The sequence below is a fragment of the Argiope bruennichi genome, chromosome 10 (assembly GCF_947563725.1).
Source record: "Argiope bruennichi chromosome 10, qqArgBrue1.1, whole genome shotgun sequence".
Lineage (NCBI taxonomy): Eukaryota > Metazoa > Arthropoda > Arachnida > Araneae > Araneidae > Argiope > Argiope bruennichi.
In genome coordinates this window covers 107,963,799-108,107,977 of record NC_079160.1, presented here as the reverse complement: position 1 = coordinate 108,107,977, position 144,179 = coordinate 107,963,799, and the positions used below count along the sequence as shown (strand labels likewise).

The window sequence follows — 144,179 nt, the reverse complement described above, 5'->3', positions numbered from 1 at the left end:
TTATCGTTCTATATGTGAAAAGTCTCAGACATTTGAACAGGTGTTTTTAAATCAAAAAGAACCCATTTAATAAATCCATTAATTTCGCATTTTTCATCACCAACTTAGCATATTCGATGCACATAAAAAAATTATCTTCTATGGGAAAAGTCTCCGGCAATTGAACAGGTGTTTTAAATCAGACAGAACTCATTTAATTAATCCCTCAATTTCGCATATTCATCATCAACTTAGCATAATCGAGGCACATAAAAGATTTATCGTTCTATATGTGAAAAGACTCAAACATTTGAACAGGTGTTTTTAAATCAAAAAGAACCCATTTAATAAATCCATTAATTTCGCATTTTTCATCACCAACTTAGCATATTCGATGCACATAAAAAAATTATCTTCTATGGGAAAAGTCTCAGTCAATTGAACAGGTGTTTTAAATCAGACAGAACTCATTTAATTAATCCCTCAATTTCGCATATTCATCATCAACTTAGCATAATCGAGGTACATAAAAGATTTATCGTTCTATATGTGAAAAGTCTCAGACATTTGAACAGGTGTTTTTAAATCAAAAAGAACCCATTTAATAAATCCATTAATTTCGCATTTTTCATCACCAACTTAGCATATTCGATGCACATAAAAAAATTATCTTCTATGGGAAAAGTCTCCGGCAATTGAACAGGTGTTTTAAATCAGACAGAACTCATTTAATTAATCCCTCAATTTCGCATATTCATCATCAACTTAGCATAATCGAGGCACATAATAGATTTATCGTTCTATATGTGAAAAGACTCAAACATTTGAACAGGTTTTTTTAAATCAAAAAGAACCCATTTAATAAATCCATTAATTTCGCATTTTTCATCACCAACTTAGCATATTCGATGCACATAAAAAAATTATCTTCTATGGGAAAAGTCTCAGTCAATTGAACAGGTGTTTTAAATCAGACAGAACTCATTTAATTAATCCCTCAATTTCGCATATTCATCATCAACTTAGCATAATCGAGGTACATAAAAGATTTATCGTTCTATATGTGAAAAGTCTCAGACATTTGAACAGGTGTTTTTAAATCAAAAAGAACCCATTTAATAAATCCATTAATTTCGCATTTTTCATCACCAACTTAGCATATTCGATGCACATAAAAAAATTATCTTCTATGGGAAAAGTCTCCGGCAATTGAACAGGTGTTTTAAATCAGACAGAACTCATTTAATTAATCCCTCAATTTCGCATATTCATCATCAACTTAGCATAATCGAGGCACATAAAAGATTTATCGTTCTATATGTGAAAAGACTCAAACATTTGAACAGGTGTTTTTAAATCAAAAAGAACCCATTTAATAAATCCATTAATTTCGCATTTTTCATCACCAACTTACCATATTCGATGCACATAAAAAATTATCTTCTATGGGAAAAGTCTCAGGCAATTGAACAGGTGTTTTAAATCAGACAGAACTCATTTAATTAATCCCTCAATTTCGCATATTCATCATCAACTTAGCATAATCGAGGCACATAAAAGATTTATCGTTCTATATGTGAAAAGTCTCAAACATTTGAACAGGTGTTTTTAAATCAAAAAGAACCCATTTAATAAATCCATTAATTTCGCATTTTTCATCACCAACTTAGCATATTCGATGCACATAAAAAAATTATCTTCTATGGGAAAAGTCTCAGTCAATTGAACAGGTGTTTTAAATCAGACAGAACTCATTTAATTAATCCCTCAATTTCGCATATTCATCATCAACTTAGCATAATCGAGGTACATAAAAGATTTATCGTTCTATATGTGAAAAGTCTCAGACATTTGAACAGGTGTTTTTAAATCAAAAAGAACCCATTTAATAAATCCATTAATTTCGCATTTTTCATCACCAACTTAGCATATTCGATGCACATAAAAAAATTATCTTCTATGGGAAAAGTCTCCGGCAATTGAACAGGTGTTTTAAATTAGACAGAACTCATTTAATTAATCCCTCAATTTCGCATATTCATCATCAACTTAGCATAATCGAGGCACATAAAAGATTTATCGTTCTATATGTGAAAAGACTCAAACATTTGAACAGGTGTTTTTAAATCAAAAAGAACCCATTTAATAAATCCATTAATTTCGCATTTTTCATCACCAACTTAGCATATTCGATGCACATAAAAAAATTATCTTCTATGGGAAAAGTCTCAGTCAATTGAACAGGTGTTTTAAATCAGACAGAACTCATTTAATTAATCCCTCAATTTCGCATATTCATCATCAACTTAGCATAATCGAGGTACATAAAAGATTTATCGTTCTATATGTGAAAAGTCTCAGACATTTGAACAGGTGTTTTTAAATCAAAAAGAACCCATTTAATAAATCCATTAATTTCGCATTTTTCATCACCAACTTAGCATATTCGATGCACATAAAAAAATTATCTTCTATGGGAAAAGTCTCCGGCAATTGAACAGGTGTTTTAAATCAGACAGAACTCATTTAATTAATCCCTCAATTTCGCATATTCATCATCAACTTAGCATAATCGAGGCACATAATAGATTTATCGTTCTATATGTGAAAAGACTCAAACATTTGAACAGGTTTTTTTAAATCAAAAAGAACCCATTTAATAAATCCATTAATTTCGCATTTTTCATCACCAACTTAGCATATTCGATGCACATAAAAAAATTATCTTCTATGGGAAAAGTCTCAGTCAATTGAACAGGTGTTTTAAATCAGACAGAACTCATTTAATTAATCCCTCAATTTCGCATATTCATCATCAACTTAGCATAATCGAGGTACATAAAAGATTTATCGTTCTATATGTGAAAAGTCTCAGACATTTGAACAGGTGTTTTTAAATCAAAAAGAACCCATTTAATAAATCCATTAATTTCGCATTTTTCATCACCAACTTAGCATATTCGATGCACATAAAAAAATTATCTTCTATGGGAAAAGTCTCCGGCAATTGAACAGGTGTTTTAAATCAGACAGAACTCATTTAATTAATCCCTCAATTTCGCATATTCATCATCAACTTAGCATAATCGAGGCACATAAAAGATTTATCGTTCTATATGTGAAAAGACTCAAACATTTGAACAGGTGTTTTTAAATCAAAAAGAACCCATTTAATAAATCCATTAATTTCGCATTTTTCATCACCAACTTACCATATTCGATGCACATAAAAAATTATCTTCTATGGGAAAAGTCTCAGGCAATTGAACAGGTGTTTTAAATCAGACAGAACTCATTTAATTAATCCCTCAATTTCGCATATTCATCATCAACTTAGCATAATCGAGGCACATAAAAGATTTATCGTTCTATATGTGAAAAGTCTCAGACATTTGAACAGATGTTATTTACATTAGATATAATACATTTAATCAATCTATTGATTTCGCATTTTTATTACCAGCTTAGTATTTGCATTATACATAATAAATTTTGTTCATTTGCCCCTCCATGTTCTCGAGGCATGAGAATAGCGCCTCTATCGTCTATGTAAAAAGTCCTAGCCATTTAATTAATTTTAATTAAATAGAGTCCATCCAAACAATCCAATAACTCTCTGCCATAACTAATCGCCATATTCTGTAATAATTTGAAAATCCTAAAAAAAGATGAAAATATATTTTTAACTTTTTATAGGTCCTCCGAGGGAGGAAGAAGGAGAACGTTGGAGCGAGGAATCGTATCGTCAGTGGTTCGAACGTCAAACGGAACTGCAACACAGGTGGGAAGAGAACTTTATGAGGGAACAGATGGAACTGGCCCGCTCTCTCCTGGAGTCAGTCACTGCCACTTTTTTGCAAGGGGTGCAGCAAGTCATCGCGAACGTCACTGCTGGAAGGAGGTTCCCACCATTCTGCCCAGATCCACCCTCCTGAATGTTGCAGCAAGCATTTCGTCTCTTGTAAAAATATCTTGTTGTTGCTTTGTGTATATGTTTGTATGCATTTACTGCCAATTGAAGAAATGCGCATCAATAAAGCTGCAGGGATATGTGCTTCTGTAAGAGATTGTATAAATTCTTCTTTATTTTCCTCAGGACATAAAAGAAAGATTCTAAACTAATGGTTTTCGAATTTTTCGATTTTTACCACCTTTGTTGAATCTATACACACGTTTTCCAAAGCGCCATATGTAAACTTAATAAAGTGATTTTTCGATAGTCAATAGTTTTTGTATAGCTTTACATAAAAATAAATTTACCGCAAGATATTAGCGAATTTTAATAACGAGAAAACTCGCTGATCATATTAATAGCATTGATTTTGTCATGCTTTGTTCAACTTTGATAAATTTCATCGCATCAAATGATAGTATCATAAATTACACTTGTATAATAAATGTGGATCATTCTAATTATAACTTATACGAGCAAAATGGCGAAATTTATTAATAAATTATACTGGCTAAATCGTACCCAAATTTTGGTATAAATTTACAACTGCCATCAGATCACATACCAAATTTCATTTAATTAAGTCCTTAAGTCTTTGAATTATTGTATTTATGTATGTGAGAAAGAACAGACAGACAGTAAACCTATTGGAGGAATTAGGTTCTAAAGTTGGTGCCAATCATAAATCATTACATTATAAAGGAAAAAATTTGTGAACTAAATTTTACCTGTATGGTAATTATGCTTTCTAGTTTTCATGCTCACTTGCAATTGAATAAGTATGCTCTGAATCTCTGAATATCAAAATTTTATAGGAATCAACATATTTCGTGTTAAAGCCCTGTACTGAATTTCATCAATCTTTTTTTTTAAATTATCGTATATACAGACAAACGAACTTAATTTCAAGAATGTGTTTTTGAATTCAGAGAGATTTGAGACATGGAGATTCCTCAAAAATCTCAAATTAAAATATTTTGACGATTGAAATACTTTTTCTTTATATATTTTTTACGAGAAAATAAAAAATTCATCTAATCAGTGTTACAATACGTATTAATATTAATCTAATCATTATAGTACTGAAAAATATTGTAAAATATATTTTAAAATACTTTCCACAAGTTATGAAGCTAGAGAAAAACCCTATAGAAACAAAGAAAGTTGATGTTATCGGATAGCTAACTTTTTCACTTAATAATGCAGTATAATAAATGTTTTGTGCGATTATATAATTGAAAGTTATTGAAGAATTGCGTAAAAATTTTGGTTAGTTTTTAATTAAAATTCTAAATAAAGTTTTAAAAGAAAATGAAATATTCTAAAACCACACCTTCAACCTAATAAATAACTCGTGCCAAATTTCTGAGTTGGAAATCATATCAACTGTCTTGTACTGAGTTTGATTTTTGATTTGCATGTCGCACTCACAGTTTAAAGATTATATACTATCCTATGTTATCATGTTAATAAACTTAATTGTATCAGTGTCAAATTAATTTTTTTAAGAAGCAAAGAGACACTTATTTTATTTTAATTAAAGATTTATTTTTCTCAAAAAAATAAGGCAAGTGAAAATATGATTAAAAAATTATATCAATTTGTACATAAGATAAAGACGCCACAAAAAAAATCGCTGAAAAACACTAAAATCTGTACATTATAACAAAAATTCACTAACATTTATTCAATAAATGTTTAAGACATTCCATTCACAATGAAGTTCCCCATATATAGATAAGTCGATATAGATAATATATAGATAAGTATGACTATATAAGTATATAGATAAGTATGAGTCGATATGATCAACTTTGTAAGAGGAGTGTTTCACGTCGATTCCAGATCAAACATTACTTCAAAATGAACTTCGAGATAGTGTATGTGGTGATCTCAAAATGCCTGGATGGCATCAAGGGCATCTTTTATGCACGTGCAAGCTGCTTCCATTTCCTCTTTCAACCGGAAGTCTTCCTCGCAGTCTTCTGTCAGGGAAGCCTATTAAAAACAAGCATCTTTATGATACCATACACAAAAAGCCTTTTAAATTACCAAAAAAACGTAAGCATTCACACACAATATCTCATGTCATATTCTATGTACAAAAGCTTTATTAGTACGTGAATATCTGAGCTGCTATGCGACATACTATTTGTACAAAAACATTACTAACGAATGAATATTTGAGTATAAGAAACAATATCTTTCGTTTGTTTGCGGCTGGTAAATATTTGGATACGTGTGGGATTTATTTGCACTAAAAAATCTGTTCATATATGAAAGACTTGTTAACCTCCGTATAAATGTTTTATCTTATATCTTTAAATGAATAGTTCTTTTATATATATATATATATATATATATATATATATATATAACCAATTTATAGTAAGAAATAGTTTGAAAACGAAACTAAAATGAAAACGAAACAAAACAGTTTCGAAATCGGAAGTAAAAATTATTACCTATTCAAACTAAAACCAAAAAAGAACTTCATAGTATTTAGAGAGCGCAACTGCAGCTACTTCTAAAACACAGAGGAATTGATACAAAAGTATTAAAATCAAGTTAATAAGAAAATTAAAAAAAAAACCTTTTTACTGTTATTTTTGTTATTTTATTTTTACTTTGTAGTGGTTATTTTCTTCTAATTTGTTGTTTTGTATTTTCCTTTCTGTTAAAATGGTATATCTCTTGGGCCTAATTTCAGGGGATTTTCGGGTCACGAGGAATCATTATTAGACTAATGTCTGCATTTCCTTCACAGAAAAAATTCCTTTCTTTGAATCCCTGCCTGAGGGTGACCCTTGAAAAAGTCTTCAGGCCGGATTCTTTTTTATATTTTTTTATAATTTTTTTAGTTTAATTTTTATTTGTTTTTTTTTTTTGATTTTCCTATTAACTTGATTTTAATACTTTTGTGTGTGTGTATATATATATATATATATATATATATATATATATATATATATATATATATATATATATATATATATATATATATATATATATATATATATATATATATAAATTTATTTATTTCGTATATCTCGGAAACAGCTCTAACGATTTGGATCAAATTTCATATTTAGATGAAGTTTTGCTTTTTAAGTTTATCTATATGCCTGAAAAATAGCTATTTCATACAAAACACACACACACACATTTTTTAAGAACTATTAGGTCCATTTTCTATCTGCTCTCATGCTGACAATGATGTGGCGTCATCTCGGACCTAATTTCGCCACGGTAAAACTGAATGCAAGTTCAAACATATAAGTAATGATCGATAGACTACAGAATTAATACTGTAACATAGCAAATTGTTTCGAATAACATGTAAAATAAGTGCTTTAGTGATTTTTTTATTTAAACGACGAGTTCCTATGTAGATAAGATTGAAAATTATTCATATACATGTTAAAATAAGTGTTTTCATGATTTTTTTTATTTAAACGACCAGTTTAAATGTAGGTAAAATTGAGAAATATTCATGAATAATCAGTATATGATTCGCATCTGAATATTTTCTCCATAAACTCGATTTTATAGGAAAAAAAAAAAACTGTTGACCAAAGTTCGGTCTTCCAGATATTAACCTCTTCGTCGTCCATAGCGCATATAGGGCGAAAGTGAAACTTTTGCAGAGCGGCCGTAACGCGCTTCAAGCGTTCTTCTACATTTTAAAACTTTTAAACGTTTAAAACTCTTTGTAAATGTTTGCTTGTTTGAGATTTTATTTTTGTTTATTCTAATGCGGCGAAAAACAGAGACAGGAGAGGACGGTGAAAAGATTAAATAATAAGATTAAATAAAAGATTAAATAATAAAAGATAAATACTTATCAGATTTTAACATTTCAAATTATTCAATATAAAAGCTTTACTATTATTTGTAAAACTTAAATATTCATAATGAGATATACGAATTTTTTTTAAAATTTAAATAATGATAATAACAATTTATTTGCAGACAGAGTATGACAAAAAAAAAAAAAAAAAAAAAAAAACAAGAAAAATTGGAGTAAAAATACTTTTAACAAATAATATAGAGCTCCAAACGATTTTTTTATATGCACATGAACTGCATCAGAAATTGAAAACGTTGCCATCTAGTAAATAGAAACTCTTCTGCGTTTTATAAATAGGGGGGAAATTAAAGCGCGATAATAAATGAATGCTACAGTTTCTTGGATCCTAACACTACATATCATAAGAAAAGTCGTCTGCACATTTAAAGATCTGATTTTTTACTTCAAAATAAAAATCCGAGATGGTAAATAAACTTAGAACAGAATTTATTTACGAGTTATAGCGGAGTTTACTAATATTTTTATGACAATATAAATAAATACTAAGACATTTTTTCCAACTGATGTTGCGGTTGAAAAGCAAATTAGGAAGCATAATGATTGAATAGTTGTTTTCTAATTTTATACATGGTATATCGAAAGAGATTGCAAACGTGAGATAGTATTATATTAAATGCAGTAACCATATTCAGCTAGCAGCGGTCCATTATTTTTTTTAATAAATAGTTTCAAGACATTTGCAGAAATCTGGCCATCGAATATACAAGTTGAAAAAAGGAACAAACGCCAACAAATCTAAGCACAAACGCCTGCACAAAACATGTGTAATATAAATGCTCGTTACTCTTTGTAAAAAAGGAACGGAGATTACAAAAGGGATTTCATATAAAAGTTTTATTGAACCTGTGAAAGTGGTCTGTTTGTGTATTTCTCAATTATCTCTCCTTCTTTCGATACTAAAATTGTAAACTTTGGGGAAAATCGTAAACACTGCGAGATTCATACAAAAGAACTTTATACTTTGTAGTATAGTGAACAAAAATGAGTCTGAATTTTAGGTGCCTGTTTTCCTAACCAACATTTCGATTGAAATTTATTTCAGTCGATAACAAAATTTGGCACAAAAATATAATTTTAATAATTATGTTGTGAATAAGTAAAAAAAATACAATTTTAATAATTTTGTTGTGAAAGAGTAAAATAATTCGGTAATAACGAGTAAAACGAGTAATAACGAGTAAAATAATTCGAGTTCGGTAATAACGAGTAAAATTATTCGGTTACCAAATACAGTTTTAATAATTCTGTTGTGAACGAGTAAACCAAATACAGTTTTAGTAATTCTGTTGTGAGCGTGTAAAACAAATACAATTTTAATAATTCTGTTGTGAAAACGAGTAATAAGAATGTAAAGAGCGAGAAATGGTTAACACTTTGGAGGATTAGTTCAAAATATGATACAATTAGCACATTACATGCTAAAATGGTACACCGAATTTATCAATATATTTCTTTGCATTTTTCAGTATGTGTTCACTTGCGACGGACAGATAAATAGATACATTTATTTCGTATGAATCTCAGTCAAAATGTGACAAACTTAAGGTTAAGAGCATATGCCAAATTTTAAATATCTAACTCAAAGAGTTTTTAAGTTCTCAAGTTCACAGATAGATAAATAAATATAATTCAGGAACAGATAGTCTTATTAAACTTAAAGAGGTGAAAACATGGAGATGAATCAACATTTTGAGATCGAATTTTTTGAAGATTAAAATACTTTCTTTTTGTCTATTTTCTAAACAAAAAAGTAAATAAATTATACATATGGAAATTTTGATGGGTTTTTTTTAATTCCATGAGAAAACAATTCTTGGATTAGTTCCCTACTTCAAAGCCCTAATACAGAGCAAATTAGCATAGCTTTCGTCGCGGAGCTTTACTTAAGAAAAGATATTGGTCTGAGTAACGGCTTACAAATTTTCAGTGTGTCTTTCTCTATTCTGGACATCAATTTTTGGAAGACAGATCACATTTCTTCATGATAGTAAGCAATATTTTTGTTGAATATCTTCAGTCTTACCATCAAAACTGAAGCCTAGTGTTGTGATGAATGTTTTTGTCTGAAATTTGTGTTTCTGAACGGAAGGAAAAACATTGAATATTCGCAACCATCATTCAAACTATTTCTAAATAACGTAATAGTATTATATAATTATATTATTATTCTCGTGAAAAACTCTCTCGTGAAAAAATACTCTAAAAATTATAGAAAGCAAAGCGAAGAACTTACAAAATTAGATAAATCTAAAAGTGTAGGCACCAAATCGTCTTTTATATAATCCAGCACCTAAAAAGAATACAAAATATCAGCACCAAGAAAAATAGTGTGACAAAATCTTGGTTTATAACTGAATTCAAATTTGCCATTTAAAGATTAGTTATTAAGTAGAGCAAGGGAAAGTATTATACTGTAAAAAATACTAAGAAAAAATGTTTAAAATCTTTTTTAAATATTAAACTAGTTGTCTTAGGCGACCAGCTGATTTACCGGGAATATTAGTTATATTTGATTTCAGATAACTTCATGTTCATGATTCGACTAAATAGTCTGACATTAAAGCGGCGTTATTTTAACTTTCTTAACTTAAATTTTGTTTATTGCGTGTATTTATAAAAGAGACAGCCTCATAACATTATAGCGCTCTTATAAACGTAAATATCTGATTCATTGAACTTCTAAATTTTATTTAGGAATGTTTATAACTTAAAAATTTACTTTATTTGTTATCATTTTATTACTTTTCAATATAAAACTTTATTATCATATATTCACAAATTGTTAACAGCATTGTACTGGAACTATATGTACGTTAAGGTTAAATTGAATAACTATTATCTTTTATTAGATTATTGATGTAATGTGCAATTGTGTCGGGACATCTGTATACATTTTAAATGGTACATGGAGACAACTTGATATATAAAATAACGAAGCTTATGGTGGACTGGACCGAGGAACTTAGACCATTATTTGGATTCTCAAGTTGTTAGACCTGCGCCTTCGTGCTGGGTGGGGTTGCTTTGCGGCGGCCCATCGTTATATCCGAATGGCTTCGGCCGAGACGGAGTATTGGTATACCTTATCTTGTAATAATCTTCTTCTTTTTTAGCTTTCAACATTAGAAGATTTAGTATTTAATGAAACAATAAAACGGTTTGAATTTCAACGCAACAATGTAATCTATTGTTGGGAATAGAGCTAAAAGCTTCCTTAAAAATTGCCAAAATTCAGAAAAAAAAATTCCACAACTATTAAATAGTAGTGGTATTTAAATAGTCATTATTAAAAGACATTTGTTTTTAATTTTCTAAATGGCGTGAAATTCATTTTTGTGCAATAATATTTTAGCAAAAAATATTAATATTAATTAATTATTATTTATATTATTAATATTATCGCAAAAAATACTATCGCAAATATTAATATTTTCTCAAAAGAAATCCCACCAAAATCAGTTGAATTTTTAATTAATTAACATTCTAATTCCAAATTCGCTCCTAGATACACATTTCTACCCTCTAAAGTGCATATGTGCCAAATATAATAACCGTAAATTAACTGTGGAGCGGGAGCGCATACATACATATATTCAACTTTATTATTAGTGAAGATTAGGACACTGAAGAGAAATAGAGGCTCATGCGAAACACCTGTTTTATTTAGTGTTTTTTGATAATTCTTATGCTATCCATGGAAACTTCTTTCTGGCTCTCGTAATCAGCATTATACGAATCTGAAGACCATTATTTGTTTTAGTAGCGAATTGTTCTCCGCGATCAGTTTGGTTGTCGAAAGTTTGTCTCTGTGCAAAACACCACTTTTTCATAAAAGTCACCAGAATGACCATTTACGAAGATAGATCAGAATTCCATCTCATGTGTTATCTAGGCATGCCAAGGTCACTTTGATTGATAGAAGCTGTTACACTTCCCATTATCACGAGTCCTTAACTCATGGAATTGGCTAGATATACTAGAACAAAATCTTATCAGAACTTCAATTATACTTCATTTAACAAGCAAAATTCGTTTCTGAATCTTACTTGTCATACGAAACTATGTAATCTAAGCAAAATAGGACAATGCGTTCCAGTTCAGAAATATTCAAACAAATTCATAATAATATAATTTATTATTTATAATGTATGTCTTTTTAATAAGAAAATTGTCTAAAGACATTCATTTTTGGCTACGCTTCAAAATTTGGCGAAAATGAAGACAAAAAATTGACGAAATGACAAAGCATAATCATTAAGAAATTTGTGCCAATAATTGTTAATTATTTTGATCAGATACATAATCTTGTCTTTTAAGCTTCCACAGGTACTTGCTGAAACTCGTCGGTGTCATATTTGACAAAGGTATCCAGCCAAAACCTTTTCCATGTAGACATAAGGGTTTTCATTAAACAAGAGATAAACACAGATTGATATAGACCAATCCAACATGAGATGTCAAGATGTCTCTTCGCCACTCATTCTTCGAAACAACGCTCCTTAAGATAGTCATTTTTTTACAAGAACCGCTTGTTATAAGAGATGCTCGATAAGCGAGGTTTGGTTGTAATAAGACAGTTGTCGAATTATACATGCTCAGTTATGGACTTATTTTGAAATCGCTCATAAGGACCATCAAACCATGCAATTAAAAGGTGAATAAGAAATACTACCAGGAATAGAAAATGTTGCTAACAAACTATAACGTCAGGACGAGAAATATTTGTAATAGGGAAAAGAATATAGCAGTAGAATATTATTGCAAGCAAGCCTATTGCACTTTTTAGCAAAAAGGCATTTAACCACATAGCATATATATACAAGCTCCCCCTAATAATTCATCACCAATTGCAAATATTATGCATTTATTTTGTATTTCTGTTTCATTGCTGAAATTCTGTTGGATTTATTCATGTGTAAACTTGATGTCAATATTTATGATGAACAAAGCACTTTGAAGTAAGCCATGTGCCACTTGATTCACAGCGCTTTCTAAGAAAATTCGTAGATTGCCGGCAAACCACCAAGAATATCACATCTGCTACTCCTGCGTTTATTCTCGCCATGGAAAGATCTTTGACAGGGAATGGGGGAAGGTTGATATTTTCTTTCGGACAGCATGATTTTTACTTTAAGATATATGATGAGTAATGTTCATCGTGCTTTCAAAATAAGAATGCTTTCTAAGAGCTTCACAGCACTTTCTAAGTAAAATCGCAGATGGCCGGCTTACCACCAAGAATATCACATCTGCTACTCCTGCATTTATTCTCGCCATGGAAAGATCTTTGACAGGGAATGGGGGAAGGTTGATATTTTCTTTCGGACAGCATGATTTTTACTTTAAGATATATGATGAGTAATGTTCATCGTGCTTTCAAAATAAGAATGCTTTCTAAGAGCTTCACAGCACTTTCTAAGTAAAATCGCAGATGGCCGGCAAACCACCAAGAATATCACATCTGCTACTCCTGCATTTATTCTCGCCATGGAAAGATCTTTGACAGGGAATGGGGGAAGGTTGATATTTTCTTTCGGACAGCATGATTTTTACTTTAAGATATATGATGAGTAATGTTCATCGTGCTTTCAAAATAAGAATGCTTTCTAAGAGCTTCACAGCACTTTCTAAGTAAAATCGCAGATGGCCGGCTTACCACCAAGAATATCACATCTGCTACTCCTGCGTTTATTCTCGCCATGGAAAGATCTTTGACAGGGAATGGGGGAAGGTTGATATTTTCTTTCGGACAGCATGATTTTTACTTTAAGATATATGATGAGTAATGTTCATCGTGCTTTCAAAATAAGAATGCTTTCTAAGAGCTTCACAGCACTTTCTAAGTAAAATCGCAGATGGCCGGCAAACCACCAAGAATATCACATCTGCTACTCCTGCGTTTATTCTCGCCATGGAAAGATCTTTGACAGGGAATGGGGGAAGGTTGATATTTTCTTTCGGACAGCATGATTTTTACTTTAAGATATATGATGAGTAATGTTCATCGTGCTTTCAAAATAAGAATGCTTTCTAAGAGCTTCACAGCACTTTCTAAGTAAAATCGCAGATGGCCGGCTTACCACCAAGAATATCACATCTGCTACTCCTGCGTTTATTCTCGCCATGGAAAGATCTTTGACAGGGAATGGGGGAAGGTTGATATTTTCTTTCGGACAGCATGATTTTTACTTTAAGATATATGATGAGTAATGTTCATCGTGCTTTCAAAATAAGAATGCTTTCTAAGAGCTTCACAGCACTTTCTAAGTAAAATCGCAGATGGCCGGCAAACCACCAAGAATATCACATCTGCTACTCCTGCGTTTATTCTCGCCATGGAAAGATCTTTGACAGAGAATGGGAGAGGGTTGATATTTCCTTTCGGTCAGCATGATTATTACTTTAAGATATATGATGAGTAATGTTCGCCATATTGCGTACTTTCCATTCTCGGATTTGGAAAATCTCCACACTTTTACGCATGCATAAGGAGAGATTCATTTCTTCAGAAAAGAGGTGAGATGTAAGGAGGGAATATTTAATATTTACATTAACAAATTATTCGAGTAATAACCATTCATCTATTCTGTGTACCACTCTTCACCCAGTGCACGCGTCGAAAAGTACTAGTCTCGGGATCCAAAAACTAACATCCTCTTGTTATTTTTTTTTCTACTATAAATGTTTGCTGATGTCTTTTAGAGGTAGAATCCATTTTCCAATTGAAACATTTATGTTTGAATAGTTGCATAAGCAGTGCAGTTATCAAATAGAAAAAATAATTGAATTCAAACAAAAATTATTTTGAGTTAAAGTTCAAGCAAATTTAGAGAGACAACCGATTTCTCTTACTTTCTTGACTAAGAAACAGAGGATGTACTTGACTGTCAGATCTGATATTTGTTTCTGGACGATCTCCAAGTACTTGGTCATCACTAGCGTCAGATATTGTACTTTCTTCTTCGTGCTCTCGTTTTCCATCAAGATTTTCTGCAACATACGCAAAAAACATTCATTACATGAGTTGAAGTATAATCAACTAGAGTTTTATAACTACAACTAGCACTTACACTTACGCATAATGATGTGCTTCGTGTTTACCTTTGCAGTATAATAAAGTGAATCAAAATTAACATTTAGGACCTAAGGTCTTTGAAGGTTTGAATATAATATCTAAAGACTTCAATAATTTTTGTCTCAAGTTCACTTACATAGGAGAACATCAACAGACTAAGCTTTGATGTATTATATTGAAAATTTGATAAAAATAACAAGTTCATAGGCAATTTCATTAATTTCACTCGCTGTGTTTTTGTCTAAGTGTATTTACAAACGCACAGAAAGAAGACACAATCACCATTTACAAACTCTGCTGCTTAAATATTAGCCTCATGTAAAAACCAAATATGAAATTTCATTTGTCTCGTCCTTTGCATTTTTAACTTATGATATGCAAGAATGGACAATCACAAATTACAAAAAAATTCTAAAAAAAGTCTAAAATCCTAAAATTCACTAACATTTTGAAATAGATTTTTTTTTTGTCCATTACAATAATTTTTCTTTTTTGTATACTTTGTATTAGTAAACGAAAATAAAAATACGTTTTCTTTCTTTCTTAAAGTGATTAATAGGGAATATCGGAAACAAAATTCGATTCATTCTTCTTTATTAACCCTTTCTAGGGCTGTGGGAAGTATGCTTCCCACCAAATTTATCAATCTTTGTATGAAATTATGTAGGTTGGCCAAAGTTCTGACAAATTGTTTTAGAAAGACAGAAACTTAGATGCTTCAGTTCTTTATCTCACACAAAATGATGTGTCTTGATTTGTCACTTAATTATTAATTAACCAAATTAATTAGTTAATCAAATTAAATCTATCTAATAAACTAAATGAATCCCTTTTCTTATTCTAATTTCAAGCCTAAATATATTTTAACATAATATGACTAGAAAAAAATGGCCCTTTAAAGGGTTAAGTTAAAATCGGGGAAAAGCAGCCGTCTTAGTTGGTATAGGATTTACGACGTCGATTTCAAAACCACAAATTGACAGGCTTGATTTTTAATTAAAGCCTCATATATTTTGAAGATATCAAAAATCATGTGATTGTAAGTCGTTTTGTAATCATTGGATATTAAATGTACTCAGTATCCATTGACATCGATGGAAAAAGCCATATGTAGGAGAAATAAGTATTAAAGAATTTTAGAAATAGTAATTCTTTAGCGGTACTGACGCATAACACGCTACAAATACAATAAAAGAATGATATTTAAAGGATGTTAACGAAGGAAGTTTTTTAATGTACTGTTATATGACACATTTATGGTAAAATGTTGTTAAATACGGAAGTTCTTTAATAGTACTGATGCATAACATGTCGTACTTATAAAATAATGGTAGTTAAAGAAAGTTCTTTAATGATAGTATTACAGGACATCAAGTATATAGACAAATTATTAGTTAAATGAGGCCTGAAATAGAAGTTCTTTAGTTTGCTTAGAAGTCTCTCTGTCCAACGCTAGTTAAAGAATGCTAGCGTTGGAAGTTCTATAATGATAGTATTAGAGGACATCAAGTATATAGACAAATTATTAGTTAAATGATGCCTGATGATGCCTGAAATTATTTTGGTTAGAAGTCTCTCTGTCCAACGCTAGTTAAAGAATGCTAGCGTTGGAAGTTCTTTAATGATAGTATTAAAGGGCATCAAGTATATAGACAAATTATTAGTTAAATGATGCCTGAAATTATTTTGGTTAGAAGTCTCTCTGTCCAACGCTAGTTAAAGAATGCTAGCGTTGGAAGTTCTATAATGATAGTATTAGAGGACATCAAGTATATAGACGAATTATTAGTTAAATGATGCTATAAATAGAAGTTCTTTAGTTTGGTTAGAAGTCTCTGTTGCATAACATGACATAGCTAAGAACAATAGTGATTAAAGGATGTTTACGAAGAAAGTTCTTTAATATACCTTTACATGACATTCCTGTATGCAGAAAATTATTGGCTATATGATATTAGAGACAGAAGTTTTTATTGATATTGATGTATAATATGAGGTAGAGAGGAGAATTACTGATTAAATAAACACACTGATTGTTTAAATTTGATAATATATTTCAGTTTGATAATCCATTTATGGTAGAACAGAAAATTTTCGCTGTTGTCATAATCATTTGGCCAAAGTTATGAAATTTTGTTTCCACGAACTACAAAAATGCATGTACTCACCAATAAATTTTTCGTCTTACTTTCGAGACCATCACCGACCCCATTTTCTATACTTGTCGAAGGTAAGGTATCCTCTTCCGAGACAGAATGCCATACCTTGGTGGGACCGACTGCGGGAACTACAGGATCGCATCTGAGATACAAAATGAAAAAGTAGACATTTAAATGAATAAAATTGCTTCAAAATTTATATGGCTTCCAATAAGCAGAATAAATATCTAAAACATATCATAATTACGAAATATATGGGAACTTTCTTCCGATCACTTTCTTATATACTTACACAGAACAGCACGTTTCATGCACAGTTTGTAAAAAAAATTCAGAATGAATTTAAGATATTTTCGACTTTTATCAATTTATACAAAGTGTGACCTAAATATTATAGCTCCGATGTCGAGATTAAATATAAAAATTTGCCAACTTAATTTGTTGGGTCTTTGGGTTATGCAAGCTCATACAGAAATAGCCAGAAAATCTCCTCAACAATGAATTTAGTCTAACATCAAACATACATTAAGAAATTTGGAGTAGAAATCCAGACGTCTATCTTACTTTCTCTATCTTGGTTTGCATTTTTAAATATCGCTAGACATTGTAACAAATTTGACAGTATAAAATGGCATTCTCAAATTATTCGCAGTTTCTTTCTTTAATTCAAGGTCGTAAATTTGCCATCGACATAGATATACAGTACTATTTAGATGCCCTACGATACCACTTCCACAAAGCGAGCGCCTCTAGCGTCTATGCGAAAAACCACTTAAATCAACCAGAAGATGTATTTAGCTCGAAATTCGATACAAATTTACACTTCTAGTAATAAAGTGATATGCTAGTAATAAAGTTATATGCAGAATTTCATTCATCTAGTTCACTGAATTATTGAGTTTTCATTTTCAGGGAATTCTGCATGGATACATACAGGCAAATTTTGAAGAGACAAATTATGTCAAAAAATTTCTAGAAATCTTAATAGTGATGCAAATATTTCGCCCCTTTCTCTTGCTTCGTTTTGATTCATCAAGCTGACAGAGAGATATAATTACATCTTTTTTTTTAACTCAGAAAGGCTTGAAATTTTAAGAGCATAATTTGTGGCTGTAATTTCAAGAGAAGCTTACTCGGATGGGGTAGCAATACAGTGCTGGCCTCAAATGATCGTATATAAGATTATGCTGTATATTCAACATCTCTTGAAAATCCATTTGGTATTTAGTAAAATAGAATGAGTGCATTTGGCACATTGAATGTGCACATTGAATAATGCACATTGAATTAGTGCATTTGGAATTAGTGGGAAAGCCACTTAATATTGATTAATTAATCTAATATATTAATTATTAATCAAAACGTGGCAGCGAAAATTGTTGATAGAAATAGCAACAAATACATAAGCTTTAAAGAAAGCATCGCATCATATGATTGATTTAAAACCAAGAATCAAATCTCTTTATAAAAGTAAAAGCCCAATTAAGATAAAATTGAATGCATGCCCAGGAAATGTAGCATTTTCATTGCATGTCTATATTTGGCATTAGTTGGAAAGCCGTAGATAAAAAAACGCAGCAACGACAGTTGCTGATAGAAATGGCAACTAATGAGTAATTAACATGATCAAAAGAAAGGGCCGCACCATATGATTCATTTAATACCAAAATGCAAATCCCTTTACAAAAATTAAAGCCTTGTTAAAAAAATTTAATGAAATAAAAAGATTAATAAAATATTTCACATGTCCTTTCTGAATACTATAGATATATAGAGATATAAAATCCTAAATATATGGTATATAAATTCATAATCCATTGATGAAATGCCTTTTTAATAACATGAAATCAAGTGAAAACTTACATAGAGAGGTCCATGTCAGGGTGTTCGAGATTGACATAGAACATCTCCGCTTGCACATGCTCCCTCAGTTTCATTTGCGTGTTCTCGCACTCTTTCAACAAGCACCTGTTGATACGGAATAGAACTTCCGCCTTGGTGGCTGGATACTTGTTTAACTGTAACGAAGAGAGAAAGTTTCAATAAACATTTTAAGTTTTTTTAATTACAATTGTGTTCTCTGTTTGGCAACATCTTCAATCCCCTGATCACGTCTTTTTATTTTCAGCAAATCTTTAACTTTTATAAGTAATACGTAAAAATATTTTAGTTGGCAATTAAAAAATTTTATTAGTATAATCAGTCGTGAGCCGAGAGCCCCTTAACGCCTTGAAAATTCCATCCTCGTCGTCATCGTTAACTTTTAATGACTCAAATGAGCTGAAAACGGCCATTTTAATTACGCTTATATCTGACGGTTTTTCCTAAACGGTATTCGAAAAAAAAAGAAAAAGAATATTGTTCCGACATCTGATAACATATGGCAGTTGAAGGCAATTTTTTTTTTAAAAATTAAATTTTTAATTAAATTAACTAAGCTAATTTAATTATGTAAAAAGCTTCCTCTTCCCTTGGGATTATTCTGGAATAAAATTTCTCTAATTCTGCAAAAATAAATTCAAAAGCTTTCGATGAATTATTCTGCTATATAAAAGGGTTAAGTTAGATTGTGATAGGATTAGTTAGCAGTTATTACTTAGGATGTCATATGATTGAATACACTAGACAATTGAATTTTCTCCAATAAAAAATATGCTATCAACTTCTTTAATGTTCTACGAAAGAAAATGTACTTTTCTTTCAACCAATTGTTATTAACGTCTTCCAGTTTAATTAATTGCCTAGTAATCACTGAATCTTTTTATTAAAAGAAAAAAAGGTATAGTGCCAGAGATAGATTTACATTTTTAGTTTATCTATAAGTTATTTTTTTTATTAAGAGTTTCTTCTCTCTTTTGAAAGCTTCTGATATGTGACTACATTTGGGAAGATTTTTTTAAAAACCTTTGAAAATAGTTATATTTCTGAATATTGGCATAAAAAAGATTTAGAAAATATCTATGAAACCAAAATATTCCTGTTAAGTGGTAAAAGTTCTTTAAAAATTGGAAAAAGAGCTTCTTTTATCTAAAGAAAGATACAAAGCAAAAATCTTCCAGTTTCGAGGATTATCAAATGATTTGCTTAAAATATTACAGATAGCTTAAGAAATATATAATTTAGTTTCTGAACTAAAAAATAAGCTTTATTTTTATCGATTCTTTAAATATTAGGGTTAAACTGATAAATAACAAGAATTTTTCTTTTTTTTTCCCACATTGTGAAACATTAAACTACCATAAAAATTTTCTAAATGAATAGCTTACATATTCTCCAGTTCTGGAACTGCAGAACATATTGAAAAGTTATTATATCAAATTTGAAGAGAAAAGGTATTTGATTTTAATTTATAAGATTTTTTTTGTAAAAAAATTCCATTAGAGATTAGAATTTGAGAAAATAGCATTAAAACATATGAAATGCAAAAATAAAAATCAGTGTAATTTCCTCCAAAATATACATGGAAACGAAATTTTAACGTTTTATGAAAAAACTGCTAAAATATTAAATAAAAAAAATTTCAGAACTTCGGAAAAAATCGATTTTTTATCGTTGTCACCTACCTTAAAAATAAAATATGGTGTTTTATTTATTGCAGATAAAATAATATAAGTAAAAGATATACGAAATTTTTCGGTATATAGTTCACTATTAATCGGAGAAATATAAACAACAGTAAATAAAAAGAATGAATCATCTTAAAAAAATATTGTGAAAACGATTTTTTAAAGATAAAAAATTATAGAATTTAAACTTTTTTAGATTAAAAATAACTTTGATTTGGAAAAATATTCACAGGAATTAACAGAATTATTCAATTGGTATTTATTTCCAGTGAATTGTTAGCATACATTTCTTATAAATAAGCGGATTGACAAGACTGCATCTCAACAGTTAGCGAAAGAATGGCCGAAAAAAAAAGTTACCGTTAATTAAACTGTTGTTCACATAATAATATTAAATGATTTAAAATGGACGATTCTTTGCTCAAAAGTGTAGTTTTATATTGTAACTGTCCAAATTAATATTTTCGAATTCTGATTTAGTTTTAATGAGTCAGTACAGCATCATGTCAAAGAATATAAAGAATCAAATGGTACCATAGCAGCGGATTCTGAAATGGCTTCTTCTAGAACTTTCCTAACACATTCTACTGATTTTTCCATAGGGTATTCGTATTCGGTCACTAGTTTCCGGTTAATAGAATCTAGAGCCAGCGATGGAAATGATATGGAGCCTCTGAAACAAAATACATATGTAATTATTAAAAAAAGCATTTACAAAAAAAAAAGAGATACTAAGAGAATTCGTCAGATTTTGTTTTACTAGTTATACATATTCGATTTTCTTTATTTTTCTATATGAACACAAAAATTAGAATAGTTACGTTCATTTTTTTACATATGCAGTATTATTCTTATTAAAAGAATGTTTTATGTTCATTTCTAACTACTGGCATAAACATCTGCCATTTACGCCAAAGAAAAGTATCGTATATATTTTAATTGATGCGTTTATTTATTTCCACATTACAACTTCTTTTAGTACAAATATTGAATATATTTATTCGAATGTAAATTATATAGAATGTTAATGTGTATAAATAGTATTGAAAATAAATGTTTAAAAATTTGATGATGTCAACGAAACCTATTGTTATATATTAATACTAATGAATAAATAATGCATTCATTATCTGAACTTTTATAATAAATCTTTACATTTTATAATTAGTTTTCAACCATTTATACTCCTATCGAATACGATTCGCCTTTCTGATGTATGCATCATTTTCAAATTCTTTTAGATAATTATTATATATACCGTATAACAGCAAATTTTCAGATGTTTTTTTAGGAATAATAACAAACATGTTTTATTCCTAAAACAGATTTGATATTCGTAAAAACAATTGTTTTCAATTTCACGATAATTTATTAGACTGTATTTATTCTAAAACTTTTAAAGCTGCATATAATAAAATTGATGCATACCTGATACCGTGTAAGTTGGTTATCACAATCGTCATATCTTCATCTTTCGGCACAAGATTCTAAAAAACAGAGAGAGAGAGAGAAATATTGCAATAAATTTATATTAAAAACAAAAAATCATCACTTGCATATGCTAGTTATTTCCTTAAGACATTAAAGATAAATTCATATAAACTTGATAACTCGTTTTTAAGAATGTAGCTGTTTAATCTTTTGGTTAAATTCTACTGATTTTTTTTTTGTTTATTTTATTTATTTATTTACTTATTTATTATTATTATTATTTTTTTTTTTTTGTCATGAAAGTGAGTTGATGAAAACTTACCAAAAACCTCTTTTCAAGAATGTGTTGATTATTTAATTCAAGTTTTTTACTAATAAGAACTTTAATACGACGTTATTTTGAAATTGTTACGATGTCTTACCATGTTTCTGATTAAAAATCGCTACTCTGAAGCAGTGGGAGTGGTCTCCCTAAACTTTCTCGCCTACTCTCTACTACAGGTGTTATCCCAGAGAACAGATGGCATGATAATGGCGTGCTGTAGTTACGATATATTGACCTTCGGCGTGAATTCAACATTTTTACTGAATCTACCGTGTCATCCTTGGCGACAGTTTTGGCGATCAATCTTTGGCATGCTGTTGACAGTATCCGAAAATTGAATGGCGCGATCGTAGTTTAACCAACTGCCTTGGCACACTTTTCAAAAATCGCCAACTCGCTAATAAAAAGCTTACGCCTTGTTTTTCGGAGGAGTCCTCGACTAGAAAAAAACGGGGGTTGCCAGCTTTGGCACATTGTCGCCAATGGCGAAGAAGTAGGTTATACTACGATTCACCCAATTGAATTTGAGTTTTAGACGAGTTTTTCCGAAACGACTGAAACAAAAATTTGGCTCAGAACTACAAATGTAATCACAAAATTCCTTACCAAATTTGATATGCTTAAGTCATTACATTTTTGAATAACACGTTTGCATGTTTCTGAAATTACAGACCGACAGACGGTCAAAAAATTATATTAGACTGAAATTAACTGCTCTTAATCGCAAAATGCTTTAATAGTAATAGCTCTCATCCCAGCAATTTGATCATTTTTTAGGAAATATGAATCTTATCATAAAAAGTTCTTTCTATTTTCTAAAGCTGGACTAATAATGTTTGTCAGTAATCCTTGTTTACTGCATACTTTACTATCAAATTGCACTTGCTTAATGGATATAAATTCTTGAAAGAAAATTGAAATTTCCAAGTATTGTTAACTCTACAATTCTCACATCACACTTAACAGATATTAAACGGTACATTGAAGAAAGTTTTATCTCAGTTTTATTGGATATTCGCTATAATTATCTATGCGATGAAAACATTTAAAATGATCGTTCTCTCAGAGGAGTTACTTTAATTACAGCGGCATGATTATTTGTTTCCATTTTTTTAAATTGCTTCTTAAAATATAATTTATTTTTATGCAAAACGTCAAATTTATGACAAAAATTTCTTTTCAAGAATATAACTGAATTACAAAATGCATTTACCAGTTTCAGATTATTTTGGACTTCCGTATTCAGTTTAAAATTGATGTAAGCTCCAGCAGATACTGCGTTCATGTTTACCATTTCGGAATTACCAAGTAATTTCAGCTCTATGTCTTTGATAAAATTATTCACAAGTCTGTAAGAAATTGAAATACATGATAAACAATTAGTTGAAACAAATAATGTTCACGTGAAACAAAGTTTTAGTTTATTTATTTTGTTTGACTATACAATAAACAAGAAATATATATATAAAAAAATTAAGTCAATTCCTACTTAAATCAACATTTTTTTTATTTTAGTTACTTTTTATTAAATAATTACAATTAATATAAATATATAGATACATATGACAGAATTACAATATTAAGTGGCAAAAAAGCTTGGCGACCATTTGGTGACATGACGATGAATTTGACGACTTTGGCGACCAAATAGAAATTACTGGAAAAATTTAATTAATTAATATTTATTTGAAAAAAACTGTATTAACATCAAGTGTCATCACTACAAGTTTAAAAAAAAATGTATTTGAACTTGAGTGGATGAATAAAAAGTATTTTATTAATGATTGAAAATTTGAACAAGATATATATAGGGAGAGTGTAAGCTAATAGTAGGAATTGAAAAAAATCACAAAAAACAAGCGGTTGAATCCTAGTTTAGTGTGCTCCGAGTTTTCCGCAAATATGGTAACCCTAAACATCACGCGGAATAATTTTTCTAGTAACCCTAATACTGGTTTGTTTACAATTATTTTTTTCACTTGTTGAGTTGTACATGTATTGTACATGTCGTTTTATAATTAAAAGTAGTTTATTGTTAATAAAACATTCAGTGTTATTTTTAAAGTGAACTATGAATAGATATTATTTACCCTTTTTCAATTCTTACCAAATTATATTATTCTAATTAAAATTGTCTGTTTACGAATTTTGCAAGAACAGATAATATAAAACTAAAAACATCTGCGCGATTTTTTTTTAATCGTCTGTCTTTTTTTCATAGCTTTTCATTTTAATATTATCTTTCTATTCTAATAGAATTCTTTGCGACTTGCTTTGTTCGTGGATTTCCCATGATTATTCTACAAGTCTGTGAACGTTCAATAATTCATTGTCTGATAATAAGGATAATCAGAAATATTATGATCACAGATATTATGAGGGATATTGTATCTGTGAATTCGATGTTTAAATTTCGAAATATATATAACGACGACAGAACGGAATTTACATCATTGAAATATTCTGCTGGCGTTTTTTTTTTTTTTTTTTTTTTTTTTTTTAAGAAATCGTTTCTTGCTCAAATGAAGAATTAGTTGACCCTAGTAGATATTTTTGTTCTTGTAAATTCCTTCTTAAGAAGAGCATCAGTCTCTAGTAGCAAAGCTATTAGGAACAGATACTTTTTTTTTTTTTGCGCTGTTCTTGTTATTCTCAGAATCCTAAAGTTTAATGAGCTAGTGAAGCTACTAGGTTCCCACTCCCGCTGTTAACGAAGCCTCAGGAGGTTTTTACGGTAAAAAATTCTGCCCGATGCCTTCTTCAGATGCCGAAGGTCTATGAGTATAGACCGAGACAGAAGGTTTGCAAAAGTTCATTATTTCAGAATTCGAAAGAGATTCAGCAATTGTATTCCATAAAAGTTCAAAAACAAGTGTTCTTAGATAGAACAATCGTGATCAGAAAATTTTAACAAAAATAGTGGGTAACTGAAACTGTTTCACATTATTTTTATATAGTCAGCTATTCTGATTGACGGCTTGGCACTATTGGCATCCTTGACTATGTAAGGGACACACTAAACTAAGATTTTACCAAACAAGCATATGGGAAGGAAACCAAAAATAATGATATTTTTAAAGAAATACGTCAAATTCATTTCACTGATTTAAAATTATGATATTAAGGATTTTAATTTCAATATTATATATTTTTGATTATAATGTATCTTTCTGTCAAGCAAGAATTTGAAATATCAACGATCAATTAATATAAAAAAAAAATTCTTAACTTAAACCTTACTTACTTGATCATATAATACTGTTTACCGCCAGATTCCTCGCCCATGGTATCCCCAAAGTCTTTGAGTTTTTTGCGGTATCCGGCTAGTTTCTCGGCCAATTTGGTCCTGACATCAGGTAGAGCAGCTTTGATGTGCGATTTCAAAGTTCTTTGCAGCATTTTCTGGAGGTACGGCGTTCCCATCCGCTCCGCTAGGTGTCTGGGGAAAAAAAGAATAATAATAAGATAATCTGTTTTTTGGTAAAAACAACTGTGTATAATTTGTAACTTCAAGATCCTTCCATTAAATGAAATCCATCAAGATGATATTTTACAACCAATATTATTGTTCAGGAGATTGGAAATGAAATAAAGACAGATAAAATTAATGAGCAATCTGGATACATTCGAAACTTATAATTCAATATTACTTTTCAAATATGGAATTTCCAGACTTGTGAAATATGGACTTATTATCTTTATAAAATTTTGTATTTGCTGATGGAGAGATTGTGAAACAAATAAAGGCATATAAAATTCACTGGTATCCCAGCTACATTAAGAAATCCAGATTTCTTTTAATCTTTCGAATCTGGAAATTCCGGATTCATAAAATTTCTTTTCCCAATCTAGAATTGTAGGATACAAGAAGTATAGCTGCGTTGTTTTCTTAAAATTTATATTAACCACTTGACCTACGAATTTACTTAATTTCCTAACTAGATGACACATCGTAATTGGAGCATTCATTATTATTTTAATTTTTGTAATAATATAAGAGCATTTGGGGCATTGAAGCATTTTAAGTGATTTTTGAATTGTAAATTACGTAATATTTCACTTTATCCTAGATTTTAAAGTGAAAATTCAGCAATTCAATATGCGAGCCAAACCTATCTTTGTATGTTAAGGGGCTAAGAAAAATATATCATTCAGATATCATATAAATTTTAAATTTTCAAAGTTATAAAATTTAAAAAAGACGTCATGATTCTTATAAGCAAAGATCAGAAAATGTCTGCCAAGTGCCTATTGGTTAAGATTATAAAATAATTTATTGACTTGTTAGGAAATATGCCATTTTTTTACATCATTTCTTATTATTTAACTCATCTGCAAGGTGTGTAAATAAATATATTCAATGTTCTTATCTAATATTTTAGTGATGAACATGAGAGACTTTCTATTATAATCAAACTTAGGTTAACTAAATGAACATTCCTTTTGAAATTAATGTGGTTTAAAAAAAGAGTAAGAAAACATCTAACTTTGATTCACCAAGTGAATAGTCCTTTTGAAATTAATGTGGTTTAATAAAAGAATAAGGAAATAGGAAATACCTAACTTTGTTTCACCAAATGAATACATTTGACAGCTTTCTCCAGTTATTATAGACACCTATAAATCGTAGTTTGGCCATTTCTTCTTTTTTTAAAAAAAAAAAACAGTATACAACAAAAACAAAATACGGAGTCATGCGTTTTTGAATAAATTAACCAACTGCGAAGTTGGGTTTCGCCATTTGGTATTTTAATAAAGTAGTACGTAGTGGAAAATAATTTACCTTCAGCATATTTAGCTAAAATTCCTTTGTGTTGTACAGGTGATTTAACACAAAGCATTCTCAATTTATCAGTTATAATAACTTGGCCATAAATCAGGATTATTTAAACTTATTGATCGTATTTTTTATTGTCATTTCCGTCATTATTTTCTGATTTGGTCATATTTGTATATAAACACACGGTTCTTCAACAAATTTCACCGTTTCAACATTTTCATTGAAAGATTGTGTTCTTTGCGCGGAGCTTTTTTCCCCAGTTGAAGTTTTAATTATAACTTCTGAATTCGAAGCAGTTTATTTTCCAGAATTACTGATCTACTTGTGATTTCTTGTGAAGTTTTGCTTTTCTTTTTTTTCTTTTCTGGTAATTTTGTTGACACCCAGAGCGATATTTCATTGGCATGGACATGATTATATCTAACAGTACTAAGCAACTTATAAAAATAATTATTAAATTACTAGATGCTATACTATACGCTATTACCTAGTAGGTGAGGTAAGTGACTGTAAGTCTATTTACCTTATATTAATGAAATTTTCACACTTGCACTAGACTATAATATATATTGTAAACTTCGTATATTTGCAAATCCGTCGACTGCTCAATTTTAACTTCTTCATTATTTCTTTTAATTCCGGTTGTGGCCGGTGAAGAAGTAATGAAGTGTGCTTGTTAAGAGTTCATCGTTTAATTTATCTTCGTTTTACTTTTTGCTTGAAAAACTTAATATGAACAAAACTACACAGATGTACACATATAATATATTACATTAGATGCAGAAAAAAAGCAGATAATTGAGGATTTACAAGTCCATTTGAACCCAGCTTCGTCCACGATTTCTCGTAGCCGCTTGTGTCCAGAAGGTGTGCCGCTCTGTCTTAACAAGTCTGAATAGGATTTCCTTATTCATAAATGAACTCCCTCCCTTTTTTATAGATTTCATTGCAATCGCTGCCTAACAACGGCGTCAGTCGACGCTCAGCCGGCCACGTGGAAACAAACTTGTATACTTTCAGTATGTGTAAACGCTATTATTGTTCAGAACACTATTTTAATTCTTGGTCATGGTGGGGCTCCTCAATCGCGAGGCCCCGGTGAATATCAACCGTCCCCCCCCAGATGTCCGGCCCTGAGTGCCTACTACTTAATTTGGATTTTCTGGATTTTATTGGCACAAGAGCCATGATGTTGGCCATGCTGCGCCAAACTGTGCCTACTACTTAATAAAAATATTATTAGGTAGGCCTAATTTATTAGGTACTAGGTACTAGTATTATTAGGTACTAAATCATTGTGCTCTAGGATTATCGTGTTTACAGGTATACGAATGTATAGAATGCCAGATGCCCTTTGATGAATTTAGATCAAAATAATATACCTATATACACTTTAGACACTAAAAATGCGTACCAAATTTTATCTATCTAGTTATTCGCATTTAATAATTATTGTCTTTCTTTGCATTCGAGCAAATAGATAGACAAACAAATTTTCGAAGAAGGGATTCCTTTCAAAATTTAAAATAAGCCTAAAAATTTGCTATTAAGACAGCAGACCAAATTTTATTCAATTAGTGCAAAGATTTATTGAGTTATCATTTTCATAGACTAACAAAGCGATAGGTAGATAGATAAGATTTAAAAAAAGCACCGTTTTTCCGACTCTGGGATACCTGAAATGTAAACATTGGTCAAAATTTTGATGACTAATATTTTGACCATTTGAATACTTTTCTTTTTTAGAAACTTCATACACGAAAAAGTAAAAAGGTACTTACCATCGCTTTTTTACAATATTTTGAAACGAATTATTATCAGATATAATGTTTTTCAAATTGTTTTTCATTTTTCTATATGTTTTATTCCCCTCTAATTTTTAAGATAACCTAAAGATGCGATGCTAACTCGACAGCAGGAAAAAAGATTTCTGCAAATTTAGAAGATGCCGATGGATTACGGTTGTTCAAAAGGATATTTCTTACCTGTAACAAGCTTTCTCTGTAAAGAACCTCCTCTCCTTTTCTAGGATAAACTGAATATCTCTTCCTTCGTCAATGTCCAGTTGGCTCCTATTCAGTACACCAACCCAACCTTTTGCATTGTAAAATAACAAAATTAATGTTAAAAAAATTATATGGCAAGAAAATGATTCAGAATTCAAATACAATACAAAATTATAAAAATTATATGATACCCGATGCTGTCCAAGATTAAAACTCTTCCATGTGTTATTATTTAAACATAAAAATTATTTTTCTATAAAATATTATAATTCCTTTATCGTTTGCAGCCATGAATTTTTGCAGAGCTAATATAACAAAATCCTTTTATTGTCTAAAATGTCTTTAATTAAAACACAAAATGAAGCAGACGATTTTAAAAACCGCCGATAACTGATTTTCTTTACAAGTATGAAGTATTTGTTATATTAGTCAAGCAAATTTTGTTCATAAACGATGAAATATAAGAAATATAAATAAACGATAAATAAGAATTATTAACTGAAAACTTAATTTTTCATGAATAAAAATTTGAAAATAAACTGAATCAATATTTTTTTCTAATATAAACTGTTAATTTTCTCTGCTTCTAAAGTTTCTTTTAGAACAACAGCAACATCTCTTCGTATGCATTCCTATGTCCATCAATAATGAAAAAATTATTCTATTTATTTACGAAAGATGTACTTTTAGACCGTTCGCTTAAATTTGAGCGATGCAATTATGTTTTCATTTGATAATCTTTAAGTCACTAATTTAAAACAGATAAGAAGCCTTGTCAACAGATATGTATTAACATAAAAGAAATTTTTTTAAGATTAAAGAAGATTTTTAAGATTAAATTAAAAGAAATTTTTTTTAAAAAACTGGTAGTAATAAAAAATTTTAATATTGCATAACAAAGGAATATCTATAAATATTATTTTTCTGAATTGTCTGCTCTAAACTTTTTAAATAATTAATATCTGTTAAAAAAATTATACAGAAATGAAAAATCCTGTTGGAAAGGTGAAATTTTGAATTTTAAGATATTGTAAAGATATTTTTTTCTGGAAATTTTTTTTTCTGAAGTTATTAATAAAAAATCGTTAAATTTTGATTAATTCTCATAGCTTAAAACCACTGCTGTCGTTGCACACCTGTTTTTATTTGCTCACAAATAGTTTAGTCTTTTTGTTGTCATCTGAGCGCTTGACTTAAACTTATTTTTAGGCAACGTTAAATCACTACTGCAAGGCCGTTGTAAAGATGTTAAATTTATGTATGAATTAACTGACAATGGGAGGGCACGGGGTTGAAATCTGAGTCGGTATGAGATTTAGTATTACGATAGTATACATTTAGAAAGTTTGTTCATGAAAATATTAAAACGCAATGGCCAGTCAATTTCGAGAAAATGGACCTCAAACTTTTGGTAAAGCTTATATATATTGATAACTTGACCGCCTTCCGGATGATCCCGATGGCATGGTTGTCTGGGTAACAGTCTTGTATCGGGAAGTTCCAGGGTTCGAATCTGACTATGATTTTTTTTTTCTTTTTTAATAACTTTTATTCAATTAAGAATTTACAAATACTCGTGATAAATATATTTTAAATTTTTTTCATCCAAAATAAATATTTATTATCAAAATACATAATAATAAAATTAAAATTTTACCGAAAAATAAATACAGATGCATTTTTTAAACAAAATAAAATTATTTAAATTTAATTAATTATTTACAGATAGTTTTAATTAATATGCTCTTATTTTTAAGCAAGGATAAATATTTATTCTTTTAATATTTAAATTATAATTTAATGTTTAAAAGAAAAATAATTAAAAACGTAATATTAATGGCTACAGATAATTTAACTTGCTTGCATCATTTTCAAACAATTAATTTTTAAATTCTTGGATTTTAATAATAATAAATTACCAATTCTAACTCAACGAAGCTATATTTATATCAAAAATTGAAGGGAGCTGCTGATATTTGTTAAATATGTAAGCAAACATCCCCAACTGCAGTAATCAAAAGAAATAGTAGAGAGCAGGTGTTAATTTATTGAATGCGTAGGCAGATGGTTCAAAGCGTATTAAGCGTATTCAAAATTCTTATTAAATGGAACATGATCAAGAAATAAATTCTTGCGAAGATAGTGTAAAAATTCAATCAATTGTACACTAACAATTGCCATAACCAATTTTTAATAAGATGATAAGGTATGCATGGTATGTTGCCCAACTTTCTGATGAAAGAGAGAGATTTTTAAATGCAAATGAAGTTAGTTTTCCCATAGATCTCTTAAAGAAACCTTGCTCTTGTGGACAATCATCATTTATCAGTTGCGCAAGATGTCAATATATTTTGTTTCCAATGTTTTTTACTTTAGATACCATTCTGGTTCTTGTATATAATCGAAAGTAAATGTATATAGGATAATTTTTTAGAAATATTAAATAATTTTGTTTTACGATGTGAGTAGTTATAATTAATAATGATCACCTTTTATGTTATGTTTATTACTGTTTTTTAAATATTAAATTAATAAACATTTATCCTTGCATAAAAATAAGTAGCATACTATTTAAAACTGTCTGTAAATAGTTAATTAAATTTAATTAATTTTATTTTGTTTAAAAAATGCATCTGTATTTATAATTTTTTTCTTTTAAAATTTTAATTTTATTATTATGTATTTTCATAATAAATATTTATTTTGGATGAAAAAAAATTAAAAACATATTAATTATGAGTATTTGTAAATTTTTAATTGAATAAAGTTATTAAAAAAGAAAAAAAAATCGAAAAAGGCTCGAACCCTGACCTTCAACAACCATGCCATCGGGACGGGAGTCAAGTTATCAGCATATAAGCTTTACCAAAAGTTTGAGGACCATTTTCTCGAAATTGACTGGCCATTGCTTTTTAATGTTTTCATGAATGAACATTCTAAATGTATACTATCATTATACTAAATCTCATCCCGATCTCAGATTTCAACCCCGTGCCCTCCCCTTGTGAGAAATTTTTAAAAAGCGTCAGAGAATAAATAGTTAAAAGTTGTAACGTTACTCAACAAAGGGATATCTATAAATTTTATACTATTTTAAAATCACCCAAATTAAAATTTTTAAATAATTAATAACAAGCGAAAGTAAAGTTGCACAAAAATGAAATTAATATAATTAAAAGTAAAAAATTTAATTTCATAGCCATTTAATTTTTACAGGTGATTTTGAACCAAATTTCTATGGAAAGAAAGCAAAAAAAGTGTTTAATTTGTCATAATTTGAAGCAATTGTTGTCGGCGTACGCAAAAATTTTATTTTTTAAATAATTTGATTTGATTTGATTTGATTGTTTTTTTATGGCGCAAGGGCCAATACTGGCCAAGCTGTGCCATAATAAATAATTAATTTATTTATTTTGCTTCCGTTTATGTGATTGATTTATGCCTGCCTTTAAGTATTGTTAAATCACTACGGCGGGAAAAGGAAAACCTGGTAAAAAAGAAATGAATTAAAATAAACCAAAATTTAAAAAATAGCCGTAGAATAATTTAAAGTTAACATTGATTTTAATGCTTTTCATTTTTTAAAAATTAATAACCATTTAAAGAAATATTGTGAAATACATGTGCAAAAAGGAAGATAACATCATTGAAATGCAAAATTTTGATTGATAAGAGGGTATTGAAATATTTCCCGAAAGAGGGCACTGTGTTACTTCGAAGTAACTGCAGAAAAACGGCAAAATTTCGGTTCATTTCTGGATAATTGAATATTTTATCAACTTTTACATTTTGAAAAATTAATAATATTCTTTCTCTTGTCTTAAAGAATAAGCATGCAATCTTTGAGACGGTTGAAATAGGCTCTAATTAAGTTAATATTTAAGTTTGGTTGAAATGATCCAGTTGAGTGGAACACACACACACACACACACACACACACACACACACACACACACACACACACTCACACACACACACACACACACACACACACACACACGCACGCCCACACACACATTACACATATATATTAATACATGCATAGCCACACGTTTTAATAAAAAAAATTGGCATGGATGGATAATAATATTTCTCAAAATTAAGGTTTAAACAAAATTAAAATATATTAAATGTATTTTTTCTAGAATATTTTTCATTTTGTATAAAATTAAATTCAATTGAAATTTTAAAAATTTATAAAGCATGAAGCATTAAAATAATTTTAAAAGGACATTTTTTAAAAAGAATATAATTTTTTTTAAATAATACATTATTTTAAATTTTTTTAAACATATTATATTTATATTACGATGTATATGCATAAAATACTTCTTAGCTCTAAGTCAATAAATAAATTTAAAAAACTTTTTTAAAAATCCATCATGCCAATTAAGTGGCATTCGTGATTGAAAAAAAAAATTAGTTTCTCAAAATATTTATCAAAAAATACCTCTTTTGAGAGTGACCTGTCGGTTCTCAAGGATATCACGGGCATCTGTTCCTTCGTCCATGAGGTCCAGCTTTGTCAAAACACCTATGGTCCTTAGTCCTGAAAAACATCACATAAGAGGCTAAATGAACAGCAGAAATATAAAAACATTTCTAATTTTACACCTGGAAACAAAAACAAAAAATTTTCTCATTCTGCTTTGTACTGATTGCTTATTTGTATAAGTGTAACACTATGTAGTATCATTACGCATCTGTAATAATACTTCCCTGCGCAATTAGTTTCATAATACGGAAGAACATTTCACAAGAGTTTAATGGATGCTAACTGGATGACAGATGAATGACCCTGGTCTTGACAATAAACTTGGCGGGCATTTACGTACTTGGCGATGAATTTAGTGACTTTGGTGTCAAGAAAGAAGTCACCTGAAACAACAGGAATTTTGGAAATATTTCGAGGAGGAGTGGAGTTACCTTATCATTCTAGAAGCTTCTTTATCCTGACTCAAGAATGTAAAAATACGAGAAACAGAGCTCAAAGTAGTAAAAGAATGAATTTTTTGAGTGTTGATCTCCAGTGAGTTTCCATAGGCACTTTATGTTATTGTGATTATCTATTGCTGTTTGCGTAGCAGTTATTTCTACAAGTACTATTTTGTGAATGGATTACTATATTTTGTTACATGCGCTTTGCGTTTTCACATAGAATAAAACTGTTCTATGTTCGATCCTTTTCCGAGGCTGTTGAACTTTTCACTGTTAATCCACCATATGGATTTTCCATAACAAAATATAATAAATTAAAACTGATTATTACTTTGGAATTAAGAGGAGTCAAAAGTTTTTATCTTACTTTGTGGGTCAACTGTCCTGGCGATTTCTAGGGCGTCTGATGTGGCCAGATCCTGGTTGGCCGGCGATACCGCCAAGATGAGTGACTCCGGCTGTCGGATGTAGTTGAGGACCATGTTCCTCACTTCCAAGATGTTGCCCTCCGGTTGTCCGTCCACTGCCACTCGCACCAGTCCAGGTAAATCGACAAGAGTCAATTTCAGCACTGCGGCAAAAAAAAAGTTGTTGAGGTTATTGGACAAATCATTATAGAACTGAGATTATTTTAATAAATGATAAGGTTTAATAGGTTTAATAGGCTATTCGTAAATTGTGTAGTGAGAAGATCGTTACAAACTAAATATGGAGTTCCATTGGATCTAAAGCTACCGAATTTGGCCTTTAGTTACTTCTTGGAGTATTAGAAGCACACTCAGAAAGAGCTCTTAGTTAAAAAACTTTAATTAATTACAAATTAATCGGAATTTGAGCATTTTTACTCATTAACTGGTGAACTTATTGTCACACTAAAATCTTTTTTATGCCATGTTAAAATCAATACAATTAACTTTTCAGTTATATCAGTTTTAGTTATTTGCAATTTTTCTTTAACTTTTCTTTTTTTCTTTTAAAATTATTTATACACAAAATTTGTAATAATACTTTTTATTACTATCATCAAATTCAAATCAATTTTATTATTCATGAAATTTTAAAGATATGAAAGAAAAATAAAGAAGGAAAGAAAATTAAATGTGATTCAAAACTCTTGTCCAAATCATGGTACCAAGAAAATGTTTTAAGCTTAATTGGTATAACTTTCGTATAATTATACATTTTTAAAATATTCTTAAATACATAGCAATAATGACATGAACATAAAAGCTGTATTTAACATCGTCACAAAGCACATGAAACTGAGGCCAAAGACCTATGTTTCGTAATTATTGTTTTCTAATGGCATGCAAGGTATTTGCAACCAAACCTAAGGTCCATAATTTTATGTGGTATTAAAGGGGGATAATATCTTAATTGAAGAGTGTTTGAGAAAATTTCATGGTGAACAAAAGATCTTCATTCCCCCTGGTTAACAAAAGATCAAGGGGAAGATATTCTCTATAATATGCCATTCTTTCAAATATTTATAATTCAACATTTATTCAAAGTTGTGCAACCAGTTAAGAGAACCTTAAATACTCTTGAATCTGACCATGAAGTACCAATAAAGCATCCCTAATAGAACTCTTTAGGTACCAAGCCATGAAACAACGATGTCACCAAATGATTTCAAATAGTTTTAACTTTAGATTGCAACATTTTGATATTCTTAATTCTGTTCTGTCACCAGCCATCAAAAGCTTACGGGAATCTGATAATACCTTTATATTGCATTTATAATCTTCAACAGCGTGATATATATTTAATCTCAAAACATCCCCGACAAACATTTTTCAAACTAATTTTGATACAACTGTTCTTTTATAAAATCTTCATTGAATATGCTATAAGGGGTTGTCCAAAAGAAAAGTAGGCAAGTTGAATGAAAAGAATGTCTTTATTAGAAATCAAATGGAATTGCCGTGGGCGTTCTAACACAGATCTTATTGTTTAAGAAGTAAGTTTATGTTTTTTGCTATAGAAAGATAGTAGTTGATTCTTGAGGAAGTCCTGCACAGCTTACTTCATTTCGTCATCGAAATGGAAAAGCGTCCCTTGTAATGCTCTCTTAAATGGCCTAAAGATGTGGAAGTCACAGGGTAGCAAATCTGGACTGTACGGCGGGTATTCTAACACTTCCCAAGAGAATATTTTTAAGGTCGTCTGGGTTTCCCAGGAGACATCTGGGCGGGCATTGTCATGGAGAAGAATCACTTGTTGTGTGAGAAGACCTGGCCGTTTGCTTTTGATAGCTTTCTGTAGTTTCGTCAGAATACTACAGTATTGTGTTGAAATGATAATGTTCCCTTGGAACAGCAAATCGATCAAGAGTGATCCACGGTAATCAAAGAATCAAAAACCGTATTATGCGCGTTGTTCCGATCTGGTCGCATCCGTTTAAAACACGACTTTACTTTCGATCAATTTCCTCTACCACGAACAGCTTTCAATGCTGAACGCCGTATGCAGTGGAGCTGTGCAGTGCACACTGTGCACTGCACAGCTCCAACCTCCCTTTATATCCCTGTTCGATGGCGTTGCCATAGCTGTAGTCATTCTGACGCAATCGCACGTGTCCACTTTTCATTTGCGCAACCCTCATACATAACTTTTTATAATCTTATATAAAATTTCTTTCTTTCCAGAATAAGTAAAGTAAAATATAAGTTAAACTTTTTGGATTTTTATTTTTATTTTGCTTAAACAAGTATGTATTGTCAACTGCCAGATTATTACATCCTAAATTCGTGATGACTGGAGCAAGTGCAATCAAGCTTCATGTATTCGTCTTTCACGTGACTGACATGAAACGATGAGTAAGTTAAAAAAACAATAAAATCGAAATTTTAATAAAAATATTGATCAGCAATGACCCCTAAAAACTTACCTCTGGGAGAGTATATTTTAAGCTCTATGGGCACAGATGAGAAACTGTGTCTGGGAGGCATCTGTGCAATGATTTCCTCTTTCACTGCATTGAAGTCTGTGAATTTCTGATTCTCCCGATGACCAAACACAGCATATTCTAATAAAAGAAAGGAAAGGTGAGAAAACCAGGATAATAATGCAGAACCTACATTTTTTGGATATAAATGAGAGCAATCGGATATGAAAAGTCACATCTTTATTTTCTCATATACAAAGTATAGAGAAAGTACAGTAATCGTCAAAAAATTCGAACTAGAGATTTTGACGAATCTCCACGTTTTAAATCTCTCCGAGTTCGAAAAACACATTTTTAGAAAATGTCGGTTTGTCTGCGTCAAAGAATAATTGAAAAATCCTTTGGTCTAAACAGAAAAAAAAACTAGTGCACAGTCTTTACACACTATTTGCAGTTTTCTGTCAAATTTTTAGTAAAATCTGTTCAGTGGAAGTCCATCTGTCCGGTTGTTCGAATATAAACTAACACGAAAACTAGAAAACGAAGAAATCTAGATAAATAAGATTCGATACACAGTAGAGTAGACATGGTAGTGTAGACATTCATAAATATGTAAAAGCGCTAATTCGAAAACGCAATGACTTCTTTACAAAATAAAGAATTCAGTGGCAAACAAGAATCTATCGAAATATAAAGTTTTCATTCATATTTTAGGAATCAATATAAAATAAATATTTCATGAGAATTAAATCAAAATGTATTAATCTTTTTTTTCCTGTCAAAATGTTACAAAGTACCGGATGCTGTTATTTTTAGTTGTTTGTTATCCACTAAAAAGATGATTCCTTCGATAGTGAAATGTCAAAGAAGTCATTTCATTTTGTTTGAAAAGTTTTTATTTTTAAATTTATGAATCTAACCAGCCATACTCTGCAATATAGAATATTCGCAAGTTTGCATTATAAATTGCGGAAAATCCTCCATTTTGGATGGACTTTTTCTGAGAGATTATGGCTTTTATTTACTTTCCTTAAGTTGACAGAAAATTCTTTTTTTCCATATAATAGAAATATTTTTCTACCGAACGAATAATGTTTTATAAAATTCTCGTCATAATGTATTGTTTTTCAGTTATTTCCTGCTTTTTTTGTGTTTTTATTGATATATTCCAAGCAAAATACGGGCGGCGGTGGCCTGGTGGTAGGGTCTCGGCTTTGGAACCGGAGGGTTTCAGGTTCGTGACCCGATTCCACCGAAGAATCGTCGTATAAGGGGCCTGTTGCACGTTAAATGGGGAGAGGGGGATGCCAATTCAGGTGTCGTCCTCGTCATCTGACCGCGGTTCAGAATTGCGAGGTTCGTCCCAAAATGGCCCTCGTGTTGCTTTAAACGGGACGTTAATATAACTAAACTAAACCAATCAGAATAAAGATTTTTTTTCGTCTAATCCCTAAATCCATATTTGCAAAAAAAAAAAAAAAAAGTGTTTGTATGCTACTATTGTTTAAAACCACTCTACTGAACAGACCATTTGACATAAGATTGACAAATTCGGCACAACCCTAATTAGGATTTAGAGTTGACATAACTTTTATTTTTTATACGAATTTAAGTAGCAAAATTCCATATATATATATATATATATATATATATATATATATATATATGCATCAAATTTTGAATCAAAAGTCCGTCTGTCTATCAATAGTCTCACAAATATGCAAACGCGATAGTTAAAAGCCCATTGTTTTAAATATACGAAATTCGTATATGAATTTGTGATTTTAATTGTAACCTTACGCCAAATTTTGCTTCCAGATGGTAGGAAAAAGGGTGTTCAAAAGACATAGTTTTCGGGTACTTGCGCTTTAATTGTATTCTATGATTAAGCACTAGAAAATGGTCAAAAATCACATGCTAATTTACTCTTTTGGAACTATTTTTCACCAATGACATGTAGTTATTTTTCACCAATGACATATAGTTATTAAAGACATGTGATTATTTTTGACCAATGACATGTAGTTATATATACACAAGTATAAATATATATAAAACAGTATGCGAGAAATCGTTGGGGAAAGCAAAGCTTTCAAGAAAAAAAAAATAATAATAATAATAATAATAACGAATCTTACCTTCGCCTTGTGTTGGATAGAGTTGGATTAACGTTGGCCTTCGGGTGACAACTCCGCAACCCCTGGGTAAAAATTCCCTGCAAGAAGACATAATTTATCCTTATTAAAAATTTTATTTTTACTTTCTAGTATAAATATAAAAAGAGGAATGATGTTTATGGCCATAAACTTGGAGCTCTACACTATGACGAACTTCCACTTTTTTTGGCTTATCTGAGTTTTAATAAAATGCTAGTCTAAATACTTGATACTCTGCTTAAAAAAGTAGAAGAACAGTCGTTTTCTGTTAATTTTCTTTTATATTTTTATCCTGGCTAATAGATTCTTTTGTAGGTTTTATTTAACAGTGCTTCCTTCATTTTCATGTACAAATCAAATAGCTAACACTATTTATAATTCGAAAGACGAGAAGATATGATTTACAGAGTGCAAAAAAAGTAGAAGGACACCTACTATATATTTTTATTTGGAGGAATGTGCGAGAGTAAGTATATACTTTTTTAAAACTGTTTTTCTCGAGAAAATGTATTTTGTTAAAAAATTTCACTGGTGCTTTAATTTCAGGATGCCTAGAGGTATATCCTTAAATGATTTTCAAAAAATTCAAATTTCTACATATAAAAATGAAGGTAAAGGTATTAGAGAGATTGCTCGTATAGTGCATGTAAGCCCCAATACAATTTCTAGCTTTATTAAAAATCCAAACAGAAAAGAAGAAAGAATAATAAGAAAGGAGACTGGTAGGCCTAAAAGGTTAACGCCGCGTGATGAAAGAAAACTTGCCCACGAGCTTAAAAAGAGTAGTGGAAGTGTTGCAAAAGCTCGAAATCAAGTAGGACTTAATCATGTGTCCAAGCAAAAAGTATACAACTACATCCAAAGGTTCGAAAGATTCGTTTTCAAAAAACGGAGGCATCATCCAAAGTGAAAACAAACGCATATTGATAATTGTTTGTTTTGGGCTAAGGAACACATGTCATGGATCACATAACGGACTATTGTGATATTTTCAGATGAAAAAAAGTGTAACTTAGATAGTCCAGACGGTTATCAATACAACTGGCATTGTCTGAAGAATGTAAAACAATGTTATTCAACTAGACAAATGGAAGGAAGAAGTTTTATGGTCTGGTTAGCAGTTGGTTATGTAGTAAGAACAAGTTTGGTCTTTCTCAATAGTAGGCAGATGCATACAGACTACATTAATGTTCTGAATTCTGGGTTTCTTCCTTATTTTTCTCAATTAGGAGGAGAACAGTGGATGTTTCAACAAGATGGAGCCTCGATCCGCACCGCCAATGGAGTTAAAAATGGGTTCGTTGCAAATAGTGTGCCATGGTAAGCTAAAAGCCCCAATCTGAAAATAGTAGAAAATATCCGGGAAATGCTTGTTCGTCGAGTATACGTTGGTGGTAAGCAGTTTGAATTGCTCTCGGAGCTTCGAGTGGCATTAAATACCTCATGGGATAATTTTTGTCAAACAGAAATCCAATCTTTGTATGATTCACTTCCAAACAGAATACAGAATATTCAAAGTCATAAAAGTTAATGGAACGAGTATTCCTTACTAAAACCGCTTATATATATATATATATATATATATATATATATATATATATATATATATATATATATATATATATATATATATATTTATAACTGTCCTTCTACTTTTTTTACACGGTTTCAAATGAAAGAAACCATTTTAGTTGCCATTTATACTTTATTTTTGAATATAATTGTAATGATACTAATATTTTTTCGTTGAATAATCTAAAATATAAAAATAATTGCAGTAAAAATAAAAAAATCCTTATTTAAAAAAAACTGTAGTGTCCTACTTTTTTTTGCACAGTGTAACTAAAAGAAGTAGAAAAATTACATGGATGAAATGTGTTATGCACTCTTTATAACAAAACAGTAGATTTTTGTCCTAAATAGGAAGAAATCCGTCTATAGGAAATATGTATATCTTACCGTATGCATGCGTGTATAATGTCACGTAGATACTTTAGTGTGGAACTCAATAACACACACACACAAGAAGTAGAGCTAAACCAATTTATTAACTTAACTCTGAACGCAGATCACAGTGACTGACAGATCTTCTGCTTTTATACTAGCCGGGAAAGTTCCAGAATACTTTTCTGAAGACAGTAACAAAAGTCCAGAACACTTGCCTGGAAAACTAAAGAAATGTCCAGAATCTTCTGGAACATGAAATAAAGAGAAACATAAAATCAAGGAATTTAATGTTTATACAGCCTGTGAATCGCATTGTCTCTACCGTGATTCGAACTTACGATCTCTTGATTAAGAGACCAGTGCTATGACCATTCGGCCATGGAGAGTCGACTGCCTCTTTTCAATGTGGCAATAAGAACCAAAATTGTGAAATTTGGTTAATGGCTTTATCACTGAAACGTATCAAATTTATCAACGAATTGATTGTATATCGGTCAGCCTATATGAAAGCGACATTGTTATAATCGTATGTATGAGAATGCGATGTCTCAACCAGTGGGAGTGGTCTCGCATACTCTCTAATAAACTTGTCATACCAGAAAACACCTTCCATGGTATTGGCGTACAATAGTTACGAAGAATTAAGTATTTTTACTGAATTTATCGTGTCATCCTTGGCGAGGTTTTAGGCGATTAATCTCTGCCATGTCGTTAATAGTATCCGAAAATCGAATTTGCGTCTTACACATGTTACATTGCACTTGCAGTCACAAAATCCAATACCAAATGTAAAGCATTGCGTTTTTGAATGATCATGTTTATAGGTTTCTGAAAGTATAAAACGGCTGACCGAAAACCCGTAGTTAGATTTGGCTGAAAATTTCAAAGATATCTATAATTTAAATTTTCAATATGTGTACTGAATTTTATTAATCTAGCTTTCTTAATTTTGCAGTAATCGTGTTGACTTATATTTGATCAGCCAGCAGACAGATTTCCTCTGAACAGATTTTACACAAAACTTGATAGAAATCTGCTAATTTTGGGTAAAGAAAGTATACCAAATTTTACCCGTCTGGTTTAAAGCGTTTTTGAGTCATCTTTGCCACAGACAGACAGAAAGATGGACAGATATTTTTTCCCAACATGTATTTTTCAAACTCTGGGAGGAATGAAACGTGGTGATTCGTCAAAATCTCGAGTCCAAATTTTTTTGACGATTACTATACTTTCTCTATACTACATATACGAGAAAGTAAAAACACAACATAGTAGAGAAATGAAATTTAGTATATTATTTTCACAGCACAACTGTAAATCTGTATCAGATTTTAGAATACATTGGTTAAAAGAAAAAGTGCGAAATATATACTTAATGATCTACAGTATATCAAAGAAGCAAAGAAAACATCTCCATTGGACGTAAATCTCTTTTTCTGTCGTAAGAAGATGATTTGCTGTCCCTTTCAACTGCATTAGAGGTTCTCAATTCTTATTTTTCTTTTCCAGCATATAATTTTATATTAAACATGGGATAATGTTAAAGGGTGTCCTAAAATTATTGCAAGATTTGAATTTGCCACCATTACTGCAGTAATGTTGGCAACCCTATTAAAAACACTTGACAGGTGATAGTTTAGGGTTAATAGAAATGAAGCGTTACACAACAGAACAACGTGTTTTGATTCTTGAACAATGTTTTAAAAAAAATAATGAAAGTTTGTCAGCAAAAGTTCGAAAATTTGAGAATTGCCTCCCCCCTAAACCGTTTTATTTAACACCACTGGATTTCTTTTTACGGGGTTATTTGAAGTCAAAGGTATATGCCAACAAGGTCACAAGCACGCGTGCATTGAAGGAGGAAATTCAACACTTCATCAAGGAAATTCAATCACATTTATGCAAAATGGCCATAGTAAATTTCGACAAAAGAGTGCGTAAGTGCCAACAAAGCCGTGGAGGGCGTTTTCCCTGTGTTTCCATATTCCATGCATAACCTTATTCTGTGTACTTTACGATTCAATAAAAATATAACAATTTAAAGGAAAAAAAACTGTGTTTCTTATTTAATTCAAATCTAGCGTTAACACGTTGTTCTATCGTGTAACGCACTATTTTTACTTACCCTTAACCATCAACTGTCAAATGATTTTTAATAGTGTTGCCAATACTTTATTGCACGAATGGTGGCAAATTCAAAACTTACGTTAATTTTGGCACACCCTTTATATGGGCATGGATCGTATCTTTCTCTAAATCTGTCTGTAGATTGTGAGCAAGACAAAGGAATCTGACCGCAAAAATAACAAAATCTTAAAAGTTTACTGTACAGCATGCATACTAGCCAATAAGCAAAGGGTAGAATCTTACTACTGCAGTATTTGTACTACACGTAAAAAAAAAAAAAAAAAAAAAAAATGATAATTTCATTTATTTCACTGACCTTCCCACTATGTTCTCCAGGACGCTGCTCTTCCCAGCGCTCTGAGACCCCACCACGACGATTTGGGGCAGAGAGAGGTCCAAACTGTACCCGTTGGCGACCAGCTTGCTCTGCAGGTCGTTCATCATGTCGATGAGATCGCGCTCTCGTTCCCGTTCCTGCTCATTCTCTGAAAAATGAAAATTAGTAATTTAAGATTTAAAAAATCCTTGCATGCTGTTGGTTAATTATTTTTTGTCCATGTTCTGTTGTTAGATATCCATATTATTAAAATATTGTAGTTATATATGGGAAATGATGAGATGGCTTATGTCATGCCATCACCTACATTTAACTGTTCCGGCCTAGTGATCGAAAAAAGTAAAGGGAACGGATAGAAATAGATACGCGGGAAATGAGAGAAATACGCCATTGGCTCTATTTGTGTGGAAAATACAGAAGAAACTCCGAGATAGGATTGTAAGTGATTATGAGTGATTCTAAGATATTGGACTACGTTGAAAAGTTGATTGTTTTGCGAAATTATGAAAAAAAAAATTAATTCAATGTTCTTAATATTTGAACAGATTTCTTTATAAAACTGTTAGAATTTCGGTTTCCAGTTTGTTTGTTTTTTGGAAGTTACACTGATTTTTATAATTGTATTTCCACACATTTTGATGCTTTTTATATCTTTAAGATGCAATTTTCTCAAATTCTAATCTTTGATAGAATTTTCTTACGATAAACCTTATAAATCTAATCTAATATCTAATGCATATCAATGTACAAATTTGGTATAATAATTCCACAATATGTTCTTCAGTTCCTGAACCAGAGAATAAGTAATTTATTCATTTAGAAATATTTTATAGCTTTTTAGTGCTATAAAATGTTAAAAAATTTAAAAAATTCACTTCATTTATCAACTGAATTCCAATATTTAAAGAATGGATAGAAATACAGCTTATTTTTTAGTTCCGGAACAAAAAATAAGTTCCTCAACTATAGATATTTTCTAAGCTAGTTACTAGAACTGTACCCGTTGGCGACAGAAAGTTAGTTATTAAACAAGTTAAGTTAGAACTGTTGATATTTTCTAAGCTATCTGCAAAATGTTAAGCAAATCATTTTATAAACTTCTAAACAAGCAGATTTTTGCTTTATGCCTCTTTTAAGCAAAGAAAAAGTCTTTTTTCCAATTTTTTTTTAAAAAACTTTTACCTTTTAACTGGTATATTTTGATAGATATTTAAATATTTTTTCAAATATTTTTATGAAAGTGTTTAAAAAATATAACTATTTTCGTACTTTTTTTTTCCAAAAATTCATCCCGTACGTAGTCACATATTAAATCTCAAAATAATACAAATAAATGATGTTGTGAAATAATGTAGAATTATTAGAGTTAAAGAATTATGTAGAATTATTATGTATGAATGTAGAATTATTAGCTTTGTTGAATCTGTTTGATCCGATAGAAGCTATACACGAGTGCGATTTAGACTATATGGATAGAGTTTCAATAACTCAGTCTAACCTGATTAATGACGCCTTATAAATCCAATCACTCCATGCTAAAACTAATCGTCAGTGCAGAAACTGGTCGGTAATGGAATGGGACGAAATCTTGGATATACATCGCGATTGAATTTACATTTGGAATGGGCGGGGGGAATGTAGTTAGAGAGAGGGAGGTTTCGGATGTGAAGAGGCATGAGGTGTACTCTAATCAAACGTTTGCCGGGAGGAGAAGAGTAAAGATATCGTAGTGTGAATGAATGGACAGAAAAATGAAATAATGCTGAGTGCCACTACACCACTTGAGAGGCGAGAAGTGGTTTTTAAAGACCAGTCAGCACCTAGAGCTACACGCCGCATTGACTCAAATGTTTGGTCCAAAGTTTGAATCAAATGATTCTTCAGTTACAGAAACAAGTGTGATCCAATTAAATTTAATCTGACGTTTGGCGATCTGAGTAGGCAAATTAAAAGAAAAAATTGCAGTATTTGCTGCAACAACGGTGGTATTGTCTTGCTCCAGTTTGTTAATTCAAAAATGAATCGCAAAAAATGATTAAATACCTAATTAAAGGAGGCAAAAAATGCCTCTTTTTCGTGTAGCCATACGCCCACACAAGCGAATGTTTTGCTAATTTCAACATTTCCTTTGACTCTGGTGTAGTAGACGATGAACAAACATCGAAAAGTCTTCCAACGTGAATGTCCCACGCTGACATTGGAAGGTTATAGGTCGAAGTCCCGCCACATGATGTTACAAATTATCAATGGTCAAACACTGGAAGTTGTTTGTAGCATTGTGCAGTATCGACTTTAGAGAAAGAGCTAGACTGTTTCGATGGAGAATGTGTGACTCTGTTTTGACGATAATACTTCGCGCAAGTGTAAAAGCCTAATAAATATTCCCTGAAAGCATTCTGAGAATATTTAGAATGAATATTAGCATTCTGAGAATTCTCCCTCAAGGAGATAAGTAGAATACAAAGTGTTTACTTCTCTTTCACCTGAATCAGTTGAAGATTGGGTATTCATTTACTAATAAATCAAATTTCTCGCTTATAGTTCTGTTATAAGGTAAGACCAACATCTAAATATAAGTTAATTGGATACATCCGATATCCGGATAAAACAATCAAAATTGATGTCGAAGAAGATTATCAAGAACTTCAGCGTTTAGAAATTGTTTGTCAGGCTCTTTATATTGATAAATATTAAATAAAAAGAATATGATTTTTATAGTGTATTTAAATTATAATCAAAATTCAAATTAATATCAGATTTGTTATCTGATTATAACTATGGATTTTGAGGTTTATCGTAATTAGAATAAACATTTATGTCTTTCATTCTTTAGTTAATTTTCTTCCATTTTTAAAAGCAGTGATAATCAAAGATTTACAAATCCTAATTCTTGCATTAGTACAGAAAGCGGTAACTGGGTGTCCCTTGATTTTTTTGGCGATTTTTTTTACGCCAAAATCGGCGCCAAGGGCATTTTCAGTCGATAACCCAACAGTAACGTCAATGAAAACAAAACATTATGGAAACCAGAAATAGTGCTTCATTGCTGAAATTTGTCGCCAATCGAAGGGACACCCAAATCTACACTAGAACCCAGAAAACTACACTATCTAAAATATAAATCACTTAAAACCTCTGGTAACCAGATTGTTCGCACAGATTATCAGGCTGTTAAATATTAATTTGAAATGCATATTTTTTTTAAAAATTCACTTTATTATTTGATAAAACCGGAAAGTACGAATTTAACTGAATAAATCGAAACAAATTATAAAACGTGCAAATTTAGTTAGTTAGTTAGTTGGTTTTTATGGCGCAAGGACCAGATTTGATCATTCTGCGCCAAACATTTGTTCAAATATGGCTTTCGTGTTAAACATTAAAGCATTTTAAGAAAAAGAAACAATTAAATCTGATGTAAAATTTGAATATCTTTTTAAAAAGTAAAAATATTTGGATGAGGGTTATCTCCTAAAATGTCATTTAAGTTGAAAACAGTTGCTCCAAAATGGACTTATCGTTGTGTACTAAAAATTTGGCATTCACACAGAATATGCTTAACCGTTAAAACACAATTGCATTTATCACAAAGTGGTGTATGATCAGAGTGTAAAAGGTCAAATAGGTGTGGCCTATTCGAAGTCTCGTGATAATGACATCTTTCTTTCTGGTTAGAATTTTACTTTTGAAACCCTTGACAGATGGCTGTATTTGAAAAAGTTTGTTTGCAGATAGCTTTTCCCACGTAGCTTGCCAGAATTTACTTTGAATTATTTTTATTGCTTGTAATGCATCGGATAATGGAACAAAATTTTCCTTCAGCAGGGTTGAGCTTTTTGCTGCTTTGTCAGCTTTTTAATTTCCCCAAATTCCAACATGCGCAGGAATCCAACAGAATTTAATTGCGAAATTATTTTTTAGCGAATTATATATGTGCAAACTATTTAGAACTAAGGGATGACTTTCCGATGATATATTCTTAAAAGCTGCAATACTACTTTTAGAGTCAGTATATATAATAAATTTAGAAGGGGATAAGGTTGCAATTTTTTGAAGGCTTAGATATATTGCATAAAGTTCGGATGTAAAAACAGAACAGAAAGGGTGAAGTCTTTCGGATATTACTACATTACGAAAAACTGCTGCTGAGCCAACATTATTACCACATTTCGAACCATCTGTATAAACAGGCAAATTTAGAAGTGTGCATACTGTTACTGTTGGCAATAAGCGAGGATCGAACTCGCAACCTTATGGTTCGTAGCCGAGTATCATGACCACAAGACAAAAGAAATTTCTCATGTCTAGTAGCTGTTATCTGGCTTATAAAGCGTCACCACATTACTCCCCCTCCAGTGCGTCGGAGGTGTGACGAACGATATTTTGTCCTGTTTTTGATGTTATTAGTGGTGATATTGGCTGTTGCGCCTTATCCATTTTTTTTAATTAGCTGATTATTTATCAGCTTCATTTTTTTGGCTGCTTATTTATCAGCTTCATTTTTTTTTTTATTTATTGGCTGATTTTTTATCAGCTTATTGATTTTATTTATTTCTGGTAGAGGGCGCCACAACAGTTGTATGAAGGTTGTGTAATCACGTCCGGGTCACCAATGTTGCTGTTGGCAATAAGCGAGGATCGAACTCGCAACCTTATGGTTCGTAGCCGAGTAACATGACCACAAGACAAAAGAAATTTCTCATGTCTCGTACCTGTTATCTGGCTTATAAAGCGTCACCACAATACTATGAAATCTTGCTTCGAATGAAATGTTCAAACAAAGGATTTTCTTTTAAATCTTAATTTTAACACTGAAAAAAGAAGCACAAGATTGTATATTTTGAAGGATGAATTTACATTGCATCATAACATTAAAAATTAATTGCAACAGAGTGTGAATTACATTTAAGAAAATGTTAAAAATAAAGAAAACATTGTATAGAGATGAAACTGATATTATTAAGAAGGAAATTTTTTTTTTAGTTCTGAGATAAGGCAAAAACCATTTTTGAGAGATAATAGTTCGGAAGATATGGTCATCAATTTACATAGATAAGTCATAGCAATTAAATGTCATAATGTATCTGTCAATAGTTAAGCCTATTTTCGTGCTCAATTAAACTTAATTTGACTTCTGCTTAAGAATTTATTTTACTTCTTCTTTTTTCTAAGAGAATAAAGATTTTATCGAGCCTTATCGAAAACATTTCTAATAATATTTTGTAGTTTCATCAATTAATGCAGCATTGAATTAAGTGCAACTGAAAAAACATAAAATGGAGCAGTCTGAAACATTCAAATAATTATTGTTTACACTTAACTGCTGCCATTCGATAATATGTAATAAGATGTATTTTTGAGCCTTGTACGTTAGCGTTTTATATATATATACAGATTTCCAAAGTTCATTTGCAATATGAAGGTATATAAAATATATCCTCAATATGAAGATTATTTAAAATATCAAGATTTTTTATGAATGCAGCTTCTTTTTGTATAATTCTTGCAAGAGAAAGGTGAAATATATAATTATTGAACTTGAAAGTGAAACATAGTTGTTTCAGAATAAATCTGGTGATAAAAGTACTTTTTTCTTAAATATGATTTTATTTATCTTGAATGTTTAACGGAGACTTGGAATCCATTTTATTTATTTATTTATTGAATCATTTAATTCCTTCATTTGCCTTACTTGAATCATCCGTTAGATTATCTTACAAACGTACCAGAGATAAGTCGCAAAAGATAACTGAAAGATACAAGTCGCGTGATGTATGAATCATGCTGTCATAAGAGCAGTGAAGAGAAAAGTGCTTGAGTGAATTTATTGATAAAAACTCTGATGTTTTTTCAAAAGGTTGTAAAATATTATGACTGCTGAAAAATAGAGGACTTTATTCATGGCTACATGGTCTGTCACACTTATTTAAATTTGTAACTCATTTCACATTTTGCTAGAGACAAGAAAAAAGAATTGTATGCAGTGTATTTGATGACATATGCAGTTCCTTTTGTTATATGACTATAATAACTTGTCCAATGAATCTAATAGCTACCAAAATAATATGTACGTTTGGAAATGTTATGATTTTGAATATATTCCTCAGAAAATGTTTTTTTTTTTCAAATAATTGTATGTGATAAATGCTTTTATTAAAAAATATGTCCATAAGATGAATATCTCTTATCTAGATGAAGACAGTTTGCTCTGATTTCAAAAAAATTTCATAGTTACTTCGGTTTTCTTTCTTGTGTAATATAGGTGGACAATTCATATTAAATAAATAAATAAAAATAGACAAATTAAACTTCACAAAAAATATCACTTTCGGAAAATCTTTACTTTTTAACCTTAACTATAAATATAGCATGGTATCTATATTTGGCAATACAAAGTTACAATTCAGTACAGGTTTATTACAGTCAGTTCAGTATTACATTCAGTTTGCATTATCAAACAGCCTAAGTAGGCTATTACCTCTCACACAGTTCCTGATCTTTTGATAAGTTTCACAGGTTTAATTTTGGAAATCCTTTTTCCCATTTTGATATAGGCAAAAAAAAAAAAAAAAAATCATTCACAGCAAAGTAAAACTACTTAAAGTTATATGTTTAATAACATATAGAATACCTCCTGTAATGCAAATATAATATGATCTCTAGTGAAGCTACTGGCGATTAAAATAATGGGCTCTTTTTATAAAGTTATAATTTTGAATATTTTCCCTAGAAACACTGAGATAAGTGCATTCAGTAATTCCCTAAAACGACCATACGACTCTGATTAACTAAGACAATCCTTGTTTGAGATTATTTTTCCTAACTTCAAAAAATTACTAAAGTTGTCCTGATTTTTCTTCTTTTGGTTTATAGTAAATGAATAATCTGTATAATTTAAATAATTGGCAAAATAAAATAATAATCTCCCACCCCAACCACTATTCTGATTTTATTACTTTTTATACCGTATGAAAGTTTATGGCATCTAAATAGACATATCCTCAATGGCCACCTACTTTCCTCTGCCCTCCAACTTCGTACTCTCCATTTATTTATATCGTCCCCAATCCCAACAATTGGACCGATTTTACCACTTGCATGTGAGATCAGAAAATTCTATATTTATTGGGCAGGCATAATTTAAAATAGTACTTTCATTTCGTGTGATAAGATATAGTTCATCACAGTTAGCGAATATTACTATATTAAAGCTATTAGTATGACAGAAGAAGAGTTGGTCGCTAAAGGCAGCCAGTTTACACTAATTAGTTAATTATACTAAATAAACAAACATCATGGTTTAAAAACTTTTTTATTATTAACTGTAACTACAAATACTGTGCCCTTTCTACATTCTCATAAACGAAATATAGAAAATGTATTGCAATCTTCAAAGAATCCGAATTCGGGCATTTGAGGAATCTTATGGCTAGCACGTTTTCAACCACCCTGAGATTGAAAAACACTCTCACATATCTCACAAATATTTCGATCAAGACCAATGAAATTTGATATATGGTCTTTACACCAAATTTGTAGATTTTTATCAAGCAAATTCCGTTTAAAGGAATTTTATCTGTCCGGCTATTCGAAACGATATCTTTAAAACGAAGAAACTTAGAAAAATAAAATTCGATACATAGAATTGAAATCTATAGCCTAGACTCCAACCAAATTTTAAGCCAAATCCAATAAGAGATTGATCGTCTGTCGGTTTTTACTTTCAGAAACATGTAAACGCAATAATTTAGAAACGTGATGACTTAGATATATCAATTTTGGTATGGGGTTTTGTGACTATAAATCTAGTTTTGGGTCAAATTTTTGTTTTTATCGGTTCGAAAGAACACATCTAAAACCCAAATTCAATTGTTAAATATTTTCAAATGCTCTCCAGTGATTGATCGCCAAAGATCACACGATAGATGCGGTAAGAATGCTAAATTTACTCCAAAGGTTAATATTTTGCAACTTTTATACAAATAGAAATAATTTTCACGGCTGTTTGCGACCAAAATCTCTTCTGATAAGAACTTCCAGTTATTTGTTCTATTCAAGTAAAAGTAATTTCGACAAAGATTTCAATTTCCAATTAAATTTTTTTCAGTGTTATAAAATCGCATGAAATACGAAATATTGGAATTTAAGAACCATTTTTATTATTATTTTATTTATATGTTAGTCAGTCAAATCGTGGCTCAATGGCTAATTTCTAAACCATATAAAAGTTATAAAATAAAAAGCCAATACATTTTGAGAAAGAATTTTTATTTCTCCTAGTATAAAAATTCAAAATAATAACTTTTTAAATTTATTTTGAATAAAATAATCACCAATTATATTCTCGGTCTTCAGCTTTCATACGAGTCCTTTTGGTTAATATAAATAATTTATTATCAAAAAATGTTACGTTTTTTTTTCTAAGAAGCAGCTAGAAATTAAATTAATCTTTTAATCATTTGATAGAACAATGACGTTATAAACATCATAACTGTAAAAATAAAGATAAAGAATTGCTGGCAGTTCGGAAAAATTCAAAAGAAAACTGATAAGCAATGTTTAAATTCTATATTTTTATAACATTTAAACTAATATCTGTGACAATGAATTTTTTTATATATATTTGAAACAGAAATAAAATTTTATTTATTTATTTATTTCGAATATGTAATGTATAATTTTTGAACATAAAACTTAAGTATAAACATCAACTTTGCAATAATCCGGTTGATAAAAATGCACAACTGAAGAATTCAGAAAGTCATAAATAAATATTAGTAGAAAGATGTTGCCATGAGTAGATAATGAATAAATCGTTTGCATGTATGAGTAAGTTTTATTAAAAGTATTTTGCCGTAACATATGTTGATGAAAATGCACAACTAAAGAATTCAGAAAATCATAAATAAATATTATTCTACTAATATTGCGATACGATGTTGCCAGGAGTAGACAATGAATAAATCGTTTGCAATAAAGGAATAAATATTTTAGTAGAGCGATATTGGCATAAGTAGGCGACGAATATATCGTTTGTAATAAATGGGAAAATATTTTTGATAGAAAGATGTTGGCATAAGTAGATAATGAATAAATGTTTGCAATAATTAAACAATGAATAAAATAATAATTAAATGTAAATTTTCCATAAAGGAAACAAATGGAATATTTTCATAGATATATACTAAAACACTGATAAGTGAATCTGTGCTTTTGCGTTTTTCAGTGGATAATAATTTATTACTTAGAAAATTGAGAGAAATATATTAAAAATTCAAAAAAGCTTCCATAAAAGAAACAAATGGAATATTTTCATAGATATGTAGTAAAACATTAATAAAAAAATTTTTGCTCTTACATTTTTCAGTGGATCATGCTTTATTAATTAGAAAAATGAGAAAATCATATTTAATTTTTTTTTAAATTCCATAAAAGAAACAAATGGAATATTTTCATAGATGTATAGTAAAATATTGATAACTAAATCTTCGCTCGTACATTTTTCAATAGATCACAATTTAGTACTTAGAAAAGTAAGAGATAATAAACATTCAAAAAAAATCTTTCATAAAAGAAATAAATGAAATGTTTTCATAGATATGCAACAAAACATTAATAAGAAAATTCTTGCTCTTACATTTTTCAGTAGATCATAATTTATTACTTAGAAAAGTGAGAGACTCATATAAAAAATTAAAAATAAACTCCCATAAAAGAAATAAATGGATATTTTGATAGATATGCAGTAAAACATTAATAAGACAATCTTTACTCTTACATTTTTCAGTAGATCATAAGTTATTTCTTAGAAAAGTAAGAGAATCATATTAAAAATTCAAAAAAAATCTTCCATAAAAGAAACAAATGAAATATTTTCATAGATATATAGTAAAATATAGATAAATAAATCTTCGCTCGTACATTTTTAAACGGATGATAATTTATTGCTTAGAAAAAGAGATAAACCCATATTAAAAATTAAAAAAAATAGTATAAAGTTAAAGTTGCAATTAATTGTTTTAAATATCAATGATGAGAACTGATTGACTCAAAACCAAGCCAAAATTTAAAAAATAATTATTTCGAAAAAAATCTTGTGTAAAAATTATTAATTCAAAAATTTATTTCAATGAAGAACTGCGCCTACCTTCATTTTGTCTAGGAGCACCATTTGTAACATTTCTATTTGTAGCCATTTTTGACAGGACAGCAACTACGATTCCTCTAGGTTGAATGAGAAGAACGAGTTCGTGTCTGCCTTTGATATCGCTATCAAAATTAAACTTTGAACTTAAAGCAACGGATTCAACAGATAACAAACTGACAAGCAAAACAGTTTCACTCTTTTAATCGTATATTCCCACTTTCTTACATGAAGAGTACGTACTTTATTTTTAAAAAAAGTGTTTTACTTTCCTTTTAAGAAAATATGGATATTGTTTACATAAGACTGATCATATCGTCAACTTATTCCTAGAATGCATAACTTTTTATTTTGTTAGGAAAAAATATATGTGTTTTGAATAGCTCATATAATTTAAGAAAATTATTAAAAGAATTTTCAAATTATTATTTTTCTTGAAATGTTTTTAAAAATTAAAGTGCGATCAAATAACTACATCTATATCTATATTTATAATAAAGATCAATGTGTGCGTGTTTGTGTATGTGTGTGTGTGTTGGCGCTCTACAAGCCAGACAGTTTACCCTAGAGTCACCAAATATAGTATATGTATACCTTGGAGGTCGAAAATGTGCACCTAAGAGCGATTTTTTTTTTGAATTTTTAATTAATTAAAAATTAAGCGAAATTTCAGCTTTTTTTTCTCTATAACTTCCGAAAATATTATAGCACAAAATTGATTTTCACATCGTATTGAAGATAAAAACAAATATCTTTTTAATGATACAATGCTTTAACGTATAAATTAAATTTCTATTTTTAATGAATTTTTTAAAAAATAATTTCATTATATTTTTTAACAATTTATTTCAAAATAAAAAACAGATTTAACCTGCACTTGCATGACAAAAAATTATTTTTTATAAACGTGTTGCCATCACATTTGTAAAAGCTTTGATTTAAAAAAGTTAATTATTACTGCAAATTAAATCTAGAAAAAAGTAATTTTCAGCACTTGACTGAAATGAAATAAGTAAGAAATGTGATATTTTCTAAAAAAAATTAATGCAAGACAAAGTTTTTTTATGATCGTTTACACTATTTACACTATCTATTATTTAAATTCAATAAATAAGTTTTATTGGCAAATATGGTTTAATACATAGAGGATATCAATTCAAATCCGGGCCCAAGGGTTAATTTGTAAATCTTTAGTAACAGAACATAGTAATGTTAAGTAATGTTTACTAATGTTAAAATTGTATAAATGAAATAAATAGTTATATTTATATACTTGAGTCAGTAAATGCCCTGATGAATTACGAGTTTTAAATTTTTTCATACTCTGCTTTTTGAATCATATTTAAAATATATATATATATTCTTGCGAAACTAATATTTTAAGTAAAAGGAGTTACACCAATCAACTAAATCAATCATTAAAATTGAGTGATTTATGAAAAAATGAATATTACTATTCTATGAAAACGTACGCTTTTAGACCTTTTCATGCACCATCTTAAAGAAAATATCAATTCCGGGACAATCAATGCTCAGAATTTCTCCAAGGCTGTTAATCAGATGAATATTTGTTTACGTGTGCATATGTGCGTTTGTGTATCTATATGTGTTGGTGTTTTATACACCAGACCATATGATCTAGAGCTACCACAAATGACATATATTTACTTTGGAGGATGTAAAAGTGTACCTAGAGAGATTTTTTTGAAATTTTAATTAATTAAAAATTAAGCTGAGTTTTGGCTTTTTTCCGCGATAACTTCCGAAATTATTACAGTGCAAAACTGTTTTTTAAATCATATTAAAGTTCAAAAAATTATTTTTTTTTCATTGATGCCAATGTTTTAACTTATAAATTATGCTTTTTTGTAAATGGAATTCTTTTAAAAATATTATAATTATTTTCCATCAGTTTATTTCGCACAAAATGAAAATAAAATTTAACCTGCAAGAGAACGTTAATAATATATCAGTGTGTTGTCGTCACCTTGACAAAAACTCAAAATGAATGATTAAATTAACTCCTATTGCCAACTAAACCTAAACTAGGAAAGTACGTGTTTAAATGGAAGCGTAAGCCTATGGAATAAATATAAAATGTGATATTTTCCACACAATTAAACGACAACTGATTGCAAATTAGAGAGATATATAGTAAATGAACGAATAATTGTAATGCTTCTATAATAATATGAGTAGTTATTTGACTATCGAAATTTGATGTTTAAGTATATTTTGTTGAAGAAATTATTAAGAGTACAGTGTACATATTTAATTGAAAATTTTAGAAAGCATTACTCCTGGTAAACCAGCTGGTCGTTAAAAGCGACTAATTATAAAATAAACAATATCCCAGTAGCAGAAATCACATTATAACAATTCCGCAATAAAAAATAAAAGTCCCTTTTTACCAATATATTTTTTACAAAGCAAAATTTTTGATAGTATTTTTAGTGGTAGAACTATTTATGCAAAAGCAATCTTGGTATTTTCTCAAGTTTCCAGTTAAAATCTAACGCTAACACCGCTATTGTTATACATCGATTTTTTTCTACAAATGTTTTTCAAAAAGTATTTAAAAAAGATTCTTAAATACTCATTGTTGCTCTTTGGAACAATCATGTAAATCTTATAAATGGAAATCAAAATTTGTAGTCAAATGGCTAACGATGCACTGTAAGATTAAAATAGCAAATAAAATATACTTACCTGATTTAGACACACTTAATTCACCTGATTCAAGAAAAAAAAAATTGGGAAAAAGTTTAGGATCTTAGTTTCAATCAGGGAATTCGCTTTATTTTATTGAAGAAATATTTCAAAAGTAAATTAATTTATGAATCATTCAAGTAAAGTAAAAAAGTTCACCTAATTCGTAATGAAGAAATGTGTGTGTGTGTGTGTGTGTGTGTGTGTGTGTGTGTGTGTGTGTGTGTGTGTTTCTTTCTTTCTTTTAAATAGATATATACAAAAAGAGAGCTTTACTATAGTCAAAACATTTCCACTTTAAAATTTTAATTAATCTATACTTTTTACATCTCCTTGCGCCACAAAAAATACTGGAATTACATTTGTTTGCTAATATGAGAGTTCAAAATCACAAAATGCTAGATTGTTGTATCATATATCTTTCTTGCGAAATTGGAAATGCCTGATTTTAAATTAAATCTTTCTGAAGATGTACGTCTATATTCCTGCACATGTAAAACTAATTATTCAACAATGCAAGAATTTAAAAAGATGAATTTCAGTATGTGGTCTTTAGAATAAAAATTTTAATTATTTATCAAATTCTAAATCTTACATTCATCGAATCATCAATCGCGTTCCCTTTGTATGTGAAAACGATAATTTTAAACAAAATAAATGTGATAAATGAAATACATATGTGGCTGCAGCATTCGAATTCTATACTCAGGGTGACTGATAAAGATATTTTAAGCCCCTTAAATTCAAAATGGAGTCAAGGAAGTAACTTGTATCTATATAAAATGTGTCGAATTTACTGAGACAGGTTAAGGTGTCTGTAGCTACGAAATAGAAAGTTATAAAAATAACTCAAAAAATAAAGGAGATCAACCAAAAAATCCAGTTATAAAAATGTACACGACATAGTAATAAAAACACAGGAAAAAATTTCATGGAGTTATCTGTAAAATTTAGCTGACTCGGAAAAATTGTATATTTTCTCTGTAATTATTATACAATTTTAACGAGTTAAGCAACGGCATAGGGAAATTTAAGCAAAGAAAGTAAATAATAATAACAAAACCTGAAAAGCGCACTCGAATGATGGGGATCTGAGGATTTTGTAATTTATGATTAAGCCTTTTTTTTCACGAAAATTTCATAATTTTGATCGCGAATATCACTGCCAAATGTTGCATATATCTCCATTAATTTTTTTCTGAGTTTTATTATGGTGTAGCGTACATTTTTTCTAGACTTATTGGCCGATCAAGTTTATTTTTTGAGTTATTTCTGTAATTTCCTTTTATCTCCGCTGGGGTGCTCTAATTGATCTCAATAAACTCAACATAACATTTTATATAGGTACATGCTACCTCCTTGTTTGCACCGTTTTGAATTTAAAGGGTTTAAAAAGACTTTCTCGATTACTCTTTCTTTATCAAATATATATTAAATTTGTTTCAGGAATACAATTGTTGTTAAGTTGACACAGCGTGAATTTTTAGAGAATAAGAATATCGTTCAGTCCTTGACACATAACAGTGATATATCGAAGTTCATGATGACTTAAATCAGATACAGGTGCGGATCGTCTATTAGGGCTGCAGAGCTGCAGCACAGCTGGAAATTTATTCTTAATTTTTTTTTTTACCTTAGTTACCTGCTTTGCCACTTTGAGAGTACGATAATTTAAATAAAAAAAATTTTTTTAATAATAACAACTTGAAAAAAAAAATCAAGAAGCTAGAGAAACCTAGATCGAGACTAGAAATATGGCAGCCCATAAAACTTCGCAATATACATAATTGGTTAATTCATTTGAAAACCAAAAACAACCCTTTCTCTTCTTGGATTAAAGCTACAGTGTGTCAGAACCGGCTTAAGCGCGGACAATTTATTTTTTTTTAAACAATTCTATAATAGTATCAAAAATTTGCTTTAATTCTTACAGACTTTTTCTTTCCTTCCTTCTTTTTCAGTTTTCTCTGATTTTTCGTTTTTTGTTACCTCAACTCGGAGACATATTTTATTTACTGAAACATAAATTTTATTTGTTTCATTTTTGTTTATTAGACTCATTCTTTGAAATAAAGTACCTAGATAACTTTCTAAAATTTTATTCAGATTACAATTTTTATAGGAAAAATCAATTATCATAAATTATTATATTTAAAAAATGATAAACGTTGCGGATCTCTAAGAAAAGGAAGTAGATGTAGCGTTCAAAATATTCAAAGCACTGATCTTAGGAAAATTTGTTTCGAGAAAAGTGCGTCTGTTAATGTCTGTTAGTCTGCGAGCGGTAAAAAAACCCCAAGAAGGTCATTAAAAGATAATGACGCTACATTCTACACAAAAAACACAATAGCAAAGCACAGTGGAAACATAAAAAAGAATGGCACTTGCAATAAACAGCAACACACAAGCAGAAAATCACTATTAAGCAAACGCAACAGCACAAAACGTTCAGGGAGAGCTCACTGAATATCAACACTCCATTAACAGATTCCAACGAACTATTTTCTTTAACTGATGTTTTTAATGGAACTTTCGCTATGTGAAACAAGGCTATCTCCGAATCATTGTAGAGCTGACATGACTATCATGTTGTTATTTATGACACTTTACAAGCCTTCTGACGAAATGTCAGCGATTTAAGCCGAGTAGCTTCTGAGGGCAAAGGGCCTTGAGCACCCGAGGGCGGAATTCTAACTTCTAACTCATATGAAGATGACACACACATTCGCTTGCATAGCCCCTTTTTACAGGGTTGGGAGGGGGGGGCTCTTTCACACACCTCACAGATAGAGCACAGGGCAGACAACAAACATGCTCGAATCCGGGAAGCCCAGATCACAGGGAAGACGCGCTACCCCTAGGCCAGGTCGCCGGCTCATGTTGTCATGGTATCAGCTGACATGGCGACATGACTGTCATGGACTGGAGAAGAGAATGAGTTTGAAGATAATCAACTCGCCTGGTCGATAGTAGGCAGCCTGGGTCAGTATGAGATGAGGGTTTTCCAATGAATTTAAGTCCTTCCTGGTGGTAAGGTGGGAAATAGTTGTGTCATCTGAATCTCGAGAGAATAGTAGCAATTTGTCGCCGATATTATATGTTATTGGCTAATCGGGTTGCTTGCATTGAGAAGTGAGAGTTGAGGGTACACGAGAACGTGGAAGTTAGTTTTCTGGTTATGGTTTTATTATTGAATAAGCGTTACATTCAGTGGTATGGTTTATTTTTAAATTAGGTATATATTTATTAAGGCTTCATTTTTATTGCTGTCCAGTTTACTGAAAAATTTAATTGAGATCTTTTTTTACTGTTTCATTAAAGGAATTATATTTCAGTGCATTTAGCAGGTCGGTTGCTCTCTGTATTATGGAACTTTAAAAATGTTTCTGATGATCCAATTATGTTGTTTTTGCTGGATTTTAATTTAGTTTTAGCGGCATGACCCCACAAGGAGCATGCATAAGTGACTACTGGTCGCAAATAGGCTGTAAAAATAAGTATTTTCATTTTCCTACTCAATTCTGAGTTCCGGATGATTATTAGTAAGAATTTACGTGATAGTTCTCGGAACTTATCCTTTATGCATATAAAATATTTTTTCCAAATTAGTTTTAGATCTAAAAATGCCTAAATGTTTAGCTTCCAGACAGCGAATCCTTATCTGAAACCGCAACAAGGGGTTTCTTTTTATTTAATTTAGTGAAATGCTGATTGTTTATGGGCTCTATGAAACAATACGGCTACCGTTTGGGGGCCATCGATTTCCATCTTCCATTTCTGAAACCAATTCTCCATTTTGCGAAAATGTCTATTTAAAGAGAAGTGTAAGAATTTTTCATCTTTATTTTTGGCCAGTATTGCTGCATCGTCTGCAAACGCATAACATAGTGTTAAATTGAGACATATCATTAATGTAAAGTGAGAATAGTACGGATCTTAATTTAAATAACTGTGCTACTTCTGCTTTGATGTTTTTCCTGTCTGATTCTATGTTGTACCCTTACTTTAAAGAAGAACAAATCTCGTCTGTGACCTTCTGTTTTTATAGCTCCCGTGATAGATTATCGTACGCTCTAGAACACGGCGGGACTCAAATCCTAATGAGGTGTCGCTTAGATTCAGGAATCCTTATCTTTATCCAGAATTCGCTAAACTAGTCACCAAATCGGCAAATCACCGCCAACGGCAAGGATCATTAATCCACCATCCATTCAGCAGCCAATATCTGTGAAACTATCTTTCTTATTATGAAATTAACTGCAAAGCAGACCAATATTATATATCTGTCTCTAATATTTTTGTATTTTATACAAACAAAAATATGCTAACCACATCTGTACAATTCGAAGTTTTATTAAAATATATAGAAGTGTTCACAGTAAAAATCAAAGTAATCTTCCATCTTTTCTGAGCTCGGACAAAATGGGAGAATCTGTTATAAAATGTTGCAATTTGATGATGCAACAAATAGCGCAAGTTGGAATGACAATCAAATTTATCGTAAATTTTTTTCTATGAGAGGGATACTTTTTTTATTTTTTCCGATGGGGAACGGAAATACATTTTCCCCTCTTTCTCTTACCGTAAAAGCGTTTTAAAGCTACCAAAGAATACTAAAACTAATAAAAGAAATCATAATCTCAACGAAGTAAGTTTTTATTTAAGTCCTTCGTTTAAAAAATACAATAAAATTAAAAAAATGTACATAAATGCTACAATGGGAAATGTTCGTAATTAATTTATAAATAAAGATTTAACAGTCATTCACAGGAAGAAATTTTCCTTATTATATTGCAGACATTGATGTGGCATAATGGAATTCTGAAATTCGGGAATTTTCCTCATTATATTATAGTCATTGATGCTGTACAATGGAATTATGCAATTAGAAGCATTTTCTTCATTATATTATAGTCATTGATGTGGCATAATGGAATTCTGCAATTCAAAGAATTTTTCTCATTATATTATAGTCATTGATGTTGCATAATAGAATTCTGCAATTCGAAGAATTTTCCTAATTATATTACAATCATTGATGTGGCATAATGGAATTATGCAAATAGAGAAATTTCCTTCCCTATATTACAGTCACTGGCTTGGCATAATGGAATTGTGTAATGTAGTTTAGAATTTCTGAATGGTGTCGAGTGCATCCTTGAGACAGAGGCAGGCCGTCTCCATTTCCTCCTTCATTCGGAAGTCTTCTTCGCAATCTTCGGTTAGGGAAGTCTGCAGAAAAAAAAAGGAAAAATTATATTCAGGTAATAACTTTAGAGAAGTTTTCAGAAAAAGAAAAAATCATTAGAGAAAACCTCTACAGAAATATCTTTAAAAAAAGAATCTTTAGAGGAAACCTATAGGAAAGTCATGAAAAAAAGAAGAAAAATTATCTTTAGAGAAGCCTGAAGAAAATTATCTCTAAAGAAAAATTTTAGAGAAGCCTGAAGGAAGTTATCTTTAGAGATAAACGTTGAGAAAGTCATCAAAAAAAGAAGAAAAATTATTTTTAGAGAAAATCTTTTGGTAAATTTTCACAGAAAAAAAATGTTTAGGAAACACTTTAGAGAAATCTTTAAAAAAAAGGGGGGGTGAGATTATATTTAGAGAAAACCGTTACAGACTTCAAACAAAAACAAAATTCTTTAAAAAAAAGGTTTAAGAAAATCTTGGGAAAAAATATGAAAAAATTATTTTTAGATACAAACTTGAAGAAGAACTTGCAGAAAAAGAAAAAAAAGTATTTATGGAATCTTTAGAAAATGAAACAAAAATGTTTTTAGAGAAATCAATCGAAAAAGAAGAAAAAATTATGTTGGGGTTGGATATTTTCTGGTGACTCATAAAAGAATCATCGGTGAAAATAAATGACAAGTATATCAAAAAGATATGAATTCAATCTTGATAAAAATAGAATTAATAAAAATTTATTTCTTGAAGAATGATGCCATAGTAAATTTTAGTTATTTCGAAATGGTTTTACAGTAAAGATCTTTCAGAGTCTGCCATACATCATTATTTTCATGACAGAAATTTTTGGAAAGTTTAATAAATTAAGTCTTTATCAGGGATTTTGGTGAGTGCAATTTCTCTTCTAAAAGAATGAGTGGCTAATTTTTTTTCATTTTCTTTCACACAGGCTTTGACTTTGAAACAAATGACAGCCTTTCAGTATGATATCAATGCATTTTTACTGTCATAAAAGTCACACAAGACAAATCAATGAAATATTCAAAATTAAAATCTACATAGTACACTTTATCGCTAAGCATGCCAAGTTTCCTCATCGATTCCATAAGTAAACATTTTTTTTTTTTTTTTTTTTTTGCCATATGTGTTGGAAATAGAGTGTTTTGGCATGTTTTGGCGGAGCAAATTACACTAGATTCTAGATTTTGACAAGAAATAAGAGGAAAATATTCTATAAAATGTTTAAAAAGATACTTACGAAATTGGCCGCTTCTAGAAGTGTGGGTATCAAATCTGTTTTAATGTATTCTAACACCTGAAATATTTAAAAATGAAAGAAATGAATAAGATGAACAGAAAATAAAAAGAAAATCCATTTTCTACAATACGGAAATATAGATTTGTAAAAAACACTAAACAAAAATCAGGTAACGATGCTTCAAACACATTCTCTTTATATACAGGGTGTCCTTGAATTCAGGAGCCAAACTTTACGGGTAGGCAAATTATATATCAAGAAATATTTTTTACATAGAAATATGGGGTCGGAATGAAGAAATGCTGAGGAAATGAAAACACTTTATTTACATAATAAGCAGACGACATACAGATTTAATGACGTAGCTGAAATAAAGATGAATTTTTAGTTATGGAGGTTATTTAGTTTGCATTAGCGAATCGTCTGCAAAACAATTTTATTGAGTTTGAACGGCATTACGTGAGCTTCAAACGATTCGTAGCTGTTAGAGAATATTTTTGCGTAATGGAGTGATTTCCGCTTTTTGAAAAAGCACACATGCGTCTTATGCAAGGGGCTGCGAATTATAAAGGAAGAGAGGCTTTAAGTTTGTACCATGAATGCTTCCTAATAGGCGATAACAGGATTATAAAGTTTTGCCATGTTTACACCACCAGCATTGCAAGAGCCGTTCGTTTCATGTCAAGAAACCGGATGCGGGTCGCTGGGTCTTCTGCCAATCCTTTTAATTTCTGACCCCATATTGCTATACAGAAAAATGCTTTTTTATATGTATTTTACCTACTTCAAGTACAAGGTAAAACGGAACAAAAACAAGAGTTCACAATGTTAAGATTAATTAGACAAATCAAAACAAGTAAAGCACGTGCAGCTTCTGGAATTTTCCGATCAATTTTTACATGATGTTGCCAATAAAAGTTCCCTTTTCTTTATTTTTATTTAATTGATTATTTCTTTTCAAATAGTGGAATTTTAGTCCAAGTTCGTTTAATCACTTTTGAAGTAAGAAGTTCTATAAATTATCCTGGAAAAGTTTTATAGCTTATTTATTTATTTATTTTAGCATGACATCATTTTCTTCTTAAATAAAGAGTTTCATGCTGTTTATAGATATATTTTGATTTCTTGGATGTATTTATATGTATTTTTGATAGGGTTCCTTTTATCCAAAATTCTCCTTTTCAGAATGAATGCCGGCAGGAGTTTGTTCCCAGACTGACAATGAACTTTCTAGTTTGTTTATTTATCATTGTCTCATTGTCATTGGCATGCTCTGTTTCCCACTCTTCTAGTTAACTTACAAACGCCATGTTAAATAAATGAACTAGAAAATTAATTGTCCTTAATGAGAACTAACTTCCGCCGACACGCATCCTAGAGGGAAATTTTCGATATAAGGAACCCATCACAAAATATAACATTGCATCCAAGAAATCAAAATATATCCATAAAGAACAGAGCGCTGTTTATCTAGAGAAAAAATAATGCCACATTTAAAAAAATAAATGAATTATAAAACTTCTAAGAAATAAATAATAAATCTTTTTTCAAAAGTGTTAGAATGTGAACGCATGTGAATTAATTCATAGCTATCGAGTTTACTTGTACTTGAACAGTTAGATATGGAATTTTTCTCAGAATGGATTTCGTTCAAAATTTAATAGAAATTTTTAAACTTGGTCTAAAATCCATATATCAGATTTCATTTATCTAGCTTAAAGCGTTTTTGAGTTATCGTTTTCAGTCAAACAGACATAATGCCACAAATATATTTTTCGAACTCAAAACTCACAATCTTTTTTCTTTAATTAAGTTCTTTCTTCTACAAATATGATTACAAACGAAGATACAAATTCTTCATTTCAAAATATAGCATTGTTGTTGGAAAATAATTTGCTCCTCCTTTAAATGTTCAGTTAAATCCTTAAATTTTTTTTATAAATATAATAATATTTTTTAATAAATATAGTTTGGGCGAAATTTGAGCCCCCCACCCCACACACATTTTTGACCAAAAGCTTTGTAATTAATTTGCTGTACCAAATATTTCTTTAATCATTGCAGATTTAATATTAGTAAAAAGACAAATCCATTTTGCCACTTATATCTAAAGAAGGAAAGGAATAAGTTTTAAAAGATCACCAATGTCTAGAGATAAGTACCGAAGTACGAAAATTAATTACTTCCGAGTTAAATAAAATTAACTAGGAAGTAATTGACTTCCAGGCTGAATAAAATAAGAAGAAAGAATTTTGTTTTTATAACTGTATTGTCGATACTACTCTCTTTATAATGAAAATTCTATAGTGCAGCGGTTAGCTGAAAATTCAGTAAGAGAGAAAAGCTAAATTGAAAAGAAACGATGAATACTCACAAATGAACATAATTAAAGGAAACATAAAATAAAATTTCTTAAAAATTGAAATCTGCTATCACAAATTTTGAAGTTATCATGTGAGAACATTATTTTTTTTAATTCGCATAGTCTGACAGAAAAACACCGTGTTCTCACATGACGCATATTTCGTAATCACTAGCATTTATAAAAGCGATGGTTTTTGACCATCTCAAACTCAATCCAGGTCAAAAAAATTTTCTGGAAACCAGAATTTTTCTTTCCTAAAAAAAACAGTTTAAACCGGTTTTAAACAATCACGTGACTATCATATAACGCATGCGCCGATATTTAGAAAACGATAGTTCTTTCCCTCCCCCTCCCTTTGCGAAAATCCTATTTAATCTGGAATGATCGATCACGTGACTATTGTATTGCGCAATTGTCAATTTTCAGAAAAAGCTATGGGTTGTTGTTTTTTCTCATCGTTCGAGATCCAAACTTTTTTTTATCAAGAAAGATTAAAAATTAAAGGAATTATATATATATATATTCGATATCTCCCTTCGCTGTTTCGCATTCATTTCCATTTTCTCCTCTGTGCTTCTTTGTTTCTTTGGGAAATAACTTCTTACGATCCTGCCCTTTATTGGCCAGACAGGAGAATCGGATACATGGCGGACATTCTCGCCAAGTTGTAATTTTTTGTTGGCGATAAGTGATAAGTTGCCAAATGTGACAGTCTTCTTTGTCATTTTTTAATAGCCCTAAAAGCAAAAAATTGATGACTTAAAAATCATCAATTTTCTGCCCGTGCATTTTGTGGCTTCGAAAACCTCAAACCAAAACAACATCATGTTTTCACAAGATAATAAAAAAAATCACGAATTAAAATAACAAAACAAAAAGAGAGAGAGAAATTTTGATCGAAGAAAAGGGAAAAAGTCTGCTTGCTTGTATCCGCCGAAAACAGAACTAAGGGTTAAGTTGTCCTCAGCATCTTTCTTGAAATTGTCCGCTAGGATAGCGCTGCAAACAATGGTGGCTGTTTTCTAGAGTTTGGTTGCAACAATAAATAAACGACAAAACATGAATTAAAATTCATAAAACATCTGAAAAGCCTACACAAAATACAGCAAAACGTTCTATTTGCGTTAGATTACCACCTGTAAAGTTTTCTGTATACTGATCAATATAGCACGTTTTGTCTGTAGGTCATCAAATACTGAAGATAACAAAATACATATTTGGATCTTGTTTTTATTAACGCCTCGATAGAAACTCTGATACAGATCTCCAATTTTGGATCATAAATCAAATTTGATTCATCATGCCTTCAAAAACTTTTACTTTCTTGTATATTAAGTATAAAGGGAAGAGATATTTTTATCTTCACAAAATTCGAATTCGAGATTTGAAAAATTTCTACATTTCAGAACTCTCTGAGGTCGAAAAAATATGTTTAGAACTATACCTGTCCATTTGTTTGGGAACTCAAAAAGGTTTTGAACTAGACAGATAAAATTTGGTGTATGAATGAATAACAAATTTATAGATTTCTGTTAAATTTTGAACAAGATCGATTCAAAGGAATCCTGTTTGTCCAGCTGACCAAAGGATAATTACAAAACATAAAGAGCTAGATAGATGAAAATTTACTTCAAATTTGGTTCTATATCCGCAGTTGGTTGACCGTACATCGCTTTGTACTTCTGCGTGCATCCGAAATCAAAAACTCAGAGACGCAATGACTTAAATAAGTGAAACTTAGCATGCGATCTTGTGATAATTCAGCTGCTGCAGAGAACTTCCACCTAGTCGGAACACAAATGTAGGCCAATTTCTCCAAAATATCTTTTAGAAAGGAACCCATCCCCATAAATAAAAGCAAAGTCCTATTTCTACTTCGAGAGCTGCGATGTCATTTTAATCGGCAGAAGTCGCCGTCTTCCTCAAGAGTCCGTGATTCATAAACTTCCCTATTATACCCATTTAAGACGTACAAATTATATATTAAGAATGCATTATATATCGAGATTATAGATTATTTATTCAATATATAAAAATATGCAAATTTTAAATGCATGATTATGATATATTAACCACCTTAAAGGATTTTAAAAAATTACTTACCTTTTTAACTAGAAAACAGAGGATGTATTTGATTGCTACATCCGATATTTGTTTTTGTACTATTTCCAGGTACTTGGTGATAAGCAGCATCAGGTACTGAACCTTCTTCTGAGTACTGTCGTTTGCCATCAGTATATCCTTTAATTTGTAAGAAAAAGAAAAAAATTATGCAAGTCATCGACATTCGATTATAGGGATATTAAATAAGATGAGGCTGATTTTTAATATTTTGAAAAATAAGTACACATTGAAATGATATAATAATCACTGATAAAATACACTAAAAATAATAAACTATAAATAAATAAAAAGAAAATATAATTTGTTCTAAAAGAATTCCAAATTCGAATCAAAATCTCTTAATCTATTTTATACACTACAGGTACAACTTTACTACAGCTCTATCCCTTGAAGATGAAAGGCGATTAGTAGTGGACATACATAAAATATGTGTGTGCGTGCGTATGTGTGTTTTGGCACTCTGAGGACCAGACGATTCAACCAGCAGCAACCAAATTTACCATAGCATTAGAAAGTAAAAATGAACACCTAGTGCGATTTTTTAAAATTTTAAATAATTAAAATTAAGCTGAATTTTGCCTTTCTTCCGCTATAGCTTCCAAAAATATTATTTCACAAAAATAAATTTTACACCATTTCAAAAAAAAAATTCTTTATAATAATGCCAGTTCATACAAATTTTTTTGTAAATCTTGGCAATACTTTAAAAATATTTTTAGTCTAATTTCCAGCATTAAATTACAGCGAGTTCGCAAATTGTACAGACTAACTCTATGGCAAAGGATACCGACGTCTCTGATTGGTCGATTTCTTTCGCACAGACTTTCTATGCTGTAGCTGCTGCAACCCTGTTGCATTGTTTAGTTTCTACGTGCTTTTTTGCCTGCCATTTTTCAAAATGGAGAAATGAAATCTTCCAGAGAAATACAATTATAAAATAATTGAGATTGATGAGAATAGAGCTATTTTTCGTATTTCGTATTTTCTGTAAAGTATTATTAAAATAAGACTTGAAAATTAAGCTTTTATTTTACGGGAAATGATCGGCCAATTTTTTAATTAAATTTTCACGTTAAAATCAATTGCATAAAATATTTATATGCAAATATACGACATTTATTAAGATATTTAGATGACATTAAATGGAATAGAAATCATTATAATTCTTATGGAATATTCATGCAAAATAAAATAACACAAGGAGTTATTTATTTATTAATTTCGTATTCAAATTATTACCATAAGATGTCTATCTGCAAATGTGCTATATTTGTTGAAATATTTAGATTCATATAGTTATTAACAATCTAATTATTAATCTTGATTTTTGTTATTAACTTAATATTAAGATTTATAAATATATAAATAGTTTATACATTTCTTTTGAATACTTATTTCTTGCATTTCTGTAACACATATTTTAGGAATGGATTCAAGAATATCAACAAAGATCGGAAACAGTTTGGCACAGTTTTGCAAGGTTTCAGCCAAATAAGCGATTACTACACTATTATGAGTGCAAAACATTGCCAAAAAGATGCCAAGGCTTAAACCAATCACAGCACGTCGGTATCCTTTGCCATAGAGTTAGTCTGTACAATTTGCGAACTCGCTAAATTACATTGTTTCCCTGAAATTCAAATCTTTTTCATTCTTTCATGTTATATTTATTGCCATTTTATATTTAATCATGTTATATTTCATGTTAATCATATTTCATGTTATATTTAATACTATGTTATATTTAATCATGTTCTATACCATGGGATCAATTCTTATTCACTAGATAGATGTCGAGAGTGTCATTCCATTTGAAATTTAGAAACTATTGCATATTTTGTTTTTACAAAAAAAACGGATGTGACGTTACATCTCAACGTAAGATAAGAAGAGGTTAAACTTAGAAGACATGCACCGTTACATTTATCTTCTCAGACCTTTGGTGCAACACGCTAACTGATGAGATGAATTCTAAACTAAACTTTTCTAATGCAAAAAGAAAATATGAATAAGATAATGTATTTATAGAACAAATGTAATGAAAGCAGTTTACAAAACACACCTTTGTTATTATGCTAAAAATTAAAACACTCTATTTCAAGTATTTTTAACTATCATTCTCCTAATAAAAAAATTTTTCCAGCTTCTTAATTTTTAATATAGGATTCATTTTTATAAATATTATGGGATCTTGAAATCAGTCTCTAACAAATTTACTATCAAATGGCTCAACTACTTTGAAACCAAAACCTTTAATATTGTTAACTAACTCAGAATTAAATCCTAAAAAATGAAAATAACACATTATAAGTACTCGAGAACACACAATTGTTTGCATATTCAATCCTCTATCACGTCAAGAAAACCAATTACAAATTCCAGCTTTAGAAACATGAAAGAAGTAAAGTTAAACTAAAAACATTTAGAAACGATGATAACACACCTTTAGATTGTTTGATCTTCCTTGGAGGCCATCCCCGATACCATTATTTATGTCTTTGGGTGTGACATTTTCAGACGTTTCGTCAGGAGGAGATTCGTCAGTGGGTGGTACTGTTTGCCAAACCTTGGAAGGTCCAACAGGAGGAACGAGTGGTGTGACTCTGTCGGAAAATAATAATTAAAAAAAAGATTGAATTATAGTTAACTAGCAGTACCCGCACAGCGTTACCCGTGGCATAAACCAAGAGGAAAAATTAGCTTTAACCTTAAGTCTAGCCTCCATTCGATATGACATGGGCATGTTACGCAATATCAAACAAACATAAAAATATATTTAGAAATCATCAAAAATAACTACAAAACAGTTTTTATGGCACACATTCAGAAATATTTAGATTGTTAAAAAGGTAAAAATATGATATATTCATAGAAAAAAACAATTCACTAAAAATATGAAATAGAAAAGCTGTTTTAAAATTAAAAATATATTTACAAATAAGTCATTGAATGAACTGTTCCACATTTGTTTATCAATTCTGTATGATCTGATATGAAAATAAAATTCAACTTTCTTCATAATATTTCTTGGTAATCTATATTGGCTGTTGGCACATTAAATATTGAGTATTGGCTATCACTTCACTCCTCATGAGATTTATTCTGTCTCTATAATTCAGTTGCAGTTCGATTTAAAGAGAGACGTTACTTCGCTCAGCAGAAGACTCTCCTTCCCTAAGTATGGACATTCTTTCTCTGATATTCGTTAACCGAACGTTTCTTTCCTCTACATTTCCATTATGGAGTAACAAACGAAGCGTTTTGGCATTTAATGTACTCCAGCAGAGTTTGGATTTCCTTTTTACGGGTACAATGAGTTTTGAATCGCTGTTTAAGATCAGACGTAAACAAAGAAATGTATCGCACATGCGTACCACAACTTTTGCTATTTGGGCATGCGCAATTTGAGGTTTTCGCACATGCATGGATAAGTGCAAAGCACAGATATTGCTATTTTACGCATGTGCGAATCGTAGTAAGGAAATAATTAAAATTGCAACTATAAAACTCCTTTTTTATTTTAAAGAGGCTTCAATATACTAAAACCTTTCCCAATAAATTTTCTGCAAAATGGTACAAATAACACTAATATCAGTTAAGTATTTCTCGAGTTTTTCTGGTTCAAACATAAGACGCTTTCAGGAGTCTTATGTATATAAGACTCCTGAATGTATATAAGAATATAACACCAATATCTTATGTATATAAGACTCCTTAAAGCGTCTTATGTTTGAAGCATTATGTATATTTTATATTTATAGATTATAGATTTTATACTATGTATAGATTATTGAAAGATCTAGTATTTTGATAATGTTGTACCAAAAATCGAGTAAAACATGTAAAATGAAAAGAATTATCATATAATTAGAGATAAATACAAAAAATTGAAATCCGCTATCGCAAATTTCAATTTATAATGTGAGAACAATATTTATTTTATGTCACGCGGTATCAATCCGGCAGAAAAACATCATGTTTTCATGGCTCATATTTCGCAATCATCAACATTCAGAAAAACGATGGTTTCTAAACATCTGAAAATCAAAAGAGTTCTAAAATTTTTATCTCGATGCCAGAATGGGAAAAACAAACTTATCATGAAAAAAAATATATTTTTTTTTCAAAACTTCTTCATCAAAGATGGATGAGATATTTGTAACAATAATGACAAATATTCGAGTTTCTTTAAATTGTGGAATCAATTGTAGCAAAATATTTAAGGCATTAATTAAAAATAGAAATTAATATTTAAAATAAAATTAATATTTAAATGATAGAATTAGTAGTTAATTAATAGAATTAATATTTAAAAAATATTTTAAACATTAATTAGGAACAGAAAAAATATTTTACAGAAATTATTATTGAAAAGATATTTTTTTAATTTTAAGAAAGTATAAAATTTATTTTTATAACATATTTTCACCCTTATGAAGAAAAAAAAATTCGCTTATTTTTAATCCACTAAAATGTCAAAAAATTGCTCCAGTTTCACATTCGATTCTCTTAATTCAACCCATCTGATATGTCAGTTTGGTAGCTCTAAGCCTAACGATCAGTCCTGCCGGTCGCAAACACACACACTAATTTCCCTTTATTATTTCTAGAGATAGATACAGAGATTATTCAGTCTCCCATTTTGAAGTGTGTCCATAACACACTAATTTCCCTTTATTATTTCTAGAGATAGATATAGAGATTATTCAGTCTCCCATTTTGAAGTGTGTCCATAACACACTAATTTCCCTTTATTATTTCTAGAGATAGATATAGAGATTATTCAGTCTCCCATTTTGAAGTTTGTCCATAACACACTAATTTCCCTTTATTATTTCTAGAGATAGATATAGAGATTATTCAGTCTCCCATTTTGAAGTGTGTCCATAACACACTAATTTCCCTTTATTATTTCTAGAGATAGATATAGAGATTATTCAGTCTCCCATTTTGAAGTTTGTCCATAACACACTAATTTCCCTTTATTATTTCTAGAGATAGATATAGAGATTATTCAGTCTCCCATTTTGAAGTGTGTCCATAACACACTAATTTCCCTTTATTATTTCTAGAGATAGATATAGAGATTATTCAGTCTCCCATTTTGAAGTGTGTCCATAACACACTAATTTCCCTTTATTATTTCTAGAGATAGATATAGAGATTATTCAGTCTCCCATTTTGAAGTTTGTCCAGAACTGAGTAATTCTTTATGATTTTTTCATTTGCTCACATGGGCTTAAACAATTTCATGCAAAACAATCGCTCTAGAAAATTAGAATGATAAATTAGGTATATGATGAAAATTCCTCGTTAAACTTACACGGAGAGGTCTAGATCGGGATGTTCTAGGTTGACGTAGAACATTTCAGCCTCGACGTGCTCCTGCAGTTTGGACTTGGTTTTCTCAGCCTCATTCTTCAGACAATTGTTGATGCGAAACAACACCTCGGCTTTGGTGGTTGGATAGCGGTTCATCTGCAATAAAATACAAAAATGCATCGATTTCAAAGTGCAATTGATTGTGGTATCATTCTTCTATTAAATTTTAATTCACTGAATGAATATTCATATTCTTCGGAAGTCAACTGTAAGTCTACGTATTAAATGTAAAGCTAACTAATATTCTGAAATATAAAAATTGCTACAGAAAAATTCATACATATTGGCCGAATGCTTAAGAAATTAAAAAAAATTGTGGCATACCTTCAATGTAAATATATAGTAACATTAAAAATTTTATTTATTTGCAATGGAATCCAAAATGTTTGCGAATATTCAAATCAAAACTAATCACTAAAACCAGAGTGAAGCACACAGTAATCGATTAAGAGAAAAAAAATGTAATTCCAAATACAAAGTAAATAAAATGCGAAAGGAAAATATTAGCAATAACCTCCCTTTGAAATATTATGAACCAGCAGACCTCAGCTCATTATCCTTTTCTACAATCCGGCATTAAAAAATATAAATAAAACGTGAAGTTTTTGATCTCACAATTTATTTTTATTCTTTTGGCTTTGCCTTGTCCGCCATCGCAATTATTCTCTATCTCGCTAACCTTTCTTTCCTTGCATTGAAGTGAGAATATAATGAATAAGCATAATAGAAATTCCAGACATCAGATCATTGACCTTTGCTACAATCTAGCATTAAAAAAATGTAGATAAAAGTGAATATGCGATAATTAGTTTTTATTCAAGTTTAGCTTCATTCGCAAACTTTAAAAAAAAACTATCTGAATTGATAGATGCCAAAACAAAAGTTTGGGACTTCACATTGGCATGGATAATTTGAACACTCCGCCCAGAATACGGAACGGCGCGTGGTTATTATGTATATACTGATACTTTTTTATAAATTCCGTTCAGTGGCAATGCATTTCTATTTCGCTTTGTGATAGTATTTTCTACAGATAATCCATTTACGAAAGCAATTATTTGACAAGAAAACAAGGCGAAATTTAGTAAGAAGATAAGAAATCTCCATACCAGAGCTGCAGATTCGGATATCGCTTCTTCGAGAATGTGCTTAATGCAGTCTACCGACTTCCTTAAAGGTTCCTCATATTTGTTAACCAGTTGCCTGTTGACTGCGTCTACAGCCAAAGCCGGGAACGATATGGAGCCCCTGCAAATAAAAATAAAGCCGTTTTCAGAAAATTGTATTTCTGTTAAAAGATGTTGATGCTAGATCTTGAAAAGAAAATGATGCTAGATCTTACAATATTTCCTAACCATAGCTATGATTTTATGAGGAAAAGTTCTTAACACAGGATTGGTTGAAAAAAAATGATTAAGGACGCGAACTTTCCTCTTAACAATAAATTGCGAAGTCTCCTAAATTTTATCTATAGCATTAAAGTCAGTCGATGAATTAGCTCTGTAGACTAATGCTGAACATATTGGATGCAAAGCAGCATAATTTGTCAACTTAATAAAAAAAAGATAATTAGAGATTTTCCATTCAAAAAAATCTGTAAACAGATGTCTTAACTGCTATTAAGTCACACGTACCAATGGCCATACCTGGAATTAATAATGTTATGAATCTTTAATATCTTTTCTCCTGTGTAGTTATTCCTATTGTAAGGGAGAGAAATTTACAATGATTCTTAAAGGAATCTATGCCAATAACCTTCGATTTTGGCAACAAAATAAAGATTCTACAAAATGCAGGAATTTTGGCTCTATCTCTAACAGGATAAAAGATATGAAGTTTCTTCTGGAAAATTCCATGTCCGATCAGAAAAATTAATGTGAAGTTCTGAAGTAATTCAATTTTATCTTGAATACTAATTCATTACGGAGCTGGTGATGCCGGGCATTGTTGTTCGTACCTTGCTATTACCTATTTGACGATCTTTTATGGCTCTGTGGATTTTCGATTTTTACAAACGTTGTTCTTTATGTACACTTTGGTTGTGTCTTTGCTACTTGTGCCTAGTGTTTTCTCGCGGTATAAAGCGTCATTATCCGTCATCTATCCCTTACAGAATGAATCTACGATTGGGGATGAAAAGCTTCTGGTATGACGGTTGGTTCTCTCTGGTGGATGCAGAAACAGTGAGGGATTGGTTACCGGGGGTTAAGAGGGGTTATACCGTGGCTGGTAATGACCTTTAGGACTCAACCTAAGCCTATAGTATCGTGGCGTTCCGATGTTTCAAATTTTGCATTTGTCCCCTATCCTATAGTATATCTACCAAGCAATTTACGTAACAATATACACCAGAGTTCTGAATGCTGATGTGTTTATCAGAGGCGCAGGACCAGTGGCCAAATTTGGAGACAAAATGATAAATTGGCACTACTGAGCAATAATTGATGAAAAGAAGCAGTCCGATTGATAATCGTATCTGACCTTTTGATGATGGAAAATGGTATTGTTTGTTCTGTCTCATAATAAAGCATCAGTATCGAGATAAGAGTAAAAATAATGATGCACTGTTTTAATAAAACTTAAACGTTTCTTTTTGTTTACATTTCAGTATTTCAAAATTCATAAAAAATATCTCTGGCAAATACTACTTACCTAATACCATGTAAGTTCGTTATCAGAATAGTCATCTCCTCGTCGTTTGGCTCAAGTTTCTTCAGGAAAAAAAATAGGAAAATTTAAAACATTGCTTCTTATTAAATTCAATTATAGGTTACATAATAATAAACAATGGACATATTTAATATTATAATAATGAATACGCTTAATTCGTAAGCAATGAACGTATTAAAGCATAAACAATGAACTTACTTAACATATAAAATAAAATTTATGTAATAACTGGTATATTAATGCATAACAATTAACACACAATGTAAAAATAATTAATACATTCTGTATATAAGCGTGAAAATACTTAACGTAGAAACAGTGGATATAGTTAATACATAATTATTTAATGTATAAACAGTTGATATAGTTGATTAATTTCCTTAAAAATAAACTTCGTGTCATTAATACTGATTAAATACAAGAAGCACTGGATCAGGTTTTAAATAAATGAAATACGAACCAGTTTGAGGTTGTTTTGTACTTCGGTGTTGAGTTTGAAATTAATGAATGCACCAGCCGATATCGATTTCATGCCCACGAACTCCGAGTTGCCCAGCAGTTTCAGAGTGATGTCTTCGATGAATATATTTATAACTCTATAAAAAGAACAAGGATAATTTCATTATATTACGACCACGAATCCATTATTTTTTCAGCACTAATATTGTATAATTACTATTAGACATTCTTGTGATTTGCAAGCAATTTATCCAAAGACTATTTTAAATTTCGTTATAGAAAAGTCGTGGAATTCATTAGATTTAGAAGTGAATTGTTAAAAGTTTTGAATTATCTTGAGTTTGCAGTAAAAATAAATAAAAGATTATAGCTCAGACTGTCTGCATTTAGGGTAGTTGAAGGTTATTCGCTACTTTAAGTGTTTAATTTTCGCAATACGTATACAATATATCAGCTATTAGAGGTCATTCAAAATCCAAATTATTGATTACTGGATTTGGATTATTGACTATCTGGATTGGATTCCTCAACCATTAGAGGTCATTCAAAATCCAAATTATTGATTACTGGATTTGCATTATTGACTATCTGGATTGGATTTTGAATGACCTCAATATATCAGCCATTAGAGGTCATTCAAAATGCAAATTAATTTTATTATGTAATATTTGATATTTTTTCCAAAATTGTGATTATTGACTATCTCTACTTAACAAAGAGACTTATTGAATCATGCACTTTCATATTCTTCGGCACATTATCTGTTGGTTATTATGGAGAATCGAAATTAAAACAGGCAAGCTTGATTAACTATGTAATATTCGATTTCTCCGGAAATTTCTTATCGAGGACTACTAGGTTGATAAAAAAAACTTATTGAATTTTGTAATTCTATATACTGTTGTTGTTGTTACTTATGGCACTTTACAAGCCCGCTGATAAACTGTCAGCAATTGAAGACGAGTGTGCAGTAGCTTCTGAGGGCAAAGCACCTGAGCACCCGAGGGTAGAAGTCTGACTTCTAGCTCATACGAAGATAAGACACACATTCGCTTGCACAACCCCTTTTTACATGGGGACTCTTTCACACACCTCACAGATAGAACACAGGGAAGAGAACCATGCCCAAACCAGAACTTGAATCCGGGATGCCCAGATCAAGGGGAAGACGTGCTACCCCTAGGCTAGGTCGCCGGCAACTTCAATATATACTTCAGTATGTTGCTTGTTGAAAATGGAAAATCAGAATTCCAAAAACTAACAAATTTATTTAATCGTGTGATGATTTCTCTAGATATTACTGATTATCTCCATTTTACAAATAATCTTTCTGAATCATGTATTTCTAAATCTTTCAACATATTACTTTTCAGTTATTATGAAGAATCGGAATTTTAAAAGCAAACAAATTTATTTCATAATGTAAAATTCGTTTTTTCCCCCATATTATTTATCAGTGACTACTATATTATCCTTACAAGCAATACCATTAAATTATGCAATTTCAAATTTTTCAACATGTTGCTTGTTGGAAATTATGTAAAATGGAATTTCAAAAGCATACTTAATTGTGTGATGATTTCTTAAACTATTACTAATCGGTGTATACTGATTATCTCTATTTTACAAATAATCTAACTGAATTCTGTAATCGGAATTCCAACAGCAAATAAATTTATTTAATCAGTTTAATTTCTCAACTTATTACTTATTTATGTTTATTGAGGATTCCGGATTTTATAACAAGCTTACTTGATCATATAAAACTGTTTCCCGCTGGGGTTTTCTCCTATGTTGCTTTCAAATTCCTTCAGTTTCTTGTTGTATCCAGCCAGCTTCTCGGCCAGTTTGGTCCGGACGTCTGGTAGGGCAGCCTTGATGTGAGACTTCAGGATCCTCTGCAGAGATCTCCGGAGATATGGCGTTCCCATCCGATCAGCTAAGTGTCTGCAAGTGAACAAGACAAAAAGATTAACCTTCTTGGGAGGTTCTTGTTTATAGCCGCTAAAATCCTATTTCCTGGAGTTGTATAAGGTTAAAATAAAAAGTGAAACTGAAATTACTTTTATTGTTATAACTATACTGTATAACCTCCCATTTGAAATACATACCAGATTTCAATGCTTGATATATCGTATAAAAACTTTCCGTTAACCATTCGTTCGCTACTGGTCATTAACCAGTTAAGTTTTTCGACCTCTTTGGGAAATGCGTACTACATTGTGTAGCAAAAATTTAGCCATGAGGAGTATACTTCTCAAATATAGAGAATGTGTATTATGAAATTATGTTGTAATTAAATGACTTTTATTTCTTTATTTAAATAATCACATTTACTTATTCACTTAAACTAACATACATTTTTTGCATATAAACGGAAAAAAAACATGAAAAATAATTCATTATTTTAATTTGCTGTTAGAGAATCGTAATGAGCAAAGCAGGGTACAACGCATAATAATCTTTTATTTGTTCTTTTGATTTCGACTTCGCTTCAAAATATATTAATCAACTTGAAATTTACAAATATTTTTGAGTTTTTACTAAGATTGTAATTCGAAATGCGAGTTGCCACTACTTATAACTTCTGACGAATAAACTCATCACGACGCAAAATATTGTACTTTTTCCATGATGAATATATTCGTCAAAAACATTCAACTGGTTAAGGCCAATGCCGTAGATGATCCGCAATGGCAACATTCCATTATTTTTTTTAGTGGTGACTTGATGTCGAAATTAATTAAAACAAGTATCTTGTCGTAGATTTATCATCAGTTTCCAACCAAATCAATAAAAATAATATTTCTTATTTAGTAATATTTAATGAAAAATAAAATTGGTTTGAATTTTATTATAACAATAGTCAGTGGAAGTACATTCTTCTTGAATATTTTCTATGCTTTCACAATGCAAAAGAAACCTTCGGCAATACAATGCGTACATACATAGATAAGAAAATCAAGAATCTGTTTTAGAGCAGTAAGCTTATCCAATCTCGAATTTTATAAAAAATATGATTTACAACAAGCCACCTTAAGCAATCAGCTGATGTTTTAGCGTCCAACAATTTGATATTCTCTCATAATATATTTTAAAAATTGGAAGCTTCGGCCTGGGTGGCAATGAGTTTGCTGATGCCATGGCCAGAACTGCTTCTGCTGAAATCATGCACGAAAAAAAAGCAATCGCTTACTCAAAAATTTCTCAATTGAAAAAATAATAGAAATCGACAAGCTTTGAAAAGCTCCATCTAACCATGCATGGGTGTTTTGGTAGAGGATACGACGGATCTCTCCAATGCAAGATTAAACTTACCAGAAGTCGGTAGGCGACTCTCTCACGACTTATTTTGATATCACTCACATATGAGAGAATGGTGCTCATATATTTTATTATTTTACATCTACAAACCTACAAGCTAGAAAGGTGTTTCTCTACATGTACAATATCATCCCTGTTATAACAGTTCTGTGGTAACGCGTCTAACAGTTTGGCGCATATGTGCGCAACATGGCATGCAGTGTGTTAAAATTTGATAGAAATCTACACATTTGGTGTAAGGACCTCATACTAAATTGCATGCATTTAGCTCTAAGTATTTTTGAGTATTCAATTCACAGAAGATAACTATAATTTCAAAAAAGTGTTTTCCGGATTCAGAGAAATCTTAAACATGGAAATTCCTCAAAATCTCAAATTCTAATTTTTAAACGATTACCATTCTTTGCATCGTAAACAATAAAGTAAAATTCTAATTTTTAAACAATTACCATTCTTTTGTTTGCATCGTATACAAGAAAATAAAAATATATTACATTATTCTATACATTGGGACATTATCAAATAAATTTCGAAAATAAGTTTATATTGAAATATTCTTGTTTCTATAACAAAATTTTTTAATCTAATATGTCTATCAATAATTATCAAAATGCCATCCAAATTTGTCGAAGCGGTCCTTGTGTTCATAATGCAATATAATGAAAAAAGCACAGTATTTCTTAGAAAGAGAATAAAATTTAGTAATTACTTGTAGCACTCTTTCGTGGCAAAGAAATTCCTCTCTTTGTCCAAAATGTACTGAATATCTTTTCCTTCATCGATGTCTCTTTGGCTTCTATTCATAACGCCAACCCAACCTTTCAGAGAGATTATCAGAGATTTAGTACAAAAATAAGAGAAATTCATTTTTAATAGAAAGAAATATTAATATTTAATCAGATGTTCTCATAAATGTCGGAAAAAGTCGGATAAATGTCATAAATCAGGCATGCAGTCGGAAAAAGAGATATTTTTAAATGTTATCCTAAATTTATTGTCTCGTATTCACATTTTATATTAAGTCTGATTTAATTTTTATAGAGTGCTAAATGTGGGCATTAACACTGGAATCTATAATTTAAAATGTTTAGAGGGGTGAGGGTTCAAGTGATTCGGTACTCCGTTGCTGGACAATGCTAAGAATTTATTCTACCGTTATTCTTTTCATTTCTCTTATTCTTTACTGTTCATTCTCGGATGCTAAAACCTTCCATGCATTTGCGCATGCGTGAGGTTCAAGACTGGAGGATTCTATGTGTGAAACCCTTTCCACTCAAGGCGCATCTTGTATACAGACCTAAGGCAGGTTAACTCTTTAACATCCAAGCACCTTTCAAGTGGAGCTTTCTTTAACAAACAGATTTTTCGGTGTGCAGCTGCAAGACACGGGCTCTTCCAAGCCGAGGGTCTGTTCCCCCCTTTGTTAGAAGTACTAGATCTGTTATCTCTCAACAGTGAGCAATTGCCTTGCGATTTTTCAACAAGCTTGCATTTTCTTTCAACCTCTTCCTATCAATTTCAATTTTTACATATCACTCATCATTAAAAGAGTATTCCAGTTGGAAACATTTTTTTCGGTATATATCCATAAAATCTTTTCTATTTTGCGCTAACAATAAAAGAAAATAGAAACCAAACTCTTTGAAAACAGAAAAAAAAACAAAAAAACAATCGCAAACAATCTCAAATGGCTGCTTGGATGGTCATACTGACCCTTATATCATCCCAATGGATACTGTTAATTTTTTATTATATAGAGATGACAATCTTGATCCAATTGTTCTTAACAGCAAATAGTTTGGACGATTGCTTCATTCTGCAAAATGATAATACTTGATCTTACAAATTTAGGTGCCGGCGTCCTAGCATAAGGGTTGCGCGCCTTCCTCAGGATCTGGACGTCCTGGGTTCGAGTCTCGGTTCGGGTCTGGTTGTTCTTCATTCGTTCTATCTATGAGATGTGCGGATGTGCCTGTAAAAAGGAGTTGTGCAAGCGAATGAATGATGCTTGAGTAGTAAAATTGTACTCTTGGCCCTAGTCGGCGCTATTAAAACAAGAGACGCTCCCTATCAGCTTAAATCGCTGACTTCGAAACAGCGGACTTGTGCATGGCAAATGCCCTCAGAAACAACAACACAAATTTAGGTTGGTGGGAAATAATCTTCGAAGATAGAGCAATAAGGCTGATTGCAGTTGACTTAATAAACGTCAATATTTTGAGCATGAGCATCGTGTTTATGCCTGTAAAGCTGTTATAGCTCTTCACATATCAATAGGTTTTCATTTTGTGCATTTTCAAGACAGAAAATAATCCTATAATTGTTGCTGTTGTTTCCTTTTTGCTTAGCTACGAAGTATTTGTTTGTTTATTGGTTTTACCAAATATCATCGAATTCCAAACAACAGCAATATCACAATCGTAGATTTCTTTTCTGATTTTTTTCTATAAGCTTTGGTAATTCCGATGCAAAATAAATGGCATTTTAAAATTATTTGCATATTAAAAATATAAATTAAAAATAATACCGAAATCTGTTTAATTTCATTTCTTATTATAATCTAGTTAATACATCCATTGCTCGGGACGAACGTTTAAGTAATTAAGAGAGCAGAGGCCTCTAATATAATAAATAGTGATTCATTTTACCTCTTTTAAGTGTAACTTGTCGGTTCTCCAGGATGTCTAGCGCATCTGTACCTTCGTCCATAATGTCCAATTTGGTCAAAACGCCGATGGTCCGCAATCCTGTAAATTACCACAACCATAAATTATGAATACAAACGTTAAAAGAAAAATTACATTATATTTTTAAATCTTTTATAGATCAATATTCTTCTATGATAATCAGTTAGTCCATTTGTATTACTGCATGCGTCTGCTAACAATTAAAATTTTAAGTTACATGTAATGAAAATTATACTATGCATACGAAAAAATAAAAATTAATCAAAAAGCATTAAACTTTAATCACCAGGACGATCCTTAAGCAAGGCCCGGGTCATCTGCCTCCCTCCATCTCTTATCGCTACACCACAAACTATATTTGTCTTCAGCAATAATTTTTAAAAATATATATATACTTTAATCTTACTATCTGGGTCAGCCTTTCTGGCGATTTCCAAGGCATCTGATGTCGCAAGGTCTTGATTGGCTGGTGTGACGGCCAGAATCAGGCATTCTGGCTGGTTAATATATTGTTCAATCATTCTGCGGACTTCTGCGATACAACTCTCGGGCTGGCCGTCAACCACAACGCGGACCAGTCCAGGAAGATCCACAAGTGTCAATTTCAGCACTAGAAATTCAAGAGGGAAAATTTATGCCATAAAGTGCACAAAAAGACACAAAAATAGATGAAAAGGTTCCGAAAAGTCATTATCTTATTTCACTGAATATTTGAATGAGAAAAAAAAATGTCCTATTCCCTTAACTATTAACTATTAGAAGTTACCTTTAATGTAGTTCCATTATCTGTTAATGAAGAACTATTTTTGAATCCTTCCCATTACACCAGTGTAGAGTGTAATAAGAATCACTCACTAACCATTCACAAAGTTAAAGCTCGCCAAAGTTGAATTTCTGTTAATGATTTCTCACCAAAGGTGGTAATCCTGATAATTTTTATTCAATCTTTATGGTTGTAAAATGTTTTTAAACTTAAAAGTATTTTTTAAAGTTTGTTTAAAAAGTTAGAGAAAAATGTACAGAAATAAAATTTATACACTTTAAAGGTGGGTTAATATTCAGCCAGTTATAAGACAGCAAATAAGACAACGCATGTGCAGAAAGGGATTGATTTATGTTTGCTGCAATTTCGAAAAATAGATTCAAATATTCTTTGCTTGACTAAAAATTGTCATTTTCGTGTCCTGAATTTTTCTTTTTTCCTCTGCTTTATCCCCTATTTTATTAAAATGATGGATTTTAACGCAAAGTAACATAGTAAAATGAAAAATGTTAACATACCTAATTTGGAAAATTATAAAAAAAAGGCAAATCAAATGAAAAAAAATTGCAACCTCGCATCAGAAAGAACAAAATACAAAAAATGTCGGAATTAATCTATGATAAGTGATCAATTTTATCATGCCGAGAAAAAAAAAACTGTCAAATTCTACAAACGCATGCGCAGTAAGTAAAAAGTATAATAAAGCGACATGTTGTTGTCCCGTCGGGACAAGTACTTGCCATGGGCCGAACATCATATTTCAGCCTTTCTATGCATGCACTGCCTACTGGCCGTCTTATAACTAACCTTAAAAGTTAGCAAATAAAAAAATTATGTAAAAATGAAGCTTTTGAAATAATATTCTCTAAGATTATTGATAAATAACTGTGGAATTCCGATTAATTTCCAATTAAATTTTTTTAAAATCTTTTTTAAAGAACACCTACTACCTAAGAAATAACTACGTACTTAATTTGGTAGCACTAGCTTCATCAATCTGGTCTGTACAGAGTTTTGAACAAAATTTTTGCATATATCACGATACTAATATGATTAACCAATTTAAGAATAGCATCCAACTTTACCACGTTGAAATATTGCAGGTTTCAAGCAAAAGAAGTGCAAATCAAAGGCCTTACCTTTAGGAGAATATATTTTTAGCTGTATGGGAACAGAGGAGAAGTTTCTCCCCTCGGGCATTTGGGCGGCTATCTCCTCCTTAACCGCCTCAAAATCTGTGAATTTCTCATTTTCTTTGTGTCCGAAGATAGCGTACTCTGAGGAAGTAAAAATAATTATAAATTGACAAATAGTTAATAACAGAACATTGAGTTTAAATAAGTAAACTTGTATAATTTAAAAAACTAATTTCTATTCTCCTGCCCTTCATTAAAAGGAATTTTTTTGTATTCTCATAAACGAAATTGTACAAAAAGAAAGCATAATGTTACAGAAAAACGTCCGAAGGGTGTACAATGAATTTAAAACATCGAGATGAATAATGGCAAATACATATTATTCCATGAAAAAATTCCAACGAAATATGCAGCCAAAGTATATGGAAATAACAGTATTAGTAGATGTTAACAAATGACAAATAGACAGCAGCACTAGTAGACGTTAACAACTTACGAGTAGACATCAGTATTACTAGAAGTTAACAACTTACAAGTACTTAAATAACAGTAACGGCATAATTAAGCTTGGCTAAAGAGAGAATTCACTTAATCGTTACAACTATTCTTATTTATATATGTTTTCCGACAAATAATATAATTTTCTTTTAAAAATGTCTTCAAATCTCTGTTCTCAAATAAAGATAAAGTCAAAATTCTTGTATTTTCCAAAACCTTATTCTTTTTGACAATCATTCAGTTCATCGTTAATATCTCTGCATCCACTCAACAACCATTACAATCCATGTAGATTTCTTTTTCTTATAATAAAACTAACATAACAGGAAAACTGTATTACAGATTCGTAACTTTATAAAATTATAATATCGGAGTGATTTTGAATTTTTTAAAAAATAAATAGTGAAGAATCTGTAAAAAGCAGAAACGCGGCAAAGGAAGAATTCGTAGCCTCAAAATTGTTACACATGTTTTCTTTAAGAAGAACGACGATAGGTAAAGAAGCTTTAGTTCAAGTTTTCCCTTCCATGCCATTATAGGAATTTCAGGTCATATATTTATTTATCTTGACTCATAGATTCTGTAGTTCTAATCCCACTTGACAAGCATTTAATTTAATGCTTGAGTCAAGCATTCGTGATAAATAGCAAGTGCAGCAGTTTTTGCTGGTCAAAGCGACGTTGGAGCGTACAGATAGTAGCTTGATTTAGCTGCTGTATATAGATGTAGCTGCCTCCCTGATAGACTGGGGAAATAGACCAATATTTTTACTTCTCTTGAAAGGAAACTTCTAGCTGTCAGCACGAGCACAGTGAACAGTTTGTTGCTAATGTGTGCATCTGTCTGCCATTTTTGAAAAGTACTGATAAAATCCACAACTTTCTTAATCTGATTCATGTTCTTTGTCCTGGTCTTAACTCAATGATGGTCAGTCTTTGTGTTTTGAATTATATAAAGGAAATGAATTAAGTTAGAATTGAAAGGACAATTGGTATTTTTCCGTTCGCAATGAAGTCACATCATCGGCAAGCTAAAATATTGACGCCAACTGAAGTCAAGCTCTGCGTTATTACCAAATATCATCGAATGCGTTGTATAAATAATAGTCAAATACAGTATCCAAAAACTGACGTTAGACTTGCCGGAGTTTAACCCCCTGCTTGGCTCAATTTTCAAAAATCGCCAACAACGGTCTTGCGAAATGTTCAAAAGCAAGGGAGCAGATGTCCAATCATAGTGCATAATAAAGCTTTAAGTACCATAAGTAAGTTAAGTTAAGTGCCAGCTTTGGCGCGTTATCGCAATTTGGCGAAGAAGGGGGTTAAACTCCGGTTCACTCCTGGTCGAGAAGGCACAAGATAATCCGATCATCTGCAAGCTAAATTATTGACGCCAACTGTCGCCAAGTTCTACATTGTCAACAAATATCATCGAATGCATAGTATAAATAATATTGGAACGTAGTGGCTAAATATTAAGGTTAGACTTGGTAAGGAAGCAAAAAGCCATGCTAACAGAAAAGTGTCAAACAAATGGAAAAGGCGTCTTCGAATTCTGTTTCATTCGTGCTGCTAACAAGTACACGGTTTCAACGGTTCTTTCATTTTATTGTATTAAGAATGCATAAGTGCACAGATAAGAGCTATAAAGAGATAATAAAAAAAACATGTGGCGATCTCTCTAATTAGTATATTCAACAATTTTGCTTTTTCAACTTAACGAAACCACAAATAAACAAAAGGGTGAACCGGAGTTTAGTCCCCTTTTTCGCCAAGTCGTGATAATGCGCCAAAGCTGACAACTTCCAGACTGGCAAACCTATTATCTTTCGCCTTTATTATGTGCTATGATTGCACATCTGCTCTATCGCTTTTGAACATTTCGCAAAACATGGCGCAAGACCGATGTTGACGATTTGTCGATTTCTGAAAATTGCGCCAAGCAAGGAGTTAAACTCCGGTCGTACCAAACAAAATAAAATTTTAAATCGTAGTGGCTGCAATTGAGCATCAAACAAATAATAAACTCAATAAAATGTATCAGACCTTCAGATTGGGTTGGGTAGAGCTGAATCAGAGTCGGTCTTCTTGTTACAAGACTGTTACCTCGTGGAAGAAATTCCCTGAAAAAGAATAAAAGAAGATTTAAAAATTTATCTAGTAATTCAAAGAGCTTTTTGAAATGCGGGGAAAAAAAATTTCTTACGATCTACAAATAAATGTTACGAATATTAACAAGATTATACGTTTTTCAAATTTTAAATATTACAAGTACATTTAAGAAAATTGGTTTTTCTAATTTGCAAAGAAAACTAGTCGAATTGGTCTCCCCAAAACTTTCTCGCATACTCTCTAATAAAGGTTTTATCCCAAAGAATGTTTTGTGTGGTATTGGTGTACAAAATATTACGAAATATTAATCTTTGGCTTCAATGTAGCATTTTTACTGAATGTATCGTGTCATCCTTGGTAAGTTTTACATGTTTCTGAAAATACAGACCGTCAGACGGTCAACCTCTAGTCGGATTTGATTCAAACTTTGATACTTGTCTGCATCAAATCTGTGTACCGAATTTCATCTGTCTCTTTTCGTTTCTAGTTATTGTATTAACTATTATATTCGAATAGCGGAACAGACATACTTCCTCTGGACAAAATTTGCTCAGAATTTCACAGAATTCTATTTGGTATAAAAACCCAATGCCAAATTTTTTCCGTCTAGTTCAAAGTGTTTTAAAGTTATCTTCGCCACAGTCAGACAGACGGACATTTTCTAAAATTTTGTTTTTCGAATTCAAGGTGATCTAAGACGTGGAAAATTGTCAAAATCTCGAGTTTTGATTATTGCAATATTTTCTCTATACTACGCATATGAGAAAGCAAAAAATTAATTAAAGATATTGTGTTGTTACTATTACTTGTTCATATGAAAGTACCAGCCCTACATGTATATTGTTACAAATCTGTAATTTTGCTACCCGACACGAATAGTGTTATCCTGGGGAAAACCGTTAATACCTTTGTAAGATCTGTCCTGTACGTGCTGAACTTGGCGACTTGGTGACGAATTTGGCGACTAAATGGATCATACCGGAAAGTTCGAGAACTTTCACGATCCATCCACTAAGAACCGAGATACACCCAGGTCTGGAAGATTCTAGCCCCACCTCCCGGGACTATAAAAGACAGGCACTCTGAAGGTCGTGTGTGAGAGTACTCGGAGTCGAAAACAAGTAAAAAAATTAGAGGATTAGACAGCAAGCAAACTGCTGAACTAGCGATTAAATGCGCTGCGTTATTACGATTGATTGACGGTATTTGCAGAAGAAAATTTTGTAAGAATATGCATTTTAACCTTAAATTTTCACGGTTCCTTTTTATTGCTCTGTAATGTTTGAGTAAATCTTTATAAACTAGAGTAAGGAATGTAAGAAAAATAATCGAAAACATTGATTTTGAAACTTACTTAAATCACATCACAAATTTTGTTGTAATTTTTTCATTGACTATAAATTAAATTATTCAAAATTAACTACAAAAGGCAAAATAATGCCGAAAGCTATTACTGAAGAATGTAAGATAGATAATTTACTGATTATAGCGTTCATTTAATTAATTGAATGAGGGTGAAATGTGAGAAATCAGAAACCTCACCTTCCCACGATGTTTTCCAAGACGCTGCTTTTTCCTGCACTCTGCGATCCCACCACGACTATCTGGGGCAGCGAGAGGTCCAGGCTGAAGCCGTTGTTGATCAGCTTATTTTGCAGTTCGTTCACCATGTCAATGAGGTCGGGCTCGCCAGGCCGAGGGGCCTCTGGCACTGAAAGGAGGAATAATTAAAATAATGAAATAGATACTGATTATGTAAATCTTTATATGCATAATTAAAAATGCGTCTGTATGTTTCATCTTTAGACAATTCACACTTCTAAACGGATTCAAACGAAGTTGGGCACATATTATCTATAGATATATATATGTAATGTTTTCGTAATTTAATTTCAATCCTAATTTATTTCTTAGTTTTTATCTTAATTTAGCCCATGTTAATTGCATTCTAAAAATGTTCTCTAATTTCCTGAGCCAATTCCCACTTTTTTATTTCTTAATTTCTTTTTTTTAATATTTATCAATTTAATATTTATGTTTTATTTTTGCGTACTAGCAATAATAAGACAGATAGCTTATTTTAAATTAAAATAGGATAACACAAAACATTTCATCCATCATGCGTTTGAAATATCACTTTTTTTTTTGTTAATATTTATAGTATTGTTTTCCATTAATTTTTGTTTACAATTTTATTAATATTACGAATAAATAAAAATATTTATAGTAAAAGCATTACAGAAACATTTAGCATAGAGTCATAACATAAAAAGGCAATATTTTACCATTAAACTCCTTGCAGGTTATGAAAAAAATCTTCGCACCATCATCTTTATACCAGCTTGTAAATTGAAAACAATGTTTTCTTCGAGATTCTTCCGGCTACTTCTTTCGCTTGTAATATTTCAAATTCCACAATAGCTTATAGAATCAATTCATTTTGTTCCATTTTTACAGCAGAAGTAACTGCTATTTTAAAAGCTTTATCGGTTATTTCCGATTGTTCCGCAGATAACTGTATAATATACACTGATTCACTTCAGCGCTTTGGAATCTCTCTCTATCATCTTTACATGCTCGCAGCCATCCTTTGCTTTTCAACATTTTAAACTTGTATGACAAACTTATCTGGAAGGGCTTTCAAATTATTTTATGCTGGGTCCCCACACATGTGGGAATTCCAGGAAATGAAAATGCTGATAAGGCAGCTAAATTGGCTACTACTTTTTTGTCAACACAGACTCCTCTTTCTGATTATAAGAAATATATATGTCATATTTTGTATTCCAAATGGCAAACTGAATGGGATGCACAGATTCGCAATAAGCTCCATACAATTAAGTTTACAATAGATTTCTGGCCCACTTTACACAGCAGAAAACTGGACACAATTTTAACTAGGTTGAAGATTGAACACACTCGATTCACCCACAGACATCTGTTGATGGGAGACCCAACACCCTTTTGCTCAATGTGTAATAGTCCAATATCTGTTTTACATATTCTTGTGGAATGTCCACGTTTTTCTATCCAGCGTCTTGCATGTTTTCAGAAATCTCCATCAGAATTGGGCGAGTTGATTTCTAAAACCCCGCATGTTGGCCTTTTTAGTTTTTTAAAAATTATTGGTTTTTATAATCACATCTAAACATTAACTGCGCTTTATAGCACAGTCCCATACATCATTGTTACGCTTTTTCATGATTCACAGATTTACGCTTTTAGACATTTGGAATTTGTAGGCATTCCATACTTTGATTTTATTATCAATTGATATAAATATTTTAAGTTCAAGAATCTGGCACAGCTTAGCCAAAGATAGCTTTTGTGCCATAAAAAACAAACACAACTCAACTCGAGATTCCTCATTTCACGAAACCACAAGATAAAAGATAGACTAAAAGAGCGGGGCAGAGAATTCCTTATGGGGAATCCAGCTTGTCTAAAGAGCAACATGGGCGAATGAATATGTAATCGGAAATAATAATTAACCAGTGGAAGTTGTCACTGGAAAACTTTCTTGCATTCTCTTAAATAAACTTGTCTTGCCAGAGAACACCTTGCATTGGCGTACAATAATGATGAAATATTATCTTTTGGCGTTAATTTAGCATTTTTACAGAATCTATCGTGTGATCTTTGGCGAGTTATTTGGCGATTAATCTCTCGCATGTGGTTAATAGTATCTCAAAATCGAATTTGTATTTTAGATTCGTTACTCTCAACCGATTCAAACGAAGATTTGAAACAAAACTGCACTTGTAGTCACAAAAGCCCGTACCAAATTAGGTATATTTAAGTCACTTCATTTTAAAATTATAGTTTTTACGTATTTCTGAAACTACAGATTGACAGGCAATAAACCCTTTATTAGAACGGTTCAAAATTTGACAGATGTCGACACTATAGAGTCTACATCTGTGCGACGAATTTCATCTATCTAGTTCTCATTCTTTTATAGTCATTGTGTTAACTTATATTCAAACTTCTGGACAGCCGGGCTTCCTCAGGACAGATTTTACACAAAATTTGAAAGATAACCGTATACCAAATTTCAACCATCTAGATCAAAGCGTTTTTAAGTTATCTATGTCAGAGACAGACGGACATGCTTTCTAATTTGGAAGAGGGGGTCTAAAACGTAGAGTTTCGTCAAAATCTGATAATTTTATAAGGATCACTATACTTTCTTTATAGAACGTATACGTGAACATAAAAATGAATCAGGAATTATTACCTTTTCGTGCTTGATATTTTTATAAATTGAATCCATGTCATCTATTTTTGATCAAATGTGTGGGATGTAATAAATAATTAAAAATCAAAAGACTGATTATTTGGGGGGGGGGAGCGACTATAGAAGTGTTTGTTTGACACAGCAAGAAACCTGTTCAATAGAAAGTTTCTAAATCATTTTGATTTTATTGTTCTTCGTAATGCGATCAACTTTAGACCATAATATTCTTCCTTTCTTGCTAATTCTCCATATTTAACTATAGTGACCGAACCTTCCGGATTAACAGAGGCCCCTTTTACCGCATTGGAAAAAACAACCGAAATTCGAGCTGTATTATATCTTGGATTATTCTGAATATATTGATCAATGAAAATTCGCGTTAAAATATATGGTTATATTTAATGTTTTTTCTATACCATCTATAGAAGAATATTTTCCAACCATTTTAGCATTTTCATTCTAATATGATCGTTGGAAAATGAGTCAACCTACTTAAAAATTAATAAAAATAGAAGAAAAATGTTTCGTTCATGCTTCTTTCTCCCTTTTTGTTCTTATTTTTAACTTTTATTATATATTTATTATAATATATAATAAATCTCATTGATACTGTTTATTATTATTATTATTATTTATTTTATGGGGGAGAGGTGAAGTTATTGCTTGGACTCAGGTATTCACTAACTGGACCTGATGCTCGCTGCTTTAAAATAGCAAATGCATAATGATTAAATTGGATTGTGTGAACGATAGATTTTCTTTTTCCACCTATGCCAGTCATTATTATCATATTTAAAAAAATATTGCGAATTATTTAAATAAAGAAAGGGACATATTTTTCCAACCGGTTCTGACAGTCAAGAACTGCGCAAGAACTAATACGCAACTTCATCGGATGCAGTTGCATATTTTTTACAGGATGTGCGATATAAAAAAAAATTGAACGATAGATAAACATTATCTTAAGATTGTTCAGCACGCCGCATTTTCCCCTCCAGCTGGAAGTGAAACTGAAACTACAAATTAAGCTTGGGTTTTCCCGCAGGCTGCTCGTCTGCAAGCTGATTGGTTGCTCGCTCGAATTACCTTGTAATGACGTCATCTGATTTCGCCATCTATTTCGCATTGACAGCAGAACCATTCAGATCAGCATTTGAAAGATTTTGACATTAAAATTACCATGCGAAGGTTTATTTTAAAAAATAGTAACAATTATTGCATATTTATGGTTTTAAAAAAGGTAGGGGCATATCGGATTTTATTTTGGAGGATTTCTGTAACCTCTTTGTAAGCATTAGATATTACTGAAATATTTGATACTATTTATGGATAACATAGAAATATCTATTTAATCTAAGTTAAAATATAGCTTCTATAGGTTAATATATACTATATGTCTAACAATGTCAGCAGTATACATTAATATATTATTTTAAAATCGCACTTATTAAAGCTGATATTATATTAAAAAGCATTCTGAAAAAAAATCTTTATATTTAAAAGCAAGTACTAGAATTTGTTTCTGTAATCAATACAAACAAAAAGGAATATATTTTCACAAATTAAAAAAGTAACTATAAAATCAATAGATGCATAGTACATGATTTTGATTCAAATGGTCCAAAATTTTGAAATTTGAATTTCATTTATTAAAATCGAAATGATAAAAATAAAAACATTTTTTATACCTTTAAAAAAAATTTCATTCTTCTATGGAGCTAAATTCATCATTAAAATTAAATAAACGCCTTTTGAATTAATATCTAATTTATTATTAATACCTACATTATTTAAACCAATTTGTTATCTATAGTATGAATTAATTGTTATTAATAATAAATTACTGCTAACTGTATAACATAATTTCTATTAAAGATTATGATGTAGTGAATGAAAAAATGGGTTTAAAATCATAAAACAGATGTATTTAAAATCGTAGGTGAAAAATGAATCTGGGAAAATTAATAGAACAGAACTTTTAAACTGCTTTTTATTTAATGCAAAAAAAAACCGGTGAACTAAATACAATTTCTTATCATAATTTGAAGAAACAGAAAAAAAAAAATTGGATTAATAAGAATTGACGAAGTAGGCAAAATCAACTGAACAAAATGACTTTCAATAAAAAGAGATAATATTATGAATTATATTTAAGAATCAACTTTCAATTGTATTGAAAATGAATAATTAAATAATAATCATTAACTAAAAGTTTGTTCAAAAAAGAAAAATATATAAATATAATAAAATTGGCAATAGTAAAAATTTCATGTACTTTTTCGATTTTTTTTCCCAAAATTTTTAAAAAACGATTTTTTAAAAATTTCTTGAAAAATTTACTCAAAACAATATTAGTAATATTGAAAATGAAATATTTTCGAATTTTAGAAGAGTGTAAAAATTATTTCTGTACCATATTTTTGAAAATAATTGCTGAGAAATGCAAAAATTTTGCTCAATTTTTCTTAAATAAACTTCAGCAAATTTGAGTGAAATATATATATAGTGCATATTTAAATCCTCTAAATAAATTATGTTTGGTCATATTAGAAGATCAATAAAAATAATTTGTCAACAGGAGCTTCTAGATCATCCTAAGAAATTGAAAAGATTTTCTCTTTAAATTAAGCTATTTATCCCGATTAAATACTATTACACAATTTTTCTATTTTACTCAAAGAAAGATTTGTATGCGACTAAATAAAAATATCATCACTCCCAAAAATTTACTTTTGCTATATTTGCTGAACGGCAACCACATCTATGACATGTTCAGTTTCCTTTTATAAAGAAATTTTAGATAAATAAAATAATCTAAAGAAATGAATTAAAAATAAATAATTTCAAAAATGAATAAATTTTTTAATGAATTAAAACTGTTATTTTATCAGTTCATGATTATAGCAACTAATCCAATTTAATTTTCATCAGCATTACAATCCATTGCATTTTACATAATATTTTATTTCATTTGCATTTTACATAATATTTCATTTTGAGTTAAAAGTATAAAAAGGGCAATTGAGAAAACAGTAAGGAAAAATGATTTTATGAATCCTATCAATATTTATCTTTTTCTTTTTTTCTTTCGTATTTTCTTTTAATAATTATCGTTTGTTTAATAAAGCATCCATTAATTTATTCGTTTTTGTAAATATATTTATAAATATTTATTTTTCTTTTATCTGGATAAACAGTATTCCATTATAACTGGAACAGTTCAAGTTATTTTGCAGCAATTTTGTCAATAACACATAGCATTTTTCTGATATGATTGAAATAAAGCCTTTTCTACTAGTAAAAGTAGGAGTTCTTTACGATGAAAGTATTTGATGTTATTTAATCGATAAGAAGTCGTTTGATAGTAATTGCCTCGATTAAATAATATTATATATCATAAAACAAATGAAAAGAAATGGAAAATTCTGAATATTGATATTTTATTTTATACCAATTACTGTTCAACTCTAAACTAATAAAAATAGTTTAACATATTCAAGTTCGGTACTTTTTCTTCTGACTGTAATAATTATAATATTACATCACAATAATTTTTATGTTAAGGAATTTAACTGTGACAAAGTGTACATTTTTTTCTAGTTTAAAAAATTTAATCACTAAGCAATATAAGTGGTATAATTTTCAAATTCTATTGTTGGAAAAAAATAAAATTTGAAAGTAAATTGATTTAAATTTCTTAAGTTTCATCAGATTACTTATATATTAATGGCAACTCTAATTTGTACACTTCATTTTTATCTGTAGTAAAAAAATGTTTAATAAAAAGCAGCATCCAAAAAAAAAAAATACAGTAATTTTCTATAGAGCAAAGATGAAAAAACATCCTGAGAAGCCAGTTTAATAAATTTTATTGAAATGATTTATCTTTTCTATTAAATAGGATTCCATTTATTATCATTAGTTTTTTGTTATTGAAAAAAATTATCACATTCAGTTATCACTTGCTCTTATCGAAAAAATAATTGCATTTTACGAGATTAATTCTGAATACTTAAATGTAAAAAGTAATTTACCTTCTACCGGTTTCTGAGTGGCTCGTTGGGACGTCATGTCTTCTATTGAATTGCTCATAGAGAACTGTGTCCCAAACCGTTTTCGGAAATGTATATTAACCTCGATAAGGGACTTCCCCTTCTACTCGAGGTGGGAGATGAACTTAATTTTTAGTTTCACTTTCAGAGTTCCCGTTTTCATCCGTGCATATCATTTGACGGGATAAACCGCAAACGATAAGTTTCCGCTGTTAATTTTGCAGATTGCTCCGTTCGTTCTTTTCAATTGCGCCTTATCATATTTTAAATAAAAGGAAAGAACGTTGCAACTGACAAAGAAATTCTTATTTACATTCGATCATTCCAAGTAGATAAATAATTTTACCTTAACGGCACATCTTAAGTTTGTTAGTTGCATTTTTTCATTATTATTATTGAGTGTCACATTTTATCATCTCTTAAAAAATATGCTAAAATGATAGTAACGGAATTTTTCACTTGAATGATAGAAACAGTTTAGAGTAATGAAAATCTTACAAGCATATCTGTTTTGTAGCGATGAATTTTATTCTCACTTTCATTATAATTTCATTATTTTAAAAAGTTTTATATTTGTAAAATTATATGATAAAGAATTATATAAAATAAATAAATTACAAATGAACTGTGCAAGAATATTAATTAAAAATATATAATGAAAAATATGAAATAAATAGGGTAGCAACCATCAGTGAAGAGATTATCCCTCACGATGTTAATAGCATTTAGCTATATCAATCAACATTTATAAACGATATCCTATCACATCATAGAAAATACTGTTTTAAATTATACTTACACAATAATGATAAAGTATTCTGATTAGAATCATTAATACTTTTTCCTGCCATGGCATTCTTATAGTTGGAAATATTTATTTACAGGGATTCTTAATGGATGCTGAGGTGGAAAGCGACATACTTTAAGTTCGAACCTCTATTATAAAATAATTTAGCAGAATAAAATATTTCGGAATCGTCTATCTTGTCTTCGCATGGCTTGATTGCATCTGCCATCACCTACAGTCCTTAACGTCAGCTTAAAATCTTTTCTATACTAATAATAAAGAAGAATGTGTGTGTGTGTGTGTGTGTGTGTGTGTGTGTGTGTGTGTGTGTGTGTGTGTGTGTGTGTGTGTGTGTGTGTGTTTGTGTGTGTGTGTGTGTGTGTGTGTGTGTGTGTGTGTGTGTGTGTGTGTGCGTGTGTGTGTGTGCATGTGGTTGATGGCGCTCTACAGTTCAGATGGCTTGATTTACAGCTATCAAAATTGTTATATGTATACCCCCTAGAGATCAGGAATGTGCACATCGAAGCGATTTCTTTAATTAAAATTGGAAGAGAATTAATTAAAAAATTAAGCAAAATTTCCACGTTTTTTAGCTATAACTTACAAAAGTATTAAAGCGCAAACGATTTTTAGATCAAGTTAAAGTTTAAAAATATTATCTTTTTAATGATAAAAATATTTTTATCATTATTTGAATTTTAATTAATTATAAATTAAGTTGAATTTTGACGTTTTCTCTGTATAGTTTCCAAAAATATTATACCATTTTAAAATTTAAAAATATTTTCTTTTTCACGAAACACATTTAATAATCGTACAAATACGAAATTTGTACGATTTTGGCAATTTCTTTAAAATATTTTAATTAAATTATTTAAAATATTAAGAAATTAATCAATTCTAGTAATTTTTAACCTTTATTTAAGCGTTATTTACACCTTACTTCTTTAATTATTGACCTTAATTTTGGCAATTTTTAAAAAAATATTTTATTGGCTGTTTTCCAACAATAGATTACATTGTTGCCCTGAAATTCAAATTGTTTTCATTGTTCTACTGCTATTTGATCACGTGGTTTTTTATTATTGTTGAAATCAATAGAACAAGGTTTCTGTTTAATATTCATATCGTTTAAGAGACATAGAAAAAAAAATCAAATTATTTTATCTCAAAATTTAGGAGATAGATGAACCAGATATTTACGTTATTAGTAGCATCATGATGCCATGGGACTGATCTCTATTCGGAAGGTTCATGTACACAATAAACAGAGCATATGTAACAGACAATTAAAATAGCACGTCTTTAATATCTAATAATTTGGCGGAATCATGGTCATGAAATTATTGCACGATTTAAAGAAACTTTAATGTAACCAACATTCCCAGCAAACTAGCTGATCGGCAAAGGCAAACATTTTTAAATAAGAAGAAAGGCCCATTCTTTTGCGAAGAAAAGTTGGTGAGTTATGAAAATTTGAATATTAATCTTTCATAAAAATGTGATTTTAGACCACTCCATCAATCAGAGTTTCCCCAAAGCTGATTGGACTAAGAACATGAAAATATTGATGCTCTAAAACTGTTATCTTCAAAATTTCATAATTCTGTCAGATTTGATCGAAGAAGATAGAAACGTTTATTATTATTATTATTTATTTTTTTATATAAAAATTGTAATGTCAAGAATATTTCGAAAAATATGTTTTCTTAGGACCAAAGGACTGTATAAAATTTAGACTTCATAATTTTTTTCAAGTACATTTATTTACCGAAACAAAGTAAAATATTATCATTTACATCATTTAAGTCCATTTCAAAGAATAACTAAATTATATGGTAAATCAAAAAATTTTATTAAATAGTTATTTGAAATATTGCATAAATTATGAAAATTATTTCATAGTGCACATAAGACTTCGCTGCCAAACCATTCTGTTTTCTGTACTCATATTTTTAAAAAACATGCTCGGTTTCAGCATGTTTTTTATTTTTGTTTATGTGTTAATTGAAGTTTAATCACGTGTACTTTTATCAAAAGTTCAAATATTAAGGCACCTGACAGCAGATTAGAACGATATACAGGACAATAAACCGAGTGGCTTAAGGCTTCTATAATAGTATGAGTTATATGACTAACAAAATTTGAAGCTTAAAAATATTTTGTTGAAGTTAAGAGACCAAGTTACATAAAAAATGTAATTGAAAAGTTTGGCGAGCAATACGCCCGGCAAACCAGCTGTTCGCCAAAGATGTTATTTATATTAATAAAGATAATTATTTATGTTAACGCCAAAGATATATGTTATGTTAATTATGTCATTAAAGATATGTTATTTATGTTAAAGGAAGTAAAAATCCTGCTTTGAAATTAATGTCCGAAAAACGCTTCCTTTTATTATTATTGTTATAAAATTAACGCTTTTCAAAATATGTGATTGTAAGATATGTCTGGAGCTTAATTACAGCAATAAAAAACATTATTACAAATCAATTAAAAGCTAATTTTGAAAACTTCATGAAAGTTCAAGAAAAAAATTTCTCTGAAATAATGGATGTATCTGAAAAACCAAATTTTAAAAATTGGGATTTAAAATAATTTTCAATATTATTGAAGAAAAACTTTAAATCATCTCCGATGCACTGCACACAGATAAATGATAGAACATTGCAGTATGTACCTAATACATTCATTTGAATTTCGCAATTTTAAAAAAAATATAGCATTTCAACTTTTATTGAATCAAAATATTCAGAACCTTTCATCTTCTATCCAAATTTTTTTTTAAAACAGTGTTGCAGAAAATATAAAAATAATAAATTAATATCTTCAAATATTCTAATATATCTTAAAAGTTCTCTCAATGCAATAGTTATTTAAAATGCATTATTGTTGATAAAATATAAATTATTTGTTGAGTATAGCAATATCTCTACAACAAGTAACACAAGGTCTAATAGAGCAAAAAATAATAGTCTAATCTAACAAAGGCTTCTTAAAATGTATGTTGCTATACAATTGGGAATCAAAAATTATTTAACAAATTTCCAGTTCAGCATTAAAAATAGAATCTAAATGATAGTTTTCCACTAAACTGAGGCTTAGCTAATGATTTATTGATCCATAATTTTTTTCATGAGCTTCAACGATTATTTTTCATGGAAATAAAAATGGTGTGAAATTAAGAATATTTTTATATCTGATATAGCTTTGTTGTTTTAAGATTTAATTTAACTGATAAATGAAAAAAAAGGTGTATTAAAAAAAGTAATACATCAATAAGTAATGTATCACAAGTAAATTTGCTTCTAATTTAATTGTATTTTTTAAACTTTAAGTATTAGAAATGTATGCTATAAAATAAAAAAAAATAGAAAAATAAATTATTACAAATGTATTTTTTATAAAAAGGAATCATTAAAAATGTTAAAATTTTTATTAATAAGAAACAACAGATTTTTATTTTTGACATTTAATCTAAAACATATTTAAAGTTAACATTATTATTATATTCAAAAGGTGACAAAAACTTGTATATATTCATTTAAAAAAATGTGATTATTGTACATGTTAACACAAAATGATGATTTTTTCCCCTAATTAATTTGTGCCTTGAATAAATACTGCATTGTTATTTATTAATAAATTTAGATGCAATAAATTATTTGTTTTTTCTCGAAAAAGTTTTCTTGAAATCTGTTTAATTAAATAAATAAAAATTTGTCATGGCATTCTTCAGGGAAAAAAAAAAAAAAGATAAATAAATGTGCAGGAATTTTTCTTATTCATTTTTGATAATCGACCACAGAATGAATTTTTATCAACATCAGGTCTGGATATTTGTTTTTAAAAACTAATAGTTATTAAAGATAAAAAAATTTAATGCCTTGATATCTTCTTCACTTGAGCATAAAGAAAAATTTATAATTACTCCATAATTTTAAGAACAAATAGGTTTAATCAAGATTTTACAAATTCTCAATCCATAATTTTATTAAATGAGAGGTTAATAAACTAATAATATGCAAAGAGCTAAGACAGAGCAAAGAAAATAAACTGTAGAATTGAATAAAATAAATATACAGTGGTGCAAAAAAAAAAAAAAAAATACTAAAAAAGAAGTGTTGAATCTCATTCAACCTCTATTTTAAATCTGGTTTCAGGAAGTCCCAAAAAAAAATAAAATTACAAAATCCCCCCCCCAATAATGCTGTTTGTAATATATTAATTTCAGAGAGCTAAAAAAATCTAATTTACACCAGTACAAATTCAACTTTATTTTTTTAAAAAATCAAGAATGTGTTAAAAACTGGCTTTTAATTTCCTCCCCCCCTTTCTTGAATAATTTCAGAAAAGATATAAAAATTTAACTTTTTTTGGCAAATGGTCCAGTATAGGATTGTATCAAAACATAATAATACATTAATTTTAGAAAACCAAACAAAATATAACCTACACCACAGCAACTGTAACTTATTTTTTTTTTAAATCAAGATTTTCTTTTTAATTTTTTTATTAATTTTTATCTTGCTCTCATTAATAGACTACAGACAAGTTAAAAGGATGAGCAATTGGTATACTTTTTAGCATCAGATATTTTTAATATTAACTGGGGTTGAAATTCAACTAAATCCTCACTTTTACTTCCCTGAAATCAATTGGAAATTTTTATAAATAAATCTTTACTGTTGCTACATAAGAGTAAACACAAGAATACAAATATAAGCCAGCATTTAACTGACATTTTTATAATCCATGTAAAAAAATAAAAAGAATACTCTACAATATATACAAATACCAAAGAAATGGTACAATTTTAACATACAAGGATTATTTATCTTCTATAACGATAATTTCAGAAAACCAAACAAAATAAAACTTACACCACAGCAACTGTAACTTTTTTTTTTTTTTAAATCAAGATTATTTTCTTTTTAATTTTTTTATTAATTTTTATCTTGCTCTTATTAATAGACTACAGACAAGTTAAAAGAATGAGCAATTGGTATACTTTTTAGCATCAGATATTTTTTAATATTAACTGGGGTTGAAATTCAACTAAATCCTCACTTTTACTTCCCTGAAATCAATTGGAAATTTTTATAAATAAATCTTTACTGTTGCTACATAAGAGTAAACACAAGAATACAAATATAAGCCAGCATTTATTTGACATTTTTATAATCCATGTAAAAAATAAAAAGAATACTCTACAATATATACAAATACCAAAGAAATGGTACAATTTTAACATACAAGGATTATTTATCTTCTATAACGATAACGTTTAAAATGAAAATATAACTGAAATATATTGTTGTGGAACTGGCATCGAAATCCTCGTTTGTATGAATATTCCCATTCTCTATTCACAATTTTAAATGCAATAGTTTCATATGGTGGACCAGCTTTGAATTTCAGTATTGCAAAGTCCTTATTATCTTCACAAGGACTTAAACTGTACTCGGGTGTTTTGGTTTTGTCAATGAGATCTGGATAAAAAATCTGAAAGAAAAGAAAAGATTTTTCATCCTAAACAATAAAAAAATGTCATTAAATTACACCTTTCATCAGTAGAAAATATGAAAATTACAATGCTAAATTTCAGTAATTAACTTTAAATATTTAAAAACTTCTAACTTTTAGATTATTAATTGTTGTAATGCTATCAAAGAATTAATTATATCAATTTAAGCAACATAAAATTATATCTAAAAATCCTATAGCATTCTGCATTTAAGAAATATTTCTTTTAATACAGGTCTTCAAAGTTATAAAACACAAATATTATAATTATAAAAATGTGATGTAATGATTTTCTCACAAAATAGTAAGAAAACAAAATGTTTCCAAAATACTGGCCACTTTTTAAATAAATTTCAAAGAATTTTCCTTTTATTTAAAATTTTAGTTTATAAAACAAAATATGCAGTCTTGAATGTACAGTTTATAGAAGGAAAAATAAAAGGGGGGGGTAAAAGGTTTAAAAACATTTACATTTTACTGATAAAATAAACACATGTTCTTAAAAAAAATTAAATTAATAAACTTACATTAAATTTATATCCTTGCACAATCTTTGGTGGAGGATTTTCTATATCATAATGAGTCTGATTATATTTGTTCCATTCGAAGCCCTGTAATTACATAAAAATTGGATTAGAAACATTTCAGAACATATTAATTCACACATTAAATTAATATATTAATTCATTAAAAACAATATATATTTCATTAAGAAGAATGCTTTCCAAAGACTTGTTTTAAATCTCTTTTTTTCTTTTTTTTTTTTTTTACATGATAAAGCTGTATTTTACTCCCCCTCAGCTCAGGCGTATTCAGAACTAACCACACATAAGAGGAAAAACACATTATGAATAATGTATACTAGTTGTAATATAAATACAACATTTATATTTTACACTGTATTTATCCAATGTATGTTTTCATTAAATTTTAAAGAAAACATTCCTAAATTCAATATTTGATAAATAGTATTGAATTAAAAATCATAAAACCTGATTATATATAGTTTTATTTATACATACTAGTGAATGTATAAAAGTATTATTACAATACATTAATTCCATTGTTTTTGGCTTGTTCATTTGGCAGATTTCGGAAACAGAATGAGATGAGATGTTCAATAAAATAAACTGCCATTAAAATTGTGGTTCCTTTAGAATAACTAGAGTATTAAATCTTTCTTTGTTTATTTTTTATTTGCTTTTACAAAGTTACTTACTTTTTAAATGTTGGGAAAATATTTATCTAACATACCCAAGAACTCGCTACTTCTCTAAGTATTTGACTTCATATATTATAAATATATATTAAAAATATGATGTAATTTGTTCATATTTACTACGAAATATGAATTATTCATATTTACTATCATATTGAAAAAAAACAAACTAATTCCATGAACATTTTTCAAAAAATGTAACTGTCTGGAGACAAAGAGTGGATAATCTTTTAAAAAAACTAGAAGTCTTCCTGCAGCCACTCATAGTATTTATTTATTTCCTTTTTTGCATACTATGTAAAAAAGATGTTATTCTCTTTCTGCATAAAATTGTAAAACCCGTGGAAGGCTGTGAATGCACAAGAATTCAGACTTTTATTTTCAAATTCTTGCTCATAAGGTTATATGCTTTGTAGCAGAGCAAAGAAAATAGATAGTGTAGAAACAGCATTAACAACATGCCATTGCTGACGATAATTATGAAAAATGCCATCAGCGATCAATCTTTAATGATTTTTTTAGTGATTAATTGTTAACATACAGTTAATGAATACGGCCCATTCCATGGATTTTGAAACCAAGGGGCAAATTTTTTTTTAATCTATTATCATGGTTATAACACATAATTTTAATGAAAAATATCTGATTTTGCTTGTTGTTGACTTGATTTTTGTGTAAAAATATTAGATCTCATCAAAAATTGGATTTTTTAAAACCTTGGCTGAGAATTTGTAAATGGCCTGTTTCATTATTATATTTTTTAAAGGTTTCTATAATTATTTCACCTTTCATAAGGTGCCTATAGAATTTTAATTTTCAATTGTTAATATGTTTTTAGTAATACTATATCAAAAAATTACAAATTAATGTCTATTTTGGCTTTGTTTTAACAATCAAAGCTAATGAAGATTGTGGAGTGTCACATACATGACCATTAAAACTTTTTTTTTATTTTTTGCATCATTAAATTAATAGAAAGTTCTAAATTTTTATTTTCTAAATATAATCATACTATTTGATGAAACTGCATTTAAAAATTTAAAAAATATTATAATTAATTTATAATTTTCAATGGTCAGGTATGTGACTTCAAGCAGTTATGTATGTGACATTGAATTATAAAATCCAAAGCAGTTATTTTAAATTCATCTCACCAGATGGCAGTACATTCCTTTACTTCTCCAGCTATAACCTAATGTTTGTTTTTAAGCAAAGGTTCACAGCACACTGTGTTTGAAGTATGCTGCAAGTCAGATTTTGCTATCTTTAAGCATCTTAGTCTTATTTTGCTATTTTAAGCTTAAAATATGGATGATGAACAAAGAATAAAAAATGCTACTAAACAAAAGAGATATTATGAGAAAAAAAGAAATGATCCTGATTTTAAAGAGAAAGAAAAGCTAAGGCAGAAAAAAATAAGAGATTTAAAAGCAGCAACTATGACAAAAAAGGAGAAAAAGAAACAAAAGCAAGCAGCTAGAGAAAGGCAGAGGAAATGCAGAGCAGCCAAAAAGATAAGTAATTCTACAAAAATTTCAAGTTTGAATTCTTCTATTGCGACTACCCCAGAATGTTCTCCTTATACAGTTCCCCAGACACTTGGCAAAGCAGTTAAAAAAACTTTGAAAGCCTTACCAACCTCACCTCGAAAACGAATGGCTGTAGTCAGCAATTTAGTGGAAAAGGTAGGTTTAAAACTGCAAAAGGAAAGAGAGTCCAATATCAGTGATAATAATCAAAACAAAGAACTTGTGGCAGACTTCTTGTGCCGAGCAGACATAGTCTACACTGCTCCAGGAATGCATGATGAAATGATAATTTGGGAAAATGGCATTAAAAAACGTGTTCGTAAACATTTTCTTACAATGTATATGAAAGAAGCACATGCTTTGTTTAAGGAAGAAAATCCAAGCATTAATATTGGATATTCAAAATTTTGCAGTTTAAGACCTAAAAATGTTCTTCTTCTTAAAGACACACCTAGTGATCAGTGTAAATGCAAGAGTCATGAGAATTTCATTCTTTTGTTAAAAGGATTAAATATTGATTATAACAATGATTTTTGGAAAGAAGTGCTGTGCAATTCAGACTTGGAATCAAAGTGTTGGGAAACAAAATGTGATAAATGTAATGCTGGAAAATTGCTTTTAGATTTTATTGGCAAAAAAGGATTAAATAATGCTTCTAATGTACAATGGCACCAATGGGTTAAGTCAGAAAATAAGCGCTTCTATAAAGAAACCAATGAAGGTTGCATAGCTGAATTAACTGATAATGTTTTAGAAAATTTTCAAAGTTTTAAGCAGCATGTAAAAATTAAACGAATCCAAGCTGCTGCCTTTCAATCTGATATAAAGCAAAGCAATACTGTTGTATTGCAAGTAGATTTTGCTATGAGTTATTCATGTGAGTGGCAAAGTGAAATACAGTCTGCACTATGGAGCCGGGAAAACGTAACTTTGTTTACAGCTGCATTATTTGAAAAGAATCATAAAACACAGAGTTATCTTATTGTAAGTGATACTAAAGATAAATCTAAGCTATCTGTGTCTGCTTTCATTTTGAAGCTTTTGGAAATTATTAAATTTCAGGCAAATAAACCAAAATTAATAATTTGGAGCGATGGACCATCCAGCGAGTTTAAAAACAAATTTATTTGTTACTTCCTCTTTATTTTATTCAAAACACAAAAGCATTTTTCTAGTTTCGAATGGAAATATTCAGCAACTTCCCATGGAAAGGGAGTTGTTGATGGGATAGGAGGTACTGCAAAGTCCCGAGTCTATGCGGAAGTAAAGGCAAGAAGAGCTATAGTACAGAATGCAGTTGATTTTGCTACAGTTGCTGCAAAAGTAGTACAAAATATCACTGTCATTCCTATGCTGCAAAAGGATATAGATAAAACTCAAATTGATTGGAATTTAGCTAAGGATGTTCCAGGAATTAAAAAAGCCCACATAATTAAATGTTTGGATGAACACATTTGTTTATTTACAAGTCAGCAAAATTTGGATACAACTGTGCAAGAGCTATGCTTTTGTAAAAATACAGAACAGTGTTTGAAAAGAACTCCATTACTTGCACAAAATCACACTTCTGCATATATTTCACTTGGCAAGTTTTTACTTGTAAAAGTGTTTGGAAAAAAGTCCTGGAAGCCTTATGTAGCACAGGTGTCTGCATTAGATAACACCGAAATCAATGTTATTTTCCTAAAGCAGGTATCCGTATGCAACTTCATTTATCAAGAGAATGATATAGGAGTTATTCAGCGGGATGACATAATTAGAGTATTGCCAACACCTATAATTAACGGTCGCAATACTGTAATATTTCAAAATGCAGTTATGTGAAATTGAACGATGTCACATACATGACTACTTGTCACATACATGACCTGTAAAGTTACATTTTTTTTTTAATTGAAAAATTAAAGAAATATTTAATGCATTTATTAGTTTGTCTTCATTAAACCTTTTTCTTATGGGAAACTTTTTTTAAGCACGTTTCATGCATATAATTCACTGATTTTTTTAAAGAAAGTTGGTGTTATCAAATCACAGTTCCAATTTTTGTCACATACGTGACTATCTAAAAAAAATTTTAAAAGGTCTCTCAAAATTTAAATACAAATATATTTTTCATTACCATTTATTAAAACTCTTTTTTAATTGTCTAACAAAATTAAATTTTTGACTTTCACTACATTTGTACATAAATTTATCAGATATTTATGCATATCTTTTAGTCCGATTGTCACATACATTACCGTGGAATGGGCCATACATACAAGACAATTAAATAAATATATATATTCAGAGCACCATTTTCACAATTAATTGAAGCCAAAACGACACAATATTACAATTGTAGCCACAGGATTGCATACAAATTTTGGTTATTTAAATTGTTGCACTTTTAAATTATCACAATTACACACTTATGGAAGTGAAAGTCAGTCCTTGGGCAATTTGGTTCAAAATTTGATGAGAATCTACACTTAAGGTGATGAAACTGGAAACTTAAATTTTACTTACTTAATTTTGTTAGGTTCTGAATTATTGCACTTAAAGCATTCAAAAGTACAGAAAGACAGATCAATTCCTGAACAGATTTGGCTCTAAAATTGACATAGATCTACATATTAGAAGCTAAACCTAAAGCCAAATGTTATCTATCAAGCTCTTTACATTTTGTAGTCGCTGTGTATTTAAATGTTAGATAAACTTCCTATGAATACATTTCACTCAAAATTTGACAGAAATCAACAAATTTGTTATCAAAACCATATACCAAATACCATTTGCTAATTTAAGGCATTTTTGAGGTAGCATTGAGACATATGCAGCAATAGATAGACAGACAAATATAATAGCAAAAATATGTTTTGGGAACTCAGGGAGGTCTGAAAGGTGGAGACTTTTTAAAATCTAGAGTTTGAATTTTTTGACAGTCACAAAACTTTAAAAACACTAAACATTGTATAAGAGAAGGTAAAAATGATTGAAAATTTATTAAATTTTGCAATAAACATAACAAGTCCCATACTAATTTTTGAATTTACATTACCTTTTCTTTGTATACAAAACAGTAAATCTTAAAGTAAACAAACATAATTTCTTTCAATGATGTATTGTAAAATATATACAAATATATTGTACAATTATATAAAAAAATATGATGGGTTTTTTTTCATGCTTTAGATAGTCCAGATTTTTCAAACTATATTATTATTACTAACATTTCCTTTATATGCAGTTATGTTATAATGTTGTATTTCACAATGATATACATTTTTTTAGATACCTCATTCATAAGTGATTTGCTTCACAAAACATCTCATGTTAATCTTTCCTTTTAATATACAGGATTTGAGGATTAATAAAAAGGATTTGGGCATATGATTTCTTTATTTCATCCTTCTTCTCATATTGCTTTGGGATGCCCACTCTTTCTTCACAATGTTTGACAGTTTTAGGCATTTGGATTCCATGTTCAATTTATATTTTGATGTTTGATATTTTTATAGATGACATAAAATGCTTTTGTGATAACTGTATCTTCTACCATGAGTGTGGCATGCCATTGTCAAAAATGTCTTTTGCACTACAAAATTCAAATTAACAAAAAACACTTTTAAAAACAGAAAATCAACCTTTAAAATTAATAATTAACGGAAAACTGTATGCAATGTGCAAATTATTATAGATATTACAAGCTAATACATATCAGTACAGAAATACATAAGAAATATATTTATTTGTTCAGTCAACCAGGCAAAAATCAGAACTATGATGCTTACATATTTTTTAGTTATTTGTAGTAATTTATTTCATTATTTATTAAAAGTGGTAATTTACAAAAAAATTAAGATTTTTTAATATAAATACCCATACTGGAAATCAAAATAGAGAGCATACCGTATGAACACGATTGAAATATCTTGGCTTTCTTGGTCGATATTTATCTGCCCAGATATAACTCTTCTCTAAAGCATGTTCAACGCTGAATACAGCTTCATCTGAATCCATTCCTTTTCGAGCTATTTGTTCAAAAGCTTTTTCCTCAGGTGTTGAAAAATCCTATAACAAAACAAAATAAATATATATTTAAAATATTTAGTGAATTTTTTAATAAAAAGTCAGAATCAAAACACAAACTTTATTTATTTTTTATGTGCATTTACTAAAAAAAATATAAATCATTTTAAAATTTTGGATTTTTAAAAATTATGATTTTAAAAAATGGTTTGAAAAGAAAACCAATAGCACATACATTTTTCATGAATTTAAAATCAAATAAGCTTTATTTTTAATCCAAAGAAGTGATTGAAAATTATTTAAATCATTTTGAATTTCATGAAAATTTACATTTGATGATTAAATCATCATTATGCTTGACTTACAGTAAAGTTTTGATGCTACTTTCCAAAAACATAAAATCATTCAAACATGGGATTAAAAAAAAATTGATGATATTAACTTTTATCAAGAAATGAAAAGATTACTTTGGTTCTTTTCCAAGAAAAAGACCTTTGATTAAAGAAAGAAAACGAGTAACGGAAATATCACAAATATTTGAGTGCTTTTCAAAATACTTTTATGGATCATTGCAAGATGACTGAAAAATTTTCTTCAAAGATTATGTTTAAGATTAAAACTAAAAAAAAAAAAAAACTGTATACTTTTCAGGATTAAACTATATTAAAAAACTATTTGGCATACATAAAAATAAAAAATAGCATTAAACATTACAGCAGTTTGTCTTTTTGTCAAGCTCTGTTGCATGTACTCTAACTTTGCACTATCTTCAAGAGGATCTGTGAGGATTATTCCAGGTTCAATCTTGCTATACTTTATCAAAACAGGACTATATCTTCCAGAATCATAAACTTCTACAGTATGTTTTACAGTCTCTGCCCTGAAATAAAATAGAAATAACTTATAAATTATTCTGGAAAAAAAATTAAAACATATAACATAAGCACAGTTTACATAGTTTTGCTCGAATCCTTCAGCATAGTCTAAAAAAAAATTACTTGAAATATTCAAATGCTCAATGACTGTGGGAATGTAATATTTTTAGAATATTAGTTTACAGTTTTGAACATGAAGATTCAGTGTCAAAAATAACTAAATAAAGCAAATATCATTTGAAGTATCATATTTCCAATATAAACCTGTTTCCATGTTCCTTTACCTGAATGGGTTCAAAATTTGATGCAGATCTTGCAGCCAATTTTGCCATTTGGCAACCATCACACCGAATTTCCTTAATCTAGCTTATAGCGTTTTTCAATTATTATATTCTCATATATATATATGAATAGACTAATTAATTGAAAGGTTTGATCCAAAATTTGAAATAGATCTACAATTTTAGAGTAAAAAATCCATACCAATTCAATTTGTATAACTTGTTCTAAGTTCTGAATGGACAAACACAGATACAAAGAGCAGAATACTTTTGTGCAATTGGTTTTGCCAAAAATTCAATAGAAATTTCAAATTTTGGGAAAAGAGTATAGAAAAATTTATTAATAACTGATTGAACAATCTTGTTTTTATTGCAAGTTTTGGAGTTATGGTATTCACAAACAATAATGCAGATATAAGGGGGAAATGATTTTGCATGCTCAAGGTGATCTAAGCCATGAAGTACATCAAAGATTTGGAATACTTTTTTTGCAAATATGTGTGAGTAAATAAAATTTTAAATAAACTTTTGCGAGTAAATAAAAATGCAACAATTTTTCACTAAGCATTGCATCTGAAATTAAGGTTAATATGAAGTATGGTACATTTGTTAGAAAGAAACTAGCATCAGGCCTGCAGCTTCAACACAGACAAGGTTGTGCAGCGCACAATAGTGCCAAGTCAAAAGGCGATTTATGTTTCATATTAATTTTATCTCAATAAAAATTCATTTCAAATGTTAACCACAAGCCATTTTCCCCCTAACACCACCATTGTACAAAATCTTTCACTAAGCATTTGAAAAATAATAGTAATTAGACTTGCAGTGGGCCTGACTAGCATGTGGGCTAGATTGAACAAATGCGAGATTAAACAGCAAGATCTTAAGAACAATAATTTGTGATAATTTAAATGGACAGCATAAAGTTCCATCAACAGCGAAAGAGATAATATTTAATGCGTCATGACACATATCTTCTACAGACATAAATAGAATTTGATGAAATTAAACAACCTAGGGTTTAAATATAGTATATATATATATATTTACATAAAATATTGATTAGGAAAAATTAAAAACTGAATTCTGCTTCAACATGTCAATAGTTTTAAATACATCAGGAACATAACTAAGAATATTTAATGCATAATGATACATAATAGATTATCCATACTGCCAAACAGAGATATCATGGATCAGAATACACTTTTTTTTTTTATTTCTATAGAGGCTTTCAATGAAGTTCCCCCCCCCCCTTTCTGTAAAAACAATAAATTTAGAAAAGAAGATACTCACGGCTTTTCAGATGCTGTTACTTCAGTAGCATTTTGATTATTTTCAGAATTTTTGCTTGACGGTCCAGGCTCATTAACATCTGGTACTGTTTCATCGATAGGCTCTTGTTTAATAGTAATTTCATTTGAATTACTATTAAGCAAAAATTCTGATGAAGTAGAAGGAGTTTCAGATGATTTACTGCCTGATGATGTAGAGGGAATGTCTGAAGACAACTGATTGTCTGATGATGTAGAAGGAGTGTCAGAAGATAATTTGTTGCCTGACACACAAGGAAACAGAGGAGCTGCCTGCTGTACTCCTTGCTAAGAAAGAAAATAAAATAAAATTATTCATGTTATGACACTATTTAACTATTAAAATAATTTCAAAAGTACAAAAGTAAAGTACAGAGCATTAAAACAATCTTCTTAACATTCATCTGGTTGAAAAGATCTTATAAAAAACTACTGCAATCATGAAAAAATATTTATCTCTAAACACAAATTAAAAAAACATTGGGATAATTAAGGGGATAATTTTAATATATTGTATGAAATTGTTTAACATATAAAATATTTAATTAGAAATTAATAATTTTGCCTCTAATTTGAAACTAAAAAATTAAGAGTAAATTTTAAAACAAAATGATAATATATATATATATATATATATATATATATATATATATATATATCATAAATATAATTCTTAATCTTTTTGTACTTCTAATATAAAATGAATTACTTAAACAGAAAGTGGATTTAGACCAGGAAATAAGAGAATATTTTAGAATGACTTTTACATGGACTGAATTACGCTAAAAATTTAGGAAATTAGTTAGAATTAAATTAAGTTTTAAAATATCATTATATATATATATATATATATATATATATTGAAGAAAAAAGGTTACTACTCAAGTTTAAAACATCAAGATAGAATTAATGAGAATGGTAAAAAATTGTCAATTTACAAAAATTTCCAATTCAGTTTAATAATGCCCAATTTCAAACCACATTTTAAAATTAAGAGCTGAATTTTCAAACATAATTTTTTTTAAATGTCATTAAGAGACACAATGAAATAAGAATATAAGGTACCAAACTAGAGATAAAATTTAATGAAAATGAAGTAACTGAATACTCAAAATTGAAAACACAAAGTTGGAAGTAATGAGAATGGACAGAAATTCACTATTTGCAGGTGTTTAAGAATCAGTTTTTAGATTAATATTCAACTTGATGAAAGATGAAATATAAGACTATATTCTTGTAAGGATCGTGTCAGCAGTTATTAGATTATAGGAAAAGTAAATGAACAGTAGAAAAAATTATTTAATTAGATTAAAACTCTTATGTGGTTGATTTCTTAAAATAAGTATTTGAACTATTTATTCAATAACAACTCAAGTATTCACTCCTGATTTTCCCCATCAATGCCATAACAGGGAGGGGGGAGGGAATACATTTTTTGTATCATTTAATTCACCACTTAACCAAATATAGTTGAAGTGCTCACATACTCAATATAGAATATATATACCATTTTAAAAAACAAATTTATAAGAAATATATCAGAACAAAATAATAAAAAATCATCCACAATTTTTTAATAAGTTAATTTGATAATCTTCAGAACAGAAATTTATTAATAATTCAGTTATTTATAAATAATTCCAATTGACAAGTAACTTAAGATACAACAAAACATTTGAAAACTTCTGAAGACTAATTAAATTAATATGAATAACTTTTTACTCAGCAAATTTAAGTCTGCATGTCATAAGATGGATGCTACACATGAAACTGTAAAAAAATCTAAGCCTTCTATTAAATATTTAATATGCGATATATCTACATATAAATAATGTAAAAAATAATATATAACTTTCTATCTATACTTATAATAAAGCTCAATGTGTGTGTGTGTGTGTGTAGGCGCTCTACAGGCCAGACCATTCAACCTACAGCTACCAAATTTGGCAAGTGTATACCTTGGAGGCCAAGAATGTGCACCTGGGAGTTATTTTTTCGAATTTTTAATTAGAATTTTATTTATTTAAAAATTAAGCGAAATTTTGGCGTTTTTCTGCTATAACTTCCGAAAATATTACTGCACAAAAAATATTTTTACATAAAGTTAAAGATCAAAAATTTATCTTTTAAATGATACCAATGTTTTAACCTTAAAATCATATTTCTATTTTTAATGAATTTTTAAATAAATATTTTAACTATATTTTTCAACAATTTTTTTCGTACAAAATAAAAATAAAATTTAAGCCGAACGAGCACGTTTTGCATTCATGGGAAAAAATTAGCTTTTTTCAAAGTGTTGCCATCACATTGATTAAAGCTCCAATTAAAAATAAATTAAATCTTTTTGGAAATGAAATCTGCAAACATATAATTTATGGCACGTGTCTGTAGGAAATGAAACAAATATGAAATATTATTTTTTCTAAAAAATAAATTCAAGAAAAAATATTTTATGATCTTTTACACTCTCTATATTATTAATCCAATAAATCAGTTTTATTTTAAGGTAAGTTTTGTTTAATATGAACAGGATATCCATTCAAATCAGGGCCACACAGCTAATTTGTAAACCTTTAGTAAGACACAGATCTGCTAAAATGGTCTAAATGGAAAATGATTGTATTTTATGTAACTTGATTCAATAAATGCTCTAATAAATAACGAATTTTTGATTTTACATAAAGCTTCTGCTGTGGAAATCACGAATAACAAAATGTTCTTGAAATACTAATGTTTTAAATAAAAAGAGTTAATTTCCAATCAACTAAATCAATCACTTAAACTGACTGATTTATGAAAATTTGAATATCACTATTCAATAAAAAAAGGATAATTTCAGATTTTCCATCGATTGTTTCAAAGAAAATACGCCAATCAGCGCGCAGGTTTCTCAAGATTAATTGGCCTAAGATTATGAAAATGTTGAGTTTTTCTAAATTTTTAACATTCAAAACTTCATAAATAAGTCTTAGTTGATTGTGGAAAATAGAAACATTCATTCATTTATTTAAAATTTGGTGTGTCCAGAATATTTCACAGATAAGATGATACCTTACTGCATTAAATTTAGACTTCATAATTTTTAAAATATATTTATAGGCCGGAACAAAATATTTTTATTGATTTCATTTCAATCCTTTTGAAAGCAAAACTAAAAACTGAATTTTATGCTGAATGTGAGAAATTTTTGTTGAATTATTGTTTGAGATATTAAATAAATTATTAAAAATATTTTGTAGTTCACATAAGACTTAAATACGGAGCGATTCTGTTTACAATACTCATATTCAATAATAATAATAATAAATAAATAACAATAAAGATGATAAATAAAATAAAACGCTTGGTTTTATTAAAAAAATATCTTTATATTAATTGCAATTTCATCATTTCCACTTTAAATTAAAAATGAAGTTTTACCGGAAATGACAACAAATTAGCAAAATATATATAGTAAATTGAACGAAACGATCTAAACAACAGTATAAGTTTGGTATGACTATCAAAATTTGAAGATTAAAAATGTTTTGTTTGATAACCTATTAAGAGACCAGTTACTTAAAACATTTAATTGAAAATTGTAACGAGCGAAAATTGTAACGACCGGCAATTTTCAATTAAATATTTTAAGTAAGAGACCAGTTACTTAAAATATTTAATTGAAAATTGAACCGGCTGGTCGCCAAAGGCGGCTAGTATTTAAATAAAATATGTTTTTTCCTTTTAAATACACACCTGAGAGGATAATCATACAGATAATAGGCCTGTATAATTACATTGAATATTCACACTTTTGACATATAGCAAAATCATATCATATTCAGAGTCAAATTTTCATTCAGCAAATACTTTCAAATTTGATTGACAGAAACTAAATTAAAACTAAGAAAAAAATCCTTATTCTACATCTTAATCAGTAAAACGATCTAAAATCTCATTCAAAGTACTACAGTTAAAACACATTAAAAGTTAATAAAATTATTTTGAAAATTTAAAAATGTGACTGGAATTGTAGATATTAAAATTTATATTAAAAAAAGGTAGAACAAAGTAATATTTAAAAAGTTATCTATACAAAGAAATAAAATAGTATTACATAAACATAATCCTTTAACTTTTGAAAGCATCTCTAAAACTTTTCAAAAAGTAAATTTTTTTGTTTATTTTTTAATGCTAGAATCATCACAAATGAATATGTCATGGATATTTCTTTTATAAACAATATACTTACTTCTTCTTTCAGTTTAAATAATTTATTTCTAAGGTTTTCTTCATGGCGTTCTGCCAGTCTGGCTCTAGCCATATATGCATTTAACCTTGACAATAAAGTCTCCCAATAACCTGAAAATATATATATATATATATACATTAACTCATAATAAATAATAAAATAGATTTGGCCCTTCCTTTATTGTTATTGAAATAATAATAGCACTCTAGCTAAGCCTTTACCTGTATCAACACCTTCCTCTGTTGTTTTCTTTTTTATTTGACGGTACATGGCCTCTAACTGCTTAGGTGTTTTGCCTTTGAATATACTAACTATTTCAGTACTAACTGCTGTATTGATGCTTTCTCTATGGCCTATAAAAAAAGGGTAAATTTTATACTTCTTATTTAAATTAATTTACATTATCTGTGAATAATTTATATATATTCCTATCTTTAATATCTTACAGAAACAACTTTGATGGAATCCGAGATATACTAAAAATGTAAGCAACTTATTTCTAAAAAGAAAATAAAAAATTCTATCAATCATCATGTCTTCCACACTTAATAAATTAATAAGTATTAATAAACAAATTTCAAAAAGAATTTTTTTTAATAATTTGTGTCCAACATCCTATTTACAATATGACAGTTAAACTAATAGTATCCAATTTTTTCTTTGTCTAACAAATCAATATGCATTTTCAAATTCTTAAAAATGCTACAATTGACATAAATCACCCATTAGCCAGATATTATAACAAAAATGTCAACATTCTAAAGCACTTTCAAAATTTATTTTCAGGTAAAACAAGAGAATTTGAAAGTAATATTTTTTTTCATACACATATGACACAATTTTGTAAAAATATTTTATCATATATTTTATTATAAATATAAAAATTTTAAATAAATTATTTTTAATTAAAAGAAACTAACTGAAATGAGATTTACTTCATATTACTTTTGATATTTTTAACATAATTTGAAGGAATTTTACTAAAATTTAATTCAACTAGATATAATCAGATTATTCAAGAACTTTTCTCAAAACATTTTCCACAGCATTCCAAAATTTCAGATAAATTTTTTTTAGATATTCAATCAGGATCACATTATTTTGTGAAATGTTTGTATTTATTTATTCTTTTTAATATCAATCACAAAATAAAAGCATCAAGAAGAACAGCACAATTATAAACTCTTATTTTATATGGCTAAAAATTTCCAGTTAAAAATAACATATTTATAATTAAATTAAGAATTTTATTATCACATTAAACTTACTATCAGAGTTATCAGACAGCTTGCGAATTTCATCATCAACTATGATTTCCAAGTCTTTCCAATAATCATAATTTTTACCATTTTCAATGCTTTTATAAACTTTTATATCTTCTTGCAGATCTTCTAAATCTTCTCGTTTCAGACCCTAACAAGAGAGAGGAAAGAAAAAAAAAAAAGAGTTTTTTGAAGCCTGTCAAATTTGCTATGAGAAAAAACAATTTCATGAATATTGTTCAGAAAGTTTCAACAAAACAGTTAATTTTTCAATCTATAAATAAAATAGAGACATATTTGTAATAAATTGTGACATCAAGTGGTGTATTTCATGACATAAATATTATAAGAAAATGTCTTACATATAACATTTCAATTAATACAATAATTTTTAAAAAAATGAATTTAAATATAAAAATAAACCTGGAGAACTGTAATCCAGAGAGCAAATTAAACAAGTTTTAAGTCATTGCAAGAGTTAAAGTAACTAAAATGAAATATATATACCAAGTAAAGGATATAAAAGTAAACTAAGTACTGGAAGTAATTTTTATTCAAAGACTCCTATCATACTTTTTTTCTTTTTACCAATTTATTTAAAAGCAAAATTTTTATGGTCTGAAATATTTTTTTACCATTTTACTTTTTTATATTAATTCTGTATACCTGCTTTTTGCTTTGATCATGACAGAAATAGACACAACTATTAAAGTAACAAATTTGTAAAGCTTTAATAGTTTAAATGGACAATTTTTCTTTATGCATAGTGAAATTTTATTCGCTTTAAGTAAAACAGCAGATTTTCTAAACAGTTTTTAATCTTTAAAACATTTTCCCAGATTTATATAGAATATAGAACTGTTAAAATTTATCAATCAATAATCAAAAATATTCCAATTAATTAAATAAATTTTTCTGAGTAAGCACTAATGCTGTATCATATTCTTTTAAATATACTATTAATAAACAAACACATTCTATTCCTATTTAAATAATAGAAACCTTTTTTTTTACAAATTGAGGAGAAATTTTTGAAAATTCATATATTTCCTATGTTAAAACATGTAATAATTCTGAATTATCAATAAGATTCATACAGTATTGTGCACTATTTTCATGATTTGTAAGGTTACAGCATTTGAAATATCACTACAGCATTTTAATTTCACAGCAGCTTGTTAGCACAATTGTAATAATTCTACTCTACACTCTTCTACATTAAAAAGTAATTTTCATTTCCAAGAAATAATTTTCAATATTTTAAAAATATGGATTACAGTCCAAATCGGTTGATTATCATAAAAATATTGAGGTTACAGCCAGCAAATTTTATATGATTTGAAACAACAGTTCACATAAGTTTCTTTTAAAGTATTTACAAATTCAAAGCATTCAATGAGTGTGTATGTGTTGTTGATGGGCAGTCAATATTTTGCATCACTTACTATGTATATTTTCAAAATTTTAATCATGTCATATAAAACTTTTTACTCTAAGACAAATAAATGGCACGCAAAAAACAAGATATATGTAATGAATGTTTGTAAGTGTATCAGGAATAAGGTATATTTTCATAATGAAAAGTTAAAAGAGATTTAGAAATTCTCTAAAATACATTTTAAAACAAACTACATAATATCAATATTTAAAATATCATTAAAGTATAAATATTCTTTTGTGTGTTATGATACATATAAAAAATACTTAGATGTTAACAATACCAGTAAAGCATCAGTTAACATACAATAGAAAAAATTATTATTTAATACAATTATAATTTATATAATTAAAACAATGTATTTACTAAGAATAAAAAAAAAATACTTTACATTTAAGTATTTATATGGCTCATGCATTTCAATATTGAAATCCTCTTCTTCTGAACTAATATATCTTGCCAATAAATCAATTGGTTTAGCTACAAAAAAAAAAGGCAAATTCAATTACATTATCAAGTATGCTGTTGAAAACATCCAAAATAAAAAAGAATAACTTTGATGAAACTAAATGAATATAAAACATTATTTGATTTAAGGAGAAACAAGCAGGGAGTTTTTTAACAATAATTTTTGTTCTTCAAAATCATACAAACAGAGTTCAATTTTCATCCATTATTAAATTTCTTTTTAAGAGTACAATCAAAAAGTGCATATATCAAATAGGAAAGCAGAAAGTAGGAAAATGAAGCCATGTGAACATATTTTGAATTTTTAAAGCTTTGGAATTCAATTTTGTAGAGATGTCATTTTTGACTTTAGCACGTGGAGTGTCATGATGGAAAAATAAGCACCCATATAAGTCAGAAATGAAAGTGAAGCCTTAGTTCAAGTAATTAAGAAATAATTATTTTTAGAATTTGAATAAACTGAAATTATTACATGACTGTCAGTATTTTTATAAATTAAGCTTAATCAATATTTATAATGTATAAATATATATTTTTTAGATCAAAACTTGTATATCATTTTACAGAAGAATCACAAATAAAAAAAAATATTATGGCTCACAATTTATAAGCATTTTTATAAATTAAGCTTATTAATACTTATTATCTATAAATATATTTTCCCAATTAAAATTTGCAAAATTATTTTACAAAAATTTATTTTTATTTAGTCTTTTATTTTTTTTTTTTTTATTTAGTCTTACAAATTATCATGTAATAAATTAATTAATAGTTTCAGCTTAATTCAACTGCTTTAGATGCATGCATCCATGATTATGAGGATTTTCCCCCCTGATCTATGAAAAGCGGCATAATCTTGAGATATTAAAAATTAGAAAAGGAATTCAATTATCTGTCTGTTTTTATTGCATTTCACATAAGATTGAAACCATTTCAAGAAAATAATGTTAGATTATCAATGAATGCAAATATTAAATGAAAAAAATTAGAGATTTATATACTGAAGAAAGTTTGGGATGTTGCAATTATTTAGTTCCTACAAATGAGTTGTTCTTGATTATAATATTGATTTGAATGACATTTTGTTACTAGGAAAACTTGAGTTTAGTCTGGACAATACAGAATCTAATACACTGAGTAATCAAAAAGAAATTCAAATGAGCTTAATTTTACTTACCTCTGCCTTCTTCTATTCGAATTTTGGATCTTAATTTTGCTTGCTGCAAATGGAACTGAAAGAAGATTTGATAAAATCAGAAACATCTTGTGAATATAAAAAAAACTATAATTTATTTTCTGCCTTTTTAAATTATTACTTAAACTAAATATCAATTATTAATTCTAATGTTTTATGTCTATTAGTTATTTTAAAATAAATAATGTTTTTTTAAATGAATATATTTTATCAAAATTTTCTTGAATTAGATGCCTATTTTATAGACAAGTTTCTTTATTTCACAGGCATGTTTCTAAAAAATTTTCACAGCACCTATCAATTTGTTATATTTAAATGTTATAACATAATAACATATAATTGTAAAAAAAAAAAAAAAAAAAAAAAAAAAAAGATTTATTTAATTACATAAATGTTATTAAAAAATAAAATAACAGATTAAATTTTTTTTAAAATTGAAACCTAACTTTTTCCTACAATATAAGAATCAAAAGTGAGAATATCATTGAATATTTCGAAGTAAAAAAATATAATTTCTAGTACATGCAACTGCACAATTGATTAAACAATTTTTAAAGATTAAAAACAATGATTTAACATTTAAAGAAATTTTTAAAAAATAATTTTTTGTCAATAACTGTTATTTAAGATTTATATTTGAAGTATATATATTTAAGACAAGTTTCTTTAATTTACATTTCTTTATTTATTATATTTGAAGCATGTTATTTAAGATTTAAATTATATTTGAAGCATACTTACACTATCTTCCTGCTTTTCCCACTCACTGAACTGTGCAGCCTCTTTCTGACGTTGGATCCTAGTCTATATATTTATATATAAGAAATGACTGCATTAAGAATAAATTAATATACATATGTTTTGTAAATCAATTATTAACTATTTTGAAATTTCTTCAAAGTAGAAAAATAACAAATAATCAACATATTTAACAAAATCAAGATGTAACAATTCCTGAGGAAAATTTCAGAGTTATAATAAAAATAAATATAAATCAGATACTATTATGTAAGAAAAAAAATGTTTTCAATTAAATCATATATATGAAGCACAATTAAAACTTTTCTCCATACAATAATGCATAATTCATTATTACAGTAAAAATACATTTTCCCAGAATTAAAGTAATGCCACTAATTAACTTGTTATTATGAAACAATTTAAGAGCAGCAGAAAATAAGTCATAACCAAAAAGCAAAACCTTACTTAACTCAAAGTTTTATATTTATGATTCTGAAATTTCGTTAAAGTTGACATTTAATTCGTCTTTTGTTTTGAATAATTTATAATCAACTTTGAATAAGAATTCTGATTATCTGAATTAAAACCTTACTTAACTCTAAGAAAAGTCTTACATTTGAGATTCTGAAATTTCATTAAAGTTGACAATTAATTCGTCTTTTGTTTTGAATAATTTATAATCAACTTTGAATAAGAATTCTGATTATCTGAAGCTAAATAGCTTAGCAACTGAGACAAATAAAAAATAACTATACTTAGTAAGTTTATGAAAATGGAAACAAATTTCTATTAACATTATACAAAGAAATATAAAGAATATACACTTTAAAATTTGTTTAGCAGGCTTATTTTTCAAAACTGACTAAGGAATTATCTTTCCAATATTCACATAATATTTTATTGTAATTTCTTATTAAAGGGATTAGCTTAAATACTGTATGCTCATAAGCCTTAAAGAATAGAAACTCTTTAATTGTAGTATGCAAATTAGCACTTATGTTTAAACAATTAAGTAATTAATCACTGAATAAAAAATTACTTAAAATAATTATACAGAAGAAATGTTCTTGTGAATTAAATATAAATGTGCAACAACAAGAATATAATCTTGCTTAAAATATGATTCAGATGTTTTTTTATTACATAAAAAAATTCTTTTAAATAAATCTTTTGACTTTCTTACCAATTCTTCTTCTCTCATTTCACGTTCCCTTTCACGCTGCATCCTTCTTAATTTCACTTTTTCCAGTTCATTCTGCATTTAAAAACAAATAAATTATAATTATATAGAAATATGTGAACAAGTATTTCTTAGGTTTAAGTGATATCCTTCAATTTACAATAAACATCAACAGATTCGATGAATGGGGAAAATGATATATGGATAAATTACATGTACAAAAAATTTATCATTTAACTAAAGCTAAAAAAAAATTTATTTTCTAAATTATCTCCAGAATATGAGATTGCTCAATAAATGATTATTCTAATAAATGATTTTCTTAGGAAATATAAATTATTAGTATTTTAATATAAAAATTATTAAAAATTAAATAGTTAAACAAATTTTAATTAATTAGATTTTAAATAGTTAAATAAAAAATTATTTTAAAAAAATAAAGAAATATTAATAAAAAAATGTTTAAATTTCAAATTAAATAATCTTAAAAATCAAAAATGTATCTTTCATAATTATAAATAATATATTACAATATATTTCATTAAATGCTGATAAAATTTTAGCTTTTTTAACTACTTAACATTAAATTTTATAAAAAAAATCACACATAAATTTTTTAACAAGATTTTAACTAGTAGTACTTAAGAATTTAACTAACTAGCTATTTCAAGATAACTAGCCATTGAAAAAATAAAAATAAATAAATTATGTCATAAAAAATCAACTACTTTAATTCTTCATGAATGTTGGCAAAAATTTAGATTTTAGTTGTTCTTTAAATTAAAATTATTTCAAATAAAAAAATAGATAAAAATACTGATAATAAATACTGTTTTTTTTTTATCTCATTGGATTGTTGGCAATATAAAATAATATAATCAAATATAAAATTGCATCACATAATTATTTCTAAAAATTCTTATATGAAAAGATAAATATGAAATTATTCATAAAATTTTGTAAGGAATTTAATAGCATTTTAATCCACAAATTTAAACAACTAAATAGTATGAATTAAATACTTCATTAATAACTTTATATTACACAAAGGACATTTATCTTTTTTCACTTTTTCATACAGATTTTAAAATACAAAAAAGAATTCTGTAAGCAAATATATAGATCTTCAACTCATTTATAAATAAAGTCATTAATAAAAATTATTCCATACCTTGTTTTGTTCCAATTTCAATCTGTTTCGCCTCTCCATCTCTTCTTTAGAAAGTTTATGCAGGCCTTCTTTCTCAAGTTTCTTTTTCCATACAAAACCATTTAATAAATTTGTGTCACCAAAAGGATTATCTGTATTAGTATAGCCCTACAAAATAAATATATGTTTCATGAAAAAAAAAGCAAAACTTTTAGTAAAATGTAGGTAAAAAAAATAGAACAATTTTGGAATAAATTGTAAATTGATCTATTGATTATTATTAACTTAACATTAATTTTTAAGTCAAAAAAATATAAATAAGTTTAATATAATTCATTTGAATTTATAATCAGTCAGGGTAGTAATAGAAATTCATAGTAAGAGAAAGTACATAATAAAGGTTTTTTTTTTTTTTTTTTTTACTCCAACTTAAATTGGTGAAAACAAGACACAGAATGAGATTTTATCATCCTTTCATCAAATCTAACTTTGAAAAAAATGACAAATGTACTAATGTTTTATCTCCGAGATAGGCACTCAAAATATTTACTCCTCTCCCCCTCAATTCGCACACAGGGTAATTCATTCATTACATCATTGTCACCAGTGACGCAAACTATTAAGATACCAAACTATATGAAAGCTGTATCTTTTAAGATATATATATACACAAGAAAATCAACATATTTATATTTAAAAAAAATCCAGATGATACACCTAATACAAAATAACATAATCAAAAATAAATATTATCGCATATTGCTTATCAATATTAGAAAAAAAATTAATACAAGGGAATTTGGTGCAAAACTGGAAAGAGAGAAAAAATGCACATAAAATTTATTCTTCTTGCTTTTAATTAAAATGAAAAGGTAAATAAAATTTTCTTGGTATTTGTAGGCTAGTATAAAATCTTAAAAATTATTAATAGAGCATTTAATTTGATCCAATTCAAATAATTCTCAAAAAAGATTTTATAACTTTTAATATTTGGAAATTATCCTCATTTGATATGACAAGAGGAATTGTCAAGGGGGAAACAAAGAAATAATAAAAAAAATATATACTATTGTAGGATATATACACATATAAAATATTTTTGATTATTCACATTCATGAATTTTAACAAATTGATTCATTTACAATATGTATCAAAATTACTATCAATTCTAATGTTAAAAAAATTATTAAGCACAAAATAAATACAAACTATCCAATAACACCTGAATAAATGATGATAAATGACAGTAGAACTGCTTCATAGATAATTTTATGCTTAAATAAGTTAACACTTTAAAGATAATGGGTGTTTGTGCATGTCTGGATAATAAATACGAAAGAAAAAAAACAGCACAAAATACAATACTTCTAGAACTTAACAATAGAATATGTTAATAAACTATTTTATTCAAAGTAGTAGTTATATATTTCACATATATCAGCAAAATACTTGAAAGCTATATTATACTCCATATTTCAAATTAAATTACATGCATAAATAAAGATAATTAATGAAAGGAGAAGGCTTTATTACATACTGTATAAAACATGGAATGCTGAAATCACAGTTATATTACTCACCATATATTCATCATCCCAACCCATTTCTTCTTTTAACTTCCTCTGTTTTTGCTCCTAAAAGAAGATAGGAAGACAATCAAAATTTATTTTCAGAAACTATCAAATTTTAAAATTTTTTACAAAATTATAGCTTAGAAGATAGATAAAGGAAAAATTAATTAATAAGTAAACTTATAAATTCTGTTTCCAAATGTAAAAAAACAACTAAAAGTTTTATAAATTAATTAAAGATAGTTTATTTTACATTTACAATTTTTTTAAAAAATTAACACAGGAATCTCTTTTATTTTACAAAATTAAGCTATCAACTAAACACTTCACATAAATAAAACAATAACATCTTGGTAAAAGATTTCAGAGAAGTTTATTTTTCTTTATTAATTGCAATCTTGAAAAAAAACTGTGGTGTCAAATCAGCCCCAAAAATTATAAATGAATATAAATCTCCTATAACATCACTGAAGATACTATATACAATATTCAATGAATATGTCCTTTACATGGATACTAATTTGTAAAACTTTTTTATAACCAAATAAGTTATATTCTGAGACTAACAAACATGATGTTCTATGAATAAATACAAAGACCACAAGGTCAATTTCACCGCTGTTAAAAGTTGCTGATAATTTGAAATATCAACTGAAGCAGAAAAGTAAATCAGTTTCAAGAAATGTTAGTTTTATTTTTAGGTTGCGAGTCTCATATCTTGCTTCATCCAAATTAAAACAATACAATTTCACACTTAACAGAATTCTATTAGCTAAACAAACATCAAAGTCTAATTTTTAGCACTATTAGTGAAATTTTGAAATATATTTTATTTTTATGTGTATATATTATATTATATTATTATATATATATTATTGTATATTATATATTGTATATTATATTATTGTATAAATATATATTGTATATTATTATTATATATTGTATATTATATATTGTATATTATATTATTGTATATATACATATTGTATATATATATATGTATATATATTATTATATTTTATCCACTGTCTTAAAAGCAAGCTTAAATATTTGTTCCAAGAAAATTCTTTTACAATAAGTACAAAATTCATTTGAAACTTTTAAGACAAACATGAAATCAGAAGAAAAGAAGGTTAAGGAATCTTTTGTTTGCTAAAAATCACTAAAATAAAGTTTTACCCACCTTTTTCATGAAACGTCTCAAGCGTTTTTCTTCAGGTGTCTCCAAAGATTTCAACAGCTTTTTATCATGTCTGAAATTTTTAAAAATCTATATATTTGCATTGCTAACATATATGAAGCAATAAAATAATCCAGATTAAGAAGAAGAAAAAGCATTCAATTTACAAAGCTGAAAAACAAGTTATCTTTGACAAATGCATGAAAAAGGATTTTGAGATAATATACAAAGCATATAACAGACATTTTTTTTAACAAGAGGTTATAAAAAATAGAAATAAGTAAATGAGAAGTTGATAATAACCACTCAATAATAGAGGTTAGAAATAACCAACGTCGTCAGATAAGAAACACCTTACTTCTCCATAACTTAGAATTTTTAAAATCCAATTCTAGAAAAACACAATAAAGATACATTTCCCTAGGCTTAGCTATGCCTAAAGAAAGACTGAAAAAAATCTTCTACAATTGTAAATTTTGATGAAACCACAGAAAAATGGATTTTCTTCTCTTGGAATAATTAAATTACCAACAATTTCTATCAAATATCATAGGAACAGCTATTCTTGTCTTCTCACATTACCAATCAGAATATCTATCATATATGAGGGAGCAGAAAAGGATAGGAAAATAAAACCATTGATTTCATAATTTCAGTGAGGACAGATTAGTTAAATAGAGAAGTGAATGTCAGTAAAATCTTAGTTATATATTGACACAGCAGTTATATCAGCCTGCAAACAACAGTAAAAATTTTCTTAATATAGCATTTCTACCACAATGATGGGGGAAAAAGTAAACTTGGTTTAGAAACCATTATCATTCATTGACCTAAATTATTATAATTCACTAGCTATTCTTAACGACCATTTAGATTATTTAAAAGAAGTGATCATCGAATTTAACCAAGCTTTTCAACATTAAATGTAAATATTTGTGAACACAAATAGAAGATGACAGTAAAAGAATAACACATAACAGAATTAAAAAACACAAATTTTAAAATCTCCCCGTAGAAATGTAACATACGACTTCTAAAATTACGTAAGAATATGAAACCAAAAGATTTGAAATAATGTTTATTATGATATAGAATGACAAGTTCAATATCAAAACATGTTTTCAAAACATTTTGTAGAATACGCTTACTTTTTTTCATGATGGCTGTCTTTATCATGGCTATGCTTTTTGTGCGACATTTTTAAATAATTAAAGAGCACAATATTTAACCTTTTTTTAAATTATATTTTACGATAAAAAATAAATTTCACAACGCCAACAATAAACAAAATTATTTCATTTCATTTCTAGAAAAGTGACTTGCTTCATTTCATTTCAGACATGTTAATGAATTAATTTGCCCAATTATATTTAGCTTCAATATAAGTGCAGAAACGTTGAATAGTCTGGAGGCATTCAATCTCTTTCATCCCTTTCTCGATATATTATTCAATCAAAGTTTAAAAAACATCACAGGCCTTCAAAAAAATTTAGTTGAGAACTAATCGTGTAATAAAGAACAGAAGGACTGTTTGCCTTTTGTAGCGTAGGGTTTTCAACTGAATTTGATAAAACTTAGTTTGCTACTCTTATTTGTCATTTCCCTCTAACCAAGTTTATCAAATGTGATTTTCTTACTTAATGCACTGCTCTCCAGAACCTCAGTTAAGAATTATCTGATATGTGGTATTATGCATAAACTATCAATGTGTGAAAAACTATCGATATATTTTATTTAAGTGAGACACGAATAGAGATGCATAATCCACGATTTTTTGAATAACAAATAATTTTGCTATTGTTATTTTTAAATATTTGTTCCAAATATCTGTTATTTCAATCATATTATTAATTTAAAATTATTATTTAATATTAAATATAAAATTTATTAATTGTAATTAATACTTAATTTACTAATTTAAGTAACGTGTGATTGAATTATTTTATCTATTTCAGCTTACTTCTTAAATTGGATTTTTTTCAAAACTATTTATTTAATTTTTGTATTGGAGTAAACCATTTTCTGAAAAATTTGAATTAAATATAAATGTCATTTCTTTAAATTGTTTACTTTAGTTCTATATTCTACCAATAGATGGCGCCAGCAATAAATGGAATATATGCAAAGTCAAATCACATGCAATTAAGAACGATTTGTATGGAACAGTGCATCAACACATACGAATACCAATAAGACCGGTTACTCTCATGAAGTGGAGCGGCGACTTCACACTTTCCAGTGAAGTCAACGCTCCGATAAATTTCAGTGATATGCAATTCAGTGATACGAATACAATAACCGGTCCATTCACTTTTCAATCCGTTCACAGATTTCTCCTTTTCTGTTATGTTCGAGAGCTTCCATTGGACAGATCGTATCGATTGTTACTTTCCAGTGAAGTCACCGCTCCTGTAAATTTCAGTGATATCGTATCGATTGTTACTTTCTATCGTGATCCAAAACCTGTAATCGAAATATAACCAGTAAGATCGTATCAAGGATTTGAATCACACCCCTCTTTGAAAAGTATTGATCACTTGTATTTGTGACTTTTTGATATTGGTTACGTAATAACCGCTCGTAAAATATTCGTCATCCCTAGACACGATTCTATTCGTGACATAACTATGGGATGGATAAGATATAGATGTCCCTGATACCCTTCTTATGGAGCATGTTTTAGACAAATTGTTAGCTTAATTGTGATAATTTTAAAGACAAATGTGACGAGGATGTAAAAAAAAAAAATGATATCATGACCCAGACGTCGATTTCATTTACTAAATTCCTGACACCCAATGAGTGAGAATCAAATTATTCTTTCCCCTTATCTTTTTTATCCAATTTCATAACACAGATAAGAGATTTTTTTTAATATGATCACAGCATTCATTCATTCCTTTCATTGAAACTGCAATGTATAGAAATCTGTGCTGCAAACAAAACTAGAATTTTACTATAGATATAGTATTTTATATTTTATTGTAATCAAATTTGTATTTTAGAATCAATCTTTCCAACCAATTGAAAACAAAATTTGATATAGAACTATAATTGCAGTCATGAAATCACATATCAAATTTCGTATATTTAAGTCATTGCGTTTTTGAATTATTGCATTTTGAAAACGTACAAACCTACGAAATTCAATGCCTTATCAGATTTGATTCCAAATTTGATTAGTATCTACAATTTCGATATTAAATCTGTACACCAAATTACATCTATATATTTCTTTAATTTTTTTTAGTCATCTTAAAACTTATATTCGAACAGTCGGACAAATGAACTTCCTTTGAATGGACTTCCCTCAAAAATTAATAGAAATCTACAAATTTGGTGTAAAGGCGGTATAAAAAATTTTAGCCATCCGGCTCAAAACGTAAAATTAATGTTATCTTCAAGATATTGATATCTTTTCCGTTACATTATATTTCATACTTCCCTTTAATGATTCTTCCAGATAGTTTTTTTTATAAAACTGATGGATGATAAATTTCAGGAAATCAACAATTTACAGAAAAATTATTTCCATTCTTTAAAGTAAAATGTTGCTTTCATCAGTAAATGCTTGCAGTTTGGTGTGCAGTTTGAATGCGAATTCGTGAAGCTTTTCATGCTAATCGGGCAACATTTTGGAAAATCTAGCAGCCCTACTTTACAGAATTTGGCCTTCGAATCAGAATTTAAATGAATCTTTCGTTACTTGCATTTGCATATGATTAGACACATTTTCGTTACTAATATAGAAAATGGGAAAGCAAAAACAGCGCACTCTGCTGCAATCAATATAGATCTAGTCTTTCGGTATCAAAAGCCCATATGTAATATGTTATATTTCATCTGTCTTGCTTGTGTTTTCGAGTTATCATACTTACATATAAAGAGGCGGAGAAACAAATAAATAATATCCATGTTTTAAGTTCGATTAAGGTTTGGAATTTAACACAGGTTTGCAATTTTGATACAAGGACCACATAAGAGAAATTCGTCTTCATAACAAGAACACAAATAGACAAATGCATAAAGAGTTAACGAAAGTGATCTAAAATTTGATTCAGATCTATTGATCTAGTGATAAAAGTATATGCCGAATTTCATCTGTATAGTTCGTTAAGTCTTTGAGTTATTGTGGTCACATGCACATGGATGGATAGTTAAGATCATTTAGAAAGATTTCTTCCCAAAACTTTTATAAAAATATGAAAAATACGGTTTCAAATTTTTAAAAATATATTTTTATAAATATATCAGAAATTCGTAAATTGAGACCAACAGAGAGGCATAATTCTAAAAACATTTTTTTTTCGGAGTTAAAATAGTCTGAAAGTTGAGAATATTCCAAAATCTGAAAGTCGAATTTTGTTACAATTAAAGTTATTTCTTTTCATACATGTACAAGTAAATGTTTTAAAGAGTGAGAAGTTGTAAACTTTTTTTGGAAAACTTAATTTTAAAGCTTAAAATGTTGTTCACATATTTTTGATACTATGCAATGCAAGCCAAATCTATTAGTCTTCTCTTGTCCAAATTATTAATTACTAGCCGCCTTTGGCAACCAGCCGGTTCGCCAATCTTAATGTTCGTTTAAATTTTAATAATTAAATAGGTTGAACCGGAGCTTAACCCCCTTCTTCGCCAAGTTGCGATAACGCTCCAAAGCTGGCAATCTTTATTATGCACTATAATTGAACATCTGCTCCTTTGCTTTTGAACATTTCGCAAGGTCGTTGTTGGCGATTTTTAAAAATTGCTCCAAGCAGGAGGTTAAACTCCGGTCGTACCATTAAATATTTTACGCAATTCCAACTTTAATAGATTCTTCGGCAAAATATTTTAAAACTTCAAATTTTGATAGTCATATAATTCACTCATAATATTATAAGGGCCTTCAGTCATAGCCTGATATGTATCTCTCTAATTTTCTGTTACCCCTCGTAGAAATTATGCTTTAAATTAAAGTGTAAATGATTAATCTGCAATTAATATAATAATATTTTTTACTGAAACAAAGCATTTTTTTAATACTATGATTACTGATAATAGAGTCACTGAGCGTTTAGACTTTATGGGCACTAAAGAATATCTTTCTTAATTTATGTAATATCTCAAGAATTTGTCAACAAAAATTTCTCAGATTCATCATGAACAGATCGATTCATTAACAATGTTTAATTTTAAATGCACCAAACACTAAAAAAATAAAATGAATCGTTTAAAATAATCAGTCGAAAACAGGTTTAAAAAAATACTTAAAAAACGATGTACTTAAAACTATAAGCATATATAAAAAAGTATATAACTAACATAAATACAATTTAATTACAAAAGCATCCAATTAACCTAAAAATAATTTAAATCATTGAAAATAGGTTAAAAAAAAAACTACTTAAAAAACGATGTACTTAAAACTATAAGCATATACAAAAAATATATAACTAACATAAATACAATTTACTTAAAAAAGCATGCAACTAACCTAAAAATAATTTAAATCATCCGTTGGTTGCCATGTCAACAGTCAGAAAACAATGCGCATGAGTGAATTTTCTTCGCCAGTTACGTTAACGCAAGTGCGTGAATTTTTCTACGCCAGTTGGGGTAACGCTATGCAGATTATACATTTTTAATTTCCTTTATTCTGTGTTATTTTGATTCAAAAGTACTTCAGAATGAATGTGAAACATGGATTAATTAACAATGTTTAATTTTAAATGCATAAAAGGGAGAAAAAAATAACTGAAAGTTGGCGGTGGGGAAAATGGAAGATTTTTTTGGCGGGAAAGTTAGTTTTTAACTAATAATTAAAATTCTAATTAAAATTTCAAAAAAAGGGACCCCAGGTGCACATTCCCGACCTCTAAGGTATACATGTACCAAATTTGATAGCTGTATGTCAAATGACCTGGCATGTAGAGCGCTAACACACACACACACACACACATTGAGCTTTATTATAAGTACTAGCCGCCTTTGGCGACCAGCCGGTTCGCCAATCTTAGTATTCGTTAAAATTTTAATAATTAAATATTTTATGCAATTTCTACTTTAATAGCTTCTTCATCAAGATATTTTAAAACTTCAAATTTTGATTATCATATAATTCATTCATAATATTATAAAGGCCTTCAGTCATAACGTAATATGTATCTCTCTCATTTTCTGTTAGCACCCGTAGAATTTATGCTTTAAATTAAAGTGGAAAGAATTTATCTTCAATTAATATAATAATATTTTTTACTGAAACAAAGCATTTTTTTATAATCAGATTGCTGAAAATAGAGTCACTCAGCGTTTAAACTTTATGGGCACTAAAGAATATCTTTTTAAATTTATGTAATATCTCAAGAGTTGGTCAACAAAATTTTCTTAGATTCATTATGAGCAGATCGATTAATTAACAATTTTTAAATTTAAATGCATCAAACACTAAGTAAATAAAACGAATCGTTTAAAATAAACGGTTGAAAACATTTTTTAAAAAAACTACTTAAAAAACGATGTACTTAAAACTATAAGCATATACAAAAAATATATAACTAACATAAATACAATTTACTTACAAAAGCATGCAACTAACCCAAAAATAATTTAAATCATCCATTGATAACGTTGTCATGGCAACAATCAGAACAGAATGCGCATGCGTGAATTTTCTTCGCCGGTTACGTAACGCAAATACGTGATTTTTTCTACGCCAGTTGGGGTAACGCTATGCGGATTAGAAATTTTTAATGTCCTTTATTCTGTTTTATTTTAATTCAAAAGTACTTCAGAATGAATCTGAAAGATTGATTCATTAACAATGTTTAATTTTAAATGCATCAAACATTAAGAAAATAAACAGAACCGATTGAAATAATCCGCCGAAAAATTTTAACCCTAGCCTCATTACTGTTGGGAGAAAAAAAAAAACTGAAGCCTTTCTCGTTTGGCGCTGGGGATAATGGAAGATTTTTTTGGCGGAAAAGTTGGCGGTGGGGAAAATGGAAGATTTTTTTGGCGGGAAAGTTAATTTTTAATTAATAATTAAAATTCTAATTAAAAATTCGAAAAAAGAAACCCCAGGTGCACATTCCCAACCTCCAAGGTATACATGTACCAAATTTGGTAGCTGTATGTCAAACGGTCTGGCCTGTAGAGCGCCAACACACACACACACACACGCACATTGAGCTTTATTATAAGTATAGATAGATAGATATAGATTAATTAAACCAGCAAGAGACAGAGTTGTCCTCGAATTTCATGCATATTTCGACAGTGTAACATCTTTTCGGTTCTCCATCTGTATATACTGAATTAGTTGAGGTGGTAAAGCATCGAAGAACACAACTTAGATCACAAAAAGGAGAGTACCCACCCCACCCCAGACTTTTGCATTTCATATTATGAGAAGTCAGCTGGATTCTTCTCCCCGAAATTTTTTCACACACTCTAAAATAAAAGCCTTATTCCCTTTCCTCTGTATAAAACCGTGGAACTTGGATAAGGCCACGAATAACTTGCATGGTACTAGTGAATGATACTTACGAAATATAGATCTTTGGCATGAATATTGTAATTTTATTGAATCTCTCTTGAGAATATGTATTTTGGAAATCTTTTTCCAAACTAATTGGAGATAAAGTTTCAGACGTAACTATAAATGTGGTCACAAAACCACACATCGAATTTTTATTTTCTCATATACGGAGTATAGAGAAAGTATTATAATCTTTAAAGAAAAAAATTTGAACTCGAGATTTTGACGAATCTCCACGTTTTAGGCTTCCCTTGAATTCGAAAAACACATTTGTGGCATTGTATTTGTTTGTCTACTTGTGACAAAGATTACTCAAAAATTATTTTAGGTGTACAAATCAAATATAGTTTACGGTCTTTACACTAAATTTGTAAATATCTTACAAATTTAGTTTGAGCAAAATGCATTCAGAAAGAAGTCTGTTTGTCTGATTGCAATGAGTAAACATAATAAGTACAAAACGAAGAGAACTAGATAGATAAGATTTGATACACAGATTTAACATCTGTAGTGTAGACACCTATTAAAGTTCAAAACAAATTCAACAAAGGATTGATCATCTGTCGACCTGTACTTTCAGAAGCATGTAAAAGCGATAAGTCATAAACGCAATAACTTAAACACATCAAATCTGCTTTAGGATTTTGTGATTATAAGCTCAGTTTTGTATCAAATTTCAATCGATTTGAGTAATACGTCTAAAACCCAAAAACGATTTTAAGATACGTTTTACCGCATGCCAGGGAATAATCGCCAAAACACTCGCCAAGCATCACACGATCGATTAAGTAAAAATTCTAAATTCGTGCCAAAGGTTAATATTTCATGACTATTGTGCGTCATTGCCATGCAAGGCGCTCTCTTGGTTGTACCTAGGGATTGCAATACCGGACCAAAATTTCAATACCGGTATACGGTATTTTTTAGATCTTAATACCGGGATACCGGTTTTAATACCGGTATTAGAAATTTTAGAAAAAGAAAGAAAGCACAGGTGCATCTTTGTTTTACTTGCCAGTTTTATAAGAGAGTGTAAATATCACAAAAAATAATATGTAACTTATAAATTGTAACAGTATATAAAGAATCACGAAAAAGTAAAATAACAACTTATTTATTTAAATCACAAAAAAGTGTAAATTCCACTATTCAGCCTGTGGTACTATTACAAATTTTTGAAATGTGATCCTAAAAAACATAATGCATCAATTGTACTGTCATTACGCCTTAAAAGTAATTTTGTGCAAAAATTACCAGCTTCGAAATCGCTCTTTCGGCATCTACGCTAGTTGGTGATACTGTTAGCAATGCCCGATATACTTTTCCAAGTACTTACCTCTAAATCCCTCATCTTCAAACAAATCAATTTCTCGTCGGATGGTTTTGGATATAGCTGATTTCTGTATTGTATTTTGGTTCGTTGATTTTTTTTTATTTATCGCTAATTCTAATTTTTGTTCAAAACAATTCCTTTTCACTATCGACATTAATGACATCATAATCTTCGATAACTGAACCGAATTCTTCTGAATGTGGATAGGTTTGTGGGTAAAAATTTTAAAGAAAATTTACTATAAATTTAATCAGATTTGAATTTATTATTTTCTTCTTTTTCATTTTCAATTTTAAAAGCATTATAATCATGTAAATATATTAAGACATTTACTTTTTCGGTATGCCTTCTTGTGTGCGATTTTTCAGTGTAATATATAATTCTTCAGATAGTGATGTGTGCTGTTCTTTCATGACTGCAACATGAAATTTATTGTTGCATTAGCTGTTAATAAATTAAAATCTCTCCGACATAATGCCTCTATAGTCAATTTTATTGGAAGTAGAGATGATATAGTTCTGGATATTAAGTCGAATTCACTATCTGAAAAATTAATTTACAGATTTAAGTCGATTCTTGCTTTTTGGATTGAATTTCTAAATTTCAAAAATCGTTCCATCATTAGGAGTAAACTGTTCCAACGTGTTTTAGAATCTATTATTAACATATATTCTGTTTTATTTTGAATTAGTATATATTTTTGTAGGGGAACGTTTAAATATCTTAACAATTTTTCGAACTTTATAAATTATAGGAAGCAATTCTTGATGTGTAAATAATTCATCCTCATTAGCAATATCTTCTTCAACAATTACATTGTCATTATCTTCATTGTCAATATCACTCTCACTCTTCCTCTCTTCAATGTCGGAATCCGAAGTTTCTATATCCACAGTATTTGGATTCTTCTGTTCTTTATTTTTTTTGGTATAATACATCTATTACTCTTAATTGAATTCCATGAGCATAGCACAATTGATGCTGATTTGCACCAATCAACTTTCCAACTTTTTTCATAACTGTTGCTCCATTAGTAGTTATGGATACAATATCTTCTTTCAGGGATAATCCCTGTTTCGCTTATTTAGATTTAAGCAATTAATTAAGCCATTAATTAGCTAATTAATTTCACCCATTAGGGAGACATAAAAACAAAAACGTATACTATTTTGCTATGTTGGCGATCCCTGAACATATAGTGGAGACAATTTAAAAAAGTTCTAGTAAATACCGAAAAACCGGTATTTAAACTTGTGAATACCGGTATTACAAAATTGTACAAATGGATCAAAATACCGGTATTCGGTATCCCGGTATACCGGTGTTGCAATCCCTAGTTGTACCTTTCATTCGTTCAACATTTCATTTCAAACGTTGGAATTCCTCAAATTCTCTAACATCTTTATGCCATAAAGTTTTGGAAAGACCAATTCCCGCTGATTTTAAGTCATTAAATTCATGAGTTATTGCGTTTGCATGTATGAAAAAGTACAGACCAAATGATAATCAGCAATTTGACGGGTTTGGTTCAAAATTCCATAGTTTAGATGCTCAATCTATTTATTTATTTACCTGCCAGCGTCCTGGCATAGGGGTAGCGCGTCTTCCCCGTGATCTGGACGTCCTGGGTTCGAGTCCCAGTTCGGGCATGGTTGTTGTTCTATCTGTGAGATGTGTGAATGTGTCCCCTGTAAAAAGGGGCTGTGCAAGCGAGTGTGATGCGTGAATAGCTAAGACGTACTGTTCATCCTAGTTGGCGCTACTAAAACAATAGACGCTCCCTTGGCTTAAAATGGTTCTGGAGACAAGTGCCATTATAAACAACAACTTATTTACCTAGCTCTTCGAGTTTTGTAGTTATCGAGTACCCATGTACTCGAATAGTCCGACAAACACACTTTCTCTGAATGGATTTCATTCAAAATTTGATAGAAGTTTATATATGTGGCCGTAATTCCAAATGTCAGCCATCTAGTTCAAAACGTTTTTTTAGTTATCGTATTCACAGATAAACCCACAGACATAATACCAAAAACGCGTGTTTGGGCTCTGGGATATCTAAATCGAAATCGTCAAAATCTCGAGTTTGATTCATTTGACGATTATAATACTACCTCTATATTTCATATGTGAATAAGTAAAAAAAACAAACAACATGTGATTATAACCAACTTCACACCGAGCGTTTGGGTCCAAATTGTAATATAGATTTCCAATTTCTGTCTCCAGAACGAAATACCTAGTTTCATTTATTGAAGTCGTTGCGTTTTTGTGATATCTCGTTCACATATGCACGAATATATAGATGGGCATCTCTTCGAGGGGTTTGACATAAAATTTATTATACATATATAGTTCTGATAATAAAACTTTTCACCAAATTTAATCCAGTATGCATTTTTAAACTGTCGCGTTCACAGATAAAGCCACAAAATAGGTTTTTCAGACCTTATTATGTTTAAAAAGCGGAAATTCATCTATAAGATTACAGTATTCTTTCCATATTTTGCATACAAGAAAGTCAAAATTCAGCACTGAAAATTTTTTTAGATGTTTAAAATCATTCATTTCATTACGTTATGGTTAATTAATTAATACATTTCATCCAGATTAACTAATTAAAATTAATTATTCATTATTCATTTATAATATAATTATAAAGGGTGTCCCAGAATTAACACAAAATTATTTGCCACCATTCGTGCAGTAAAGTGGTGGTAACCCTATTAAAAAAAACATTTGACAGTTGATAGTTTAGGGTTAGTAAAAATGAAGTATTACGCGATAGAGCAACATGTTTTCCTTGTTGAACAATATTTCAAAAATAATGGAAGTATGGCTGCCACAGTTCGAAAACTTGAGAACTGGCTCCCTAGGTCGTATGATTTAAAAACACAGGATTTCTTTTTTGGGGGTTATTTGAAGTCAAAGGTCTATGTCAACAAGCTCACAAGCATGTGTGGATTGAAGGAGGAAATTCAACACTGAATCAACGAAATTCAGCCACATTTATACAAAATGGTTATGAGAAATTTCGATAAAAGAGTACCTATGTGCCAACAAAAGAGTGGAGACCATTTGCCCTTCATATTATTCCATACATAATCCTATCCTGTGTACTTTAAGATTCGACAAAAATATAACAACTTAAAAGGGGGAAAAAACTATGTTTTTTATTTAAGTCAAATCTTGCGTTTGCACGTTTTTCTATCGTGTAACGTTCCATTTTTACTAACCCAAAACTATCAGCTGTCAAATGGTTTTTTTAATAGGTTGTTAACACTTCCCTATATGAATGGTGGCAAATTCAAATCTTGCGATAATTTTGGAATATTCTTTATTACCATTTAGGAACATATAAATATCAGGATGAGATTAACTAATTAATTTTTCTAGATAAAATTATCGAACGAAGAGTTCTCTGATGATACCAAATGGCCAGGAAAATTTAATAAATATACATATAAATAGAATTTTAAAAATAAAGCTAATTAGATGAAATTATTAGCAAAAATTTCAATACATACAATATAGGACAGACGACAAATGAAGTAAAAATCGGTCTAGGTCCTCGGATTGACATACTAGAGGAAACTGAAAATCAGTTTTTTTTAATTTCGTGACATGAAGTTGAAGATCGCTTCCTTCATTCTTTGCCTCCAATTTCGAAGACAAAGAGTGTCTTCCTCCAAATCATTCGTTTTCCTCAACAAAACAATGAAGCACATTTTTAGCAATCAGTGATCACGGAACAATTCTCTATGTGCAATCATTTTGAAGAATTCCATAGAATTTGTCACTAAATTCTATTTTTTATGAGAAGATACTAGATTTGTATCGAATTATCATTATATTTTGTTATATAATAAATATAACGTAAATTTCACTTGAAGAATTTTAAAAAAAAATTTAATTTTTACATGTTTTTATTTAAATTGATGCGTTTTTCCATGCTATAAAAATGTAAAGAGGATTATAATAAAAAAGGAATTTTCAATGGATTTTTTCATTCCCTTCTTTCTTTATGCAGTATTTAAAAATTCATGTAATTCTTTTTTCCCGATGCCATTTTATTATTTTCATATTTTCAGAAATTAATCATAAAGTTAATCTATTAATTTTAATTAAAATTTTATTCCATCTTGTAGAAAATTTGAAAAAAGTCTTTTAAGATTCCATAATATTTATATTAACAAATTATGGGAACGCAAATAAAACTAAAATGTAATTATTTAAAAAAAAAAAACCTTCCTCATAAATTAACTCGAATTATTCCGATTATGTCTTCATTTTTTAGGATATCGAACTAACGCCATTATGAAAATTAAATAGTATCTTTACCTTTAATTATGAAAAGATGAATATGTGTTTGTGTATGTGTATGTATGCCTGTTGGCGCTTTACAGATATACATATTTGAGCTACACAGGTACATATGTATGCACTATAGGCATACAAAAGTTACCAAATTTAGCGCATATGTACATTGGAAGATAAGAACGTTCATTTTGGTGTAATTTTTTTAAAATATTAATTAGAAATTTAATTAAAAATTAAACAAAATTTAGGCGTTTCCTTGCATTAGCTTCTGAAAATATTATAGTACAAAAACTATTTTTATATCAACTTAAAATTAAAAAAAAAAATTCTTTTGAATCATTTCAATTTTTTTTTCTATATTTAATAATTTTTTAAAAAAAACTTATTTTAAACATATTTCCTAAGAGAAATCGCAAAAATTCTGTACGAATATTAAACGCTATCCCGAGCTATAATACAAAAACATAAAAATTCTGTTAGAACACCAAAATTATTGATACTATCAAAGTTGCAGATATATTTTCGATTTCTGTTTTACGATTCAAATTATTATTCCGTTCTTGCACAAATTATTATTGGCAAAGCAGATTCCAGCGAAGTAAGCGATGTATATTTTATTCTTGGAAGAAACTATAAAAGATTTAAACTTATAATACTATTAACATAAAGAAAAACACAAAGTTTTATTTAAAATACTATTAACAAGAAGAATGATACAAAGTTTTTACATTGTTTTAGGTAAGAAATTAGGTTACATTGTTCAAAGGCAGAAATAGCAAAGTGTATCTACTTTTCACGAATTTTCTGGAAGTTATAAATTGAGGGAAATGCATATAAACGGAACGGCATAAGGCTTCTAAAAGAATATGAATTTTATATCTATCAAAATTAAAAACTTAAAAATATTTGGTTGAAGAAATCATTAAGATCAAATTATGTAAAATATTAATTAAAAATATAAGCGACCATGAATCTCGACGAACCAACTGGTCTTTTATTTATAAAATAAAAGAAAAATGATTTTTCAAATTAATTATACATTAAAGTTGACATATAAAGACTAAAAGAAAAGAAAATTATAACAATAAATAAGTTTTTTAAAAATATTTTATTACTATACTGAAAAATAAGAAAACATTATCAACAATTTGGATAGAAAATAGAATCATGAAAGGAGGAGATAATGGAAACAATTCTGTAAAGAATTAAGCCACAGGGCAGAAAATAAATCTATACTGTAAATGTGATAAAATTTAACTTTACTAGTATTTTATCATACGCTTTAATGATTTTGTTTGGGCATTCTGATTAACATATACATTCTATTTGTTTTTAGTGCAATCGAAACTACTGACCTTGATTTAATAATTTTTTTTATTAAAACTAATATTAGAAAAATAAATAAAAGCGTTCATGGAGGGAAAAGGATCAGAGTTTTAAATACTGGTCCGAAATTGGAAATACATTTCTGAAGTATTGTATTAAAAAAAAAAGATCAAATTGAATCTTATAAGTAAAAGTAATACGAATATAAAAAAAACAAATAATTTTCTATTATACAGGTGTATTCATGTATGTACTAATTATTTACTCGTAGAATAACAGCTGGAAGTACAGTTGATTGGTAATTTGCGAAATGCACTGTATGTAAAAACTTTGTAAAAATACAATACATAAAAATTTGGCCAATGCATACAAACATATATCGAAAGAAACAGCATACCAGAATGAAAATAGTATAAAACATGAAAGTCATATCGAATATTATACAACAAGCCGCTTTTGATGACCAGCTAGTTCGCTGGAAATATCGATTGTGTTTAAATTTACTATGCATAATTCGATAATTATGATTTTCTGCACAAAGTATTTTTAAACTTTACATTGGGAAAGACGTTAAAGCAGTTTAATGGCCTTGCACCTTCTCTGCTTATTCCGCAAATGAACATTCCTAATAGAGTTTAGTCCCACGATGTCATAGGATCATTAAAATGTATCTGTGTAATCTATTTCAAATTGCTCGTCGTCTTTTGCGATGATGCCATTTTGCTTTCTAATTTCAGATATGTGTAGTGAAAGGAAAAAACAGAATGTTTCTTTTTTCCATTTTCAAGAATTGAAAAAAAAAATCACGCAAATAAAAATTGAATATTTGATGAAACAAGTGACTTGAATTTTATTGAAAGAATAAAGTCCATAGTTTAAAATTATGCAAAAAAATATATAAAAGGAATTGTCAAAATTCAGTAAAGGTTAACACGATAAATAAGTTGATAATACATTTAAAAAAAAGACAAATTTTACCTTTGCATTATAGCAAATTATATAAAGAGAAAATGTTGTGATAGTCAAAATAGTCGAACTGGAGATTTTGGGGAATTTTCAGTTTCAGACTTCCTTGAGTTCGATAAAAAATATTTTTGAAATTATATTTATACATGAACATGATAATAAAAAAAACGCATTATGCTAGACGGATGTAATTTAGCGTTACAGTTATTTCTGTTACATTTTGAACGAAACTCGTTCATAGGATGATTGTCTCTCTAACTGCCCGAGTATAAATGAACAACATTCTTAGAAAATGTAAAAAAAAGTGGATTGATGAAATTCTATACACAAATTCAGCGACTTAAATGTAGATCCGCATCAATTTTTGAGTCAATTCGGACTAGTCTGTCCGTCTGTCTGTTCATTTCGCATGTATGTTAATGTTATAACTCAAAATAGCAATGAATTAAATAAGCAAAATTTGGTATGAGATCTTGTTAGTACAGTTGTTATTATATTTTAAACTACTCGCTTTTGGCGACCAGCTCCACTGGCTAACTTTAATTTCAATTTACTTGCTTAGATATAATTTCATCTCCATGATTTTGCACACATCTGTCACACATTATAATACTTAGTATTAAACTGTAATACATCATTATAATGCGACAATCTAGTAAGCAGGTAGATGAAGTTGTATCATCGTACTCTGAATAATGCAGCTTTCATATCATTGATTTAAAAATTTTATGTAACTAATTTTTTTAAAAAAATGCTTCTACAAGATATCGTTTAATTTTGATTTATAAAATCGTGTACTTTATATCGCTTAATTTATGACGTGTGAATCCTTTATCTGTTAAAAAATCTTTATCTGTTCTAAATACTTTAATAAACTGAATGGCTCTTGTACGCTGCGCGTTCAACATATGACATCGCAAACAATATAGTCTATTATCCAGAAAAATTTACTATTCGGCATTGCAAGAGGTTCCATTATAGTTAAGAAGAGAGTTTCTACTGTAGTTGGATTGAACTTTTAAACAATAATTTAAGCATATCACTGAAAAAGCTATGATGTCAAATGCGAAATATACCAAAACAAAGTATTGTAATTATCAAAAAAAAAAAAAAAAAAAAAATCAAACTCGAGACTTTTATGAATCTCCCCCTTTCAGACCTCCCTCCCTCCTTCAGACATATTTTTGGAATTATGTCGGTCGGTCTGCAAACGCGATAACGAAAAACGCTTTGAGTTCCAAATGTTAAATTTGTGATGTGGTCTTTACAGCAAATTTATAAATTTCTTTCAAATTTCAATTCTTAGTTCAATCTGGTTGCCATTGTATAGAATGCATCGTTTCTTGTTGGATAATTATCCTTATAAAAGTCTATAAAAGCAAAAGCCATCACATTAATTTTTAGAATATTATAACAAACCTACAACTAGTCTGAAATTTCTAAACAATAAAAGGAATCTTTATACTCATAAATGTATAATAATGCATTTCATTATTTTCAGAATGCAAAGGATTAAATAGAATCCATACAAAGAAAGTTTGGATGTCCGAATATAGGTAAAAAATAAAACTATAAAATGCTAAGAGTTTATTAATTAGAGATATAAAATTTAGAGCAAAATTTTGAATCTATTAATTTTATTTATAAATATTATATCTAAAGTATAAATTTATATCAAATTTAGAATTAATCCATCGAATTGTTGAACGTCTATCCGTTCTTTCGCATGTATGAAAACAAGATAGCTAAAATTACAGAGAGTTATATAAATGAGATCTGATATGTGATCTCGGTATATATTAAAATTCTAGTTTTTGTTAAATTTTAAATCGGACAACAAAATTTATCCGACATGCATTTTACGTTTTCTTTATAATACTACTAGCCGCCTTTGGCGACCAGCCGGTTCGCCAATCTTAATGCTCGTTAAAATTTTAATAGTTAAATATTTTATGTAATTCCTACTTTAATAGCTTCTTCATTAAAATATTTCAAAATTTCAAATTTCAATTCACTCATAATATTATAAAGATCTTCAGTCATAACGTAATCTGCATCTCTCTAATTTTCTGTTAGCTCCCGTAGAATTTATGCTTTACATTAAATTAAAGTGTAAATGATTAATCTGCAATTAATATAATATTTTTTACTGAAACAAAGCATTTTTTTTAATAATATGATAACTGATAATAGAGTCACTGAGCATTTAAACTTTATGGGCAATAAAGAATATCTTTCTTAATTTATGTATTATCTCAAGAATTTGTCAACAAAATTTTCTCAGATTCATCATGAACAGATCAATTCATTAACAATGTTTAATTTTAAATGCATCAAACACTAAGAAAATAAAATGAATCGTTTAAAATAATCGGTCGAAAACAGGTTTAAAAAAACTACTTAAAAAACGATGTACTTAAAACTATAAGCATATACAAAAAATATATATAACTAACATAAATACAATTTAATTACAAAAGCATACAACTAACCTAAAAATAATTTAAATCATTGAAAACAGGTTAAAAAAAACTACTTAAAAAACGATGTACTTAAAACTATAAGCATATACAAAAAATATATAACTAACAAAAATACAATTTACTTACAAAAGCATGCAACTAACCTAAAAATAATTTAAATCGTCCGTTCATAATAGTTGTCATGGCAACAATCGGAACAGAATGCGCATGCGTGAATTTTCTTTGCCAATTACGGTAACGCAAATGAGTGAATTTTTCTACGCCAGTTGGGGTAACGCTATGCAGATTAGACATTTTTAATTTCCTTTATTCTGTGTTATTTTAATTCAAAAGTACTTCAGAATGAATCTGAAACATGGATTAATTAACAATGTTTAATTTTAAATGCATAAAACATTAAGAAAATAAACAGAATCGTTTGAAATAATCCGCCGAAAAACGTTAACCCTAGCCTCATTTCTGTTGGGAGAAAAAAAAATGAAGCCTTACTCGTTTGGCGGTGGGGAAAATGGAAGATTTTTTTTTTGGCGAAAAAGTTGGCGGTGGGGAAAATGGAAATTTTTTTTGGCGGGAAAGTTAGTTTTTAATTAATAATTAAAATTCTAATTAAAATTTCAAAAAAAGGGACCCCAGGTGCACATTCCCGACCTCTAAGGTATACATGTACCAAATTTGATAGCTGTATGTCAAATGACCTTGCCTGTAGAGCGCCAACACACACACACACACACACACACATTGAGTTTTATTATAAGTATAGATAAAGCGAACAACTCTCATGACAGGAAATCTGAAAAAAAAAAAAAAAAAAAAAAAATCTGAGCATTCGTGGCATTTATGTTCTTGCTTAAAGTTCGCAATTTTTATACTGCTGATAGGCGATAAAATCTTTAATATATGTGCAACGTTTCTATGAAATGACGTCACTTTCAGATGATGTTACTAATTTATCGTTTGGTTTCTTACTTTTAATTCATTAATCTCGCTCCACAAAGAATCGTGAGACTATCGTTTGGTGTTTCCGAACTGTTTTTCCAGTTCCGTTATCGCAACTCTTGTAACAGGCAACTTGTGTTTATTTTTTAACGAATTTTTGTATACTTTATAACCACATTTTTACGAGTTAACACTATTATATTTCTCAAAAAATCTATAAATATTTGTAAATATTTTAATTTAAAAAAACTTTTTGCGATTGGATTTAACCACACATACAGGAACCTCTAGAATGTGATCTTGTGATCGAATTACTATTTATTTATTGCTTCTTTTTTACTTTCTTCCTTTCAATTTTTTTTCAAAACTTTCAGCTTAAATTAACAATTTTAATATTAAATGTTTCTTTTTTAACGCAAAAATAAATGTTTATTCTCCTTATGAACTACTAATCATTTTTTAGAAATAAAAATAATTATAAATGCAAGTTTAATGCTTATAGATAATTTAAAAAACTCTTGTCATCTTAAAAGCGCTAAAAGCTTTAAATTTTTAAATTTTAATAATGATAAGTTATTTGCTCTAACTCAGCAGAACCGTATTTTTATTAGTAGCTGATAAATTTTTTTAAATATAGTATAAGTAAACTTTGTCGATAATAATAATGAAAAAGAAATTGAAGAA

At 29.1% G+C, this 144,179-nt stretch overlaps 4 protein-coding genes across 4 annotated transcripts in view; 1 reads left to right on the top strand and 3 right to left on the bottom strand.

The window, feature by feature from the left end:
• Positions 1-4,065, top strand: part of LOC129989088 (uncharacterized) — a 15,430-nt gene extending 11,365 nt beyond the window's left edge. The window contains exon 4 of the mRNA XM_056097413.1: positions 3,676-4,065. Coding sequence (XP_055953388.1) covers positions 3,676-3,914 — 239 coding nt within the window. The 3' untranslated portion in view covers positions 3,915-4,065. The remainder of the gene's footprint in view (positions 1-3,675) is intronic.
• A 1,417-nt stretch (positions 4,066-5,482) lies between these two features.
• Positions 5,483-53,808, bottom strand: LOC129988104 (dynamin-2-like). Its single transcript, XM_056096229.1, has 16 exons — positions 53,684-53,808; positions 43,516-43,684; positions 39,108-39,184; positions 36,973-37,110; positions 34,450-34,653; positions 33,595-33,693; positions 29,124-29,232; positions 25,603-25,797; positions 23,572-23,707; positions 22,031-22,089; positions 21,137-21,275; positions 18,900-19,054; positions 17,046-17,178; positions 14,655-14,792; positions 10,036-10,092; positions 5,483-5,929 (listed from the first exon to the last, which is right to left on the bottom strand). The coding sequence occupies exons 1-16, from the start codon at positions 53,730-53,732 to the stop codon at positions 5,825-5,827; spliced, it is 1,962 nt and encodes a 653-aa protein (XP_055952204.1). The 5' UTR covers positions 53,733-53,808; the 3' UTR covers positions 5,483-5,824.
• Positions 53,809-61,087: 7,279 nt separating this feature from the next.
• LOC129988102 (dynamin-1-like) lies at positions 61,088-94,781 on the bottom strand. Its single transcript, XM_056096228.1, has 16 exons — positions 94,628-94,781; positions 87,899-88,067; positions 86,291-86,367; positions 83,751-83,888; positions 82,255-82,458; positions 81,810-81,908; positions 79,871-79,979; positions 77,590-77,784; positions 75,839-75,974; positions 75,361-75,419; positions 73,818-73,956; positions 72,650-72,804; positions 69,770-69,929; positions 67,306-67,443; positions 62,838-62,894; positions 61,088-61,621 (listed from the first exon to the last, which is right to left on the bottom strand). The coding sequence occupies exons 1-16, from the start codon at positions 94,683-94,685 to the stop codon at positions 61,517-61,519; spliced, it is 1,998 nt and encodes a 665-aa protein (XP_055952203.1). The 5' UTR covers positions 94,686-94,781; the 3' UTR covers positions 61,088-61,516.
• Positions 94,782-100,578: 5,797 nt separating this feature from the next.
• LOC129988137 (splicing factor Cactin-like) lies at positions 100,579-125,899 on the bottom strand. Its single transcript, XM_056096282.1, has 16 exons — positions 125,755-125,899; positions 124,610-124,679; positions 123,436-123,489; positions 121,876-122,022; positions 120,708-120,779; positions 119,525-119,587; positions 118,766-118,820; positions 117,512-117,600; positions 115,689-115,833; positions 114,642-114,773; positions 114,421-114,530; positions 110,170-110,474; positions 108,432-108,597; positions 107,598-107,759; positions 101,486-101,569; positions 100,579-100,937 (listed from the first exon to the last, which is right to left on the bottom strand). Exons 1-16 carry the CDS (start codon positions 125,802-125,804, stop codon positions 100,698-100,700), a joined length of 1,944 nt encoding a protein of 647 aa, XP_055952257.1. The 5' UTR covers positions 125,805-125,899; the 3' UTR covers positions 100,579-100,697.
• Positions 125,900-144,179: the final 18,280 nt, after the last annotated feature.

Bases quoted from the DNA above. Each gene is read 5' to 3' on its own strand.
- LOC129988104 (XM_056096229.1), bottom strand. From the start codon at position 53,732: ATGGCTACAAATAGAAATGTTACAAATGGTGCTCCTAGACAAAATGAA. The intron at 34,654-36,972 runs GTAAGTTTTTAG...TTTTTGCCGCAG, and splicing joins TAAAATATACTCTCCCAGAG to TGCTGAAATTGACTCTTGTC. The intron at 23,708-25,602 runs GTAAGTAAGGTT...AATTTCTTACAG, and splicing joins AAACAGTATTATATGATCAA to ACTTGTGAATAATTTTATCA.
- LOC129988102 (XM_056096228.1), bottom strand. From the start codon at position 94,685: ATGAGCAATTCAATAGAAGACATGACGTCCCAACGAGCCACTCAGAAA. The intron at 81,909-82,254 runs GTAAGATTAAAG...GGTAATTTACAG, and splicing joins CAGAAAGGCTGACCCAGATA to GATTGCGGACCATCGGCGTT. The intron at 75,420-75,838 runs GTTCGTATTTCA...TTTTTCCTGAAG, and splicing joins TACAAAACAACCTCAAACTG to AAACTTGAGCCAAACGACGA.
- LOC129988137 (XM_056096282.1), bottom strand. From the start codon at position 125,804: ATGTCGCACAAAAAGCATAGCCATGATAAAGACAGCCATCATGAAAAA. The intron at 124,680-125,754 runs GTAAGCGTATTC...TAAAAATTTCAG, and splicing joins GACAGCCATCATGAAAAAAA to ACATGATAAAAAGCTGTTGA. The intron at 114,774-115,688 runs GTAAGTTTAATG...CTTTTTTTATAG, and splicing joins GCTGTCTGATAACTCTGATA to GCCATAGAGAAAGCATCAAT.